The sequence below is a fragment of the Crocuta crocuta genome, unplaced genomic scaffold, assembly GCF_008692635.1.
Source record: "Crocuta crocuta isolate KB4526 unplaced genomic scaffold, BGI_CrCroc_1.0 scaffold10, whole genome shotgun sequence".
In the NCBI taxonomy this organism is placed as follows: domain Eukaryota; kingdom Metazoa; phylum Chordata; class Mammalia; order Carnivora; family Hyaenidae; genus Crocuta; species Crocuta crocuta.
Genome location: NW_027527551.1, coordinates 7,902,843 through 8,047,021, shown reverse-complemented (window position 1 = coordinate 8,047,021; position 144,179 = coordinate 7,902,843). Strand labels below are relative to the sequence as shown.

Sequence of the window (144,179 nt, the reverse complement as noted above, 5' to 3'; positions counted from 1 at the left end):
ACTTTCAGGTAATATAGATTTCTGATCTGCACAGTTTTGAGACAATGCATTAGGAGCATGGGAGCAGTTTCCTGAGTAGAAGCAAGCTATGGGTGTCTAATGAGAGTACCCCCTTAAAAAATTGAGAAGAAGAAAAGGCTCATTTCAGCTCTGTTTGAATAACTGATGGGTGAACTCTGAAAGTAAATGACCTGGTTCCTCCAGCTGTAGCAGAGGCACAAGATATTTCTGTTCCTAGGCAACAGACAGATGCCTTTATTTCCCATCATTGCTCAGGCTGGAATAATTGAATTCCCTGTTTCCCTTAGAGCCCAACCTCTGCTTCCTACCTACCCGGAGAACAGAGCCTGAAGTGGTGCCCTGCCCCCTCCCTGATGCTATCTCACACACAGACAATAATTTTCTGAAAGACTCGATCCTGTTCTTTTTGGGCACAAGGAAAGGAACATAATCTAGAACGCCATCTGCCACCCTGAAATAGCCCATAGTGGCACTATTTTTACCCAGCAATTATCAAACAAATGGAGTCATTTGAAAGAGTCACAGCTGTTCCTCGGTGTTATCTCAGTACAAACATGACACAGTGCGTGCTGATTTTGTTTTCTGTCTTGTGTCTCATGTATACAGAGGCAGTGATAATTTCTCAACCTCCCATCAGAACACAAGTCAAAGTGTGTACTCTACAATCGAGTCACACTCAGGCAAATTAAAAATCTCTCGATATCTTGATTACATGGTCAGGGCTTCGCTAAATGTGATCCTCATTTAGAAAGTGAATGTAATGAACTCTGTATTTCAGAGTGAGTGCTAGGAAGCCCTTTAATCCCACAGAAAAAAATCAAGTTTTGTCCTGGTTAAATGCAACCTAAATGAATATTTGGTATATATATATAGTTTATATTAGCACTTTCAACAAAGAAGCAAGATCCTGAAAAATAGATCCTATTTTTCCATTAACAACATTCATCACAAAATCAGAAATCTGTCCAGTTGAAATAAATATCTCTAGTAAACTGAACACATTCTCTCTCTCTCTCTCTCTCTCATACACACACACACACACACACACACACACACACACACACACAAGCAACCCTATCAAACATTTCTCATTCTTTTTGTCCACCTGCAACTCACCCCTGTTTTCTATGTATAAGGAATTCCTCAACCTAATGAGGCAGTGTTCACCTCCCACAGTTAACAGTGATAATGCCAAAAACTTGCTTTCCTAGCTTCCCTTGCAGGTGGGATAAAGGTACATGATATAGGTACTACCAATCAGATGAACCCACCCAAGAATACAGAGATCACCCAGAACTCCCTCTGGGAACAGGGATGCTGCAAAGAATACAGAGCTCCTGCCGCGGCAGGGCAGGTATTGGCATTTAGGGTTCAGTACCAACAGTGCCCAGGGTGCAAGCCACAGCCTCTGCTACTCCACAGTAACTGAGGGTCTACCAGACCTGCTCTGTAGGCTGATTTGGGCTCCACCCCTGGCTTCATAGCCACAACTGGACTCTCCAGCCCTCCGCAAGACCCCAATCAACCTGCACTGGTTGATTGCTACAATCTAGAACCCTGAGTCAACAAGTACTTTTTTAATGTTTTAACCATGTGAAAATCAAAAATAAACTTGGAGTTTCTCTTCTCCTTCAAAATTTTCCAGCTGTTTCCTAATTCCTCAGTCTCTAGTCTTTCTTTATGTACACACAATCCACAGAAATATATCTAATCCCTGAAAATTATCTGACTTTTCACTTTCAACCAGGAATGTATCCAAAAATAGGAAGATAAATAATAAGAGGAAAACGCAGGTTGGCATGGCCATTTTCATATAAGACTATACCCTGAGGAATCAAGAAGGATTATGTATCCACATGCAAAAGCCACCGCAGTGACATCAGGTGATGCATAGCCAGACCTCAACATTTTCAAGCAGCACCCCTCAAACTTTAATGTGTTTATGAATTTCATGGGGATTGTGTTAAAATGCAGACTCTGGGGGCACCTAGGTGGCTCAGTCAGTTGAGCAACCAACTTTGGCTCATGTTATGACCTCGTGGTTCATGAGTTCAAGTCCCACATCTGCTGTCAGCCTGTCAGCATAAAGCCTGCTTCAGATCCTCTGTCCCCCTGTCTCTTCCCCTCTCCACCTGCATTCTCTCAAAAATAAGTAAACATTAAAAAATGAAGATTATGACTTAGTAGGTCTGAGAGTCTATAGCTCTACCAAGCTCCTAGATATTGTGTGTGCTTACTAGTCCACAACTGCACTTTGCAAGACAAGGTGCTCAAGCACTCAGAAACGACTCCTAAATCAACAAAATGAAACTGTCACAGTTCCCCGCCCCCCGCCAAAAAAAAAAAATTTAGTGTATTGTCTCTTCATTTCTGGAGTTCATCTCTTCTGCTTCTTTTAATTTTATATTTAGAATAACTAGACTCTAAAGTGGCAATACATTTCATCATTTGGCACACAACGCACACCAAATGGAAAATTTCTATGTGCAAAGTGTTAGAACATATCAAACAAATTAGATCTTGCCTCACTAGTTTTAAAAAATCTTAAATTCTATAAAGCTAGCCTATTTAATACAAAGGCCACTTTTGGATCCTAAAGATTAAACAGTATTAGGGATCTCTGCTATTTTATGATTCCCAAGATTTTCACTTAGATGGCCTTTAATTTTTTTTTCAAACATAAATTAAATGTGTAAAGGCTTGGGGGCACCTGAGTGGCTCAGTCATTTGGATGTCCAACTCTTGATCTCAACTCAGGTCTTGATTTTGTGGTCATGAGTTCAGGCCCCACATTAGGCTCCACACTGGGTATAAAGCCTACTTAAAAAAAAAAAAAAGTATAAAGGATGATCTTTGAAGCACAGTAACCCCCGAACACAAAGGTATGGGGGCACAAAGAAATATTCTCTGTAACTCACCCTGATGTAAAATTAAATTTTGTATGTATCTTCTTGTCTCACTTGAAGACGTCTCATGCACTTGGGAGTTTTCTACAGCAATGTCTTTAGAAGGAGAAGGTCTATTTCTCTTCAATATCAACAATATTGTCTTGCAAAATGTTGTCCAAGTAGGGTTCATGTGTACTATCCTCTATAGAGCTCATATCCAATTTCAGAAGTAAGCTTTTATCTGCACAATTGGCCAGTATATTTGCCTGAGCATTAATCAATGTAATTTCTGAAGGCAGAACATATTCTGCTTTACTTGTATCACTGAAAACTGTTCATTAAATATGTCCAAAATCTCACAACATAAGAAAACTAAGAGGGGGCCATAAGTTCTTTTTTCATACCTCTAGAAACAAGTCAGTCTACAGTTTTCTAGAAGGCCACAGGGTAGGTACCAACATGATCTTACTTTTAACTATCCTGACATGAAATTCTATCTTTTCTATATTATGATCGATAACTGGGATTAATGGTCAATATTGGGAAATAATGAATAATTTAAAGCCACTTTATCACTTCTATTATGAATATTAATCATCATGTGTTACGATGAGATTCTCTGCCCTCTTTGTCCTCTTTGTATCATCCCTATTGAGGTGAAGAAAGATTTTTAGAATAAAAAAATATGTATCAAAGTTATGTTATGAGTAAATGTTATTCCCAAAAGAGATTTGTTTTCTGGTAGACATTCTAAAAATACCACAATCTACGGCCAACATCTGTACAAAAAGTAGAAAGAAGGGAAGGCAAGTAGCAGGCAGAGTCCTGGTGGAAAGATAACAAACATTAAAGCACATCTGAGATCACATATTCAAATTTCACAGGTTTTTACAATTCACATGTTCTTTTCTCCCAGCGTCTATCTACAGTCAATATTTTAGACTCAGTAAAACACTGAACTGTCCTTAACAAATAATTACCTTTCACAAGAAATCTAACAAATAAAGCTAACTAATTTGCTAATATCACCTCTTATCTATGAATATATAATCTTTTACTATCATTCTCTTTTGTCGTCAACTCAAAAACAGATTCTGTAAAGGTAATTGCTTGACAGAAATGAGTAATGAAGTATTTTGATCAAAATGTAAGCAAATTGTACAAAACTTAACTCAGTTTTTAAAATTGAGTTACACATCCAAACAGACAAGGACTAACTCCTTTCCCTGAAGAAGAAGACAAGTTAGAACTATGAACTAGGATAAGGGCAGTTAAACCCAAGTCAGTACCTTCCCAAACCTCAGGACAAGGAGCGCAGTTCAGAGTGAGATGTGCCCCTGGTTTCAGCAGATAACTCCTACTGTCCAGCCCTCTCCTCAGCTACCATGGACAATACTGAGGAAGAATTTTTTTTTCCTTGGGAAGAGATAGAAAAGGGCCAGGAAGGCATGGGGAGGAGTCGGGGCTGCTGAGATCCAGTCAATTTCAGGTGAACTGGTGCAGGGAGACCTCATACACAGGTTTCAAACCAAGACTGAGCTTCAAATCAGCCATATTAAGAATTTTTAAATTTACTTAACGTTGCTATAGGTATGAAGATCTATTATGTTCATAGGGAAAACTGTAACTAATCCAGACATGCTTTATGTCTATAACCCAGGGAACGGTTTATGATTATGCATTTGGTGATTCATTTATAGCATCAATGAATGCTATAAAATAATGCATCAAATATTTATAATTGGATTTAAAATCAGGCAGGACATGGAGCCATATACATAGCATGATTACAACTATTAATAACAACTACTATGTATTGCACTCTATTCATAATTTATTTCCAACCCATGTCACAATATTGTAAAGGAGGTACAGTGTCCATGCATTTTACAGATTTAAAAAATGAAGGCTAAATAGGTCAAGTAACTTGCCCAAATAGAAACACAATACTCATTTAATCCAAAAAAAGTAGGAAACAAAAAGGAACAAGGAATGGAGAAGACAAATAAAAATAAATTATAAGATAGATGTAAATCCAACATTAATAATAATTACCTTAAACAGAAATGGCCTAAACTCACCAACTAAAAAAACAGATTGTAATACTGGGCAAAAAGTAAGATTTAATTATGTGCACTATCTATAAGAAACTTATTTTAAATAAAAAGATAAAGAAAGGTACAAGTAAAATAAATAAATAGAAAAAGGCGAACCACACTAACACTAAACAAAGAAAGCTGAATGATTATATTAAGATCAAATTATATTTCAGAATATAAAATATTACCAGAAAAAAAGAATCATTTCATAATGATAAAGTGATCAATTCATCAGGAGTACATAACAATTCTGAATGTTTATTTAAATGAAAAAGCTTCAAAAATGTATGAAAAAAATAAGCAAAGGGCCCATATGATAAAGTGCTCAAAACCACTAATCATCAGGGAAAAACAAACTACCTTACAGCTGCTAGAATGGCTATTATTAAAAAAAAAAACAAAAAAAGACAAGTATTGGTAAGAATGTGGAAAAAAAGGGAATGGTAGGTGGGAATGTAAATTGTACATGGTTGGTGGAAATGTAAATTGGTGTAGCCACTGTGGAAAAAAATTTGGAGTTTCCTCAAAAAACTAAAAATAGAATTATCATTTGATCTAGCAATCCCACTTCTGGTTATATATCCAAAGAAATTGTAATGGAGGTCTAATGGAGACATATCTATCTGCACTCCCATGTTCACTGCAGCATTATTTACAATTAGCAAGATATGGAAGTAACTTAAATGTCTATCAATGGATGAATGGATAAAGAAAATGTGGGATAAGCATAAAATGCGATATTATTCAGACTTAAAAAATAAATCCTGCCATTTACAACAACATTGATGGACCTGGAGAACATTATGCTAAGTAAAATAAGCCAAACACAGAAAGACAAATACTCCATGATCTCATATGTGGCATCTAAAATAGTCAAACACATAGAAGCAGAGAGTAGAATGGTAGTTACCAAGGGCTGGAGGCGGAAGACATGAAGGGGTGTTGGTCAGAGGGTACAAAGTTTCAGTTATGAAAAATAAGTAAGTTCTGAAGATCTAAAAAATTGAATTTATAGTTTTTTTAATGTTTATTTATTTATATTTACAGAGACAGAGAGGTTACAAGCAGGAGAGGGAGATAGAGGATCTTAAGCAGGCTCCACACCCAGCATGGAACCCAACATGGGGCTCAGTCTCACAACCATGAGATCATGATGTGAGCCAAAATCAAGAGTCAGATGCTTAACTGACTGAACCACTCAGGTGCCCAAATTTATAATTTTAAATTAAAACCTCCAGAACCAGAAGTCTTCACTAGGAAATTCTATTGAATTCCTATTGAATTCCTCCTTAAATTAGAAGGAAATAATACCACTCTTGCACAAACACTTAAAGAAAATAGTAGATAAAGAAGCATCTCCCAACTCATTTTATGAGACCAGGATTCTCTTGATGCCAAAACTGGGCAAAAACATTAAGACAACTTAGATCAATATTTTTCATGAACAAGAACCTAAACACAAAAAGTCTTAAAATTTTATACAAAAAAAGTCCAACAATACATAACAAAGGATAATATATAGGACCAAGGAGTAAAAATGGGTCAACATTCAAAATCAATGCAATTCAACCTACTAACACTCAAGAAGAAAAACTAAGTAATCTTCTCAATAGATGTAGAAAATGGAGTTGACGAACTTCAACATCCATTCTTTTGTTTTTTCATAATTTTTTAATGTTTTATTTATTTCTAGGAGAGAGAGAGAGAGAGAGAGAGAGAGAGAGACAGCGTGAGCAGGGGAGGGTCAGAGAGAGAGGGAGTCACAGACTCCGAAACAGGCTCCAGGCTCTGAGCTGGCAGTCAGCACAGAGCCCGACACGGGGCTCGAACCCACGACGAACCGCGAGATCATGACATAAGCGAAAGTCGGACGCTTAAATGACTAAGCCACCCAGGCACCCCCCAACATCCATTCTTAATCAAAATGCCCAGCAAGCTAGGAATAGAAGTTGAGGCAACTGCTTCAACCTGATAAAGGGCAGCTACCACAAACCTACAGGTAGCATCAAACTTAATAATAAAAGATTGAATACTTTTTTCCTAAGTCTGGGAGCAAGGTCGTTCTCTTCAACACTACAATCTTTCATTACATTTTTCCCTAAGTATTTCACATTAAAAAAAATTTTTTTTTAACATTTATTTATCCTTGAGAGACNCTCCCTCTCTCTCTGACCCTCCCCTGCTCATGCTCTCTCTCTCTCTCCTAGAAATAAATAAAACATTTAAAAAAAAATGCACTGTTTAGAAGATGAAAAGACAAGTGACAAACTATAAGAAAATATTCACAAAACATATCTGACAAGGAACTTTTATACAGAATACATAGAGAATTCACATAACAATAAAAAGATTAAAACAGCTTTATTTTTTAATTTTTTAATGTTTATTTTTGAGAGAGAGCGAGAGACAGAGTGTGAGTTGGAGAGGGGCAGCGAGAGGGAGATACAGAATCTGAAGCAGGGTCCAGGCTCTGAGCTGTCACCAAACAGCCCGATATGGGGCTTGAACCCACAAACTGTAAGATTATGACCTGAGCCAAAGTGGGCTGTTTAACTAACTTAGCCACCCAGGCACCACACAAAAACAATTTTAAAAGAACAAAATACTAGAACATACCCTTCAACAAAGGATATATACAGATGGCAAATAAGCACATGAGAAGATGTTCAACATCATTAGTTATTAGGAAAATGCAAAAGCCACCAGGAGATATCTCCTCATACCCACTAGAATGGCTAAAATAAAAATAAAATTGACAATATCAATTGCTACAGAGGATGTAAAGTAATTGGAAGTCTCATGTATTGCTGGTGAGAACACAAAATGGTCCAGCCACTTTTGAAAACATTTTGGTAATTTCTAATGGAGTCAAATGCACACATGCCCACTATATGACCCAGCAACCGACTCCTGGGTAACTACTAAAGAGAAATAAAAACACATGTCCAAATAAATACTTACCTGTGAGCATTCATAACAGTTTTATTCATAATAGTCTAAAACCTAAAATAACCCCAAGTCCAGCAACTAGTGAATATACATCCAAACAATAGAATATCCCTCCACGTTAAAAAAGAACAAACCACTGATACATGCAAGAACAATGATGAATTTCTAAAATATTATGTTAAGAAAGAAGCCAGTTACAAAAGACAACATACTATATGATTCCATTGTTAAAATGGAAACCCCAGGCTCAAAATGGCATCACCTAGATTAAGGCTCCAAGTCAGTAAATCAAAACTTTATATCTAACTTAACTGAAGTTACAGTCCTGCAGAAATGTAACCTTTAGCCAGGCAACATAGAATTTCCTGGTCAATACTAGGAAATTTATGGATATATTCCTTCTACTCCTTTTAGGAGGGGAACCTTGCCTAACTGACGCATTTCTTGATAATAAATTTCTTTCTTTATTTTTTCATGTCCTCTACCTTTAAAAAGATTTCTTTCAGGAAAAACAAAACAAAATCAAAAACAAACATACAAACAAAAACCTATCTTTAGTTTAGTGGAACTCTGCTCTACTTGCTAGATAGCATGCTGCTGTACTCATGAATTGTTAAATAAAGCCAATTAGATCTTTGCATTTACTCAGTGGAATTTTGTTTTTTAACAACAATCTATATGAAATTTTAGAAAAGGTAAAGCCATAGTGATAGAAAACACGTGACTAGTTGTTGGGGGATAGGAAGGAGGTAGTGGATTGTCTGCACAGGGGCACAAGCAAAATTTGGGGGATGAGGAAAATGTTCTATATTATAAATGTAGGTGTAGTTAAAAAAAGCTGTACACTTTTCAAAACTTACAGAAAGATGCACTCAAAATTGGTGAATTTTAATGCATGTAAATACTTCAATTAAGTTATAAGAATATAAGCATATAGCAATAAAGTATGAAAATATTATCAAACAGAAAGAAAGAATCACCTGAAATTAACCATCCAGACTTTACCATAGTTAATACTTCTGTGCATCAAAATGTTTATATTTTTACCATTAAAAATGATCTTTGCAATACCAAGCAACAAGAGTCCTGGATTAGATGGCTTCCCAGGGGAATTCCATCAGACATTTAAAGAACAATTAATAACGATTAATTGTTTTCAAACTGTTCCAAAAAATAGAAATAGAAGAAATGCTTCCAAATTCATTGTATGAAGCCAGCGTTACCTTGATTCCAAAATCAGACAAAGACCCCACTAACAAGGAGAATTAGAGGACAATATCTCTTATGAAACTGGATGCAAAAACTTCTCAACAAGATACTAGCAAATCAAATTAAACAGTACATTAAAAGAATTATTGACTATGATCAAGTGGGATTAATTTCTGGGCTGTCAGCCTGGTTAAATTAACGTGATATATCACATTAATAGAAGAAAGGATAAGAACCATATGATCCTGTCAATAGATGTAGAAAAAGCATTTGACAGAAACAGCATCCTTTCTTAATAAAAACGCTCAAGAAAGTTGGGATAGAAGGAGCATCATAAAGCCATATATGAAAGGCCCACAGCTAATATCATCCTCAATAGGGAAAATGAGAGCTTTCCCCCTAAGATCAGGAGAGGACAGGGATGTTCACTCTTACCACTGTTGTTTAACATAATGTTGGAAGTCCTAACCTCAGAATCAGACAACAAAACAAAAACAAAATAAAAGGCATCCAAGTTGGCAAGGAAGAAGTCAGACTTTCACTATTTACAGGCAACATGATACTCTATGTGGAAAACCCAAAAGACTCCACCAAAAAACTGCTAGAACTGATATGTGAATTCAACAAAGTCGCAGGATATAAAATCAACACACAAAAATTGGTTGCATTTCTATACACCAAAAATGAAGCAGCAGAAAGAGATATCTAGGAATTGATACCATTGACAATTGTGCCAAAAACCATAAGATACCTAGGAACAAACCTAAGCAAAAAGTTAAAAAAAAAAATCTATACTCTGAAAACTATAGAACAATTATGAAAGAAGCTGAAGAAGGCACAAAGAAATGCAAAAGCATTACATGCTCATGGATTGGAAGAAGAAATATTGTCAAAATGTCTATATTATCCAAAGCAATCTACACAGTCAATGCAATCCCCATCAAAGTAACACCAGCATTCTTCACAGAGCTAGAACAAACAATCCTAAAATTTGTATGGAACCAGAAAAGACCCCAAATAGCCAAAGTAATGTTGAAAAAGAAAACCAAAGCTGGAAGCATCACAATTTGAGACTTCAAAGTTGTATTTGTATTACAAAGTTGTAATTATCAAGACAGTATGGTACTGGCACAAAAATGGGCACATAGACCAATGGAATAGAGATTCCAGAAATGGACACACAAATGTACTGCCAATTAATCTTTGACAAAAAAAGAAAAGATATCCAATGGAAAAAAAGTCTGTCTCTTCAGCAAATGGTACTGGGAAAACTGGACAGCAACATGCAGAAGAATGAAACTGGACCACTTTCTTATACACAAAAATAAATTCAAACTGGATGAAAGACCTAAATGTGAGACAGGAAACCATCAAAATCCTAGAGGAGAAAACAGGCAACAACCTCCTTCACCTCAGATGCAGCAACTTCTTATTACACATGTCTCCAGAGGCAAAGAAAATAAATGCAAAAATGGGATCAGGATACAAAGCTTCTGCACAGCAAAGGAAACAATCAAAAAAGCTAAAAGGCAGCTGATTGAATGGGAGAAGATATTTTCAAACGACATATTAGATAAAGGGTTACCATCCAAAACCGATAAAAAACTTACCAAATGCAACACCCAAAAACTAAAAAATCCAGTGAAGAAACAGGCAGAAGACATGAATAGACACTTCTCCAAAGAAGACATCCAGATGGTCAACTGACACATGAAAAGATTCTCAACATCACTCATCATCAGGAAAATACAAATCAAAAACATAATAAGATACCACTTCACACCTGTCAGAATGGCTAAAATTAACAACTCAGGAAACAACAGATGTTGACGATGATGTGGAGAAAAGGGAACCTTCTTGCACTGTTGGTGGGAATGCAAACTGGTGTAGCTGCTCTGGAAAACAGTGCAGAGGTTCCTCAAAAAATTAAAAATAGAACTACCCCACAACCCAGCAATAGCACTACTAGGAATTTATGTAAAGGATACAGGAGTGCTGATTCAGAGGGGCATGTGTACCTCAATGTTTACAGCAGTGCTTTCAACAATAGCCAAATTATGGAAAGAGCCTAAATGTCCATCAACTGATGAATGGATAAAGAAGATACAATGAAATACTACTTGGCAATGAGAAATAATGAAATCATGCCATCTGCAGCAATGTGGATGGAACTGGAAGGTATTATGCTGAGTGAAATAATAAGACATATAACATATGTTTTCACTCAATGTGTATCTTGAGAAACTTAACAAAAGACCATGGGGGAAGGGAAGGGGAAAAAATAGTTACAGAGGGGGAGGGAGGCAAACCATAAGAGACTCTTAAATATAGAGCACAATCTAAGAATTGATTGGGGAGTTGGCAGGGAGAACGGAAAATGGGCGATGGGCACTGAGGAAGGTACTTGTTGGGATGAGCACTGGGTGTTGTATGTAAGTGATGAACCACAGGTATCTACCCCAAAAACCAAGAGCATACTTTACACACTGTATGTTAGCCAAATTTGACAATAAATTATATTTTTTTAAAAAAGAAAGAAAGAGAGAAAGAGAGAAAGAAAAAGAGAGAAAGAGAGAGAGAGAGAGAGAAAGAGAAAGAGAGAAAGAGAGAAAGAGAGAAAGAGAGAGAGAAAGAAAGAAAGAAAGAAAGAAAGAAAGAAAGAAAGAAAGAAAGAAAGAAAGAAAGATCTGGTTAGCTAATCTGTTACCTTTTCCAGATAGCTTCATCCTAGAAAGGATCAAAGATAGTGTTTATTATCCCAGTCACAAGGTGGTTATTTTCTTATATAAATGTCAGAATTTTATCTAAAAATAAAAATTAAACCAAATAAAATTTTAAAACGATTTTTAAAAAGATTAAAAGCTTCTGTACAGCAAAGGAAACAATCAACAAAACTAGAAGGCAACTGATTGAATGGGAGAAGATATTTGCAAATGACATATCAGATAAAGGGTTAGTATCCAAAATCTATAAAGAACTTACCAAACTCAACATCCAAAAAGCAAATAATCCAGTGAAGAAATGGGCAGAAGACATGAATAGATACTTTTCCAAAGAAGACATCCAGATGGCCAACAGACACATGAAAAGATGCTCAATATCACTCATCGTCAGAGAAATACAAATCAATGAGATGTCAGAACCACAATGAGATGTCACTTCACACCAGTCAGAATGGCTAAAATTAACAACTCAGGAAACCACAGATGTTGGTGAGGATGTGGAAAAAGGACAATCCTTTTGCACTGTTGGTGGGAATGCAAACTGGTGCAGCCAATCTGGAAACCAGCATGGAGGTTCCTCAAAAAATTAAAAGTAGTACTATCCTATAACCCAGCAACTGCACTACTGAGTATTTATCCAAAGGATACAAAAATGCTGATTCAAAGGGGCACATGTACCCCAATGTTTATAGCAACACTATCCACAATAGTCATATTATGGAAAGAAGTCAAATGTCCTTCGACATGGACATAGAATAGATGGATAAAGAAGATGTGATATAGATATAGATATAGATATATAGGTGTAGATGATATAGATATATAATGGAATATTATTTGGCAATCAAAAAGAATGAAATTTTGCCATTTACAACAACATGGATGGAACTAGAGTATATTATGCTAAGTGAAATAAGTCAGAGAAAATATGATTTCACTCATATGTGGAATTTAGAAAACACAACAGATGAACATAGGGGAAGGGAAGGAAAAATAAGATAAAAAGAGAGAGGGAGGCAATCATAAGGACTCTTAAATACAGAGAACAAACTTAGGGTTGCTGCAGGGGAGGTGGAGGGAGGATGGGCTAAATGGGTGATAGGCATTAAGAAGGGCACTTGTTGTGATGAGCAATAGGTGTTATATATAAGTGATGAGTCAATGTGTTCTACTCATGAACTAATACTACACTAGATAAACTAACTTAAATATTTTTAAATAATCTTTGTAAATTTTCTAACATATTTTTGTGAATTATTTTGTAATATACTTTCACTTCACCTAACATTTAATGAGCATTTCTGTGTCCATAGAGAAATATCACAACATGACTTCTAATGGCTTCAAAATTGTCCACTGTATCCATGCAAAATAACATGTTTAGGTTTATTCTCAGTGTTTGCTTTGTGAGCACCATCATGATGTATCCCATTACCAAGAACCCTGCTCTCTGATTACTACAACCTATATTTCTAGGTCACTCCTCTTAGAGTTCTCGTGCTAAACCAACCTCAATTCTCCCAGAATCCACATTCCCTGGATTCCACTCCCTTTTCAGTGTTCCTCACCCCCCTGATTTGCTTCCTTCCTTCCCTATATTTCAGCTGTGCCTACTGCTTATATGACAGACTCCCTAAACTCACTTGCATCTTCCCATTGCCTCAGACCCACTTAGAAAAACTGCATCCTGGTAAAAGCCAGCTCTCTCCTGACCCTGCTGACTTCCTGTCTCAACACAGCTGAGCAACGCTGGAGAAAACACTGGGTGAGCTGAAGTAGTCCCACATTGTATCCCTGGCCACCAGCCTCCAGGGGATTCTCAATGCCTGAGGCAACTTTTCTCTATTTCCCCAAACCATCCCCTCCCACTCTCCTAGCCCTTGCCTCATAAACGATCTATTGGGAGAGGCCAGATGTTCTCATTTCCAATCCAATACAGACCAATATGTCTGTAAAATACTAATATCTCTGCAATGTCAACTGCTTCCCAAGTTTCTAAATGCTTACTCTCCATTTCTGTACTTACCTCCGGGAAGGTCAGTAAGGAGGAGCTCATAGACTCCTCCCCACACAGCAGGCCCAGGGGACCCTCACTCCTTCTCCTTTTTCCCCAAACTGCCAGCGCATCCCACCCTTCTTCACTCCCCATGGATAACCTTGTTTCCTCTTTCACAGGCAAGAAACAAAAGACCAGAAAAGGACTGACCTTCCAGGTACTCTTTCTCTCCCTTTACTACAATTGAAGTGTCCACATTCCCATCTAAGGCCAATGCTCCATAAATGCACTGTCACACCCACTCAAAGGCACTGTTCTATGAATTCCTGTTTCTCTCATCACATGTAGTGTCCTCTCTATATAACCACTCGCATCAGTAGAAATGCTATGATTTCTCCCACCTTAAATAAGTAAATCTCTCTGATCCTGCTTTCCTTAAGTCTCTTCATGCACTCTCCTTTTATTCCATTACGCTGTCTCCAGTCCCTTTTCTTTCCTTAACCCACTCCAATCAGGCTTGCCCCACCACTCCATCAAAGGCTTTTCTCAAGGTCAATGTCACCTACTTTGTAAAATCTGACAGTCAGCAGCCAGTCTTTGAAGCAGACACTTGTGATGATCTGCCTCGCATTCCCTGGGCCCACCTCTGATCTCAACCACAGCTGTGGTAGAAAGTTCTATGCTCACTGACAACATTCCTTATCAAGCACCCACTTCACTTCTCTCTGCTTTTCTGCCTCAAGTCTTCCTCCCATGGGAGCCTGCCAAGCACAGTAGAGGGGAGTTAATATGAGAAAATCCTCAACCAAAAAATCTCCTACCTCCCTATTGTTTGAATAGACTTTCTGGTGGAACTCTGTAACCTTCTCAGATGTCCCAGTGAAGCTGACCATGATAATGAACAGCAGTCACTTCAACAACACAGCCTTTACTGGCTTTCCTCCTCCACAGTCTCCCCTCCCCCATTCTCTCACTGCTAATCCTGGGATCACCTCCCAAACTAATATCTATACCAAGAACCATGTCTGCAGGTTCTGCTTTAAAGTAATCTTCATGAAAATAATCCTTATCTAACGGATCACATTTGATATGGATGATCATTCTCTCTTCCTTGAAACAGAAGTTTACTTAGCTTCTACAATATTAACTCTCCTGATTTTCCTATCCTACCTCACTGATTGCTTCTTCTCAGTCTTTGCTAATCCTCTTCTCTGACTCTGGGTCCTTGTCCACCTCTCTTCCATGCTTATGCTTGCTTACTCCTTTGGGGATGTAAGCTGGTATTGTGGCTTTAAGTATCATCTAAATGCTGACAACTCTCAAATTTTTAAACTGAGACCAGCTCTTTCCCCTGAACTCCAAATTAAGACATCCAAATACCTAGTCAGTATCTCAACTAGAATGTTCAATAGACACCTCAGACTCCAGGTTTCCAAAACTAGACTCCTGATTCCCTCCTCCAACCCCCACTTGCCCAAACCTACTTTTTCCAGTCTTTCCTCTAATTTCATGACAGCTCCATCCTTCCATTTGCTCATGCCAAAAACCTTAGAGGATCCTTGCTATCTCTCTTTCTCTCATGCCCTAAACTCAGTCTTTCAGCCAATCCTATCAGTTCTACTCTCAAAATAATAACATATCATATTGGAGATGGGAGGGAGAGGATGAGGTACAAATGTGTGTGTGTGTTTCTCCAAAATCTGCTAGCTCTCACCACTTCCACTGCTTCCACTTCCAATGAATCAAGCTACATTTTACCTAACGGGGTGTCACCATTCATCCACATTTAGTCAATTCTCAAAAAAGAAGTCAGAGCAAAACTGTTAAGATGTATATTAGATCATATTACTTCTGTTATCAAAATCCTTTATAGCTTTGGTTCTCAAAGTAAAATCCAAAGTCTCCCCACTAGCTCTCACCTGTCCATCTGGCCCTCCATCACCTAGGCTCCCTCTTCCCACCTTCCCCTTTGCTCACCTACTCCAGGTACACTGGCCTCTTCACTGTTCTTCAACCATACCAGACACATTCCTGGCTCTTTCTTTTCATATTACTTTGAGGACTTTAAGGATAGCATTTGAGTAGACAGATATGAAGTTCATGTGTTAATTTGATATGTTAGTTATGAGAATCTTTTTTTTTCAGCTATGTCAGTCTTAGACTTATTCAAACCACTCAAGTTTATTGCAAAAACAAAACAAAACAACAACAACAACAAAACTAGATCCCCTTTCATGGGATCTATTGGATTCTGCTCCAAAAACATTAAGAGGTAGAAAAACCTTGCCTGGATATGATGACTGATAAGTAAATAAATAATTATCACTCTATTCTTATGGTAAACTATTTGGCATAATAGTTTTTAATAGCTTAATAATCATCCTATTATATACACATATACATCTGTAGTTCCACGTAAAATTATAGTTTGTTTAATCCACCAAGAGGCATAAGATAAGCTTGTTCCTTTAACTCTCCTTAGGAAATTAACTTGGATTCAGAAAGCAATGAAAAGAGCCATGCAGTGCAACATGCCCTCTACCTTTTCTGCCTCTTAACTTTAACAGATTTTGTGATTTGTAGTTAATGAATTTTAAAGAGAGACAAGCTTTGTGGACATGAAGCTAACAATCAATAAATTTATCTTGGTCCTTTCAGAAGAATATTTATTCAATAAAGCACTCATAGTTCATATTACCTTGCTTCCTGTTTCCTATAACAGCAAGTGTGATGAGAGAAAAATCCAAGAAAGAGTTGTAAGAACCCAGGTGCTAGAATTATCACTACTAGGAGACAAACAAAAGTAAGATCCCAAAGTCTTTTCTATATACAAGTGAGGTGGGAGTGGGGAGGTATTTATGGTATTTGTCACAGCTATGCAAGTGGAAACAAATAAGCCACAGTATTTATACATTTGAGGTAAACCCCTATGGAGCTCATTTGTTCTCTAAGTTTGAGTTTTCTATTTGCAAAACGTAGGCTTCCCACTGCAGATTAAAACCTGACTGAATACAGCAGTGGAGATACAGATATCCAGCCTGTAAAAGGCCCAACAATTCAGGACCCCAAAATGATTTCTATTCTTTAAAGCTGTGTTTGTTTGGGACAAGTGAAAAACAGTAAAAAGCCAAAGTCTTGTACATTAAAACATCAGTAATTCAACACCAATAGAAGTCTGTTTATAGTATCAACTTGACTTAAAACAAACCAACAGAAAAAAGGATCCTAATTAATTTTCTTTCAAATAAAAAATGTCTTGAATTCTCAAATGATCCCTCTGAACAACTGTCATTTTCATAACAGTCGGTTTGGCCCCTTAACTTGTCACAGAGTCAAAAAGCCATGATGTTGGCCTCAAGAGTAATCAGAAGAACATTCAGATTAATTAATTATCACCAATACATTCAAGAGCAAACTGAAGAAACAGAGGCATTCTCATCCAAACCAAAGCAATAGATTTTTGTCAAATGCATCCAATGAAGAGGACACAAAAGAGATAAACATAAGAACCTCTTTCTTCAAAGTGTTTGCCATCTAGTTACTGGATAGACATAAAAAAAAAACAGCAATTGTTTTTTCATTTTAAAGATAATCACTTAAAATTAAAGATTTTCAAATTAACAAGACTCAGATTTCCAAAAGACTTAATAAAAACTGTTAATATGGGAATTCTCCATTGCTCTTAATAACATGGTATTGAGTATGAAAGCAATGACATAGAATCAAGTCATTCCTTTCTCCTATAACCAAAATAGGTTAGCTGGGAGGCCCCCCAGCATTCTCTGAGACATAAAACAAAAGCCTGGAATGCAGCTGTAAGTGTGTCCCCAGCCCGGTGACTGCTGAGTGATGCCCTGTGATTTTTTTTTTTTTAACTTGAATTACAGATGGCTCCCTCCAAAAGGATCCTGATAGTCTAAGAGGCCAAACTGCTGTCTCCAGATAAGCCTAGGAGACCTTCTGTTCCTTCCTACACATGCTATCATTCAGCCCGGGGAGATCTCAAGGGATTTCTACCCCATTTCAGTAGATTCTCAAACCAGTTTGGTCCCTAGTTCCCAAAATTGGGTCCAAATGACAGGGAACCACAAGGCTCACCTAACTCGATGCCTTCCTCTCAGCTGGGTGACTGTACCATTAATTATTCTTGGTTTCTCACATCCTCAGTCTCTCCCACTCCATTGACTCCCCCCCGCCCCAAGCCTATAAACATACTCAAATCTTCCCTTGTTAAAGGGGATACTAAGCTGCCCTCTCATCTCCTTACCTTCTTGTATGAATTTCCTGACAGAATGGCCTGTATTTCCTGGCTCTACCTCTTTAGCTCCCTTTATCCCTTAATTACTCTAATCCAGCTCCCTTTATGCCACTCAGCTAGAACTAACCCGCAAGTCACCAGCCACCTTGTCACAGCCATTTTGAAGACCTTTGCTTATCTTGACCTCCAAATGTGCTTCTTACCTTCTGTATCAGACAATGAGATTTTCATCCAACCAGCTGTCTAATCTTGAAAGGTCTATAATCTTTCATTTCTCCTTCACCCTATATATCTAATCTCTCTATATAAGCCCTGGATTCTATCTGCACATTGTGTCTTTCATCCCTATGTTCCTCACACATCACATCTCCTAAGCTCAGTTCCTGAACACCTCTTGTATGGCCTGCTCCAACAACTGCCAACTCACCTCTCCCTCCCCCTCTCCTCCTCATCCTCTCCCTTTCCACTATGTTCCACAAGGCTCCCTCCCAGTTTAATTACAGTTTCTTGAACAGGAGAGAAAAAGGCAGAAGCACAGTAAGCCCTGAGGGACTGGCACATTTCCCTAAGTAAACCCATAGGAACCAAATGCAACAGCAAATGGACTGTGACTTGCTGGCCTAAAAGATAAATTAAAATTTTCTTAGTACCACAAATGAAGTCCTCTGGGATGAGGCTCCAATCCAGCTCACATGTACTCACTGCCTCCCCCTCCCAGATAACTCAGAGGTGCACACTTCCTGTGATCAACGCCCCCACCCCAATAATCCATGTGTGCACTCCCCCAACCAATCCCCACCCACACCCCCATAAGTGCACTCTCCCTGCGGTCAGCTGCCCCACCCCCAACCAGGAAACTCACCTGTGCGTGAGCACTCCCCGATCAACTCAGCACTTCCGGTACTCAGACCTGGGCTCCAGCAGGTACCACGGCATCTGGGTGCCAAGGTGCCTCACTTCTTTCCCACCATGCAGACACTTCCTGTGGTATTTCCAGGCCCCATTCAAATATCATCTCCTGTCGGTAACTTTCCCTGCACCATCAGTGGAGCCATCATTTCCTTTAGCACTTCTGTACAACTCAGGATGCACCCCCTTCTAGCACATAGTGCTCATTTGCAGCATGTACTTGTGACTGTGAGGTCTTCCTTGGGAGAACCCTGTACAGCTCTCAGCCTGTGGGTGAAGCTCAACAAACAAACACCTTTCAATGGTTGGTGCTGACCCAAGTAAAGGGATGCTTCTGCCCTGCAGTGGCCTTAGACCTGTTGCACCAAACACAATGGAGTGGCAGGATTTATTGAGATGTCTAGTTATACTTTCTTCCTGCTGCAAATGCTATCAGCATTTTTCCTTCTCCCTCCCAAGATGGTAAACAACTCTATGTGTGGAGTTCTGGACTTCTTGACCAAATCTCATGGAGATTTTTAATGGTCTTGAGTACTGCAGGGTCATAAATGAAAGCTGCAAGGTATCCATGAAAGTTTCCGTTCACACAGTGGTTTGTAGAAGAAAGCCAATGTCAAAAGGGAAAAGAAATGGATATTTTTGAAGACTAAGAAAAGACAAAGTTTAAGGGATTGTACTCTGTCAGAAACCCAGACCTCTGTGCCTGCTTGTGTGATGGGAGGGACCACTCCAGAAAGCCAACAGTGGATGGACACTATGCACCAGAGGGGTCAGTGGTGTGGGCAGCTGGGACAGTCATCTGATGACTTGGCCCTGGTGCTTTTCCAATCTTTAGCCACAGTGCATCAGACTGTGCAGGTGTCCTGGTGGAGCCAACTGTGAACAGCAGACTGGGCAGTAGGCCAAGTTTGTGGCACTGCGTCAGCCTGGGATTGTAACATGAGCCCAGGGAATGGGCAAAGCTACCCTAATAATGACTGAGATTGGATTGTCCCTCCAGCCAGGCAACTGATTCAATAAAGGAATAAAGGAATGTGACTAAAACAATGAAAATATTGTAATCTAAATTAATACCTACTACACAGTGCTCATTCAAATCCACAGGAAAATTACAAGAACCTTCAGAATGTCCTCAAAATGTCTTCAGAACAAAATATTGGCTCATTTTACTTATTTATTAAAGTTTATTTATTTTGAGAGAGAGAAAGCACATGCGAGCATGAGCAGGGGAGGGTCATAGAGAGAGGGAAAGAGGGAACCCAAGCAGGCTCCGTGTTGCCAGCCTGATAGGTCTTGGGGCTTCATCTCATGAAGTATGAGATCATGCCATGAGTCATTTTGTTGTTGGTGGTGGTGTTTATTTTTCATTGCCCCTTTCTTACTTTGAATACATATTATCTAATATAACAGGATGCTATTACACAGGCAATAACATTTTCTTGCACAGATATATCTGTTTAAAACTGCGGAAAATCTTCTTCTGATATGTGCTGTGACAGGGTCTTCAAATCATACTGGTCCACAAAGGCAAAGACAGAAACAATCCCAGGTGACCAGTAATTCCAGCTTTGCAAGGTACAAGGATATAAGGAAAAAGCAGACATCGGGGAAAGTACAATTCTCAAGCCTAACCACAAGGTGGCAGAGTGACCCTGTATACCAACAGTATACTGTCAACGTCGATGTATACCAGTTTGGAACCTAGGATGTTGGAGAATCCGGGAGATAGTTAATATAAGATAGTTTAAAAGCCTGATCCTAGAGAAATTTCCTGATGAGATATTTATATTCATATTATGAATATTCCCATTCTTTAAGTTCATTTATTTTGAGAGAGAGAGAGCATGAGCAGCAGAGGGGCAGAGAGAGAAGGAGAGAGAAAATCCAAGCAGGCTCAGCACTGTCAGCATGAAGCCCGATGCGGGACTCAAACTCACAAACTGTAAGATCATGACCTGAGCCGAAATCAAGAATCAGACACTTAGCTGCTGAACCACCCAGGTGCCCCTACTATCTTATTTTATAGATGCAGACCCTCCATTAGCCTTACAGTGAGGCCTGAGTTTTTCAGATGTACCCCTGGCTCGAGGATGGGCCTGCCATGTTCAGTGGACCTGTGAGGTCTGGCCCTGTCTACCAGCAAAAAGTTACAACTGATTAGTGGTCTAATTCTGAAGCCCCCTCAACCCCAAGGCTCTGATAGAGCCTCTGAAAAGGAAAAGAGGCAAAACAAGTTCAATGTCAAACATTTCATCAAAGGCAGGATCAACTGCCTCAGTAATGGGCATTACTGAGGGTAGCCTTTCAACTGCACATAGTCCCCTGCCTTCAAACCACTTTCCTCACTCCTGCCAGCATGGGTTAGTGTACCTCCACAAGGGGAGACTAAAAAATCAACAGACAGGAGCCAGAAAATTGCCATGATTCACGAGAGAAAATAAACACTTAATTGGATATTGATTCGACAGTACAAAAAAATGTATTCAAAGAAATTTAGAAAATCCTAATGAAAGCAATAAGGACAGATATAAATAAATGAGGATACATGTTACCTGTGACTGAGTGGCTAAAAATAACTTACTTCCCTGGCATTCTCACATAATTCTGAAAGCTTTCATATACTCTATAGTAAAGTCCCATTTAAAAAAATTTTTTTATGTTCATTTAGTTTTTGAGAAAGACAGAGCACGAGCTGGGGAGGGGCAGAGAGAGAGACACACAGACTCTGAAGCAAGCTCCAGGCTCTGAGCTGTCAGCACAGAGCCCGATGTTAGGCTCATTCATTAATCATGAGATCATGATCTGAGCTGAAGTTGGACACTCAACCAACTGAGTCACCCAGGCGTCCCAGTAAAATCCTTTTTTTCTTAAAGAAGGTGAGTAGATTTTATTGCCTATAATAAAAACCCTGGTTATTACAGAAGACAAGGAAAACAAATAGAATTTCTTACTCTATTGCAAAAAAGAAAGGAAGGAAGGAAGGAAAGAAAAAGAGAAGAGAAAACCAACAGGAAGAAGAGAAAAAAATGAGAGGATGGAGAAGGAAAGGCTAAAGGGTTTTCGCATGGGCATATCTAACATTCCGTTTTAAGCTTGTTTGTGTTCCTGAGATATAAACGTCTTCCATTGCCCCAAACCACCAACCTGCAGTTTCTACACATTCAAATGTCTTTCAAATGATTGGAATGTATGCGTCTGTGTTAATTATGAAAAATGGAATCGTTCTTCATCTTGGTCAGTGCAATGTAGACACAAGAGCCGCCATCAGCAGTCAAATTGCACTATCAGAGACACTGAGAAGCAGGAATGAAAAGATGGAAGAGACTGTGATAAGTCAAGACCCAGGAATTCAATTTCTTTGACCTGAGTGAAGAAGGACGTGGGAGTCAAGAAGTGGAGCTGGCCTCTGAGTTACATAAGAAGTGGCTTCTAGCCCAGTGGTTCTCAAACTTGGCCTGTGTCAGAACCACCTGGAAGTGATTAAGGCAGATTGCTGAGCTCCACATGCTCTCCATTCAAAAGGTCTGGAGGGAGACCTAACCAAACATTTCTAGCAAATTCCAGGGGATGCTAATACTCTGGTGCAGTGACCACACTTTGCAAAACAGTGTTCTACATCCCAAAAAACAGATCTCACTGACCTAGGAAGGATGATAAATTGGGTGAGATGGCATGCATGTCTGTGAGCCAGGTTGAGAAAACTTTTGTTGGATTATCTACAGCTTGAAATTTATTTTTGTAGAAAAGTTTTGTGAGATTTTGTTATCAGTGCACTGCTGGTGAAAGCACAAGTTAGTACAATCTTTTTGGAGGAAAGTTTGGCAACATCAAATTATCAAATGAGCACATCCTTCAATTCAGCAGTTCCACACCTGGGAGTAAATAATGAGACAGTATAACATGATAAATTCAGTTATATTCGTGGCACTATTTTGCTATTACAGTAAAACCTTGGATTGAGAGTAATTTTTTCTGTGTGTTCTGCAAAACAAGCAAACATTTTTAATAAATTTTAACTTGATAAATGAGAGATGCCTTGCAATATGAGCTGTACATGATGTCGAAAGTCACATGATCGCAACTGAGCCAGTGGTGTTCTCTCTCTCCCTCTCTCTCTCTCTCTTTTTCTCACTGCAGGATTGTGGGTGACCATCTCCCATCCTTGGATGCTCGGTCTCATGCTACAGTGTTTGGCAGAAATCAGTGATTTTTCAAAACGTTGTAAGGTGCCCACAACTGGCACTTCGAAGCACCTATGGACAGTCCTTTGCTTTTCCATACAAGAGCAAGCTTAGGAATGCTTTGCTTCATTCTAAGTCAGGCTACCTGCAGATAAAGACCTTTCCTCTGCTGCCTTATTGCCACTTACATTAAATACAGTGTGTGACAAGAGTTTATTAATACTGTACTGTAGTCAACATCCATGAGAGCGTATACAACGGCCCTCATGCAGAAAAAGATTCCATTGAGCCGATAGATAGCAGTGATTCCGTTAGTGATAGTGAAAGTCGTCCTACACAATAACCCCCCTCTCTCTTCTCCGTCACACAACCACGAAGATTTTCAAAAATCAGTACAGGTTAATTTATTTTTCTTTATAATTTGCATTTTCTTTATTATTTTGTATTACACCACAATATTGTAATCATTTTATATGAATATTTTTGGGTTGTGGAACAAATCATCTGAGCTTCAATTATTTCTTATAGGGAAATTCGCTTTGATATACAAGTACTTTGGATTACAAGCATGTTTCCAGAATGAATTATGCTCACAAACCAAGGATTTACTGTATTAAAAAACACTAATGTCCATTAAAAGGTGAGTACTGGGGCACCTGGGTGGTTCAGTTGGTTAAGCAACTAACTTTCACTCAGGCCATGATCTTGCAGCTCATGAGTTCCAGCCCCACAACTGGCTCTGTGCTGACAGCTTAGAGCCTGGAGCCTATTTCAGAATCTATGTCTCCCTCTCTTTGCCCCTCGCCCACTCATAATCTGTCTCTCTCTCTCACTCACTCTCGCTCTCACTCTCTCAAAAATAAATAAAACATTTTTAAAAAGGTGACTGTTAAGTTATAAAATAATCATTTTCCATGAAACAACATTCACAATGTACTATCAAGTAAAAAGGTGGGTCCGTGTTGTACTTAATACTGTACTTACTCCTCAGTCCTATTCACAGCTCCAGTCCATTAACTGATTTTTAACATCAGTGAAGATATAAATCACACTCCCTCCTTCACTGAAAATCATTTCTGATATCAAATAACAACTTTCTTAATCTCAATATCTTCATATGCTAAATGGGGATAAAAATCAGGATTTATTAAAGGTAGGTTTCTTTAAGGCCTTCAAGAAACTAAAACAAATGCTTTGAAAATAGAAAGACATTATCAAACACATGCCCAGTTTTATGGAGCTGCTAGAATATATGCTATCATATTAATACAGCAACCACCATACAGCAAATACTGCATTTTCAAATAGGTAACTGCAATATAGCCATGTGTTTAATAAATAATTTCAAAAGGAAAAAGCAGAGCACCAAAGAGTATTTATATGTTAAGACAATTGTATGTATGGATAAGTGATAGACCTCAAATGTGAATTCAGGACTCTGGCCATAGTATACAGAACTAATATGGATGTGCCCTTCCCACTACAAGCACACCAAATTCCAGGGAAAAAAATATAGCCAAAAATGAAAGGTAATTACATATGTGAGCTCCAAAACACAAATATTCCACAGATTACAAAAACCAAAGAAAATCAAAGCGAGAGCCTCAGCAATGCACTTGGCTTTAATCTCAGATTTAGGGGAAATGGGTCTACACAAGGAAGAGCTGGTGTCAAAGCTCCAACCATACCTCCCTGGCCAGAGTGAAGTCCAACATGTTGAAGAACTATTGTAAGTGAAAAATAAGACTGTACAAAGTCTGCTTATTAGCCCAAAGAAAGAGACAAGATGTTTGATTAGTGCCCTGCACTCTGAGTTTAAAAAAACCAAATCACTCATGAGAAATAGAATTCCTAAGCTTATACAAGGTGAAAGTTATAAATTTTCTTCTACATTCACAGTTTAAGAACCTCAGATGAATAGTTAATATAAAAAGTGATGCAAGACCACTAAAATCCCTAGGGGTTTAGTAAACATGATATGAATATCTCTGTCCTCAGAGACTTTCACAGCTCAGCGTTTATGGGAAACTCTGACTAAAGATGAGCTAGAAAAATTATTTTCCAAAGACCACATAAAGAAATAAGTCACCATCAGGGTTAATCAGCAGGCACCAAAATGGACATTTCAAGGAGTGGAAACTATAAATGAATATAATAGACTAGAAAATAATAATGTTTTAAAATAATTTGGATAACATTGAAGGAATAAGATACTATGGGAAAAGAGTATTTTTTTTAAAGTAACCAAATGTTCATGAAAATTATCATCACTGGAATGAAAAATACTTGATAGGTTAAATGGCAGAGTTGACATGGCTGAAGTGGAGAATAAATCTGAAGAAATTATAAAAGAGGGAGGGAGAGAGAGAGGGAGAGAGAATATGAGTATGACTGGATGGGTAGTTGACAGACATGCAACAACTAAGCTTCAATGTATATCATTCCAACAAGGTTTAAGAAGGAAAGAAGAGAGGGATTGAGGAAGAAGTTAATACTCAAAGATAACAACAAAGAAACTTCCAGAATTAGATATGAGGATTAAGATTAAAATGTCTTGAACAAAATAAAAATGAATTACCCAAAAAGATTGCAAATTTAGCTATAAATCCAACAAAACATGTACAAGATCTATGTGAGGAAAACTACAAAATTATGATGAATTAACAAATGCAGACGTACTTCATGTTCATGGATAAGAAGACTCAATACTGTCAAGTTATCAGATCTTCCCAAAATGATCTGTAAATTCAATGCAATTTTAACAACAACCCCATCAAGTTGGGGTACCTGAGTGGCTCAGTCAGTTAAGCGTCTGACTTCAGCTCCGGTCATGATCTCATGGTTCGTAAGTTCGAGCCCCACATCGGGCTCTGGACTGACAGCTTGGAGCCTGGAGTCTGATTTGATTCTGTGTGTGTGTCTGTCTCTGCTCCTTCCCTGTTCATGCTCTGTCTCTTTCTCTCTCAAAAAATAAACATTAAAATTTTTTTAAAAAATTTTTTCAAAAAAGATCCAAGTAAGTTAAATAACTTAATGGATGTTGACAAAATTATTCTAAAGTTCATATAGAGAGGCCAAAGACCCAGATTAGCCAACACAGTATTGAAGAAGAACAAAGTTGGAAACTTCAAGACTTTCTATAAAGCTACAGTAATCTGACAGTGTAGTATCAGTAAGAGAAGAGATAAAGAGATCAATTGAACAAAATTAAAAGTCCAGAAATAGACACCCATAAGTAGAGTCAATTGATCTTTCACAAAGGAGCAAAGGAAATAACAATAGAGCAAAGACAGTCTCTTCAACAAATGGTGCTGTAACAACTAGACAGACATTCACATGCAACAACAAAAAAATCTAGACACAGACCTTATACCCTTCACAAAGATTAACTCAAAATGGATCACAAACCAAAATGTGAAATGCAAAACACTACAGCTCCTAGAGGATAGCATAGGAGAAAACTTACATGACCTTGGATATGATGATGCCTTATTAGATACAACAACAAAGACAGGATTTGTGATACAATTGATAATCCAGACTTCATTAAAATTAAAATTGTCTGCTCTGTGAAAGACAAGGTAAAGGGAATTAGAAGACAAGGAAAAGACTAGGAGAAAACATTTGCAAGAAATACATTTAAAAAAGATAAAGGACTATTGTACAAAGTATAAACGAACTCTTAAAACTCAAAAACAAGAAATCAAACCCAATTAAAAAATAGACCAGAGACCTTAACAGACACCATATCACAGAAAATATCCAGGTAGCAAATAAGCATATGAAAAGATGCTCCATATCATATCTCATCAGAGAAACACAAACTAAAACAATGAGATACCACTACACACCTCTGAGAATGACTAAAATCTGGAATACTGACAACATCAAGGCAAAGATATGGAGCAAGAGGAACTCTCATTCATTGCTAGTGGGGATGTTAAATGGTACAACCACTCTGGAAGACAGTGTGGTGGTTTCTTACCAAACTAAACACACTCTTACCATACAATCCAGCAATTGTGCTTCCTGATATTTACTCAAATAAGCTCAACACTTATAACACCAAATATATTATACCTATATGTATACTTATAAACACAAAAATGTTTATGGCAGCTTTATTCATAACTGCCAAAACTTGGAAGCAACCAAATTGTATTTAGTAGGTGAATGGATAAATGAACTGTGGTACATCCAAACAATGGAATGTTATTCAGCACTAAGAAGAAATCAAGCCATGAAAGGACATGCAGGAAACTTAAATACACATTTCTAAGTGAAGGAAGCCAATCTGAAAAGACTACATACTGTATGATTCCAACTACACAACATTCTGGAAAAGCAGATCCGCAAAAACTTCAGGGGTTGCTGGAGGCTGAGAATGAATAGGCAGAACACAGAGAATGCTCTGTATGAAATAACGGTGGGGACAAATTATAAATTTGTCCTAACCAATAGAATGGATAGCACCAAGAGTTAATTAATGTAAACTATGGACTTTGGGTGATTATGATGTATCTTAAAAAAAATTATGATGTATTTAAAAAAAATTACCATTCTGGTAAGTAATGTTGATCATGGGGGTGACTATGTATATATGGGGACAGAGAGTACACAGGAATTCCTTCTACCTCTCAATTTTGTTGTGAATCTAAAAAACAGTCTGGAAAAAAATTGACATGTATTCATATAATGAAATTGAAACTGAAAAGAACTCTTAAACTCAACCAAAGGGAAAAGATAATGTAACTAAAAGAAAATTTTTTATAGTAAATTTTTAAAATATTTATTTCTTTTTGAGNGGGCAAAGAGAGAGGGAGACACAGAATCTGAAGCAGGCTCCAGGCTTGGAGCTGTCAGCAGAGAGTCTGAAGTGGGGACTTGAACCCAAGAACCGTCAGACCATGACCTGAGCTGAAGTCAGACGCTTATCCAACTGAGCCACCTAGGCACCCCTAAAAGTAAATTATAAATTACATTTCTCATCAATAATAGATGCCAAAGGACTAAAACATGATATATTAAAATGTTGAGGGGACTTCTATTTGGGGGCAAGATCAAATAAATGTTAAAAAAAAAAGGGGGGGGTAAGAAAAGCCCACTCTTTGTAGATCAGGAGTTCTCAACCTTGGCATTATTGATATTTCAGACTAAGTACATTTTTTGTCATGACACTGATAGGGTTGTTCTGTGTACTGTAGCATATTTAGCAGCATCTCTGGCCTCCACCCACTAGATCCCAGTAACAACTTCCTACTTGTGACAGCAAAGAAAATGTCTTCATATACTGTCAAATGTCACCTGTAGAGCCAACCATCCCCAACTAAGATCTGTCCTTTCAGTCAAAGGATTTGGAAGAAGATAGTCCTAAAGGACAGAACCTCTTTTTCTTTCTTTTCCTTGTCTTGAGAGAGAGAAGGAGAGTGCAAGCAAGGGGGGAAGGAGAGAGGGAGGGAAGGAGAGGGAGAGGGAGGGAAGGAGAGGAAGAGAGAGGGAGGGAGAGAGGGAGGGAAGGAAAAGGAGAGAGGGAGAGAAGGAGAGGAAGAGAGAGGAAGGGAAGGAGAGGAAGAAAGAGGAAGGGAGGAAGAGGAAGAGCAAGGAAAGGAGGGAGGGGGGAGAGAGAGAGAGAGGGAGAGAGAGGGAGAGGGAGAATCTTAAGCAGGCTCCCCACTGAGCATGGAGCCAAACACTGGGCTTGACTCCATGACCCTGGAGATTATGACCTGAGCGGAAACCAAGTCTGACACAGACACTCTAATGACTGAGCCACCCACAGAACCTCCTTTAATATACTTAGCCCAAGGCGAGGAGCCTTGCTGACCATCCCTGCCCCACACTGACAAAGCAGAGGCAGCACGCCTCGTCTTCTCAGGATGTGCTGCTGCACACAGGGCAGGTGCGGCCTCGTGGACCATCCCTGCTCTGCACTAAGGTAATCTCAGGAAGGAGGCAGTGGCCCTCCCTCCCTTCACTGACACAGTGACCACAGAGGCCACGGACCATGAAGGAGGGCATTATTGTCCACCACGTTGTAGCAAGTGAAGGACAGCACAGCAGCAGCACCCTACCTCATCTCAGCCAGGGAAGGGGAGCGAAGATTACAGAGAGGAGGGAACTGGAATAAACTCAGAAATCTGTGTAGGAAGTCCTGAGCACGCCCGTAAATGATCCATGCATAAGATCAATCCTAACACAGGAAAGTTTTGAGAACTGAACTACAGTGAACAACAGAATACACACGTACAACACTCATTAGCCACAGGGTGAAAAGGTCCCTGCTCCTCTGTGCCCTCTGCCAATTCTGACGAGCAGTCAAGGAAAACGAAAGGACAAATACAATATTAACATTATTATGAAAGTAGTTTTGACCTCACTGAACCTCTAAAGTCTTAGGGACCTCCCCCACTCTGGCTACTAGGTCCACACTTTGAGAACTGCAGGAGTAAAGAAGGGAATCCAAGCAAAAGAAAAGTCTTGCAGTAGAGAAACAGAATTTGGCGACCATGTGAGTGGTTACTCTATACAAGGCACCATGTTTATTAAGTAGAATGACAAACTTGAGGAAATACACCTAAAAATAGATCTGTCCCTCAAAGAACATATAGACTAAAGAGAGGCCAAAAAAGGTGGGGGGGAAACTTATGAGGCAGAGATAAAATGAGCAATGGATTCTGTTGAGAATCTATTGCATGGTTGCATCTGTTAGAGAGTCTATAAAGACTTCAAAGACAAAAACAGCCTGTGATTTGGGACATATTGTGGGAGCCATCTCTTTTAAGAAAATAGTTTCAGATTCCTCCCTTCTATTCATTGTCTATAGGTTAATTTCATCAGATAAAAATGTAAATGTTTGTCTCCAGAATCCAACTCAATTTATTAAAACTAGGACAGTCTTATTTTGATTATGAGTAGCTCATGACTATGATTACATTTCTTTTATGATAGAATAGCTTCCAGGCAGTAAGTAGCAACCAAAAACACCAAGATGCTGAGAGTTTCAAGAAAGGGACAAGCAATAAAAATCAACATTTACCACTAAAAAAAAAATGCTTCAGGGTCGTTCCATAGTCTAAACTCAGAGTCAATTTTAAAGCAAGAATTCAGCTTGCAGTATTAGCAATCAGGAACTGTCCAGTGTCTAGGTATCTGCCCTCCTCTAAGTCAAAAACAGTCATCTGAGATGGATAAAATCAACCTCCTACCCCCTTAACATGCTTCACACACTGACAAGGGACTTAATAAAACCCATCTCCCCCCATGACAAAAACAGCTTCTCTTTGGTAGTGTTCTCATCCCCTTTATTTTTCTAGCTCTGGGATCTTCGCTGATTTTCAATCCTAATTTCATAGCTTTGTCCTGATTTCCTTCATTTGTTAACTTTTCCAAAAATGAGACGTTTTGAGTTTTTCAATGTTTAAAATTTTTAATAGTTTTCTTAAAATTAATTCACATGGCACACAGTCTTCTGCTCCCCTCAGCAGTGCCTCATTCAGACACGACTTCCCCAGTAACAGCTCCAAGACCAAATAGTACCCTCCCTTGCTCTACCATCATTCCTTCAGCACAACACCTCTCTGGTAGGAAGGAGGAGAGCAATTTCTCTTCTGAGCAAGGCAATTATCATTTCGGGCTTTACCATCCAATGCTCTCTAAAGTTTTAAAGAGGATTGGGCTCCTGGGTGGCTCAGTCAGATAAGCATCAAACTTCAGCTCAGGTAATGATCTCTCAGTTCATGAGTGTGAGCCCCAGTTTGGGCTCTGTCCTGGCAGTTCAGAGCCTGAACGCTGCTTCAGATTCTGTGTCTCCCTCTCTCTCTGCCTCTCCCTACTCACACTCTATCTCTCTCTCAAAAATAAATAGACATTAAAAAATAATAATAAAATAAAGAGGAATGTGATACTCCCAGCAAAAAGCTAATTGATGTAGATGCTAAAGGTTTCACAAGGAATATGGCAGACAGACTCTAAGATGGTCTCCAACTGTCTCATTCTCCTGGTACTCACATCCTTGAGTGCAGGCAGAATCTGTAAGTTGCTTCTAACCAATAAAATATGTCAATGGTGAAGAGATGTCACTTCCATGATACTATCACTTAAGATTTTAATACCTGTCTTGCTAGAAGATGCCCTCCCCTGCTAGCTGTGATGAAGTAAGTGGACATATTAAGGAGGTTCATGTATTAAAGATCTGAGAGTGGCCTCCAGCCAATCAGAAATGGAGATCCTCAGTCCATGAGCCTGCAAGGGTCTGAATCCTGCCAACATGTGATATGCTAATAATATGCCAATGTAAGGCTAATCAAGCCTCAGGCCTTCAGATGAGAACCTAGCCCTGCCTGACACCTTAATTGAAGCTTTGCAGACTCCCAACTCCCAGAAACCCCACCCAGACTCCTGACTTAACAGAGCTGTGAGATGAATATGTTGTCTTAAGGCACTGAGTTGGTGGTAATTTGTTATACAGCAATAGAAAACAAATACAGGGGGAGCACAAAGAAAAATAACATACAGTTGTAATTATCTTCACTAAACTCTAACAATTGATTTCATGCTAATGGACCAGTCAAGAAGAACATTACAGTGTGCCTCTAAAAAGAGCTGAGGACAGATGGTAGAGTCTGAGGAGTGAAGGGCTACCCTTTGCTTTCTGACAACAGAGAAGCAGGGGAGGGCTGGTTAAAGGCAGCCTAGCTGCTGAGGACTCTACAAACCTGAGGTTAACAGAGCCAGTGTGGTTTAGCCACCATTCAGAGGAAAATGAAAGAGAAGGAAAAAACAGATTGGCAGAAAAGGAGAGTTAGAGCATGGGCTGAAATGCAAGAGAAACAGGGAATATCAAGATGGACAGGGGACAGGTCCCCCAGGGCAAGAGTATGAGACAGAGAAAGGCTACTCTCAGAACCTGGATGTCCAAGATCAGGAGCAGCAGGGACATCAGGAAGATGAGGTCATTATGGACCTTATTAGAATATTACACCTTTTTAAACCTCAATGATGGGACAACCAGAAATTTCCTCAGGCTTATCAACATTATTGGACAGGCTTTTTTTTTTTTTTAATGTTTATTTATTTCTGAGAGAGAGGGAGAGACACAGAGTAAGAGTGCAGAGAGAGAAGGAGACACAGAATCCAAAACAGGCTCCAGGCTCCGAGCTGTCAGCACAGAGCCTGATGCGGGGCTCGAACCCACAAACTGTGAGATCATGACCTGAGCCAAAGTCAGATGCTCAGCCAATTGAGCTACCCAGGCACCCCTGGACAGGCTTTTATAAGACTTCAGAGCCAGCAGGCTATCAAATCTGGGGAGACACCCCAAAACAGTAACCACTCAGCACTACAACCACCTATAAGCCATGCCCAAGTGAGGGGCAAGACTATGAAGCCCAAAGGGATCTCCAGCAGCAAGTCAGCAGAGAGGACCCCAGAGCTCTCTTGGATCTCCCATTAAAGAGCCAGCTGTAGTAGCACCTCTGAGACCCCATCACTGAACTCTCCCGAGGTTATTAAAAAGTGTACGTGTGCNGAAGGGGAAAAATAGTTGGGGAGAGGGAGGGAGGCAAACCATGAGAGACTCTTGATTGCTGAGAACAAACCAAGGACTGATGGGGGTGGGGGAAAGGGGAGTTGATGGGCATGGAGGAGGCAGTTGTTGGGATGAGCACTGGGTGTTATATGGAAACCTACTTGACAATAAACTATTAAAAACAATAAAAAATAAAAAAGTGTACGTGTGCACATGTACCACATGCTCACAATACATGCTGCAGGCACACTTGTGCAAAATGATAAGCCTTGGGAAAGAAAACACCATGATTTAATACTTTTTTAAAAATCTGAGTTCTCTACCTTTGGGTGATTTCTCCTAGAGCCTCTTCTGGAAAGTCTTACATTTCTAAAGATAATTTAGTCTTCATTTTGTACTTTTCACAAAGAAAAATGGAATCAATATCTGGGCACTCCATTTCTCAAGGACAGATCATTCCTGTAATATGAAGCACTGCTATGGGAAAGATCTTGTAGAGGATGAGGAGACACTTAATGCCTACTAAGTGCACCACCTCATTTAAGTTTTGTAACTTCTCAAAGTGGGATAAGACAAGGCTCTGGGAGGTCCAACAGTTTACCCAAAGTTACCCAGGCAGTGAGTGATAGGTCCAGAGGTCAGAACTTGGGCTCTTCTGAAACTAAGCCCGAACTTTCTTCCACCACCACACTGAGTTCATTAACATTTTGAATTGTCTGTTGAGCTAAATCAATTGAAAATCTAATTTTGATTGGTTAATAGATTATAATTAAAATATTACATAAATATATTAGTATGTAAGGCAGGGTAATTTTTACATAGAGTAGATAAAATCATTTTATGTCTCTTAACCTTCATTTCATTGTAAATCAAACTATAAAATGTGGCTTATTGCATTCCTAAAATTTGAACTCTCAAGAATATTATACTCTTGGGGTGCCTGGGTGGCTCAGTCGGTTAAGCATCCGACTTCGGCTCAGGTCATGATCTCACAGTTCATGGGTTCAAGCCCCGCGTCAGGCTCTGTGCTGACTGCCAGACCAGAGCCTGAAGCCTGTTTCAGATTCTGTATCTCCCTCTCTCTCTGACCCTCCCCTGCCCATGCTGTCTCTCTCTCTCACAGAAATAAATAAAACATTTAAAAAAATTTTTAAAAGAATATTATACTCTTATTTTCTAAGAAAATCTATTATAAATGGTACATATGCATAAATTTAAACTGCTTAAAATCAGATGTGCATAATCTGTAACTGGGAGTATAATATCTGTGCACAAGAATTTCATTATACTTCAGATATCTCCTTAGTTTATTAGAAAGAGCTGTCAATGAGTTTTACAATATTTTAATATAATTAAATGGCATACTAGGCATCTTTTAATCAACCGATAAATGTTAAATAATAGTTAATAACTAAATAATATCCTAGTCAACCTAAAAGAACAAATGTCATCCAAATCTACCATATGCAGGAAGAGGATTATTCCTCCCAAGAGATCTGGCCCATTTTTATACAAAACATTAGAGACTCAGATCAGCAAGAAAAAGCTTCTCTGGGCTTACCAAATCAAAGTTGCCATGCTGAACTTAAAACATATGGAATTCTCATTCAGTATGAAGTTAGTCATTTTAACTTTCAGAATGTTTCAATAGGGTAACATCAATAGGTAAATCAGTCCAGAATACGGTCTCCGTACCTATTTTCATGTTTTCTTTAAGAATTTAATTCTTGGTTTAAATACAGGAGGAGGAGGGATGCCTGGGTGGCTCAGTCGGTTAAGTGTCTGACTTTGGCTCAGGTCATGATCTCGCCATTCATGATCTTACCCCATGTTGGGATCTGTGCTGACAGCTTGGAGCCTGGAGCCTGCTTCAGATTCTCTCTCTCTCCCTCTCTCTCTGCCCCTCCCCTGTGTGCACTTGCACTCTCTCTCTCTCTCTCAAAAGTAAATAAATGTTAAAAAATTAAAAAAAAAAAACCAAGAGGGGGAGTTTGGAAAACACAATAAGAACAACCAGCTTCTCAGATCTTTTTTTCTACACCATTTTTAATTACCAGGTTTAGTCAGCTTTTCAAACTTAAAACAAGTGTACAACCCATATATGTCAAATCAGTACATTTCTCAGAACTCTGGTTACTATTCTGTAATAATAACAATATCTAAATGTTATCCTCTCTTACTGCAGAATTGTTACTTTTCCTACATGCACTAACAGCATGGGCGTTATGGGAGGGGAAAAGTGTACACAGAGGCACACTGAGGCATCGGTGGTTAAAGTAACATGATATCTTGAATTTTCTATTTAAGTTTTTATTTTGAGAGAGAGAGCATGTGCAAACATGGGAGGGGCAAAGAGAGAGGGAGAGAGAAAATCCCAACATAGTGCTTGATCCCATAAGCCCTGAGATCATGTCCTGAGCCAAAATCAAGAGTCATCAGTCAACCAACTGGGCCATCCAGGCACCGCTTGAATTTGCTTTTAGAATACCTCCCCCCGCCCCAAAAAAAAGTAGTGAAGAGATAGATGCAACATATTGCCAAATAATACTGAGTTTGCAGGTTTATAACACCATTCTCTCTTCGTTTTCATGTATATAAATTATCTGTAATAAACAGTCTTGTTAATGTTATGCTCTCAAACCAAAATTAGGAGTCCAGAAGTCAGTCTTTTGATATGATTTATTTCAAAAAGTAAACTAAATAGTGCTAGACTATACTGCCAGAACTACAGATTGTCATCCAGCACTGTCATTTGTAAGTTATTGGGTTTTTTCTCTTTTTTTAATAGAAGAGTTGCAAGAATAGTACAAAGAACTCCCAGATTTCTCAAATGCTAAAAATTTGTTACGTGTTCTTTATCTTTCTTTTTTGTATAACACACATATACATATAAATACACACATATGTACATATTTTTCTCCCAAACCTGTTGAGATTTGGTTACAGATATCATGTCCCCTCACCAGTAAATACTTCAGTTTCCCCTAAGAATAAACTCATTCCCTTCCAAACTACAATAAAAATCACATATTTAAGGAATTTAACTTTGATATAAGACTACTATTCAACATACAATCTATATTTGAATTTCACCTATTATCACAATATTGTCCTTTGTAACAATTTCCCCTAGGATCTGATCCAAGATCACCTATAGCATTTGTCTCTCTAGTCTCCTTCAGTCTGGAACAGTGTCTCAGCCATTTTTCATGCCAGAGACTTTTGTGAAATGTCTCTTGATTTGGGTTTGCCTGCTATTTCCTCTTGATTAGAACGAGATTATACATTTTTGGCACAGGTAGCATTGTGCCCTTCTCCGTGCTTCATATCAGGAAGGATATCACTTTGTCCCATTACCAGTATTATTAACTTTGATTATCTGGACAAGGCAGTGTAACCCCAGGTTCCTCTACGATAAAATTACCATTTTTCTCTTTGCAATTAATAAGTCCTCTGTGGGGAAATTCTCCAAGAATATAAATATTCTGGTCAAATTTTCATACAATAGCTTAGCATCCATGGATGATTCCTGCAGAAACCAATTCTTACTGTGATGGTTGCAAAGTAGTAATTTTCCAACTCTTAGTTGGTCTATATTTTTTAATTGCCATTATTTGTAAGTTTTTTAATAATCCTTAGACTTGGAAATCATTTTACTCAAGAACGAATCCATTTTCACTCAAAGTCAAGCAATTTTCTTTTAAATCCTAAACATCCTAAATCCTGAACAACTCAAGTTAACTATCTGTGAGAAGCTCCAACCTTCACCTGCTAAGGCCTTGTATTGGGTTTTTCCTCTCCCTGCTCTCTCTTCCTTCTATTCCGGGCACGAGGCACAGAGTGGAAATTGCTGGTGGGGTAGGTAGGATGGGGAAAAAAGAAACTTCAAGTTACTGATCAAAAGTAGAAGGGAGGGACTGGCCACTGGAGGAGGATGCCTGTGGATAGCAGCAATCAGCTTGTGAATGGATGAAGCAAAAATGGCACAAGTTCAACCAGTAAACCAGGAGCAACCAGATGTTCCCCTTATGAAGCCAAATGTTAAATGTTCATCAGCAACAGCCACAAAGACCCATCCACTTGAGACTTGCCCGAGATTTCTAGGGCGTAATATAATTACATATTCCCAATATTGCCCCAACATGCCTAGCTGTTCCTGAGAAGCTAGTCTCATAAACAGATTGCAGGGACTCCAATAATAAAGACTCATAAGGAGAAATATTAGTAATGAAGCAAATGCCATAAATGGAAAAAATGAAAAAATACTTCACTGTGATTTGGAAACACAAAAAATTCTGGAGCGCTTGTTAGTGAAGCAATCAAGAAACATAGTTCAAATACCTAAGTACCCACCACTTTATAAAATAACTGGGATGTTCATTCTAACAGCATTTTTTTTTCCTGCTAATCTTTTCTTTTTTCCTATTACAATTCCTCCCAATTTCTTCAACCTTTTAAAGATAATATAATCTGAATTACCCAAATGAAAATATGTATAACCCAAGGGGAGTTTAGTTTGAAGATCACAAGTTCTGTACCGTTTCATGACAACTCAGGGAAGACAAAGCTGAGGTCCTTAGAATCTCCATTCTTCCTTGGGAATTGGCCCTTAGCATGTTGTCTGGACATAAGGATATTTTCATTCTATTTGTTACATTCTTTTTTTGTCAAGGTTATAAGTTTCCAGGCAAATATTTTTAAATTACCTCTGTATTTTATATCCATTTACATACCACATTCATAAAGAAGGTTGTTCTGGATTCCTTCCAGAAATGACTGGAGTAGAGCATTCAGATTTTGCCTGGCTTTAGAACCAATATTTCTCTCAAGGGGAAATTTCCTGGGGGAGAAAAATGGGGAGAGCAGTCAGCTATAGCCCTAAGGTAGCACATGCCCAGGTCTGATATTTCGTAATGAGGCCGTGTCCTAGCTGCACAGTGACAGGACAGGATGGCCGAAGAAGTGACTATCAGTCTTATATGCATACCTGCCTCTCACCTGCAGAGGTAGAGAGAAGGTTCGGAAGCACAGGAGCTTCAACATCACCTGGAACTTGTTAGAAACTGTCAATTTTCCAGCAGCAATCCAGTGTTACTGTATCAGAAACTTAGCGGTGGATCCCAGCAATCTGTTTTAACAAGACTCCTAGGTCATTCAAATGCAAATTTAAGTCTAAAACTTACATTAAAAGATAGCTAGCTAGCTAGAAAGACAAAGATTGATAGATGGATGACAGATTGATAGATGGATGATTGATTGATAGATAGATAGATAGATAGATAGATAGATGATAGATACATAGATAGAGGCACCTGAGTGGATCAGTCAGTTAAGTTACCTACTATTGATTTTGGCTCAGGTCATGATCTCACAGTTCATAGATCAAGCCACACCTATGTGTGTGCTGACACACACTGGCTCTGTGCTGACAGTGGAGAGCTTGCTTGGGGGATTCTCTATCTCCTGCTCTCTCTGCACACACACTCTCTCTCTCCCTCTCAAAATAAATAAATAAACCTTTTAAAAAATGTTAAAAGATAGACAGATACCAGAGTTGTTTCTGGTTGTTTGTTTGTTTGTTTGTCTGTTTTGAAGCTTCTTGGGATAATTCTAATACACAGCCAGGCTGGGAACTCTGTCTGGGAGGAGCCCTGGACTCTAGTTTCAGAACCACTTTCATGCTAACTGTAAGAAGTTGTACGGGACTTGAAGCTGTAAACATAGTCAAGATTTAGGGAGAATTTTTCAAGACAATGGCTAAGAATATTTCCATAGTAGAGACATGTAGTAAGTCACTCACATTGCTTCTGAACAAGAACAAAGACAAACTAATTATCCTCTACACCCTGGAAACTTTTCAGATTTTCAGCTCCATCCCAGTTGAGAGTAAACAGATTTCAGACTGTGCCTAAAAATCAGCTCATGAGATAATCTGGTTAAATATTATAATTTTTCCATAAACAAAATCAATGGAATAAAGTTTCATTCTTCAGTAGAGTTGAAAATACCATGTAAGGAAGTAGAAGAAACATTTATCTAAATAAATTGGGGCAGAACCATGGCCAATTTTTTTTCTAGAATACCAAATGTATCATCTTTGCCCAAAATATAGAAAATGAATAATAGAACACGGTCATACTGTATTTGTGTGTTGCACAAATGCCTATAGATACTTCAAGCTCCTTTGTCTTTGTTTTTCTTAAGAAATACAAGAAAAAGGCCAAATGTAATTATCTTTTTCTTTACTGAGTCTTACTTTGTTAACAAAAGCCTAAATCCATAATTTCTTTCCCTTGATCAAAAAAAAGTTATACATGAGGAGAAAAAAGATTAGCGGATTTTATTATAAAACCATGATCTAGATTTTTATTTAAAAAGGGAGAAATGATTTTGGTATCTCCACACACATAATATGATGGTAAAGAGGGCAGGAGACCCACCCTTTATTGAGGACTAATTGTGTGCCCATCACTATGCAAAAGATATGTTAGCTTTATCCTGACTTTAAAAATAAAGAAACCGAGGGCGCCTGGGTGCGTCACTGGGTCAAGCGTCCCACTCTTGATTTTGGCTGAAGTCATGATTTCAGTTTGTGAAATGGAGCCCCTCATAGGGCTCTGAGCTGACAGTGCAGAGCCAGTCTGGGATTCTCTCTCTCCCCCACTGCCCTCTCAAAGTAAATAGATATTTTTAAAAAGAAACCGAGGATATTTGATACGGCCCCACTACTAGTGAATCTTGTAAGTTTAAAATACAGATCTGGTTGGCTACAAAAACCTGCACTCCCTGCACTATACCAAAGCTGTATTCATCGCTGGGATAATAGTTTGTTTCAAAGAAAAATAGGGGCACCTGGGTGGCCTAGTCGATTAAGCTTAAGCATGGGACTCTTGGTTTGGGCTTAGGTCATGATCTCCCTGAGGGTGGTATTGAGCCCACATGTGGGGCTCCCTCTCTCCCCTCTCTCTCTGACCCTCCCCCATTCACACTCGTTCTCGAAAAAGATAAACTTAAAAAAAAATTGCAGAAATGTGGACCTCCATCTCCCCATCTTTTTCCTGTCTCACACCTCAAAAATGCCTGCCTAAGCTCCTTTCTAACCAACACGCCATTCATTCATTCATTCATCCATCCAACCATTCATCATTGAAAGGTTCCCTAACATGTGCCAGGTGTGTGGTGAGGGCTTTGGATACAGCACCTCCTACAAGGTAAGCATAGGGCAGGTGTAACTGATGGTTTTACTCTGACCTCCCCCTTGAGACTCTGTTAATATGCATCCAGTTTCCAATACAGCTTACTCAACCAGGTTTCATAGACGTGATTCCATTTCCAAAAGCACTGAGCCAAGAAAGCAGTGGTGCCAAGATGCTCAAAGGAGGCCAGCTTAGCGCCTTCCAACACTTCCATTCAGTAGTTTTAACCTATGTCCACGCGCCAACCTCGCTTACCGTCGGTAGTGACCAGATGCGGTCTCTGGCCGTCCCTCAGCTGCCCTCTGGGAACATGGCCCTGGTGGGGCCACTGGGCAGCCCACCAGTCAAACCACCCTGATCCCCAGAAGGCAAGCGCGCAAATCCAACCCAAACTCCAGGCGAACCCTGGAACTGACAGCGCCAAAAGCTCGCGGCGCCTCAGTGGCAGGGATTCCCAAAGGCTGGGTCTGGGCCTGGGGGCACTGCCCCCACAGGGCTCGATGACAGGCCCCGCGGCATCGCTGTGTCCCCTCCAAATCGGAGCACGCCCTTCCGCCACATCCCTCCGGGCGGGCTGCCAGAACCACCTGCGCCTCTCAAGTCCCGCCAGGCAGCAGAGGCTGATGGGCAGAGGGGCAGGGGTTCGCCCGGGGCTGAGGGGGGGGACCCCGTCCCCTGCTCCCGCAAGCCTGGCACAAAGGCAGGCGTCGTAAAGAGGAGAACTTCCCACCCGTGGGCCCCGCGGCCTCCCACCCGGGGCCTCGGCGGCCCGAGCGCACTTACTGCCAGTCGCCNGCCTCGCAGCATCTGGCCTCCCTCCCCACCTCTCTCCTCCCCCAGAGACAATGAAGGCGGCAACCTGGAAGCACGCTCCTGGCCACCCAAGCCAGGGTCTCCTGGCCCGGCTGCCTCTCCAGGCCGCCTTTCCCACTATATTCCCTGCTACGTTCTTGTTTTCCTGTCACCTTCACAATTCCCAGCTCATCTCTGCCCAAGCTTCCTGCCCAAGAGTCAGTGCTCAACCTCGGCTGGAAAGAGCAAAGCATGACGATAGTTGAGGGTAGGGGGCAACGCGCAGCCAGGTGACAGACACCAGTCCTCCCGGAGAGACGGAGAGACGGAGAGACGAGAGGACTCTGGGAAAGCTGCTGGTAGTTCCAGGGGTCCTGTGCCCCTCATGTTGCTCTCTGTTTTAATCTCCAGCGTGAAAACAGAGGCTGGCACATAGTAGGCTCTCAGTAACTATCTGTGGGGCGGGTGAATGGATGACTGTATGACTGGAGGCCTAAATAAGGAAATGGATGGATAAATGGCCAACTAACTGGATGCCAACCAGATGAGCAACTGACTGACAGGTGACCACGGGCCAAACCACAGCCCTGCCCGCTGAGTAGGAGTGGACGCTTGGGTAAGTGGATCAGCCAGAATGAGTGAGCCAAGCCCTTTTGTGGCCTCAGGCCATTCATGCATGCTTTGGGAGGGCTCTGAGCTGAAGCTGTCTGTGAAAGTTGTATACATCTTCTCTTGAAGTTCACAAACGAATTTCTGATGGATTCTTGGTATGTCAGGGGCTGTGGTAAATGAGAGCCCCAGACCCTTTATGTAAAGAATCAAACAGCTCAAACATGTTCTAAAGCACATGGCAGGTTTCTCATGACTTATTCCTTCCCTTTTGATGCATCTGGGCATCCACATTGAACCCCATCAGTATGGATCCTGACAAGGATCATTCCAGCCCTGGCCTAGACACTGAGAAGATAACAGGATAAGTAAGACACAGTCAGAAGCTGCTTCCATCTGGCTGGGAAGAGCAGAGAACTCAGAGGACTTTCGGATCAGGCCACAGAACACAGATGACAAAGATGGTGATAATCTGATCAGGTTCTAAATCCAGAGCCGGGACATCTGGAGTGGGACCCAGGGGCATCAGGGTTTTTTGGTTGTTTGCTTTTAATTTTTGTGTGTTTAACACAGGTGATTCTGAGGCATACTTCTAGTTAACAAGCATGGAGGTCTGGTTCATTGGTCTTTCATAGCAACCCTTTGTGGTAGGCCCCAAAGCAAAAAGCCCTGAAATGGGTCAGGTGAGGGAAAGAAAAAAAAGACTTAAAGATGCCCCTGGAGTTTGGAATCTATTTGAAGCTCACAAATCAGGAGCTTAAGCTGGTGGGAGGGGGAAGATCATGACTTGGGTTTGAACTCATTTGAAGGGTCAATAGAACATTCATGAGGCTCTTTATTCATTAATTGTACCTACATTTCTAACTCAGAAGGAGTTTGAAAAGTGAGAACTCCAAGTTTAATAAATGTTTTCTGAATGACTGACCTGTTAAATAGCAGGTGCATTAGCCTGGATCCAGATGACGGATGAGAAAGGATTGAGGACTAAGTGAATGTCAAACAAGTGGAGACCCCAGGTACAGATAATGCTCCCCCAAAGTTTGGCCATGCAGGAAATGAAAGGGTATGGAGCACTTCAGGGGAAGGTAGAATGGCTTTTGTTTTGTTTTTTCTTTCCTAAGGTAGAGGATTTTTCAGCAGGACGGATTATTTCAGTCTGCATGTTCAAGTATGTAAAAGAAGAAAAAAATGCTTGCTGTTCTATAATAACTAAGTTGACTTTCCGGCTGCCGTCCCCATTCCACCTCTTGTTAGGGAGATTGCTTTTTTTAATTGGTTCAGGGTAAACTCCATTGATTCAGGTTTTTTTCAGGCAATTCAGTTTCCTCTCCCCACTTTTTCTGGGGGTTGCCTCCACATGGGACGAGAGAGCTGGACAGCATCAGGGATATTAGGAGGTATCTGGCCCTCAGGCACCATCTCCACACTGTAATGGGCATCTTCTGTCTGGACTGCAGAGCCCACCAGACCTTCCCAGCTGGGGACGGCCTCCAGGTGCCAGTCCCTGAGTGTACATCCACTGCTCTGTCTTCTCTTCCACACCCAGAGCCTCGCCAGGGCTGACTCTTCCCCTTGAAATTTCCATTGCTCTTGGGGGGACGTCTGACTGTTTTACCCATGCCATTCTGGGACGACAGGGAAATCTATGAAGGAGTCTCAGGCCTTTTTGAATGGGCCACACAACCTCACCTTTCTTACCATCCCCTTTCTGTGGTGGGGAAGGGGAACTCTGAATGGTTTGCCAACAAAGAAGACATTTAACATGATATGAGGCAAATGTCCCCATAGGTCCCTAACCTATCTGGAAGTTCTCTCATCCCCCTGGGTTCTTGTCAATGAGACTTTTCTTTTAGAAGGGGAGCAGAGGGAATGGACACAGGATGTTTGCAGGAGACCTAACCATGGAAACATCTTACCTCATAGAACAAGGAATCCAAAACATCTCCACAATGTCAGTGAAAATTCACTCTTTCGCTCTTCCTACCCCGCCGTCCTCATCTGTCGGCAGCAGGTCCCCTCACGACAAGAATACTGCCACAACACAAAACCTCATGTTCTCACGTGGCTTACCAGAAGTTGGGGGGTGGAGCATTCCTTCTCATCTCTCTCTCTCTTTTTTTTAATCAGGGGAGACTATCTTTGTAAAAAGCCTTTAGAAGCCTCCTCCTTCCGTTCTAGCTGCAGTGGGAGGCTGGGAAAGTGAGTGTTATCTTCAGCTTCTGTGACATGAGGTGGGTTCTGTCAGCGAAGGAGAATGGGTAGGGAAGTGTGGCTGGGCATCCCGACAGTGTCTACCATTGTCTTCTCACACCTCAGCAGGATCTCAGCTCCTTGCTCTCCTTTATGACCCTTCCTCTGTCCAAGGCTGATAGAGGAAAGCCATCTCCTAAGGGGCTGTAAACTGGCTCTTCAAACATTCTTTATTCTGGCAAATCTATGTGTCTCATTCATGGACCTTAGCTTCTCAAATTCAAAAGCCAAGATCCGGCCTTCTTTGGTTTTCTGTACAACCTAAAATGCCCAACTCTAGTTAGAGACAGGGAGACCCCCATGGTAAGTGAAATTACGTAACAGGAATGAAAAAAGCCACACAAGTCAGGAACAGGCTGGGATACCAGTCCAGTGTCAAGGGGGAAGATGAACGAGTGCATGGAGAGGAAGGCTCTAAGAGAGGCAGGACTGGGTGTTGGTTGAAAGAGTGGCTGCCATTGCCAGCATAGGCAGAGACTTCTGCCTTAGAAAGACACATTCGCAGTCTCAGAAACGCAGTCTGAGAACAAGAGCGTGATGACAAAGGGGTTTGGGGCTGGGAAGAGGGAGGCTGAGGGAGTTCAGGAGTGCTGTATGGTCCCCAAGTTCTCTGTCATGTGAGGACGTGTGTGCTTCATTACCAAGAAAGAACGAAGCAGAAGGGGGTGGAGGACTTCGAGTGGAAAGGTGAGGGGGAGTCCAAGGGACGAGCAGAAGGCCTTCTAGCCCACGGGCAGGGCCCACCCGGAATTGGACCTCAGGAGGCAAGGCGCCACACGTAAGCTTTCTCCATCCTGGCTGCGGAGGGCGGGCAATGGAAGAGGACAGGGCTTGAAGGCCAAAAACGGGGAGGAACGCTAGGTCACTGCGTCCCTGAAATAACCAGCCCCAGGGCTCAGGGGAGCTGGAGGGAAAAGAGGAGCCACGGAGGGAGTCAGCTGGGACTGGGAGAACGTAGAGGAGCTCGGGACGGGGGACCAAGAGGACAGCGGGTGAGAGGAGGCTCCGGTGGTCTGTGAGAATACCGTCGCTTCGGGCTGCACCTGCATAAAGGGGGTCAGAAACAGAAAGGGCAGGACCCAGCAACTGCTTACAAAGAGTTTCGTCTCAGGTGGTTATTGCTGGGTTCTTCTAACTTATTATTTGCCATAACTGTAACATCACACGTCACCCTCCACGTTGCTTGCGTTCATTTCCAAAATAAGAAAGGATAAATACCTTTACACATACTGAGTGGAAATGACCATGTAGTCTCTCCGACCCTTGACCTATGACCACATCCTGTTGACTTGATTAACTCTGGCTATAAACAAGACAGAAGAACCGGGAAGGGTGAGGGGCTGCAGCCACCATGCCGAGTGGATCTGCGTCACTGTGGAGACTATTTTGGGTTGAGATAGCTACTGCTTTGTGTCTTTGTTAGAGTGGGTGAGAGCAGAAAAATTATTCTGTGATTTGTGCATGTAGCCTGTGAGCTAATGAGCATTTATATGACAAGAGAGGAACTTTTTGTTTTCTGTAAAACTTGCCTTTGATTTTCATTCAGTCTCTGTATCTGTCCTAAGTCTCTGAACTCCAATACTTCAGAACATTCAATATGACACGGGTCATGCTAATAAACAAATAAAGCTTTTAAAAAGTAGCCATTGGGTAATAAATAGCATCGTCTTCTGATTCAACCCTTACAAGTCACACAGGAAATGGGCAGAGGTACAGCAGGGATTAGTTAGGTGGAAGTCTGGTCTGGGAAGCGGGCAAGGCCCGGGTTCTGGCCTGCGGGTCAGTGATGAAAGTTCCAGCAAACACTGGAGAGACTCCCTGGCTGAAAACCAGAAAAGCACAGCGTTAGGGTGGCCTATATCTCACAGCAGCCTCTTAGCTAGTCCATACATGACATTGTGTCAGGTTAAAATTTAAGGACCTGTAAAGTAGGAATTCAGAAGAGCTTAAGGGAAAATAACCAGTCTGAAACAAAGTCAGAGAGCAGCTGGAGACCAGGTAAACAAATAGGTCAAAAGGATGGTTTTGCTGTTCAAGACTCCGTGAACACAGCATTAATTTCTTTTTTTTAAATACATTTTAGCAGTCACTTGGAAAAAAAGTTCAAAAGTGTCTGATCACCTCATTTCAGGAAACAATACATAGTTATAGAATATTAAAGATCTCAGGCAACACACACCCTGGTGTCCAATGTGCTTGGACAAAGGTGAGGTGAGGACAGGGCCAAGAAATGCATCCTAATGAATGTTCTCTGTTTTTGCCAAAGGCAAGCCTAGGTCAGCTTTTACCAGCTCTGGGCCTCAGAGTACCTGGTCCAGAATCACCTGGAGAACTTGTTAAAAAATGCCAATTCTCAGACCCCAACCAGCACTCACTGGAGCAATAGGAAGCAGCACTAGGACCCTAGGAGCTGCAAATTAAATGAGCTCCCTGGTGTTTCCAATACAACCTAAAATTAGCAAACCTCTGACCCAAGTAACAGCAGCTCCTTACAGGGTCAACCACCTGGGGATCTAGAATGTCAGACCTGGGAGTTTCTGCCTTGGTCTTCTCCATCTAACAGCTGAGAGTGAAAGTACTGATAAGTTATAAATGCTGAGAATTGAGCCACTAGGAAACAAATTGAGTGTTAACAAACCTTTTCAATAAGTGGCTCTTACTCAGATCTAATTAAAGACATCCATTTATTTATTTTAAGTAGGCTCCACATCCATTGTGGGGCTCAAGCTCACAACCCCGAGACCAAGAGTTGCACGCTCTACTGAGTGGGCCAGCCAGGTGCCCCAAGCTACCCATTTGAAAATTAAAGTCCATTTTTTTAATCCTTAATAAACATAGAGAACTGGTCACAATCCTCTATAATTAATTCTCATATAGTAAGAAAAAGCTCCAAGAGTCATAGGGCCACATAGTTTCTTTCTTCTCTCCAGGCTAAATAACTTTACTTCTTTGTCACTTTGTCAAAGTACTTATTTGTTTTAGCTAGAAGAATAGGATATGATTTTTCAAAGCTGTGTTTCATTTGAGTAACTCTTGGACAAGGAGTTTTATGGCTGTCAGGAAATAAAACATCCACTTTACCTCTCTCTGAGTAGTTAATATTTTTTCTCTTTGACACAAAAGAATAGAGCTGGATGACTAGTAGGGGAAATGTAAGTAAGGTTTAAAACACTGATTTGCAATATTAACGTATTTCAAGCTAGAATACAATTTGTAGTTTTAGTAAATCATTTCTCCTATCATTCTCCTTAGTTCTATTTTCTAAGCCTGTAAACACCTCGACCTTTTGATCTTGAGCTTCCTTCACAGTGAGCCAGTTTCTCTTCATTCTTATGAAAATTTCTGAAAAGAACAATCCACACTTTCCATCCACGATGCATCACTTCCAATTTAACCCTCAATCCACTACTAACATTAGCCCTTGTATTGATCTCTTTGGGCTGCTAGAATCGACATACCATAAACTGGATTGTTTGAACATTCATTTCTCATGGTTCTGGAGGCTGGGTCATTCGATGATCAAGGCACCAGCAGATTGGGTGTCTAGAGAAGGGCCTCTTCCAGGTTCATAAGGGGCCATCTTCTGTGTCCTCACATGGTAGAAGGAGCAAGGGAACTCTCTGAGGTTTCTTTTATAAGTGCAGTAACTCCACCTTCATGGCCTAATGGCCTCCCAAGGCCCCACCTCCTACAACCATCACACTGGGGATTAGGTTTCAACATAAGAATCTGGGGGGATAAAATTTTCAGTCTTTGGCACCCTCAGTTATGGCAGTGACCTACTTGCCAAACTTAAAGGATAATTGTCAATATTGTATCATACTGCTGTGTATGATGACACTGCTTCCCACCCATCCTTGAAATTCTACTCCCTTGGCTTCTGTGACATTTCATTTTCCTAACTTTCTACCCACATTTCATGTCATTATCAATAGCCTCCTCCAGACTTCTCCAGGTTCCTCTTCCCCTCCAGAATGCCCTTCTACCTGGTGTTCCAGCTTCAGTTCATTGTTCCATCCTACACACTCCTTTGAGTCTTATCACCTCTCCTGGTCTCAACAACAAATTCTTTGCAGTATTTTGTGCAATAATCCCTGAGATTCAAAGTCACCTGTGTGAGGGTTAAAAGTGTAGGTTCTGGGGGCGCCTGGGTGGCTCAGTTAGTTAAGGATCTGACTGTGGCACAGGTCATGATCTCACAGTTTGTAAGTTCAAGCCCTGCATCAGGCTCTCCATTCTCAGCACAGAACCTGCCTCCTACTTCAAATCCTCTATCTCCCTCTCTCTCTGCCCCTTCCCCACTCACACACTTGCTCTCTCTCTCTCTCTCTTAAAAATAAACATTAAAAAAAAAGTGTAGACTCTGGAGATAGGCCACGTGGGTTCAATGTCTTGATCACTCACCAGCTCTGTGATACTGGATAAGATACTTATCATCGTTATGCCTTTGTTTCCTCTTCTGTAAAACGATGATGAATAATACCTCCTGGGACTTCTACTTCTGGCAGTATGACAAATCAGATACAATCAAAGGGCATTGTCACTCTTCCTGGATAAATTACTATAAAAATAATTTTTAATGCATCCCTGTACTCACTAGAAAGTAAGGAAAATCTCCAAGGCAAAAAAGAAAATAATGAGCTGAAACCAGACCAGGAGATGGTATATTGTAAGCAACTGGAATAGAGACTAGTGAAGCACAGTTGACCTGATAAGTCCTGCATCAAGAGCCCAAACTTGGAGCTTACCCTGAGACTACAAAGACACTGGAGGTATCAGAACAGTAGGACTCCTGGCTTACAGCAGGATAAACATCAGTCCTCTCTAAAGGAAAGCATTTCAAATTAGGCACACAGGATTCCCACAGATTAGATTCGAGAAAATATAAGCTCCAAAAATAAAGGAGGATAAAAACCACCATGAGTGAGGGTTAGCAGAAACAACAAAAAATAGATTAATTTGTTGAATTTCAGCCTTTGAAATCATCAGATATAGAATTTAAATAATTGTTTGAAATATTTAATGAAATAAAAGTTGAACTTAAAAAAAGAGCAAGAGAGTATCAAAACTATCTAGGTACATATAAATAAAAATCTCAGAAATGAAAAGCAAAGTGGAAATTAAAAACTCAGTGGATGGAACTATGGCCTGGCTTGGACTTAGCTCCCCTTGGTGCCACAGATTCTAGCCTAAGGTCTACCTGGAAGCCCGTGTCTGTCTTGTTTTATTTCACCCTGCTCAGTCACCCAGGGCTTCCAAATTGCTAGAGATACTCTCCTTCTTGTTCTATCAAAAATATATATCAGAAAAAATGTGTAAATCTCCCAGAGGACAAAGAAATTTCTGACTATACAGCCCTGAGGAGACATTGTACATTTCTCATTTTCTTCTCTGAAGCAGTAAATCCCAGTTATGGAGATACAGAAACATTATAAAGATATGATCCTAATTCTGTAGAGTGTAGTTTTGTGAATTAATTATATTTGTAAATATAAGGGATTTTCAGAAAGAAGGCTAATAGAATTATTTACTGGCACAACATATACAGTATATGAGCACTTTTGTTAGTAATTTGGTATTGTGTTGTCAGTGGGAACACTAAAGATGATAAGCTATATTTTTTGATTGGTTGATTCATCTTTAAATATAGACAGAATGACTTTCCAGACATATGGTCTCTAAATAAAGGACAGGATATTTCATTTTTAAATGCAATGCTAAAATTGGGGAAATTATCTACTGGGAAAATTTTATAGGCAACTAGTTGAAGTTTACAGAGAGAATACATTCAGTTAACCAAGTGTAATAAAATGATGTGTAAAATTAGCAAGAAAGGGAGTACACTAATTATGCTGCAAGAAACTAAGAGATAAACATTCAAAACATTTAAGAAAGGCAGTAGAGTTAACAATTTGAGAGACTTGAGCAAAATTTATTTCATTTAAATCATATACACTATTAAGATGTTCAACAAATCTTTGGGTGTTGACTTCTCTAAAAATAGTTAACTTAAGCTCACAGCCTAATTCATTAGGTACTATGGTGACAAGGTATTTGAAATCACCCTGTAGATAATGTAATTATATGAAGGCTTTCTCTTTTTAAATTTTTGTTATTTATCTTAAATAAAATAAGATTTTCAAAGCCTCATATTGAAGCACTTGTAAGAAAAGAAGACTGGTGTATATTAAAGTTTTCCCTTATAGCATAATCAGTGATTAGTCTGATGATCAAGCTTTGCAGGTCGCAACCAAAAGTAAATTAATAACATAACTTGAGTGTTCTGTAGTGCTTAGCATTTTGGGAAGATTAACCTCCTTGAAAAATCAAGGATTTTTAACATTTTCAGAAGTGGACCAACTTCTTTCAAGTCATTAGGTTAGTATCACACTATATTATGATCAATAGCATGTGGGTGACCTAAACTCCAAAAATATTAAGTGGAACCTTGGGTAACCTGGGAGACACTCAGGGCACAAATCTAGTGAAGGTTTAGGAACTTATCAGTGACATGGAGGCTATCATCTCATTCCTTTCTGAGATAAAAAAAAATAGGAGATACAATCCTTTTTTTTTAATGTTTATTTTTGAGAGAAAAAGAGACACAGCATGAGTGAGGGAGGGACAAAGAGAGAGGGAGACACAGAATCCAAAGCAGGCTCTAGGCTGTCAGCACAGAGCCCGATGCAGGCCTCGAACTCATGAACCGTGAGATCATGACCTGAGCCAAAATCAGATGCTTAACCGACTGAGCCACCCAGGTGCCCCTGGGGATGCAATCCTTGAAAAGAGAGAACCATGTTCATACAACTTCACCCCTAAGTGCATAGGGGTATAGAGGAACAGGGCTTTCTGCCTGAGTCCTATTGACCTGTGAGGAATCAGGAAGGAAGCCTGGGTTGTCAGAGTGATTAGAAATCGAGACGGGAAATCCCTCAAGGCAATGATTATAGAGAAGGCAACCCCTAAAATGTGAGTGTAAAATGCCCTCACAGATTAGGCTGAAAGCAGGCAATAACTCCAATGATTCCAAGACAAGTGAACTGCTAAAGAGCTCGAAGTGCAAGCATTGCCAGGATACAGTGATGTGGCAAACACTCCAGGCTTTCTGGTAAAACTTCTTAAGAGCCACACCTTAGAAATAAGAGCCATGTACCAGAAATGAGGTATTTTCCCTAAAACTAAGGACAAAACCAAAATAGGTCCACCCTAACAAAGCTTACAGTCAAACCTCTTACAGTCATTTAACTGCTCCCTAGAACAAAACACTCTTCAGAGGGAAACAATAGAATGCAGAATCTCTGACATGTATCATTATACAATAAACAATAACTAGACAAGGAAGGAAACAGGAAAATGTGGCCCTTAGTCAACAGGGGAAAAAAAATCCACCAATGGAAACACATACACAGATGATGCAAATGTTGTAACTAGCTGAGACTAGAAAATAACTAGGTAAGTATATTAAACAATCTGTAGTAAAAGATGAAAATAGTGGGTAAAGAAATGGAGAATTTCAGTGAAAGTATGAAAACCATGGAACAGAACCCAGGGGACATCCTAAAATTGAAAAATCCAACGCCTAAAATTTAAGTTATTGGATGAGACTAACTTCAGATTGAACACATTAGAATTAAGGACTCATCAACTTGAAAACAAGTCAAAAGGAACCATCCTGTTTGAAGCACAGAGAGAAAAATTATTGTGGGGAGAAAAGCCAGGATGACCCGTGGGCCCCTATCAAGCAGTCAACACACATGTACTTGGAATCCTAGAGAGGTATGAGCCCGGTATGGCATGTAGGACACACGGAGAATATAAACCACAGCAGGCACATCCTATCAAATTGTTGAGAACTGAAAACAAAGTCATAAAAGCAGCCAGAGAAAGACAGCACATCATATACAAGAGACTAACAGCAGGAATGGAAACTAACCTCCGATCAGACACAAGGAAGAAAGCTGAAGGCAATGGAACAGTCTTTAAAGCGCTGAAAGAGAAAACTGTTAACCTAGAATTCTAATACCAGCAAAAATACCTTTCAGAAATGACGGTGAAATAAAGACATTTCAGACAACAAAAGCTGATTGAATGTGTCTCCAGTGAAGCTGAACTACAAGAAATTCGTATTAAAAGTTCTTTGGACTGAAGGAAAATGATTCCAAATGCAAGTCTAGATTTGCATGAAGGAAAGAGAACTCCTGGAAAAGGTTCAGATGTGGGTAAATGTAATACAATTTCTTCTCATTTTTTCTGTGTTTAAAGCAAGAATTAAAATGTATAATGAGGTTCAGAACATACAGAAGTAAAATGCATAAAAATATCACAAAGGAGAGAAGGAGGTGTAAATGGAATTATACTGAGTGAATCTACAGGTAGATTTTATGAAGTCACAGGTGTACACTCTAACTTCAGGGCCAACCCAAACTGGCCCCTGACCAATTTCTCCTAACCACTGTGCAAAATTCGTGTGGTCGAGCGAACATTTTTTGCCACTACTTGATTACTTCACTTAGTTGCAATATTGATAATTTATAACATCATCACCATTTTAATCAAACCATGAATGGACTGAGATATTCTGGAGATACAAAAGGTCAAGAGGCTCACCTCTTCTAAAGAAAGCTGCCAGGGTTGGGTCCATCCACAAAATTTGCTGTGGCCTGTGCCTTGTGACCCTGTTATACTGACCAGAACTGATTGTACCAGGCATATATGCCATAGGGAAGCACAGCCATCTTGTGAGTAGACATAATGGAGGCCAGAATAACCCAGCAGAGTAATCTCTGCCCTATCAGGAAGCTCTCTTTTGGTTTATTCAGATCCTCTTTAAGGAGTAATATGAGTAGCAGACAGAGAAATGTATAGAGAAGCTGGAAAACACATCAACAAGGTGCCCATACTGGGACTACAGAGCATCCGTTTCAAAGGTGAAGACACAACGCAGCCATCTGAGCTGCTGTGTTCACTATGTGACAAAGAGCCATTTTTTTCAGGTCTCCAAGAAGCTTTGCCTCTGAGATGGTGGTCTCTCATTTTATTCTCTATATTTTAAAATAAGCCTCCAACATTTAAGAAAACATGGATGTGCCTTAGTTTCTTATAACCCAAAGGAGCCTGTCCAAATTTATCTTAAGAAAAACAAACAAACAAACCACCGCCACCAACAAACCCAGACCTGCAATATGCAGCACATGAAAACAAATAATTCAGGCATAAAAGATACTACATTACCACACAAAAAGGGGCTGCCTATAGAGTCTGAGTTTTGGGCATTTACTTTAATACAAGGAATTTTTTAAATGTGCAATGAAAACTACTACATAGTTGTTCAGAAGATAAATGAAAATGTGAATAGTTAGGCACCCACCACACTGTCTTCTCAATCCCATTTAAAAAGCAAAGCATTCTTGGAACTGTAATTCAGGAATCCGGGGGAAGTTAGGAAGGCATTAACACTTCTGCTCATTTTCCTAGGCTTTTTCAAAGGTGAAAGCAAAAGTTAATTTTCATTTCATAAAGTTCATTTTTAAAGATTAACTTAAAGATATTTGATCTCTCTATATACTTGTGAATTTTTTTGTCATAACCAAAATAGGTTATTAGGAAGAGAGTATATATTGTACTTAATTCACCTTGACAAAAAGGAAAGCAGGCTCTCCTTGTCCATTGGGTCTCGTCAGTCTGAATATCTGTGTAAACACATAAGCTTCCAATTATTTGCCTAGGAAAATCACCTCAAAAATGACATTAAGCACGAATAAATCCCTCTGGTTTCCTTGGCATCCAACTACTTTTTAAAAGCTTACACTTTCCAGCTGTTATTGTCTTGAAATTTAGCATTTGTATCTTTGCATTTTCAAAGTATTATGCAATTCTAAGTATTTTTAACAAGTCAGTAAAATAGTTCTGTATTATCTTGAATTTACAGCTGAGAAAAGGATTTAAAAAAAAAGGACTTTTTTAAGGATATATAATGAATCAGTGGCAAAACTAGGATGCAAATATTTGACTTTCTAGTTTCTAGTTCAGAAAATTGCAGGTATTCAAATAATTTAGGTAAGTGCATTTTTAACGCACTTCCCTATTGCACCACTGTTCTGGAAATCCCTGTAAATAAACAAAGTCTTTGCTCTAAAAGTTGGTTCATGATCTCTCCTTTGGCAGTAGAAAAGAGCTTGCAGATGGTACAACTGTGTCCATTTCAGGGAACAAGTACTTTAATCGGGTATTAAAGAGATTGGGGATATTTCCCCACATTAAATATATCCACTCACAGGAAACCTTTGAGGCATTACGGGGTTATAAACCCAAATGGGATTATAGGTGTGCTTTACAATATAAATTCAAGAGTATCAGAAAAGAAAACACACACACGGGGCCATTTTCTTCTGAAGACGTATAAATTACACCACCTTGTTTTCAAAGTGAAAAATGTTTCCCTGATCAGTATCTATATAAGCTCCATTTCCTTTATGGTTCCACTTCTCTTATTCATGGCTTGTTTTTAAATAAGACTCTAAGCCTGGCGTATAACATTAAAGCTACTAAAATTCCAAGCCTCTGCTTTGAACAGTACTTTCATATTTTAAGATTTCTGAAAGTGGATTTTTTTTAATGTTTATTTATTTTTGAGAGAGAGTGCAAGAGCCTGCAACAGGGTTGGGGGAGGGAGGGTCAGAGAGACAGAGAGAGAGAATCTCAAGCAGGCTCCATGCTGTCAGTGCAGAACCCAATGTGGAGCTTGATGCCTGAGCAGAAATCAGGAGTTAGAAGCTTAACCGACAGCATCCACGAACCCCTGGAATGGCTTTAAAATACATCTTGTGACTATAAACACTGCCACACAACTCCTCTTCCTCACAAAACATTAGTAAATATTTAATATTAAAATCATGTATTTATGACTTGAAGCAGTATTATAGTCAACAGTACAAAGATTTAATTTAGTAGGTAGCAAGTATTATGACACCACATTTTAATTCTGAAACCCCACTGTAAAACACAAATATTTTCTATTTGAATTCTATTTAATAAGCTTCAATTTCATATTTAAAGCAAATCTATCAAGTGATTCACATGCTATCATCATAATATATTCATGAAAAACTTGCTATCCGCTAAAGCACTATATAATATGTCAGATGTGACCATATAACAACTGACAACTGTTTAAAACAATTTTGTTACTTTTAATGGTTTTTCTACCTTTTTTGCTGTTAAGATTCAGGCTATATTTAATTGGGAAAAATTACAAAGATTGATAATGAGTGTAATGGAGATGTGGCAAGTCCTTCGTACATACTGTTTGGAGGAAAGTAAATTGGTGGTCTTTTTGGAGTTCAATTTGGCAACAATTAACAAAACTTTACATATATTCACATAGCACAACATGCAAATTCATGTGTAGTTTATCCAACAGAAATCCCAACCTAAGTGAGCCAAGATATACACATGAAGATCAACCCAGCACTGTTTGAAATAGTGAAAAATGAAACGAATCTGTGCACAAAAGAGGCACCCTAGCAGGCTTGAGAATGCAATCCTTAGAAAGGTTGGCTTGCAATGCTGGCCCCTGGCTGACATCTGGGAACTTGGCTGGTGAACAGTTCTCTATGTGGAAATAAAGCTTTCCGTAAAGATCCAAACCTGGCATATGAAGCCATTATGGGATGGACAGACTTGATAACCCAGACCCACCCTGCACTGAGCCTCAACTGGTTTTAAACTTTCCTTATTGCTTAAGCCACTGTGAAATAGGGTATTACTGCTTAGAGTCCAAAGTATTCCTCTGGATTTCCAGTTCTGTTGTCTTATATAAAGTGACACTGAAATTATAGGCAAGAGTCCTTTATTTGTACTCAGATGCATCACTTACAAACTAGGTGAATGTGGGCAAAGTACTTACCATCTTAAGACAGAGTTTCTTCATTGTAGAAGTGAAATGATAACCTTGTGTTTTTTAAGTACTATTATGAAAAAACAGAGGGAAACTTTAACTCTACAATGTGCGTAAATGTTAATGATCAGACAAGCTCTAGCAAGTAACCTGGTATACAAGAGGCCAATAATGGATCCATACCTCCAAGTGCCCCATCACTAAAACATTTAAATCCCAGAAGGTCTGACCAATGTCCACACTATGAAAACCTCCCCATCTAGTACCGGGAACATCTGAAATCAGGGGAAACAATATTTTTAAAAGCTAATGTGATACCATAGATTCTTATAAAAGTTTATTTGGGCTAGCATTAGTATTTTGATTTTAAAAGATGACAGATATCACACATTTTCACTCACAGGACATTTGCAAAATTCCTGAATATACAATGCTAGAAAAATAACATGGAGTATAATCAACTGTAAGACAGGTAGAGCCAACTACATGGTGTGGAGATGGTCTGCTAATGGCAGCAATTCAAACAACATGACTTAAGTGATCTCCATTTAAAGGTCTTAAATGTGGGACGCCTGGGTAGCTCAGTCAGCTAAGTGTCCGACTTTAGCAAAGGTCATGATCTCACGGTTTGTGGGTTCAAGCCCCACATTGGGCTCTGTGCTGACAGCTCAGAGCCTGGAGCCTGCTTTGGATTCTGTGTCTCCCTCTCTCTGTCCCTCCCCCCCTTGCACTCTGTTGGTCTCTCTTTCAAAAATAAAGAAAACATTAAAAAAATTTTATAAGGTCTTAAATGAGATATTAAACAGAGGCACATCCACAAAGCTATAGAAATTTTTTTTCTGTACAAGCACCATATTCTAGAATTCACATTACCACTCTTAAAGGTTTTATTAGAAAAATAATTAGTATTTAAATGTTGTATTTAAACAAGGTACTGAACTAATAATATATGTACATATGGACACATGCATACATGTATCTATACATACACAAAAATACATACATACATTCATAATTAGGCCAAAGGGAGCTTTAAAACAAGCACCATAGAATATTTAATTGAATGCAGAAGTAGAAACTGGGCTTCCTAAATTATCAATCATTTAAGTTACGGACCACAGAAGTTTCATATGTTTAAAAATAAAGCAAATAAGGGAAAAACTGTATTGCACTTAACCATACAATATACAGAATAGTTAATACACACCATAAACAAATCCATTACCAGACTATAAATATAATTAGCCACTTGCATGTAATAAACATTACTATTTCAAGAACAAGTATTTTAAATAGTTAATATTATCAGAACTGTAGTAAGTAAAACATCAAAGTTATAGGAAACAGTAATAATCTGCAAATAGCAGGAATATTTCTTTTACATTCTAAATCCAAACTATTTCCATTTATGCAGATTTCATAAACAGAAATGTTAAAATTAAATTTTGAAGTAAATTCTTATTTCTAATTTAATGTTCCTTTATTCTAGAACTATGTTAAGATACTGCTATTTCAAAGAAATAACCTACAGTTTCCCAGAAGAATTATTTTTAATACTGGCAGTCTTCCTGTTCAATATTCAAAATATAAATCTTTTCTTCTGTCAGAACGGTCAAGTTAAGAACTCTACACCAGGTTCTTTGTTCTCGATTTTCTTTTCCTCTTGGGTGCAGTAAACTCTAAAGACATAAAATTAAGAAGTCTGTCAGGTCTAAAAAATAATACTTTAACTGATAACATACATTGAAACTATATAGCTCTTTAATTGGGATGCCTTCAAACAAAGCTCCAAAAAGAAATGCTAAAGCTAACACACATGATTCTTTTTTTCAAAAGGATATATACTGCAGTTGAAAATCTGCCAATGTAAATCCTAGTCTTCTTAAACCCTATTTAATAATTAGCTACTTTGAAGCCGTTTCACAGGGGTCGGCTCTTCCTATACCGAGCACAGACCCAGTAAACCAGATCTGAAAGGTATGCAGACCAGTGGAAAGAGAGATAAAGTGACTAAGATGTGATTTTCATTTCAATTAAACCTGAAAATGTAACCCAAACCACAAGTGTACCACACATCTTTTTGGATACAAAAGCAGGTGCTGCAACCAACACTCAAGTGAGTGTTATAGAGAAACAACTGTGAACCTAAAAATTACAGATCATTAAAAACAAAGAAAATAACAGAGGATACAAAAACATGAAAATTATGAAAGATGTGAAGAAGTGAAATATTCCTCACCAGTGAAAAACAAAAAAAGAGCAAAAGGAAAAGGAATGAGAAAAGACAAGGAAGAAACTAAGAGGAAAAAAGATCCCAGGAACCTTCTAGATTCCTAGAAGAGAGCAACGGGCAGGATGTAGAGCAGCAGGCCGAGAGAGTACGTGGTCCATAGTAAAGCAGGTCAGAGGTCTGCAAGACTCCTTTAAAAAGACAAAACTGACAAAATGCTTTCTGTATGAATATCCCAAGAGAAGATTCATACAAATGAGGAAGAACTTTGAGGACAAATCAGTGTTAGGTCAACAGAGGAAAAAATAAGGCAAAAAAAGTTATTAACTCTCTAGGAAAAATAATAAATGTACAGATTAAGGAAGAATCATAATATATTACATGGCTCTGTTGCCAATAATGTTTTGTAAATGCTGAATACAGATAGAAATAAAATAATAATTAAATTGGGAGGCTGGACACTGGGAAGTATACATATGTTTGAGGTGGGAGGTGAAAAATATATTAAAGAGAACTAAATCCTTGCTTTCTCAGTGGAAGATCAAGAGATAATCCACAAAATGAAGTGACAAAATACATCTATTTAAAGACATAGAGGTAGTAAACACCAAAACAGTAAAGAGTCAAAAGTGATTAAGAAAGGAAGAAATGGGAGTCAGAGTCAGAAGACCGTGGCTTCTTATAACGAATATTTAAAAAAAATCATTTTACTTGTTAAATTGTGTGCATATGTCATGATTTAACCAAATTTTTAAAAATCACAAACTGATTTTATTTTTTTAAGGTTTATTTATTTATTTTGAGACGGGGAGGGGCAGAGAGAGGGAAAGAATCTCTGCACTAACAGCTCAGTCCAACTGAACGGTGAAATCATGACCTAAGCTGAAATCAAGAGTTGGATGCTAAAATGACTGAGCCACCCAGACCCCCGCAAACTGACAAAATGGGACTTGCCAGATAGCTGTAAAAGTGTGCATTTGTGTTTAATTGTTGACTCACAAACAAAGCTGCGAACCAAGACTAGAAAGAACCTAGTTTGAAACTCATCACAAGATTGTAAAGAACTACTTTACGCTGCCATAAGCAAATCACAGGAGCATTCACATTTCTGAAGGAACAAATATTCCCTTTTAAATGTCTATTCTGTCTTCTATATATTTGTGTAACACTCTGTTTCTCTCCACCATAATGAACTGGCTTGTTTTTCTCCCTAACTAAACTATAAGGTTCCTGAAGGCACAGACTGATCTGATTCATTCAACAAACCTTTACTTAAGTCTACTATGAGCCAGTCACTGCTCAGATCTACATAACTGTGATCAAAATAAAAGGGTTCTTAAATTCCAGTAGTATATATCTTCGTAGCCCTGTATATAGCTAAGTGTTTGAAACATGATGATAGGCACTCAATAAATGCTTGCTGAATGAATACAAAACCAAAATGAATAAAGTCCTAGGACATTATTCTTAATCTACATTATATTCATTATCATTGGATGGATTACCAATTATCAAGCCTAGCCTGCTAAATATAACTTATTCTCTGTAATACTATCATTATTACTGGAGATAATATTATTTAAACTGTTGTTTAATAAACACTACAAATTATGAAAACTGGAACAACACTAAAAGGCATAGCCATTTAATTCATATCATGCAACTTACTACTATTTAAATACTTACAATCATCACTTCATAGGTGAAAATTTTACATTAGAATATGAAATAACTATTTTTTAACAATAAAATCTTTTTAAAGTTTTATCCAAAAAGTTTGTAACTCCCTTTGTTAGTAGAACTCAAGCAGACATCCTCATGCTGAGGCATGTTCACTTACTAATAATGGAATGTTACCTATCCTTCACTTCTCACCTCAATCGACCACTACCACTCCTTTCCATTTATTTATTGTATTAACATTTACTTTTAAGTGTCATGATTTATGGTATGATTAGTACTAAAATTCCCCAAAGCGTCTAAGAAGAAAGTATCACAGGAACATATAGCCAACCATCAAGCTCTTGAAGGACTCTAACCCTTGACGCTCTGAGCAAACCTCCCATCAGGAGCTTAACAAAATGTTATCTGTACCTGTTTCACTAAAACTTGCATTGTCCTCCTCCTCTTCTGTAATTACAGGCATACTCAGCCTTAAAGATTTATCTTCTTTATGTACGTTCTGGATGTCATCTGGAAATAGTTGGGAAAATGATTTTATACAAAAGCAAAGAATGTTTATCTTTGAGAAAAATTTTTACACAAATAATGTCATTATTATAACAAAAATTAGATATTTAAACTAAAAGCTAAAATTGTAATGGTAAAGAGAAATATGCATTTTAAAACATATATCTGTTTTTAAGTATTAATACATTTGTACCTATGCTTTGAAAATAATCTAAGGCTGCCATTAAAGTAAAGAAAATGGAGGAAAAGGGAAAAAATGAAATTAACCAAACAGGAGTATCTTAGTCAAGCTTTATTTAGTCACATACATCACGGGTTATATCTGCAGTCATCAGGGAATAATCATGTGTTTACTTCAACTTTATTAACACAAATTAATCACAAATGTAATTTTAAAGTTAATAGCCTTGTTTTAAAATGTATACTTTCTTTCCTCACTATATATACTTTACAAAACAGACTTCTCTAGTCATAGTTTGCCATTGACTTTCCAATTTTCCAAGAGATTTTTCTACATCAACCTTCTGGTGCCTGAAGAAGTATCATAATCAGTTTTATCAAACACCACTCTTGCCAGGTCTCATTTAGCACATAATTTTCAGGTCCCAACAGCAACACCCACATCCAGTCATTCTCTATTCCTTATGCTGTCTAACTCTTTTCCACAATACTTTTACCACCTGATCTATTATTATATGTGAATTTTTTTCTCTATGATCTGCCTCCTCCCAGTAGAATGTAAGTTTCACAAGGATACCTGGTTTTGATTTAAGTTAATGTACCTCCAGCACTTAGAAAAGTGCCTGGCATATAGTAGGATCTCAATAAATATTAAATGATTAAATACGGATTTGACTTTTTTTATACCGCAGTATTTTGGTTAGCACATATGTTAATCTGTACCTATCAGCACATAAGGCAAGAAATTGAATGAAAATATGTTTAAGCTTTCTGCTCTGAACGTATGTATGCTGGGACCTTAATGGGGTCTAGATTTTATACAATGAACAGACTAAGGTAGAATTGAGTAAGCAGTAGCAATAAGCTTCCATTTTAACACAGTTCAAACTTAATAAAATAATACCAGTTTCCCCTTCAGTCATTAAAATAGAATTTTACTTTTATTTGCAAATCATAAATATTAATTACAGTAAATTACTACATGATTTTTAAGATGATAGTTTTAGGAAATCTTTTTGTATATTTAATCACGTGTTTTTCTTAAACTTGAACCTATAAATTTTTTCAGTTCACAGAATTATAATCAGTACAACTGACTCAAAGTTACTGATACTGTTCTTCACAATCTTTTAGCGATATCCATCCATAGCCACTATTAATGATTTTTCCCTAAATCCACATTTACAATCTAACAATCTATCCAACAACATCAAAAGACTGGGTTAAACACGGACAGCTGAGAAACAATTTTCATCTAGTCACATGATGATTAACTACATTTTAGAGATGGATTTCTACATCAAGTTTAAAAACTAAAAAGCAACATTCTCTAAAAGCCCTTAAACACAAATACAGTGCTTCACCTCACCTATCATGCAGACAGGAACCAAGTAAGCACCCAAACTTCAGATGTTTATCTTAAAGTCCATACAGTAAATAAAGCTTATGAACTTCAGTCACCAGTAGATGGTTCTACTGTGCTCAAAGCTAACAGTGTGGGACACAATTATAACTAAAGATTATTGCTCAATCTCAAAACAAATGGTTACTGGCTGACATGCAGCTAGAATACAATGTACCTAGCTGCATGCCTAATGTGAGCTCCAGATCCATATTTCCAGTTACCTGAGCAACAGGAAGTATAGCAATTAAAGATTCAGACTTGGATTCAGACAGAATGCTATTCAAATCTCAGCTCTATTTATAGCTAGGTGACCTTGTGAAAAAACTGTGGCAGACCATAAGTGTAACATAAATAATAGCTGCTATCTTCTTCATGATCATATCATTACTATTACTGATATTCTTCCAGAAATGAGCAAGTTATAGTCTAGGCATCGGGAACAGATATAGCTAAAGCTTAAATAATACAGATTTAGGTAAATCCAACCAATATACTGAGCACTAATTTATGTACCATGCCAGACAGCCATTATAGGAATTGAACCTAAAAAGGCAGATTGGGTCAAATTCTACCACAAATGAAAATCTTTATCCTATGATCATCATTCCTGTTAAAGGCACCAATATTCCTCCAGTTGCTTAAGCATTAAGCATCCTTATCTCACCCCTCTCCATCAGCCTCTGTATTTGGTTATATACATCCAAATTACATCTATATTTGGTTATATACATTGGTTCTCCTATTTGCTTGTCTAATTCCTACAACCACCTGGCCAGATAGATGCTCATTACTCCTAAACAGCCTTTTACTTAGTGTTCCTATTTTCAGTTTGTCCCCACCTACCCAGATTGATTTTCTTCAAAGAAAACTGGTCATACCACTTTCTTGCTCAGAAGTCTCAGATGACTCGCCATTGCCTACCAAAGTCTAATGGTTCCACATTTCAGGGCTGGTGATACTATAATCCTCAACATATTTTTCTACATTAACTCAACACATCCTTTACACTCCAGGCAAAATGGAGTCACTCTATACTTCCAACTACCCTGACTTTTTACATGCTAATCCCTCTACTTGTCTTAAACCTATGAAATTATTGTTACATTTATTTTATTAAAAAGAAAACAAGGCTTTGGATTTTTTCCAATTACTAAAGTAACATATAGTTATCACATAAAATTCAAGTGTTACAGAAATTTATGGACTTGGAAATTTCCCAAGATCCCATCCCTGAGAATTAACCACTGTTAACAAGCTTCTAGATTTCTTCAATGATATATGCTGTGTTGATGTCTACAAATATTTTTATGAACAGAAATGCAACCATACTCCTCTTTAAAAAGACATTTTTGGGGCACATGGGTGGCTTAGTCAGTTAAGTGCCCAACTCCTGATTTTGGCTCAGATCATGATCTCACAGTTGGCAGGATCAAGCCCTACATTGGGCTCCACGTTGACAGTGTGGAGCCTGCTTGGGATTCTCTCTCTCTCCCTATCCCTCCCATGCTTTCTCTCTCTCTCTCTCAAATAAATAAACTTAAAGAAAAAAGTCTTTAAAAGTAAAAAAAAAAAAAAAGGCATTTTACTAAGCAATGTCTTGATATATTTTGAACATATTTTCATGCAGTATACACAGAACTTTCTCTAGCTTTTTAAGAAATGCAAAATATTCTTTCATATGGACTGACAATTTTATATACCCAACTTTTAAATGTTATACACTTGAGTTGTTTAGTACTTGCCATTTCAAATAATCCTGCAGTGAATGTCCTATTTTTGTCACTTGTAAAGGATAAATTCCGAGAAATTAAATTGCTATATTGAAAGACATGTACTTTTAAAATTTTGATAGATGATTCCAAATTGCTGTCTGAAAAGGATGTGCCAATTTATACCCCCACTTAAATTAAGATTTTACCTCTTCAAACGTTCACTATCAATTGGTATTCACTTATTCTTAACCTTTGCCTATCTAATATATAAAAATCGTATTTTAATTTATATTCCTTTAATTATTGAGATTAAGTATCTCTTCATATGCATGTTGACTGTCTGCACTTTGTGAATTGCCTGCTCATCTCCTAAGCCAATTTTTCTACTGAGTGGTGGCCCTTTTGTTACCAATTTGCAAGAGCTCCCCTAAAATTTAAAATGTTAACATTATTATATGTGCTGCAAATAGTTTTACAAGCTCTTTTGCGTTTTATGGAATATAAGGTGTCTCTCTGAGAAGAGCATGAATCAAAAATACTCTTCCACTTTAAGGAACTGAATTTTTGATTAAAAAGAAACTATGAAGTAAAGCACATTGCTTTTTATTAAGATACAGAATAACAAACCACCTCTGCTTCAGAGTATTTATAATACCTTCTGAGCCACTTTCTTTCACATGGGTTAAATCCTCCCTAATACTCCTAAGTAAATTCAATAACAAATCTTGGATGTGATATAGAACCAGTTCTTAAAAGGTAATTTCAGAGGTGATGAAAATGTTTTAAGTAACTACATTAAGTGATAAAATATAGTGAAGGAAGTGGTATTTCGTAAATTACATCTGCCAAATATTTAAGATAAAAAGAAACTTTCATTGAGGTGCCTAGGTGGCTCAATCAGTTGAGCGTCTGACTAGGCTCAGGTCATGATCTCACAGTTCGTAAGTGGAGCCCCATATCAAGCTCTCTGCTGTCAACACAGATCCCACTTTATATCTCTCTATCCCCTCCTTTCTCTGAATCTTCCCCACTCACCCTCTCTCTCTCTTAAAAATAAATAAACATTAAAAAAAAACTTTAATTTCTTTCCCATCTTGCACTTGCTTCTCCTTTTTTCCTCAACCACATTAAACACACACACACACACAGACACACACACATTACCTGTTTCACTACGTGTTTTTTTAGGGGATTAAGAAGGCAGCTTGGCCAGCTGACCTCTCTCCGCACTTGTGTAAAGGTTGATTCCTAATAGAAAATGCTCCTGCAGCTTTCAAAACCTAAGTTCTCTTTGATACCTTAGAAAAAACATTTTAATCTTCCAGAATTTTTAAAAAAATTTTTTTAAATGTTTTATTTATTTCTTAGAGAGAGAGACAGCATGAGCAGGGGAGGGTCAGAAAGAGAGGGAGACACAGAATCCAAAACATGCTCCAGGCTCTGAGCTGTCAGCACAGTGCCCAACGCAGGGCTCGAACCCTCGAACTGTGAGATCATGACCTGAGCCGAAGTCAGGCGCTTAACTAACTGAGCCACCTAGGCGCCCCTAATCTTCCAGAATTTTTACATATAATTAAATCAGTCTTTTCTTCATGTCCTCTCATTTGGTTTTGTTTTGGTTGTTGAAGTATGAGAGTCACCATTTTCAATTATAGGTTTAGGAGTTTGGACAAATGCAGCTGTGTGATTACCATTGCAACCCAGAATACAGAACACTTCTATCACATCAGTTTTCCCTTGTGCCCTTTTGCAGTCAATACCTCCTTCCAACCTCAGTTCCTAGCAGCCAATAATCTGTTTTCTGTCCCTACAGAGCTGCTTTTCCATAATGTCTTACATGCCTTTTGGGTCTGTCTTCCTTCATATATTTAGCACTGTATTAGCACAATGCATACGAGTCACCCATGCTATTACATATATCGGTAGTTTCTTTACTCCTGTGTAGCATCCACTTACTTCATGATTAGTTTATCCAATGACCAGTTGAAGATATTTAGGCTATTTACAATGTTTCACAATTATGAATGGAAACACTATGAACTTTTACATACAAATTTTTATGTGAATATATACTTTTTCATTTTTCTTGGGTAAATGCCAAAGAGTAGAACTGCTGGGTCATATGGTAAGTGTGTGTTTAACTTTATTAGAAATTGCCAGTCTTCTAAAGTGACTATACACCATTTCTGGATTCCCAACAGAAATGTACAAAGGTTCAAATTGTTCTGTGTCCTTATCAGCTTTTGGTATTGTCAATTTTGTTTTTGTTTTTTGTAGCCATTCCAACAGGGAAAAGTAGAATGTCACGATGTTTTTAATTTGCATTTCATAATACCTAAAGATGTTAAACATCTTTTGATATGTTTATTTGCCATCTATATGTTCTTTTTGAAGTGTTCAAATCTTTTGCCCATTTTTTAATTAGGTTATTTATTNAGTCTCCGATCCCGGCCCGATTTTATCTTCCCCGGTTCGCACTCACGTTAGAAGGCTCTCTCAGTGGATTCTGCGTCCTTTGTCTCCCAATCTCTCAGGTTTTGTAAGGTTTCCAATGGCTTCAGATCTTTTCTGTGTGATGTATGGGCGCGAGTGCAAGTACGGAGCTCCTTACTTCTCCGCCATCTTGCCCCCCTCCCCTCCTAGTCTTTTCTTTTTAACAGTGTCTTCCAAAGAATTTTAATTTGAGGCAAGTCCAATTTATCAATTTTTTTCTTTTATGGCTTATGTTTATTATGTCATATATAAAAAGTCTTTGCCCAATCTAAGACCACATTTTCTATAGGGTTTTTTTTTACTACAAGTTTCATAATTTTAGGTTTTATATTTAGGTCTGTGATCATTTTAAATTAATTTTTGTAAATGATGAGAGGTATGAGTTGAGGGTCTGTTTTTCAGATATTTTGGATATAAAATTGTATCAGTGCCATCTATTGAAGACTATCTTTTTTTTCCATTGAATTGTCTCTGCACTTTTGTCAAAAATAAACTGTCCACCTAAGTATCGATCTATTTCTAAGCTATCTATTCTTTTCCATTGCCCTGTATGTCTGTCTTTTTGCAGATAGCATACTGTCTTGATTTCTGAAGCTTTACAGTTACTTCTCAAAACTGGTTTGGCTCCTCTAGTTTCTCTGCATTTCCCTACATTCTTAAGAATAAGATTGTTAATTTATAAAAAAGTAACTCTGTTGGGATTACATTTAATCTACAGAACAATTTGGGATTAGTTGATTCTTAACATATTGGGTCTTCTAATCCATGAAGTCCATATTATCCCTCCATTTGCTTAATTTTTCTTTGATTTCTTTCATTGATTTCTAGTTTTCGGCATCTAGAACCTGAACATATGTTATTACCTACATACCACAGTATTTTGTGTTTTGGGTGTTATTATACTTAACATTTTTTTCAATTACTAATGATTACATTGTTAGCACAGAGAAATACTAACCCTGTAACATGTGACCTTGCTAAACTCACTTAGTTCTGGTAGCTAGTGTATAGAATTTTTGAGATTTTCTGTGTAAAAAATAATTTCATTTGCAAAAAGACAAATTTGTGTTATTTCTTCCTTTCTAATCTAAATGTCTATTACTTCCTTTTCTTGCCTTCACTGGCTAGGACCTCCAATATGATGTATACGGGGAGCAATGAGTGGTCATCCCTGCCTCATTTCCAATTTTAGGGGAAAAGTATGGTCTCACCATTAAGTACGATGTTAGTTGTAGTTTTTCACGGAAGTCCCTTATCAGGTTCAGGAGGTTCCCTTCTAACCCTAATTTTCTCAGAGCTTTTATCATGAGTAGATGCTGGATTTCATCAAATATTTTGTCTATATACACTAAGATGATTACATAGTCATCCTCCTTTATTCTGCTAATATGGTGAATTATGTTGGTTTATTTTCTCAATAGACTAGCCTCATTTTCCTGGGATAAACTTTAGTTTGTTCTACTATATTGTCCTTTTAATATACTGTTGGATTCAACTTGCTAACATTTTGTAAGGGTTCTTACATTTACGTTCATGAGGGATACTGGTCTTTACTTGTCTTTTCTTACAATATCAATAAGCTGGTAAGTGTTTTTTCTTCTGATTTTGGAAAGAACAGGATTAATGGTATTCCTTTCTTAAGTGTTTGCTAGAATTCCCAACAAAGCTTTCTGGGAATTTAATTTTTCTTATAAAATAGAACTACTCAGATTCTCTATTTCTTCTTGTATTGGTTTTGGAAATGCCTTTTAAAAAATATATATCCATTTTATCTAAGCTATCTAAGTTACTGGCAGAAAAGTATTAAGGGGCACCTGGGTGACTCAGTAAGTTGTCTTGATTGTAGCTCAGGTCATGATCTCGTGGTTCGTGGGACCCAGCCCCACATCAGGCTCTGCCCCTTTCCCACTCATACATTCTCTATCAAAATAAAATAAATATTTTTTTAAAAAAGGTATTCCTAATTTTTCCTTATCATCTTCTTAATTTCTGTAAGGTCTATAGTGATATCCCTTAACTTACTAAATTTTTTGTTACTATTTTCTTTTCAGTGAATTCTCTTTAAGATACTTTTAGACATAAAATCAGTCATTTATAAGTCATGATAATTTTATAACCTTTATAAAATCATATCTTACTTCACTCTCCTGCCTAATTACACTGATAGGCCTAGCCCTTCAAAATCAATATTAAATACAATTGTGATACTTCTATATATTACTAACAAGCATGAAGTGGCCTTTTGTCAAATACTCACATACACTATTTAAAACTGAGTTAAAGAAACAACCATCTACTTCTTTTATCTGGAGCAAGGGTTGACAAACTATGGGCCCAGGGTAAATCTGGCATACCACCTGTTTTTGTAACACACTCATTTACTTATATATTGTCTGTACTTTCACCTTACAATGGCAGAACTGAGTAGCTGTGACAGAAATCATACAGCCCATGAAGCCTAAAATATTTACCCTCTGGCCTTTTACAATAGTTTGGCTGACCCCCTAATCTAGAGGATTCTTTTTTTCATCAAGAATGGATGCTAGGGGCACGTGGGTGGCTCAGTTGGTTAAGCGTCTGACTTTGGCTCAGGTCATGATCTCGCGGTTTGTGGGTTCAAGCCCCATGTCGGGCTCTGTGCTGACAGCCAGCTCAGAGCCTGGAGGCTGTTTCAGATTCTGTGTCTCCCTCTCTCTCTGACCCTCCCCTGCTCATGCTGTCTCTCTCTCTCTCTCAGAAATAAATAAAAAAACATTAAAAAATTAAAAAAAAAAAAAAAGAATGGATGCTAGATTTTATCAAATGTCTTTCTGGGTAACTATTAAAAATGAATTTACATTTTCCCCTTTAACCTATTTGTATAGCAAATTTTACTGATAGGTTACTAATTGCACCATCTCTGCATCCAGGAACGAATGTACCCAGTCAAGTTTTTGTGGGTTTTTTTTCTTTTTTTTAATGTTTATTTTAAGAGAGAGAGAGAGAGAGCACATGTGCAAGGCAGGGGAGGTGAAGAGACAGAGGGAGAGAGAGAGTCCCAAGCAGATTGTCCACGGACAGCCCAATGTGGGCTCGATTCTCTAGAACTATGAGACCATGACCTGATCCAAAATCAACAGTTTGGACACTTAATCCACTGAACCACCTAGGTACCCCAGTCAAGCTGTTTTGTACCTAGGATTCTTTTGATACATGTAACAGGATTTTTTTTTATCAGTAATACTTACAAGTGAGATTGGTCTAACAGTTCTCTTCCTAGTATCTGCTAGCCTTGTAAAAAAGAACTTTAAAAATCTGCTTTTGAAATATTTCTTGATTACCCTTAACAAATACAGTATCTCCTCCTCTGAATGTTCAGCGTACTTCAAGCAACTATTGCTGACCTTAATCTTATCCGGACTATGTTAAAGGAACTTAGCTTCAATTCTCCTTCCACTGCCTCAATATAGGAAGGAAAACAATGCTAAAAGGCTGTAACGTATCTTCATATACTGCTCTAGTAGCTGGGAGTGTTTTATATTAGACATTGAATATTTACTAATGCTTCTAATGCTTTCTTTTTTCTCCTGAGTCTGCTAATAAGATTCAAACTTTATGTATGGTGAATATATATTACTTATGTAATTTTTTAAAAATTAAACTATTAAAATGTCATTTCTTTAGGAATTACATACAAAATAACTAATTTATTTATTTTTATTAAATCTCACAACGTTCTCAAACAAGTATCTAATCCTCATGTTTATCTTTGTAAATTTGTCCAATTTTCATTGGATGTATTTATTCTGCAAAATTATCTAAGGTCATAATTATCACATTATATACATATTTTAAAAGAATAACATAGGGGCACCTGAGTAACTCAGCTGGTTAAATGTCCAACTCTTGATTTTAGCTTACATCATGATCTCACAGTTTGTGAGTTTCAGCCCTGCGTCGGGCTCTGTGCTGACAGTGCAGAGGCTGCTTAGGATCCTCTCTCTCAAAATAAACAAGTAAACTTAAAAATTTTTTTGAAATAATAAATATACTATTAAAAAGTGAAAATAAAATAGGAATATAACTTGAAAAAAATGATAACGGGAAGTTGTAAATAAGACCCATTATCCCTGCTGAGTCTCAAAAAGACTTTAAAAAGTTACCTCTGTTTTTGGAAGACATTTTCCTTCCTGCTGATTTCAATGTTTCTTTGTTTCTTTTTTTCCTAGTTGCTTTGATCTGTCCTTGACCAGATGCAGAATCAGAGTCAGAAGAGTCAAGTTTGACTTGACGGTGCCTTCTTGACTTGGATGCCTTAAGATTGAGAAATCCAATTAACCACAATGAAACACAAAATGAATCCAACTGGCTGATAATTTAGGGCAAGAAAAATATACAATCAAAAATAAGGAAAAATAAAAATCATAAAGTACTTTACCATAATGCTGGCTTGCATAATACTTGTTGCATATATCTGCGTATATCTGCATATATCTGCGCATATATATATATATATATACACACACATACTCTTCTATCTTTACGATAGGAAAGGGTCTCTGCAGCTGTCATCACCAACTACTCAAACTGGGTACAAAATGTAGTTGTTGGGTTAAAATGCAGTTGTAGTTGCATGGCTGGGAAACAGGTATAAAGGATGAGTGCTGTTTTCCACTGTCTAGTAACCTATTTTTCCTTTCTTCTAGTAACATTTATGTTCCCTAGTTACCACCATGTGTTTTGAGTGGAACTACTTTATGCCTGGCTCCAGGTATGTGCCGCTGATCTAGTCAAATTTCTCTAGTCAAATTTCACATTCCCATGGCCCCTGATTTTGGGCGTGTGATCTCTATCATAGCCGGCATAACTCAATTTTAGAATTCTGGTTAACTATTAGAAAGGAAAATTCTCCCGTTCTATTGAACCTAAAGCTGGGACCATGGCAAAGCTGGCTGTCAGGGACAACACCTGAAGACAGTGAAAGCAACCCAGGTAAGAAATGGAGGGACAGTGAAAGGACATTTTAGTTTCATCAGTCAATGAATTCCCTTACTTGCTTAAGCAGAGTCCTTACAGGAGTTTTCAGTTAATGCCACATAACACAGTGTAGGTATTAACAATTGTTTAAAGACTACCATGCATTATATATTAATTGTACCTCAATAAAGAAAAACTTGCGGCTATGCTATGGCACACTTTATTAACACTTTATGGGAATTACAATTTAATTCTTTAGTAACTTTTAAAAGGTTTTTCATAATGTCTAAAGATACATATTAAATATCAATTAGCACTAACAGTTCTGGTTTAAAACAATTTGAATTGTCCTTCATTCAACAGTATTTTGTACTCAGTTTACTGTGGGACAGGAAATATGTAAAACTTAATAAATCTACATTCACTTTTAATCTTTTTGTTTATTCCTTTTCATTTCTACAACTAGAAAATGATAGTAATTTCCCACAGAATGAAGACATTCTTGGATTCATAAAAAAGATCTAGGAAAAAATATGGGATTAAGCACATACATTTATCAGTGCTAACTCCTAAAATGCCACTAAAATGAGAGTAAGAAACTAAAAATGAATAAACTCACAAAACAGAGGTAACAGAAAATAATGAGTGACAGCTACTTAAGTGAATGAAGAAATCTGAAATCTAATTGCCTATATTGAGGAAGTTACTATTAAAACAAGCTGATCCAAGTGGATCAGGACTTAGAGTCCTCAGAAATGGGACAACAAAAATGTCAGATAGGCTGAAAATCTACAAAAGTAATCGTGTTCCATTTCCCAACCTGAAAACTCAACAACTGACTTCCTGCAGGAAACAGGAGCCTTGCTCTCTGGAGAGGCTAAGCTGCAGGCTTGAGGAATGATATAACAGAAGAAAGGGACAGTCTCTCACTGCAAATGCAAGTGTTAGGTGAAATCTGCATAAGGAACAGTAACCTTCTTGAGGGACTCTCTCTGTAGGCTCCCCAAAACATTGGCAGCTGGGCTTATTTACCTTTTCCTCCCCCAGACAAGGGAATGGAAGTTTGCTCTCTGGTAAAAATGACCACATCCAAGAAAAAGAAACACTGAGGTTAAAAGCTGTAGCTCTACATGACCACTCTTAACTATGATCTAAAGCTCTTCAAACATTTGAAAAAAGCCACTAAAATGAAAGAGATCAAAAGAATCAAAAATAAGAACTCTAGGGGGGAGGAGGAAACTTAAAACACTGAAATTAACATCCTCAAGGAGATAAAAGATAAAGATACTGCATCCAGAAACAAAATTTTTTTAAGAAAGGAATCAGAGAAGAAGAAAAAAAATCTTAGCAATAAAAAAGACAGCAGAAATTAAAAATTGAATATAATGGTTCAGAAGACAAAGTTTAGGCAATCTCCCTGAAAACAGGGACTGAAAACAGAAAAGAAAACAAAAATTAAAGAGAAGAAGCAAGAATGCAACAAAAATACGATCAAAGAAACAATATACAAAACTCCTCAGAACTGAAGGCTATCAGATCAAAAGGATGCCTGCCCTGAGAGCCAAGGGCAGCGATGGAAAAAAATCCCACCAAGTTACATTATTATGAAATTTCAAAACTCCAGGGACAGAAAGTCCAAAAACCTCCCATGATCAGTAGTACTAAAAGCTGGAAGACAATAAAAAACAACAGCATTGAAATTCTACGTAAACACCAGAGAGAGAACTACAGGAGAAAAAGTAAAAGATGGCTTAGGAATGCAGGGTGGAAGTGATGGAGCCGGAGACTGCGGGGTTATGTGAGCTCTGCAGTAGTATTTGACTTTTCAAATTACATACATGTATCACTTTGATGAAAAATAAAAATGCAATTAAAACATATCAAGTCAATTCCAAAATTACCTTACCAAACAAACTTTAGGGCGCCTGGGGGACTCAGTCGGTTAAGTGTCTGACTTCGGCTCAGGTCATGATCTCACAGTTCATGAGTTCAACCCACGCCTTGGGATCTGTGCTGGCAGCTCGGGGCCTGGAGCCTGCTTCAGATTTTGTGTCTCCCTTTCTCTCTGCCTCTTCCCTGCTCATACCCTGTCTCTCTCTCTCTCAAAAATAAACATTAAAAATATTTAAAAAAAAAAAAAAAGAAAAAAGAAAGAACTTACCTGAGCAACAACTGAAAAGGCCTTTGATTTTATTCTTGCTAAGGATTCTGCCCTTTCACATCTCTGGATAAAAAATAAACAGGAAGGGGAAAAAGTTAAAACACATAAACATTAAAGGAAATTATGAATACCAGGTATTTGTGATCAGAAACATGAATACACACTACATCCTCATAGCAGGTCCACAATACCAACTCCAAAGCTACGGACTATTGTAATTCAGGATTTAAGGAAGATAGTAAGAGTGAAAGCCTTGGTGATCAGGCCGCTGCCTCCTTATCTGCCTCCTCTTCTGCTGAAGCCCCAAAATGGCTCCTTGTCTCATCCACAAAGATGGATGAAAACTCTGGAGGCAGGAAGCAATAAATAGTAGCTAGAGCTCCACACTGGCTGAAAGTCAGACAGGAAGTAAGAAAAGACGTATTTCAAAAACCCTACTCTGCCTTTGTAAGGACTGACAGCACCTTCTACCATCATACTCCCCTTTCCCTGCAAAAACTCTCAACATCCTCACTCCCAATGTACCCTTGTTGTGGGATTTCACAAGGTTTCTGGGAACAAAAAGCCTAACTCTTCATAGAACTGATGTTTCAGAACTGTCTGAGATAATGATTGTAATATTGACCAAGGGTCATAATACTTGATACAGAATCACAGCCACACATAAAACGAAAAGAAGGTAACCTAACTATTGCCCCACAGACAATCATACAGTGAATTTTTCTGACCTCTGATTCTTGTGAATTTCCTTCTTTCCTTTCTTCTCCATCTTTAGCTTTTGGTTTTAAGGATGGATTCTGGAAGAGCACAAAAGTTATATATACACATTTACAATTCAAATTAACTGAAGATCAATTGTAAATCATTTCAGAGTAACGAGAATCCATTATTTTTTTAATTACTGCAAAACTAAAAGATCAGTTCACATTATTACCGCACAGTTCACCACCTGACATTAAATTAAGATCAAGGTTAGGTTTCAGAATAGGTCTAAAAATCATCAATAAAATGTCTAAATCCTCCGAACTAATGAAGGAAAACATGCACTTCATATAGTAGTAAGAAAATTGGTTTATTCTCCTTTCCTTCAGGTATTCAGAAGTTTATTAAAAGACGGTGCTATTAAAAAAAGTAGTATAAAAAAAGTGCAATAAGAGAGTACTCTGATAGATTTTTACATTGATTGCCTAGGTCATTTGTGTAACCCATTTGTGACACTTGAAGTATTCAAACATTCTAAACTGTGCTCTCTCATTAAAAGAAATGTGGGGAGAGGAAAGAAACTGTTTCCTTCTTCCCAAGACTGTCATCTCATCACTTTGTTTATCTTTTCTAAAATGAAGTTTTGAGGCAAATCCCTTTATATAATAAAAAGGAAAAATTGGCAACCACTCTTTCTAAAAAACAATATGTAAAATATAATTCCTATCTAGCATTTATGAAAACGCTAATACATTATCAGACACATAGTAAGCCATCAGAAATTGCTTATTTTTATTTACTTTTATTTGTTCCTAAAAGTATTTACTAAAATAAGATGGAGTAGTGATTTCAAAGTTAAATTTAGAAGGCTAGCCATGAGATTTCCAGGGTAAAAAGTTTCTCTAGGTGACATGGTGAATGAAGATGTGGGCAGCTCCAGCATCAGTATCTGGATCAGAAAACTAAACTGAAGCACTGTGCTGATGAGATCTGTAAAGGGATAAATCAAGGCAGGTAGAGCATGCCCTCTCACCATGGAAGAAGCCACCACTCAGGTCTAGCAGTCTGCTGCCGTGCAGAAACATGGGACCACGGTTACCAAACCACTGATTTTTAAGAGACGCTGGATGCCTGGAATTTTAAGTGAAGTCCACAAATATTTAGGTGCTAGTAATTATTTCAACATTTTAAAACAATTTTAGGATTGGGGCGCCTGGTGGCTCAGTCGGTTAAGCGTCTGACTTTCACTTGGGTCATGATCTCGCGGTTCGTGGGTTTGAGCCCCGTGTCGGACTCTGTGCTGACTGCCAGCTAAGAGCCTGGAGCCTGTTTCAGGGTCTGTGACTCCCTCTTTCTCTGACCCTCCCCTGCTCACGCTCTCTCTCTCTCCTAGAAATAAATAAAACATTAAAAAATTAAAAAAAAATTAAAAAATAAAACAATTTTAGGAAGAACACTGTGTCAAACAAAACCACACCTGTGTGTAGGATTTGGCCCAAAGACCGCCAGTGTGCAACCTCTAGAAAATGCTAAATTACAAAGATTGTAATAAATCTGTTACACCAAGATTACTTATTCCTCTATAGTTATATAGATATTATATATAATGTATATTATTTAATACATATTACAGAATTATTAATAATTATTTAATTATATTTATACACAAAATCTGTTTGTCAGGTTAAATAGCATCACATAGCTGCTAACTGGCAAAGCCAGACCTAGAAAAGTAAAGCCCTTGAAATCTTAACTCCAGGAGAATGTAGCCATTCAACTAAACTGCCTCTCCACCTTATCATCCACGTCTAGCCATTAGTGTATAATGCAAATACAATGGTGAGGTATTAAACACGTGGTCACGTACCTTTCTGTCTTTGTGCCACTGCTGATGCTCCAAAACTATGTTCTTAATATTGTCAAAAAAATCATCCTTTATTAAGCTGAGGGCTTTGTCTGGATTGGATTTATCACCTGAAATTATATGTTTCATGTTCTGATAATGATCATGAACATTCAGCATTTCCTAAAAGTGAAAAGATGTGTCTTTTAGTTCAATCTTTGAGAAGAAATTTAGAGGCAAAACCAACACAGAACAAAATGACATTCCCAAGTGACTAAGTTGATAAGGAATAACAAGCTACAGTACACTGAAAATAATATAATCATATAACTAAAACAGTGCAACTTTATTAATGATCTCCACAGAGATCCACTAACCTTCACAAATCTCAAAGCCTCTGAGCCTGTCCCCATAAGCTCCATCATTACTTCACTAGTAAGAGCCATGATTAAAAGAAATGGAAGGCAAATTATGACAACATTTGAGGCATCACTTAGACCATCTTCCCCAGAAACCTCCAGCCAGATGGTAGGTCTATGGGGTGAGGGGAAAGATAGCACATTACAGGTAGACTTAAGAAATCAGATAAAGCCAGTATTGAGACTTGGCTCAAAGAGCAGCAGGGAACTACTGACACTCCTATCACAGATGACCACTGTGGCATCTGAGTCATCCCTATGTCAGGGTGCTCCATTCATTTCCAGTAAGTTTTGATGGAACTGACAGGTATCTGTTCAAGCAATCAAAAGCAGCTGAACAGGATCTTCAAGGAAGAACACTGTCCAGATACGGGGAGCCCCTAACTTTGTACAGCTTGCAGTGTGCTGAACTCCCATTATTTTATTACATGCAATACAATCCAGGGGAAAGACCACTGGCTGGACCTGGTTTTGAGGCTGAGTTCTGTCATTTGCTAGATTGTGACCTTGAGCAAATTCCTTAATCTGAGAATCACATTCCACATTTGTACAAAATTAAGTGATGCCATCTAGCTCACTGTAAACTATATTAAGTTAGCCTATACAAGTGGGAATGTTCTATAAAATGTAAAGCAACATACAAAGTTAAAGGATTAAGAAATAAAGGAAAGTACATGGACCCTGGAGCCTTATAGGCTTGAATATTCAAATCCAGTGGTGTCTGCACCTTACTGCACCCTACTTATGCAAATTACTTAACTTCTCTGAACCTCACTTTCGTAGTTTTTGAAATTAGGAAAATACTACCTCCTTTGGCAGGGTTACTATGGTCATTAATGAGATTACATACATAAAACATCTTAACAGTTCCTAGCACATGTTGAACACTCAACACATGATAACCATTACTGTATTATAACTGTAGAAGAAACAAAGGAAATGACTGGCTTAAGGTCACATTTAAGTAACAAAGTTATAATTAAAACTCAAAAGTTTCTTTTTCCCCTCATCCTTTTTTTTTTTTTAATTCCAGTATAGTAAACATACAGTGTTATATTAGTTTCAGGTATACAACACAGTGATTCAACAAAAATCAGAAGTTCTGGGTCAATATCCTATTCTCTTCATTTAATTATGCCTCTTGAGCCACAAAGCTAGCAGAATCATGACCCAAATTCAGGTCTGCTGACATGCAGACTTAATAGCATTTGCAGGCAGGAGAAGGAACATAGGGAAGTCTTAAGTGTAAGGTTTATTATGAGAATAGGTCAAAGACTGCACTAGGACAGGATGAACAGAGTCAACTGAGGTATTGAGGGGAAAGGCTCTCAAAGCAGGTCTGTGGCAAATGCAAGAACCTAAAGTCAGGATGACTTCACACAGTAGCTTCTAGGAATAGGCATTCCATAGCTTGTTCCTTTGGACTCTCCTCCCCAGTTACTCTAAAAGGACATGTCTTTGTTCACCCCAGCTCTGTTCTCTAAATCTTCCAGGGGCACCTGGGTGGCTCAGTCGGTTAAGCATCCAATTCTTGATTTCGGCTTGGGTCATGATCTCATGCTCATTAGATCGAGCCCCACAGTGGGCTCCATGCTGAGTGTGGCACTGGCTTGGGATTCTCTCCCTTCCTCTCTCTCTGCCCTTACCCTGCTCATTCTCTCTCTCTCTCTCAAAATAAAAATAAACCTAAAAAAAGATAAAAAACAAAATCTTCCATACCTGTTTGCTGACACACACAATTTTTTTTAATACAAAGGAACCTTTAATTCTTAAAAGAACTTAAAATCAAAAAGCATGTTTAAGAAGGTATGTTGACAAAAAATTAACATTCTACCACCATATCAGTCCACAACCAAAAATGGGTTTTGTTTTAACCTCAGGGCAATGCTATTCCATGCATGTAAAATTCTGTTGAGTCTCACTACTTATTCACATGAAAGATTTTTCTTAATACCGAACAACTCAAATACCAAAATGTATTAGATGGTAAAGCTGCTTTAAGACTATGCCTCTTATCCATCATTCTTGATTTTATATTTTTGTTTTATCAGAACAGCTTTATTGTTTTTAATGGCTCTTAAGATAAGCATTAGAAAAAGGAACTTAGGAAATAAATACATACTATTAAAAAATAAAAATAAAGTTACTTTAAATTCTTGTTTTACGACCTATCTAAAGTCAAATGTAAATGGTGGCTTCAGTAGTTGAATCTAAACATCCCAAGTCCAAGTACAGTCTTCTATCTTTTTGTTTCTCACTGAGTTTCAAGATTTACTCCATAAATTTCCATATATTTAGAGTGTATTACATATGATACATATGTTAGAGAAACAATAAGCATTCTATGATTGGTTAAAATCATTAGAAAAAATTTCAGTACCCCTAGATGAAGGTGTAACTTCAATATATAGTTAACAACAATAAAACATTTTTTTTTAATTTAAAGAGCATAAAATACAAATTTACCTCTAATACATCAGAAGTGATAAGTTTCATTACACGATCATTTGGATCCTTAAATTCTTCTGTAACTTCAGCTCGTTGAATTTTCTTCTTCATTCTATATGATAACTATGTGATAATGAATATCTTTTAAAGGATTTTTTTTTTTTTTTAGATAATACATTTTCTAGAGACCATTAGACTTTTAAAATAACCTTTAATGGGGACCAGGGTGGCTCAGTCAGTTAAGCACCCGACTTCGGCTCAGGTCGTGATCTCACAGTTCATGAGTTAGAGCTCCAAATCAGGCGAGCTTGAGCCCCACTTCGGGGGAGCTCGAGCCCACTTTGGGCTCCATGCTGACAGTGTGATTGGGATTCTCTCTCTCTCCCCTTCTGCCCCTCGTTCACTTGTGCCCTCCCTGACAGACTGATAGATAGACTGATAGAGAGATAAATAGATAAAGTATTTAAAAGATAATAAAGTAAAATAGCCTTTAAGATGCCATGCCGCATGCTTATAAGTTCAAATGAGAGAAGTTACATGATGTGCCAGCTGATGTCAGATCCAGAATTAGGACCTGGTGCTCTTTCAATCTAGTGTCTCAACTGTCATAAGACTGGAAAAATATATTTTATTACTGGAAGTTTCAAATCTTCACCAACTGACATTAAAATTCCTTGGGCTTCTTTTGGTAACCTCTCTGATGTCTGAATAAAGGAATAAAATGGCAAATGCTTCAAATCTCATTTCCTATACTAACAATTTGCTTAACAGATGGCATCTAGAAACACACTGCATTTAAAAGCAGAGACTAAATTTCTGTTTGCAAAAAAAGTAATCAGAAAGTATTTTCTACTATTTTAAGACACAGTTCTTACTGTATTGAAAATTATATAATTTTTTTCCATTTTATGGAGACTGGGGCACTTGATGAACAATGAAGCATAATTTCTCATTTTGAAAAAGAATCTATTTTAGGTAACATACCAATTTGGGCATTGCTGTGAAGTGAAATGCTTTGTCTAGTCGTAGTTTCCTAAAAATATAAGCTGCATCAAAATGTTGTGCATTTATCAAATCTTGCTGAAATTTTAAAACTTCATCCCAATCCTTCAGGGCAACTCTAATCTGCAAACAAGAGAGTTAAAAAGTTACTAAAGGTAAATCTTTTTTCACTAATGTATTATAATTTTGAAACACTGGCATTTCTATTTAAATCCATTCGTTGTAAAACTATTGTACCTGTTTCCAATTTCTGCCGAAGGAAAACATGTATTACCTTTTGTTTTGGTTGACACAGTTGGGTGTTATATAATCCATACAGCAGATACAAAGCACCAACTCTGATCTGGAAGGTGTAAGGAGGTAAAAAATATTGCCAAGCCAAAGCTAATGCTTCTTTTGTAAACATGTTCTTTTCTAAATTTCTCATTCTGCCACTAGAAAACAAAGAGAAAATATATTATGACTCTAAGTAACAAGAAATGAATAAAATTAGAAGAGGTATATTCTAGCAGCTACTAGAGATTGGATGGGCATTCCACACCTGATCCTTTCACAATTCAAGCACAAAATCTACTTTTCTGCTGTACTTCGTACACTGAGGAACAGGCATGCACTAGGTAAACATGATGCATCTTCCTAAGGCATCAACTTTACTTGCTGAGTAGGTGAGCATAGGGGGAAGGGCTACAAATTATTCCTGGTTGAGAATTTAAAACATTTTTAGAAAGTAACCATGGGGGAAAAAAAAAGTAACCATGGTTAAATTATAGAATACAAAAATTACATGCATTTTAATATATCATGGAGATTTTCCCCAGTACCCTCAGGGGTTCACACCACACCTCATTTGTCCTTGAGACACCTAGGTGAAAAAGTTTAAAGAACCACAATACATATATCCCACGCCCTCCTCCCAGTTCTGCAGGGTAAAGCTCTCCAAAGCAAAGGCGCAGGGTAGAAAAGCAGACTCCACTATACTCCCAAAGCCCAGGCTCTTTAATAAATATACTAAAAGAATGGAAAATACTTACTGCCGTATTAGCAACCAAAACAACTGCTAATGAAGCACCACCCCTACTCAAGTTGTCTCTACTGTTTTTCTCATTTTACTTTTTCCTTATTAGCTAACTGTAGAAGTAACCCCAGCAATATCTTCCTTAACTACCACTTTGCGGGAGGGGATGCACTGAAAGACCATGGGTTTGGGATACAGGCAGACACAGGTGGTTTCAATATCTGCCTCACCACCTAATAGCTGTATGATCATGGGGATTACTTAACCTCCTTAAGCCTCAATTTCCCCTTCTATAAAACAAGGATAATTATGTACATGCTTTTCAAAGTTGTTCCACGGATTAAATATGTTAAGCTATAAATCTATTACATTTAGTAGCCATTAAAAAAAATTAGTTCCTTTCATTAACAAATAGCTCTCTATCATCTATCCCCCGCAATGTACAAACTACACAGGTAATTTTTATACTGAAACAAAGAGAAGTTTTACTTCTTATTCAGGAAAACACCGGGTCCTAATCATAAGAATTCATTCAGCCAATCATTTGGCTTTTTCAATATTATATGTGTTACGCTAATGAATATCAAATTCATCCATTCACTGTCCTCACTGAGTTGTATCTAGTGGAAGGAAAACTTTAAAGTAATATTAATAACAGAAATGAGTATTTACAGGGCAATTAAGAGTGCACTTAACACATAGTAGCTCGTTTAACACTCATGACTATAATATGCAGTTATTACCGTCTCCATTCTATGGATATGGAAGTTCAGGCAAGTAATTTGCCCAACGTCAGAGTTGTTCTTTGGCCTGTGATTCAAATTCAGGCAGTTCAGCTCAGTAATCTGCTTGCTCTTAACCACTATACTATACCACCTTTGGAACTACACGCTTAAAATAACCTGTACTAAGTCGAAAGATAAAAGCAGCAGAATGCTCTGGGGAAAACCGAGTATGAACGCCTTACTCCTGATGCGCAAAGGAAGGCTTCCCTGTAAAAATCCTTTTGAGGTTAAATCTGAGTGAAGAAAAAGGCGGTGTGGCAGAGGGAAGCAGGGGGTAAGCTCCAGGCCAAGTAAAGCCTGAAGAGGGCCCCGGACGGCCTGGAGCAAGGTAGTGAGTGCCCGGAAGGCAACGGCAGATGAAGATGCAGAGACGGACTGAGGCCAGTCGGGGACGGTCTTGGCAGGCAGATTAGGGGACGCGAGCTTTACCCTAGGGGCAGTGCAAACCACTGGAGTGGTAAGCAGGGGCGTGACAGGATCAGACCGGCACTTTAGAAAGCCAACTTTGTATGAAAAACGAATTCAGTCGTGCAGGGTTTTGTCTTTGCTTGGGTGTTTGTTTTGTTTTTAAGCATGGGGTTTTAGGAGAACGAGGCTCGAGGATAAATGATGGGTGACCTGGGCCAGGGTGAGGCAGAGGAGATGGAGAAGACGGCGGGGAAGGGCGGCCGGGCAGAAATACATATTCGGCAGGAGGCCGCAAAAGGACGCGGCCGAAGCCAATGAAACTGCCCAGGAAGAAGACCCGGGAGAGCTGGGGGCAGCGTGCAGAGGCTGTAGCCTTTCTCGGCCCTTCCCAGGAGCGGCAGTGCTTTGGGGAGGAAAGCAGCTTCCTATCCGCCTCTGAGCAGGGAGAGATGTGAGGGTAGCGGACTAGAAACACCCACCAGAAGATGGTCCCGAACTTCATGCTCCTCCAGAGCTCCGTGAAGTCCTCGAAGCGCACGCTATCGGTCTCCTGGAAGCGGCTGAGCAGCGCCTCGCAGTCCGTCTGCAGGCCTGCAGGAGTCCCCATGCCTGCAAAGCCCCGCAGACCACACGACACCCAGCCGATTGCTGTCGCCGAGGAAACCGAAGCCGGACGTCCCGCCCCCTACGCTTGGCGCACATGCGCTCCGTGTCGCCGTAGCCGGCCCCTTTAGCTCCGCCTCCAGCCGGACTCGGCGAATTGTGGTGTTGCTTATTGCGCATGCGTGGACGTGTGCCCGTACCTGCTCTGATCTGCTTAAAGACAGAGGGCTAAGGTCAGTTCTCTCCATTTCATTGAAGAAGTTTCTGTCTCAGGCGTCTTGTGAGCCCAGGAAGGATTTTAGGTCTGCATTAGGCTAGCTTATGTAAACTGGCTTTATCCTTACTTTCCTTTAAAGTGACCCTGAGGGCACCTGGTGGCTCAGTTAAGCACCTGACTCCGGCTCAGGTCATGATCTCGGGGGTGAGTTCGAGCCCCTCATCAGGCTCTCTCCTGACAGCTCAGAGCCTGGAGCCTGCTTAGGATTTTGTGTCTCCTTCTCTCTCTCTCTGCCCCTTTCCAGCTCGCACTCTGTCTCTATCTCAAAAATAAATAAACATTAAAGTCACCCTGGAGTAACAGAAGTCAACTTTTATTGTTACTCAAGAACAGCTCCCACCTTCCACCCAGTTCCTGGCGGAACCAGGATCTAAAGAAGACGTCTTACTAGGAAGTGAACTGCACTAATTCTCTCCTAGTCTACAACCACATAATAGAGTGTTTAAATGTGTGTCTCTCGTTGTAACCATAGCAGTCTTCTGCAACTACAAATTGAGAAACTTGTGAACGTCTCCCCACCGCCGCTCACACCCCATGTTCATAAAAATCGGGCATAGCACTTAGCAGAAAGTATTTATGTTTATCAATTATTTGACTTAATTGGCACTCTGTGTACCCTCCACCTCTTAGCTTCTCCCTAGAGCTAGATATGGAGTTGTATGTTGTACTTCTCACCATTTTCAGATTGCAGGGCATGCTATTTTTATTCTTTAGAAGTGGAATCCCAATATAATGGAAATCATTGGATGATCTTTCTGTAGATAGAGGTTCAACTCACTTAACTTTCCTAATCATTGATCTTTTTTTAAAAAATTTTATGTAATATTTATGTATACAGAAAACCTTAGATAAGAAGCATAGCAATGAAGAACAGTTGTGTATCTTCTACCTGTATAGGAGTAGAAACATTACAGATAGTCTGTCACATTAATCTGTGAACCCCTTCCCTAACCTATTCCTCTGCCTCTACCACTACCTTGATAACAACTGCCCTGTTTTGCTTCTCATTCTTTTGCATTCAACCTCAGTTCAGGTCATGATCTCACAGTTTGTGAGTTCAAGCCCCTTGTCAGGCTCTGGGCTGACAGCTCGGAGCCTGGAACTGGCTTCAGATTCTGTCTCTGTCTATCTCTCTCTCTCTGCTCCTACCACATTTGTGCTCTCTCTCTCTCAAAAATAAATAAATATTTAAAAGTTATTCCTTGTTTATCTTAAGTACAGTTTAACTGTATTTTAAAGGATGCCCTTTTTGTTTGCCAAATATTTTTGTTTGGCAAACATTACAGCAAACATACATATATATGGGTAGAATTGTTGGACGATAATGGGTGCAAGTGTAAAACTTTAAAAGATAATGTCAAATTGTTTTTCTAGAGTAGTTGAACTTTTCATTTCAATATCCATGTATGGCAGTTCCAAATTCAGCCATATCATCTCAGAAACTTGATACCTAATTGTGATGTTAACATGCATTTCTGTGATTATTAATGTGATTGTGCATCTTCTTAAATTCTGTTTTTTTCTGTTCCCTCTATTGTGAAATGTTTATTCATATATTTTGTCCATTTTTCAATTGGGTTGTTTGCCTTTTTCATATCGGTCTGTAGGATCACCTTATATATTCTGAATATTAAACTTGTGTGTTATATTTATTATAAATATCTTTCTTTTGTATGTTTACTGTAGTCAATTTTTAAATCTTTTCCAATTAAGGACTTTTGTCGATAAATATGTTCTCTATATTTCATTATAGGGAATACCAATAGTGTAACTTAATAGACCTTAATTGCTAAGTGGCTTAACATAAAGGAAATTTCTTTTTCTTTCACATTAAGTTCAATTAAGGGCAAGTTGGGGTGGGAAGAGTTCTGCACCAAGAAGTCATCCAGGGACACAGACTGATGAAGCCTCTGCCATCCTCAGCCATTGGTTTTCAAGAGCACCCTGATCACTGACATCTAGTCTGTAGACAGGGTTGGAAAGAAGATGTTAAAGACTGCATGATACACTTTATGGGCCACACCTGGAAGTCATATACCCTCAAAGGTGGTCTGCTCACCTCTGCTGGTCTACAAACTATTACCTCCTCATCTCTCCAGAGTACAGAAATTAAGAATAAGTATTTACAAACTTTTACTAGCAGTCTGGCAAAGTAATTTTATGTCTGTTAAATCTGATAATAAAAAGCAGGATTGTATATGATATGACTTTTTAAATATCTATTTTCTGGTAATTTATTTCTATTTTCATTTACAAAAGCATTGGTCCACCATTGGAGAAAAAATGTCCATTACCACAGATAGTTTGAGAAGCACTGGTGTACACCATTTCAGTCCACGTCCCTTTGGCCAAAAGTTAGTCACATGGGCCCACCCAGAGGCAAAGAGACCTGAGAAATGTTGTCCCTAACTGGGCAAACTCTTCCTCACAACTCCAGTCTATGGAAGAGGTACTTCATCTTTGTTGAACTGCCCACATTGCTGCCACAATTTTATTTCAAAAGTCTTAAAGTATTGCCTTTCACTTAATTCACCGTATCCATCTAAAAATTATTTCTATGTATGGTATGGGTTAAGGATCCAATTTCATTTTTTTGCATATATGTAAGCATATATATGTATTTTCCATAAGTGTTATTTCCTAGCACCTCTAACTGAAAAGTCCATCCTTTCCGTAATGATCTAAAAGGTCACTTCCATCACATACTAACTGTGCAGGGCTAACTGAAGCCAACATACAATTGTATGACTCTGTACCTGTTGTTAAAATCCCAAAATACTTACATTACTGTCAGTATATATAACTTATTGTATCAATTCTGAATACCGATTGCTCCCCCTTTCCGGTGGGGCTTGCTGTTTTTGTGGTTTCCTTATTTATTTGTTTACTGACCTGACTGGACTGTTTTAGTGAAGTCCATTTCCCTCAGGAGGTGCAGCCTCGTAAGTAGCTCTTCAGAGGGTACAGCCCTGGCTATGCACACAAGTTGCCTGGGATCATGGTGGTTTTAGCAAGGCTTTCTTTGGCTATCTCTCTTCCAGATCTCTCTGTAAGAGCCTGACTCTGTTGGTATCACACCCAGCTATTGGGCTCCACTAATTGCCTATTGTTTGCTCCATTGTTTTGGAGTGCTCTGAGGACTCGAATTGCTCCAGAGTGTAATCCAATCTCATTTAGGCTCCTTTAGAGGTAGCCTTTGGGGTTGTAGTGATCCCTGGGCTCTCTTAGTTGTTGCTTTCTCTGGCTTTCTCTGGTAAACCAGTTGCCCTGCAGTTTAACTTGTTGCTGCCGTGGAGCTACCAGCCTCCTCTTAATTATTTACCACCAAAATATCCCTTGTTTTCAAGAGCACCTTTGGGTTCGAATTTTCTCACATTCTTCCAAATAAAGCCCTTTCTTTTGTGAGAGCTTCTGAGTTCTCTGTTCTAATGGACTTTCTCTCCCCCTGGGCAAAATCTCTGAGCCACTGCTATTGGAGCTGAGGATGGGGACAGTGGCCCCCTTCTCTCAGAAAGATACCTCTGCTTCAGGAGCAGGGCTCTGGGAGGGGGCAGTAGTTTCTATTCTTCTCCGGCTGCTTCTGTTCTCATGGAACTCCCCAGTTTACATGTGAGCTGGGCTGAAAGCGATGGGAACGCAGCACTTTTGGACTGCTGCACCTGGGATAGAGCCTCTGTCCTATGGATGGTGTCTGAATGGAAAAGGGTTCTCAGTCTCCTCCATCTCTAGGCCATACTTACCTGGAATTTAGCCTTTGCAACATGAACCTAAAGAGGATGAGGTAGCAGCCTGGCTCTCTTAGAGATGACATAGCTGGGATCTAGCAGAGGAGGAAGCCCCTTCTTAGCCACACCCACCTGGAGTTGAGCTTTGCTCATGCTGAGCAGGGTGGGGGAGGCAGCAGATCCTGGCTCAAGTGTCACTCTTGATGTTCTTACCTAGACTTAGGATATCTTCTTGAATAAAATTTTCTTCATCTGCTGTATTCTCTTCAGACAATTTCAAGAAACTTTAAATCGTATTTTTAAAAAACTCTCACCAGGTGTAGTTTCACTGGGGAGCCAGTCCATGGAGCTCCTATTACTGCCATTTTCCTGGAGATGGATTTAAAGACAGAACTCCCCCATCCGATGACTGATCAGTATAGGGGTGCAAAGGCTCCAGCCCTCGCTGTGACTCGGGACAACTCTCAAGGACTAGCCCAGGGTCAGAGCTCCCCATATGGCTGCTGAAGATCTTTGCTGGGACTGCCTCTCAACTCAGGTGCTTCCTCTGCCCACTTCTGCCTTTTCACTTCCTCGTGCTGTTCCTTAAAGCACTCCCTAATACGTGACCTGCGGTGTCCATCTCAGAGTCCACTTCCTAGGGAGCCCAGTGGCAGCTGGTACCCCTATGCTATTATACTATACTATTCTCTTTACTTTTGTACATGTTCAAAGTTTCCATAGTGAAAATTTAAGGAAAGAAAAGACCTCAATCAGACCGGATATGGTGGATAAGGTTGTAAGTGACAAATGACCTCTAGGGTTCAGGTTTGGGAGACTGTGTGGTGCCATTCACTGGGCAGGGAACACAGGAAGGGAGCTATTCGGAGAACCTATGATGAACCATCTGGAACACAGTTTTTCAGAGGCCGAATCTGAGGTTCCTATAGGGCGGCAGTATAGTCTGGATTCAGATTATCGAGCTAGAAACAATTCATGAAAAGGAATTTGGGAGGAATACAAATTTGAGAGGAAACAAACAGTCAGAACATAGCAAACACCTTGGACCCAACTCAACCCTCAACAACTGAGGGTTCACCAAATGAATGGATTTCACTGCTAGAACTAGAAAATAGTCCTGTTTTCCCCATTCTGTTTCTCTGACCATAATTCTTTTCTGGTCCCCTCGTCACAGGAGATCCTCTCCCACCTTTAGTCATATGTGAGTTGTCTTTGTGCAAACAGAGTGGAAGTTATCAACCAGGTGGAATCATGCTCCAAAGGAACTAAGGACTTCTGTAGGGGAGATGAGGCATGCATAAATGATCAAGGAAGATTAAAACCACACACACAAGAAGTAAAGTAAGAAAGCTTAGGTGTAGTGGCATGGAAGTTCACAGGGGTGGCAAATATTTGCAGTTAAATCTGCAGGCTACCCAGGCTGCGCTTGCCCCTCTGATTTGTAGTGTTAATACTTCACTTTGGTTTTGCTTTCAATATTCTACCAGCAGACTGAGAAATCAGGACACAGCTTATGATGGCTTACCCCACAGCTGTTCAGTGCTCCCATTAAAGACTTTGTCTGTCATAACAGTTGTATATGAACATTAAAACAATTGTAGGACATTAAAAACAATGTTTCAAAGAGCCAAAACTATAAATATTGAAAAGGATCTGTATATAGTGTTTCTTAATGTTTTAATGTTTCAAAGATCTCTAAAAAATAGATTTGACTTAACAGAGTCCTAGTCTACTTGTGAGGCTAATTATATATTTCTCAACTTTTTAAAATGCATTGCTCTTGGTGATAAACATTACAGGCAGCCACTTCAACCCTCAGCCTGCTCTCTGTGGAGACTCACCGTTTATGATTATTAAGCATCCATAAGACCAAAAGACTTGAGCACCCTCTTTAAATAGCACCTCTCTAATTAAACACAAACATACAGATGACTGAGGCTACAGATGTTTTTATTAGTAAAAAATATTTAAAACACCTTCACCACTTTTTAAAAATGGACTCTTACTTTCTTGAATATTGTTTGCAAAGCCATAAACAATGAATCATCCTGTAGGAAACAATTTAAAATAAAATGTAAAATGTTGACAACCCTGAATATGCACAGATGAGGTTATTTATTTTAAACAATACTTTTCTTTGTACTTTACTACAAACTGATTAACGTAAACATACAAATTACAGATTAAATTTAATGCCCCAAGCTTTCCCACATTCCCTAAACTCCCCTCCCTTCTGTCCAACAAGAATTATCTTCTTCCAAAGGATTCTCAGTATCTGGCCTTGGTAGTGTGCTCGCACACAGTATTCAAAAAACACGACAAGCAAAAAGCAAAACAAAAACAAAACGAACAACAACAAAAACACCTAGAGCAACTAAAGTTTCAATTCACACAATCAAGGATATCTCAAAGTGTTTTATTTAAAATGAACTAAGTCTTTGAGTGACTTATGGGGATTATAGTTAAATAACTGGAAGAGCCCTCTATTTTTGACCAGATTAGTAGATGATTAATATTTTAGAACCTTTTTATATAGTTAACCAAGGTCCCACCTGTTAGAGACCTCAGATATTTTTCTATTCCACACAGTTTAACACCCCAAAACATTTGGGAATTGCGCAGTTTTGCAGCGACACAGAGTCTTGTTCCCTGAACCTCCCAACCATCCTGTCTCCCCCCAAAAATGTGGGAAAGGGCCAGGCATCAGAAGCGGACAAGTTACCGAAGATAACGAGCAGCGCTGACCCCTCCCGCACCCACCGCGCCCCACAGAAGGCCGGGAGGGGCCGAGCCTCCCACATGAGATCTCACACGTAGGCGGGCGCGGGGAGCACCCGCCCCGCGGAGCGGCCCGGGCCTCGGGAGGAGGGCGGGCTTCAGGGCTGCTGTGCTGCGGCCGAGCACGTACCGGGGCGTGGCCTGCAGCGCGGTGGGCGGGGTTTGGGGAAGTTTCTCCCCGAGGCTTGTGTTTCGCATCCTCATCATGTAGTAGCAGCCGCACCTCGGACATTAGGAGTGGTCGGTCCCCTCCGCATCCTTATATTTTCCCCGCTGAGGGGGATGTCTGATCATTGCTGCTCTCAGGCACCTGTCTTTCCTCTCCGTCCCGGGATGGATCCGAGACAAGGGAATAAAAGAAATTAAATAGTACAAGGAGATCGGGTGTCTGGGCAGCGTCTTGGAAAAAACCGTCCACTACAGGTAAGAAAATTATGTACAAACCTCTGAAAGGTGTGAACACAACAAAGCTCCAGGAAGCGTTGATAGGAGGGTTTGTGGTAAGGTGTAGCTTAATATTACAGGGAGACTGTTTTGTATCAAATCCTACGGATCAAACAACGATCTGTAAAACGATCTGGGACAACTGGTTCAGCGCTATTTTAAGGATGAAACACGAGTAAAGTGGTTAGCGGCAGACCTAAAAAACGCCTGAGAAAAAGATTTTCTTTACACTGTTGTTGGTTCCAGTTGGCAGCATGTTTGCAAAGGTTTTATTTAACCAAAATCCCATTGTTAAAAAATGGGAAAGACTCCATATTCTTTGCGACTTGTTTTTGACGTTGCTACATTAGAAATCTGAACTTCTAGAATCTAAGTATTTAAGTTTCTGCAAGCCAGTAACTTTAAGGGCATCTTCTGTGTTTTAGGGGTTGTAGGGGAAAATAGCTCCTTAGAAAGGAAGTTGCGAAGTTATACAAACTTAAAAGAAAATAAACGTGTATAATGCCATTAAATCAAACAGCTCTGGGAGGACCATACCATACATTGGTTTAGTCTTTTATAGTTCATTAGCGGGCTTTCCATATATCATCTCATTGACCTGTGAGTTAATGTCTCCATCACCAGACATTTGACTCTCCAGTTCCAACTCAAAATTTGATAGCACTTTAGACTACCTCATTTCCATTTACGTCTTGACATTCCTCTCTTAGGATATCCCCTATGACTTCATTACCTTCACCCCATTGCTTGTTTGCTATTTAAACAGTCAATATGCAAAAGGGTATGTTCTGCTGCTACTGAACTGTCTAGCACCTACCTGGTGTTTAGCACCATGAGCTATGGAGTCACTGATGGCCAGCTCAAATGCTCTGATCCTTAGGCTGTCTCAAGAATGTTTTCTTATCTACAAGAATGTTTTATAAGACTAATTCATAGGTGTTTTTCAGAGATTGTGAGACAATATGCTAGCACAAGTCCAGCATATAGGTCCTAACAGATACTTAGATTCATTTTTAACTCCTAATCTAAAAGCCATTGTACTTAGCTGTGGTAAACTCTCTGTGGAACTCTTTTTAGTTTCAAAGTTAACAGTAAGACTTAGAACAAAAATACACTAAACTCCTTTCTTCAGGTGTGAAAAATACTGTGGTCATTCATTCACAGCAGCACCAGAAAAGTGGGAGGTATAGGTATCCATAGGGAGAAGAGAAGGGCTATCATATAATTCTAGTCGCTAGGGTAGGGTTATACTTCAGAGAAAGACATTATAAAGAAAGAAGTGACAGGCTCAGAGAGAGATCACAATGCTGGGAAGCAAGGGCTGGTTCCTCTATTTCCAACAGCTTCAAGCACTCCAAGTGGGTGGTTTCCTGAATGACCAAGAGGTGGGTACTTATTTTCTTCCAGTTCCACTGTCCATTAAAGTGGCTTTCTCTTCTGTATCACTGCTCTTACAAGCCATTTTCTGACTCCCAGTCAATACATAATCTGACCGATAACTAAATTTGAAAACTAAACTTTTAGTTTTCAACTAAAATTCTGCTACCAAAATGAGAATTTTTGATATTTTTGACCTGAAAATATTAAGCAACTAATTTACTCTAAAATACCAGCTCTATACTATCTGTAATGAAATGCAGAACTACTTTGATCACAGTATTTACACTGAAGTATGCATGTGCCCCCCAAAATCTTGGAGTCTTTGAATTATAAATTTTGTTCCCAAATTTTCATGTAGCTGTAATAACACTTTCTTCAGTCTAAGATAAGATCTGGGGCTGTTCATTTTGTTCAAGATATTTTTGTTCTTGTAACCTCAGGCTATAGTACCCAGGACCTAAGGCTCTAACTGCCTATGTAATTTCTCCATAAAAATAATCTGCTGTTACTTCTAGGTGCAGAGGCTCACAGTGATTTTTCATCTTTTTGTGCAAAAATGTTTTAAAGCGAGAATGTATTACTTTTATAATCAGGAAAGAAATATGGCTATTCCATAAAAACACAGAAAAAAATGAAGTTATTTGAAATATATAAAATATAGAGTTATAATTAAAACAAAAAAAACCATGCAAGGTTTGTTCTAGTTTCGTCCTGGAGTCAGAAAATCTTAAGTGTAAATCTTTGATGTGCCATTTATTACCTTGAAGGCTTGGACAAATCGATTATCATTTGAGAGCTACATTTCTTCATCTGGGAAATGGAAATAGATTAGAAATCTTTAGCGGCACTTCTCACCCTTACAACATTATGTTACTATAATATTTAGGATTTGCTTTACTCATCCCATTCATATTAAAGCATTAAAATTTGCTTTACTTTAATAGGTTCATAAATTTACAAATGACAAGTTTCTTTTCTAAAAGCATATTTTTTACAGTGGAACATTACAGTTTGCTTTTACTTAACATGACATTTATGGACACAGTATACATTAAAGTGATGGCAATAAAATAAATGTAGAAATAATCATTGGCAACGTAATTTTTATAAGATAATTACTGGTAATCAATTTTATGAGTTGGAGGCATTGAAACAAAATTTTTAATATAAAAGCTGACCAAAGAGGGCCTGGTCCACAGAAGATGTTTATTTGATGTAACAAAACAATACAGTTAGTGTTAGATCCAACCACAAAAAGCAAAAGGAATGAAAAATTTGTACAATGCACATAGAAAAACAAGATGTTTACTGTGACAACTATATATTTCTAAAATAATGCTTCTAAAATTACTCAATTATTGAAATCTATATGAAAACAGAAGGATGTTAATAGCGACAAAGTGCATAAAACCAAACATCAAATTTTGAGCAAATTAACAAACTAGGCAATTTTGCTAACAAAGCATGATTTTTTTTTTTTCTTGTTCACAATTTGCTCAAAATATCTTTATACCAACAGGGTGGGCAGAACATTTAAGTTTAATATCAATTACACAATATTAGCATAAACTTCCACAACTACAGATAGGGTATTGTTTTCTTTTGAGCTGGCAAAGTGACTACAGAAACATCAGATCATTTCTCTGAATTGAGAATTTTATCCAAATAAATGTCACATACCTTCCAGATATATGCATATCTTTCTATATCATGTAAATGGCTTTACCCATTTAAATAATAAACCATACAAGCATTTAAGAATCATTATTTTATGATTAACAATGTCATGTTCCAGGTTTAACAATTTCATAGGCCAAAAAAAATTTCTTCTTAAAAACTAGTTTTATAAATGCAGAATATATTGCATGAGTAACTGCTGGTATTTTTTTAAGAAAATATATTGTGCAATTGTGGCTACCATGTACTGCTGGCAAATCATTATTGTGTACGTAAAATGTGAAAAAACTGAGTAAGAATTTTTCAAACTGATCATGATGAAAGGTTACTGCCTTCTTACAAAAATTACATTGGCATCTTATTAAAAATAATTCGATAAGGGACAAACTCCCTAGCCCAAAATAAATAAATAAAAAGGTGCATTTTAAAAATGACGCTACGGCAATGCAATGGTTTAAATACCAAGGAACTGTGAAAATGTGCGGTCTGTGATCTGGCATTAAAGAACATACTAAAAAAGAGCATTAATGTAAATGAAGTAGAAAGGGGATCAAGATTGAACTAACCAAGTTTGTGCAGTATCGTAGCCAGGCTTCTAAAATTAGATATAGAAAATATAAATAGACTGCTTTAGGTAATGAGCCACCAGTGTCCAAAAAAAGGAATGAGATTATGAAAAAGCTCAGTTAACTTGATCCAAAGCTCTGAGTAATTCTTCACCCTGCAGTAGGTTTCTGCTGCCTTGTATAGGAGCATTAACTTCACAATCATAACTGGTCAGTTGTGGTAATCCACTCTCATCCATTGATTGCCCCAGCAGTCTACATGCTAAATCTGAAAAACAAAGACATACCTAAGTATTCATTCACCTACTCAATGAATATTACCTAACACTCACTATGATACAGGTATTGCAGAAAAATAAAGCAAATAAGCTCTGAGTTTTTAGTCTATAGAGCAAAACCACTGCTATAAAAATAAGTAGGTGCAATAAAGTGTTACTGGTGCTATGTCAGAAGCGTTTAAAGGATACAATGATGGCACTAAGAAGTGATAAATCAATTTAGAAAAAGGCATAAAAAATACAAGTTTTAGCTTCTATTGAATACTGATGGCACACAAAAATATATAAAAGATAATTGCTGAAAATTAAAAGTTCCATCTTGAATGGCTATTCCTGTGTTAACCACCAGTGGATAAAATGCTACCTTACGTTTTAATGATGCTAAAGAATGAAAATCACTCTGAGAGTAAAGCTTCTAAATAAAAAAGTTTCATATATCTTAATTCTCTGTGAGATGTTCAAGGGTAGAAAGAATAAACTAACCAGAGGGTATTAAAATAATTGTCTTTTGCTCCATTCCGTTCTGCTCACTAGATTTGCATCCTTTTACACGTTTCCAAGAAAGTGATGTAGTAGTTGCACGATCATCTGGCTGCTGTAATAATGTTCCCTAAAAACAGTACAGTTATTTCAATTTTACTATGTTGAAATTCTGTAAAAGCAGAAACTTTGAAATCAAAGTTCAATAACAGTAAGTAGGCAGATTTCTTTAAATATGGCCCCACATTACTTTTAATTCTCTCTTAATACTACTATGATAAAGTCATTTGCCACTCACTATGACAACTGTTTCTATAAATGTTTTCTAGTTAATATAGTCTGAAAACTTCAGTATGAATTATTGTACCAGCACTGACTTAACATTAACTACTGTTTTTTTGGAGGTAAGAAGGGTAAGTAATAGAAAGGGAAGAGAACAAGATTGGTGGTGACACTGAGGCTAGAGTGAGGGGAGAAATTCACTTTTTACTTAAAATATATTTGCATTGCTTGGAATTTTTACAATGAGAATGTTTTCATTAAATGTGGTTTTTTAATGTTTATTTTTACTTTTGAGAGAGAGAGAGAAAAAGAGAGATAGAGAGATGGGGAGGAGCTGAGAGAGAGGGAGACAGAGGATTGAAAGCGGACTCTGTCAGCACAGATGCAGAGCTCAGAACTCAACAAACTGTGAGATCATGACCTGAGCCAAAGTCAGACAATCAATTGAGATACCCAGATATCCTCATTTAAATGTATTTTTATGAAATCAATTGTCTTTTATACAAAGTGAAAGAAACAATGTTTAACCTGTGAAAATAGATCTTTCGTATTTTGAAGAAACAAGAAATCACCTATACATTAACTCATTGTATACAGCACATTAGCTTCTATACAACAGAAAAACAAACATATTCTCACACTTACAATTCCTACAGCTTGAAAAAGTGAACCGTCATTTTCTATTTTTCGCTTTCTCTGAGCATTCTGCAAAGCTAGTATCTTTGGATTTAGATCCTCCTCAGGAATGGTACTTCTGGGAAAGAAAAAAAGTAGTTGCTTTACTATTTTTAAAATATTCAACTGTTTTTTAAACAAAATATATAATGCTGGTTTTCCAACCACATTAAGGAATATGTTATATGTAAGAGAATTTTCCTCATTACTAAAGTTTATCTTAAGTCAAAGCTCAGTTTTTAAAAGAAAATTTCTTAAAATGTACATTTACCTATTTATAAAATAGATTTGAACAGAATTGACATTTCTGTATGTTAAAGTTAAATACTGCCCGTTTCATTCCAGCCAATATAATACTCAAATATTTTTGGGACTACTGTAATAGAATAGTAACTTCACATTTCTAAGGCATTTTTACTTTATAACCATTGCATTTAGTCTCACACTGATCTCCAAAATAAAAAGGTATAAAAACCTATTTTATAAATGAGAAACCTGAGGCTTGTTAGCAATGGGACTTGGAGCAAATAACCGGGTTAGCTGCAGATTTGGAAGTGCCTTCTAGATCTCCTGACACCCACACCTCTCCCAGTAGTCTTCCCACCAAGCCACTTTGTCCTCAGCATTGGTCTGGTTATCAAACCTGATCTCCATTTAAAATTAATATTAAAGAGTGAAGAACTGTTTATGTATCAGGCACACGTTTTCTGTTACCTATTTTGTCTTTTCAAGAACTCCTCCCCCCAGCCCTTACACAATCACAACAGTTCCTTGCTCTGTTCCATACAGTTGAGAATGCCATAGGGTAAATGATACATTATTCAAACTCCTCTCCTACATGCAGTTTTGTTTTGGATTTTAAAAAATTCTGTAAAACCTTCACTATTATAGATAGGCAGGTTTTTAAATTCCCATAGAAATATATTATCATTATGAAGTATAATGCAGTCTATCATATAAATATCATCTTAGTAGTAGCACTTCTAATGATTTATCAGTGCGAGCGAATGGGGGTAAGGGGAAGAGGGAGAGAAAGAATGTGAAGCAGGCTCCACCCCCACCATGGAGCCTGACACGGGGCTCAATGCCAAGACCCTGAGAGATCAAACCCAAGACAAAATCAAGAGTCGGACGCTTAACTGACTGAACTACCCAGGCACCTCTTAATGGTTTATTTTTAATCTTTGCTCTAAAGCTGTAAGTCATCTGGTTTAGTGTAGCATGTTGATTTTGCAAATAGTTAGAGAGGTAATAAAGAAAAAGCCTTCATACAGTTCTGCAAGTGCTTAGTGCATACTATTTTGGTACTAATGTGAAAAAAAAATGCTGAAGTGACTAGATGTTAGACTTTGGTTTTGACAGTACACAGTTGTTCAGAAAACTGAATACATGGTCCTCTGTAGCTAACAATTAACTAAATTATAGGTCATTGCCAATTCTATTCATATATTCACTCATCTTCTTCTAATAACCATTTAGTGACCAAGAATTAATACAATGAAAATGTCTAAGAGATTGTCACTGCCTTAAAGGAGCTCAGAGTCTACAGACATTTGGAGACATACTAAATTACAAAGTAATATAAACACTTCCTTGTTAATCTAGAGCCTCACGATCTTTTCCTAGTTCTGGTAAAAGGTTTCTCCTAGCATTCTAGGTCAAAATAGTGATGAAGGGCAGGAGGAAAAAAGCCATAAACTCCTCTTATGGCAGTGCTTTTTCCTTGTTATTGTTGTTTGGCTCAATGTAGGCACAACAGAAATTGTTTCTTTCCTCTACAAACTGCCTCTCTGACTAGCTCAAATTTGTTTCCTTTGACTACAGCCTCAAATTTAAAATGTCAAATCCCACTATAAATTATATATATAGAAATTATAACTTAAAATTTGGGCGGTACACAGGTATTTGTTCAAACTAGCTCGATAAAAGCAACATCATAAATCATGTTTAGATTCCTCTTATTAACTCTTAAACACTTATTTAACCTATAATATAGCTAATGTTCTATAAATACGTAATGAAAAATAAAAGCAATTATACAGAAATTTTAAAAGAAGGCTTTAAATACCTATGTTGAATACTGAGAACTGAAGACCATCATGCTCATTCTGAAATGGGGAATTGGAAATACCCTTAAGTCGGAAGGTCTTGTATTCAGGTAAGCTTTAAAATAGCTTACAGTGAGGAGAGTTAAGTAGTCTGATTTAACTACTGTAAGAAACTGGACCAATTTTTGTACATTTATTGAACTTAGGGTTACTGGCTGCATTTAATTTTGAAAGTACTACTCCCCTGCTCACGCTGTCTCTCTCTCTCTCTCTCCTAAAACTAAAAATATTAAAAAAAAAAAAAAAAAAAAAAAGAAAGTACCAGAAGACCCTCCTACCTCCTACATTTAGCTAGGTGTTATGGTTATTTTCAAGAAAACAACTACACCAATTAATTTAGAAATGTTTTGTTGAGGGCTTAAGTCCAGAATTTGTGTGTAAAAAACATATTTACCAGAAAGTTTGCTAAGTTACCACCACACACATTTTCTCAAAAATAATGAATCAACTATAACTTGAATGTTGTATATAATTACCTTTGACTCAAAGTGACAGATAACACATTAGGACTTCTTGGATGAGATTTTTCCGTCTGTTCTATGACCCCTTTTCCTGCTCTGTTTGGTGAGGCTGTCCGACTTCCAGTATCACCATACAGTGATGTTGTGGCACCAGTAGTAACTTTAGGTACGTGGGTAGGAGATGGAGATGCAATCAATATTTTAATGTCTTCTATGCCATCTTTTGTCACTGTTTTTAATTCATCGGTGGTGGCAGTGGTACTGGCAGTGGTAAGAGGAGGCTCCTGTACTTGAGCTGGCTGGAATACTGTGATTGTGCCCACACTCTGAGGGCTTGTAGAACTGCTTTCCAGTGGCGACAACTGATCGAAGGAACGTAACTGGAAGTCATCATCCATTGGGATGTACGGAGCTAACATCTCCAAGTCTAAATCAGTGTCCTTAAAGCAAAAAATACATGAATTTTAAATGGCCACATCTCATAAAAGAAAAACAAGTTAAAACCCAAAGTCACTTCAAACTAAAAATTAATAAAGTTTAATAGAAAATGTAATAAACAAGGTTATATACCTGGGTGGAAAATGGATTCTTGGCTTCTGTGTCTTCAGCAAAAAGTTTCTCTACCAATTCCAGCTTAAATTCATTGACCATATCACTATCCACATCAAAACAATATTCACTGGGACTGTTGGGCTGTAAAAGGAATTCAATGTGTTTACTTTTCCCTGAGGAAACCTGCACATATTTTGCTAGTTGTGAGAATTCTCAAACCAACAAAGTCCATCTCTTCTATCACATTTTACCTAACTAGAGAGAAGTTTAACTTTTGAACTTACTCATGTAACTAATTTTGCCAATATATACATTTCTGTATAACATCGTTTATGAAATTAGGACTAAATGATACTTATCTTCTTCTGAGGAGTAGAATTCATTTAATAATTCAACTCCCACATGGTACCTAATTGGCCAATAATTAGATATGATATACTATTCACTGGATTCTACCTTTGTACTGAGAGGCCACACTTCCGTGATCTACCTAAAAATCTCACATCTACCCTGGGGTGGAGTAGGGGTAGAGACTTAAGTTGTTTTACTTGCGTTCCCCTTAATGAATGCAGTGCTATTTTAGGAGTTCTGAGCAAGGATTATAACCAGAAAACCATAGCTATAGAGTTTAAGCATAAACTTTTGCTTCCCTCATTTTAACGTTTTTGTTAGATTTACGTTTGTTTGATTAAACACAAAAAATCAGTAGATTTTTATGCTGGGGAAGCTGAGCAACCACAGCACAGAGTATTTTCTCCTGAAGACTCTGATATGTCAAATCTACTCTTAGCTTGCCGGTTTGAATTGATATTTAATGTAAAATTATTCGCCATTTATTAAGGTTTATTTGTGCCTCATCAAGTCATAATATTCAAGTCTGAGTTGCCCTACTCCTGAGCTGTTTTAGACATAGGAAGCTCTGAAATTGAATCATTCTACATTTAGAAATAGAGCCCCTATGTGACATCTTTAGTCTTGGCTTCATCCTGGCCTTTAAAAACTATTTTCATTTTGTTTACAGAAAAACTACTATCAAGACAGAACTTGAATAAAAAAGTTACCAAGCATTTGTTCTCTGTAAAACTTCGTATTTTCATGTTAAATTTATCCAGAATTTCAAAAGTGATGCAAAGTGAACTAAACTGCAATTAGCTTACTAAAATTAGGCTTTTGCTACTTGACAATTCTCCAACACAATGGGCAGTATGTATGGGCTTGGAGCTATTATAGGCACATTGTCTTCTATCAATGACTAAATTTAAACCTTCTTTGGTATTCATTTTATAAATATATTCCTGAACTATAAATATGAAAATTATGCTCTTCTTTTACCATGACACCTACCTCAGGTGAACTCTGTCTAGTGCTTCCATCAGAAGGACTAGCTGGCTGATCTTGAATCTGGGGCATAGTAAAAGAAAGTTCCAGTGACTCTGGATTTGGCTCTAATTTTAGTACAACTTCTTGATTGAGTGCAGGGTCAGCACTACTTCGAAGTGGCTTTGGCGTTTCAGAAGCAGGTAATGGAGACATTGCCAAATTTATGTTCTGTAATTTTTCATTGGATGAGGGAAGCATTACATCATTATACAGTGGAACTTCCTCAAGTTGTTGGTCATCAGTTTCTGTGTCTACAGGGGAAAAAAATTATTAGCCAATTTAAATAGTAGCTAGATTTTAACATATACAGAAATGGAAGCCCGCTTTTACAAAACCTCTAATTTACTCAAACAAAAATGTTGCCAAATTTTCCTTCATCATTAAGTTTACAGATCTTATGGTAAAACCCTAAGTCTGAGTTTTCTTCCCAATCTACTATTGATAGCTCCTATTACATTTATAACATAAAAAACCCCTGCAGGGGCAACCAAGTGGCTCAGTTGGTTAAGCTTCCAACTCCTGATTGTAGCTCACGTCATGATCTCACAGTTCCATGGGAATGACCCTGAGGTGGGCTCTGTGTAGACAGAGCAGAGCCTGCTTGGAATTCTCTCTCTCCCTCTCTCTCTGCCTCTCCCCCACTTACACGTGCTGTCTCAAAATAAACATAGAAAAAAAACCCTCTGCAATTCCAACCCTTTCACAACCTTTCATTCATTAAAATTTAACTAACTTTGAAATTACAGTTTTCATTTCCAGTGTCTGATATTATGGTATGACTGGTGATTTATCCTTTTAGTCAACTATGCTGATTACAATATAACTAACTCTCCTACATTGTGGAAAAAATAGGGCAATGGGATATAGAAATAGCAGGGTAGCTGAGAACATTAAAGTGGGAAGAAGAAATACCTAAGCACCCTTTGAAGCACAATTTCTAACCATGTGACAGAAGCAGGAATGCTGAGCAATTACAGGGGCAAAAATATTTAAGCAAATACTTTGAAGAAGACTTTGAAAAACAAAATATATAAGACTACCATGTCCAAATGATTACCAATAAAAAATGTCCAAGTTCAGTTAAAATGGGCTTACAGCAATAGACATAGTTTAGGCAATCAACAGAAATATTAAAGACCCACCATTGCTGCCGAAATCTAAAGATATGATTGTGTCTCCAGCAGCTGGGGCCAGCAAAGTTAAAGCATCAGGTTCCTTCTTAAGTTTATCAAAGAGACTACTTGTGTCTTCTGATTCAACTTTGGTGAACAGCTGAGTCATTTTCATATCTGAAGATTCAACTGGCTTGAGGACACATTCTGTTTGTTGAAGGGAGAAAATCAAGTCGTGCTGAATAATACCACTGTCAAAAGAGAGAGATTAGTAACTTTTAACTGAGCACTGACACAATGCAGGGGGTCTCTAAAATGACTTATCTCTTAAAATAATGCTTTATGAAAGGGAACATTTTAAGATGCTTTAACGTAATCTTTCAGGCATACTTGGTCACATTCAGGTTTAAAATGCCAATATGAAATAAAGATCTATAAAAATTCATAGTACAAGATATTTTACATATGTGACTAAATTAAGAAACTTCAGCTCTCGCTTTGGGAAGAGTGATGGTGACAAAGAAATGGAATAGTCAAGTACATGAAGGGCACAAACACATCTTCATAATTTTTGTGCGGATTCACATGTAATGCAACTGGCACAGAAGAACTCTTTGGAACTGATGTATAAGCATGACCTAAGGTTAGCCCTAGACTATAAAGATATATAGATAAATGACCAAGGCCTTTCTAAGGGGGCAAGGGTGCCGTTATTTTCCTTGGTGTTAAGAAAATAATATAGTGATTAACACCTATAGAATACAGTTGAAGAGGGATGATGAACAACAGATCTATGTGTCTGGCATAAATGTAAGTTTTCATTGTTTCTTTAATCACAAATATTTAAGTGTTCACTAAGTAAAATGAACGAAGGATACAAAGTTTAAAATAACTAAACTTTGTCCTCAGGAAATTTAGAACCCAGTGCAAAAGTAGATGTACAAACAATTAAAATACAAAATGGTAACTGCTAAAATAGGGAAGGTCTGCTCTACAGCCAACAAGCTAAAACTTCAGCTCAAGTAGGGTTTGTTAGGCAGATGGGACAGGGGCAAAAAAAGGACATTCCAAGTGGGTGATTCTTTTATAATGGGGAAAGTCACAAAAGAATTGGCACTAATATTAAAACATTAAAGGATGGGCGCCTGGGTGGCTCAGTCACTTGAGTGTCCAACTCTTAATTTTAGCTAAGGTCATGATCCCAGAGCCATGGGATCCAGCCCTGAGTCAGGCTCCGCACTCAATGTGGAGTCTGCTTAAGATTCTCCTTCTCCCTCTGCCCCTCTCCCTGGCTTGTGCACTCTAAAGTAAAAAAAACAAAATAAATAAAAATAAAAACCATTAAAGGATGGTGTCAGAAGTGGCAAAAATTAAAACAAATGACCAAAGTCTTCCCAAGTGACATGGCCACAGATTTTAGAAAGAAGGTGGATGGAATCTATGGAAGCATAAAAGTAAAGAAAATGTCAAGAGATGATGCTATTCAAGTAAGTAAGGGTTTATCTTGGGGGTGAAAGATCTTTAAAATAATTCTAAGGAAAATGAGATGATCAGGTGTCCATGCAAGAAAACTCAGTATGGTAGTAATGTGGAAGATGGGCTAGCAGGATGCAGTCACCTGCTGAAGCAGATCAAATGAAAGATCATTTTATGATATCCATAATATTCACAAACCAGTCAACTAAGAGTTATTGAATACAAAAGAGCCATGCACTATATTATACAGCCTTTTATAGTAATCTCATATAGGATTTCATCTAATCCTCATCATAACCTTCTGAGATAAGTATTATCATCTCTCCTATATGGGTGAAATTCAAAGTAATAAGTACTTCCCAAGGTCATGCAGCTAATAAGTGAAAGAGGTTTGACACAAACCTACCTATTCCAAGGCCAGGGTTCTTCCGATAAAAATAACATAGCTACTTGAAATAGTATATGCTGACAGAAATAGGGCTACAGTAAACTAATCGAATAGGAAATCTGGTCTTTTTTTAAAGGTCTTTTTAAAAATGGGAGTGAAAAGAATGGGAAGAGATGGCTACTGATAATAGTACAATCACCGCAGAAGAGCAGGCCCGGCCACTCAGGTCTGAGTACTGAAAACCATAATTAGGTAGAAATGTGAAAATAAAATTCAGTTAACATTTTATAATCTTATCTCCCTTTACATAAAAGAACAAATTATCCAAAAAGGTTATTACTTGCTCCCCTCAAATATTTACTTTTCAGACTTACCTCACAACATAATTTACACATACAATGCACTGTGGTTGAGAGTTCTTAGTGTTATATATGACGGTTGCTTGAGTTTCAACCCAGACATATCCACCTCTTTTAGCAAGCATCCTGTACTGTCCTGTGGTGACTTGTCCTTTAGTAAACACTAGGAGTGAAAAGGAAGAAGTCATGCAGAGAAAATAACTTCAAACTTTCAATCAAATAAATGGATGCTGAATGTTGATTATTTTAGAAAAGAGGTTTATTTTAATAAAATTATAATTGTTTAAAGTGACAGAGAAAAAGCCCCAGCATCGCCAAATATATACATAGTTCATTCTTCTAACCCCGAAAATAAACTCCTTTCCTGCCAATCTTCACTTTAAATAAAATGAAAGCCAGGAATGAGGGACAGCAGTGACCAAAATTCCTTTAATGATTTATATGTTGAAAGTATCACAATGACTAGAGAATGAATAATCTTGATTCTACAAAGCACATTTGAGCAAGTGGCACTACTACATTTCCTTACACTTCTGCTTAGGTTTCTGGAGAATTAACAAAGCTTCAAGTAGCTGTGCTTGCATATTTGAATTTCAACTGATATCATGCTGAAATCCTGGCAATTTAAGCAAACTTAATCAATTACTAATTTGGGAGCAAGTACCAGATAAAAAGTACTGATGACATTATCATGAGTCTTGGGGTCCCGACTGCTGACTTGGGCTCATTCTGCAGTTCAAAGATAATCATTCTAACTCAGTGACATTCAGGTATCCCCAAATCACATTGGTAAGTCACGTTTAGGTACAGATTAAACAGGCAAGTGAGATTTGCAAGTCTTAACTATGGAATCTTCAAATAACATTCACAAGTAAAATTGAGAACTATATCGTATGTCAAGGGTACTTGTTACCACCTGTACATGACATTTGATCACCTGTACATTCACTGAGTCGCTCAACAATTATTTTCTAAGTGCCTTCCGTATGCTAACCACGGATCTAAATACTTAAATGTGAATTCTGAAAATGATGCTATACAATATTCTGTGACATTTTTAGTCTTTGTATTAAAAATGCCAGGTTAGTTTTATAGATTAAATGATTCTACTTTAACTAGTACCAGTTACAACAAACATAAAACGTAGACTTAATGGTTGATATCCCTTATGAAAAGTTCTATTAAGACATTTAGTCTAGGAAGATTGGTTAATTTTACCCAAAACATTAGATGTGTGGCCAAACAGTAAGGAGATTGTTAAGAGTTATATAAATAGAAAATCTACATAGCACTTCCGTTGTACTTACTATCATGATGAGTTTTGGTCAGATGGTCAGAGTCCAAAGCATGGTAATATTCATAAATTGAGCGGCCCAAAAGTTCCTCTGGCTCATATCCCATCAATTCAGTAATTCTGTTAAGTAAAGAATGTAAGAAGAAAAAAAGAGAAAATTTGCTTCTCTAAAGTAACTGATATGCATTAATCTCATGGACAAGTGAATTTTCAAAAATAAAGAGCATCTTCTTTGCTTAGAATAAGTTTACATCTCACTTTTGGTAACTCTACAGTTACAAATATGGCACCATGCATGTTCTTTAAATCCTCTGGGTTCACATCTGCTTTTTAAGCCATTTATTCCCTTCACTTAAACTTGTTACCTATTGTCTTCACATTTTACTGTACTTACTTTTGGTAATAAGACAGGGGGTTCTTAAGTAGATAGAAAGTACTGCTAAATAAAATGGTAAAGATTGTAATGGTAGTCACTGACATTTAACTTAAAATACAAGATTAAATCTATAACATTAGTTTGCCATAAAACCAGATTCTTTTTGTAGGACTATGTACAAACCAGATTCTTTATTTAACCGTGCCCTGAGGCAAGGCTTCAATTTAGGGGATCAATATTTACTACAGAATTTTAATATCAAAGACTATCTACACTAAGTGGGAAGTAAAGAAATATATATTATGTGTGTTTTAGAAGATGCTCTTGTAACTTAGGTTTTTAAATAATATAAAATTATAGGAATTCTTTTTAGATGAAATAATGGTATCAAACTGAAAATGGACTAGAAAATAATCTAGCCTAAACTCCTTTTGGTTTCCTGGTAGTTCTTTTAAAACAGAGATTAGATCTTACTACTCTGTAGCCAGTCAGAAATGGAACCCATTTCATGTGAAAGAGAAAGCGATTTTTCTACCACCACATTACACAGAAATGTTCTTTTTTCTAGGAGCAAAACCTGAGTTAAACTTTTCTTTCTTTTTTTTTTTTTAATTTTTTTTTTTAATGTTTTATTTATTTCTAGGAGAGAGAGACAGCGTGAGCAGGGGAGGGTCAGAGAGAGAGGGAGTCACAGACTGAAACAGGCTCCAGGCTCTGAGCTGGCAGTCAGCACAGAGCCCGACGCGGGGCTCGAACCCACGAATCGCGAGATCATGACCTAAGCGGAAGTCGGACGCTTAACCGACTAAGCCACCCAGGCGCCCCGTGAGTTAAACTTTTCAATTTCTTGAGACTTTCTTAGGTGTAAGCAAAAGTTACTTAATGTACTGTGTCCAAATAAATAACTACAAAAAACACACAAGGAAGATATCCTTCTAAGGAATGTATAAAAGTAATAGTTTGTGTTTTCACACTTTAAGGCAAGATCTGCCATATAGTTTATTCCACAATAATTACAGATAAATACAAAGAGGTTTGTTAAAAACCCCAAAAACTAAACCAAAGCTAAAATGCAGACTTCTTTACAAAGGGGTATCCCTAAACACATTTGCACTAGGTGGCAGCATTACAAAGGAAACTAGTGTTTTTAAAAAATAGTCCTATTTCTTTAAATTATCCTTTAAAAATAATTTTAATTCATCTTAAATAGGTTACTTTTAAACAAAATTCCCATGGGATTAAAAAAAAAACCCCTTCCATTTTTTAAATCTTTATATGCCTGGGACACCGACATGACTCTTGGGTTAAGGATCTGACTCTTAATTCCCGTCAGGTCAGGTCATGATCTCATAGTTCTTGAGTTCAAGCCTCACAATCAGGCTCTGCACTGACCGCGTAGAGCACGCTTCGGATTCTGTCTCCCTCTTCCCTGCCCCTCCCTGTTTGCATATTCTCAGTCTCTCAAAATAAATAAATAAACTTAAAAAAATAAATAAATCTTTACATGCTTAAGTATGCCTGGCACTGTTCGAGTATGAAAACACAAAGTCAAAACCCAACATGTAGAGCTATCTTCTGGAACACTTACGATACTACTTACGAAATAATGTGGTAAGTGTAATGATGGTAATCTGTTGCAGGAATCAGAGAAATCACCCTTATCAATGAGAAAAAAATGGTTGGGTGAGCGATAATTTCTTATAGGAGACTTATGAGGTGAGCATAGAAGAGAAGCAGAGAGCAAAACCATTTCAGGAAGAAGGTCTACCAGAAGCAAAGATAGAGATGTGAAAATACTTGACATTGTGTAAACGAGAAAGACTTTCATGTGGTTAGTGGGGTAGGTGAGGAGAAATGAGGCTAGAGAAGTAAGCAGATTAACAAGGGCCTTTTATTACCGTGTTAAGAAGCTCTGATTTAATTAGATCTCAATCAGTGCTTCTCAGTCTGAGTTGAGGTACATCTATCATTAAGGGATGCAAGATGTTAAAATATAAAAAAGCATGTTTTCTTAGAAAGTCAATTTTATTTAACTTAAGTACAGCTTATATTTTGTACCAAAAAGAGGAGTGATCCAGAAAATTTGATCATAAAATGTTTTTAATGGACTAGGAAACCTGTGATCTAAAGCAACTATGCAGCGTATTAATCATTTATTATAGGTGTCCTGAGGACAAGAACTGTTACTCTTCATTTCTACTTTGCCATGAACATTGTAGATGCCAAATAAATGTGCTGACTGACTATAAACAGAAATTAGTATAGTAAATAATAAGCATCTGTGAAATATTCTGAATGCCAGAAGTTTTGGTAGGTTAGGTTTTCTCAAAATGGGGCAAAAAATTTTCCTCGGTCTCAGTCCTTAGGGGTTTTAGATGTGAGAGTTCCTGTAAAGAGCTCTAACCAAAGAACAGCAATCTCCCGGTCAAACCGAAAACCTCACTTGGATGATCTCTAAGCTGGCAGTCTTATTCCTCTGTCGTGATCATCTTGCCAGTTTTCTCATTCAATCTGCGAGAAATGTCACTCCCTTTCTCAATTCTCATTCTAGTTCCATCACTTTCCATTCTCCACAGTTATCTCTATACTTTGCTACTAAGTTTGAAAGATAAAAAATAATTCCTCAAAAATGGATGGGTGTCTCTGTTCTATCGTATATCCACATGAATAATGGCAATAAACACTAGAAAATGCTTGTCACCAGTGGTGAAGCATTCATTATGTGTACAAGGCACTCAACAAACTCCTTTAATTCTGACAAGAGATTTTGGAAATATTACCCTTATTGTAAGGATCGTAAAATTTGAAAGAGTTAAGTTTTAATACCAAGACCACACTGTAAGTATCAGAGCTGCAAGCCAGGACTAAATCCAGGATTATTTTATTCTAAAGCCAGAGTTCTGTAACATTTCCTTGTCCAGTAGAGTGGAGGATTTTTATCTACTTTATATTTGACTAAGTGCTTAAAACGGGTACTCTCATACAGTCTTTAAGATGGCCCTACATTAAGAAGGTGTTACAAAAGATGGAAGAAACTGATGCTCAAAAAGAACTAATAGGCCCAAGATCACTTGGATATAGGCAGCAAAGTCAGGATTTAGTAGTCTGACTACATAATCTATACCTTCAGCTACTATGTTATACAGTCTTTCAGTAAAAACTGAGACAAGAGGGGCGCCTGGGTGGCTCAGTCGGTTAAGCGTCCGACTTCGGCTCAGGTCATGATCTCACAGTTCGTGGGTTCGAGCCCCGCGTCGGGCTCTGTGCTGACAGCCAGCTGAGAAACGAGCCTGCTTCGGATTCTGTGTCTCCCTCTCTCTCTGACCCTCCCTGCTCACGCTGTCTCTCTCTCAGAAATAAAAACATTTAAAAAAATATTTAAAAAAAAATGAGACAAGCAAATAAATAAATTACAACGGTAGAAAAAATGACAGACATATGCACAGGAATAGTAGAGTATACTGACGAAACAAGAAAGGTTCCACAAAGGAGTATCTAGATAGCTCCTGAAGAATATGTGTTGAATTGAAAACTTCACTGCAGAATGAGAAAATATATGTAAAGGCACTACGACAGCAAATCAGCACATGGTACTCTCTAGCTGTAGGGTATGGGGGTGGGGGGGTCACATCAGAAGAGGTCCCCTCTCTTCCTGATTAATTTAGAGAAGTGGGCAGAGGCCACATCATAAATATCTTTGTTGGCTATGCTAAGCAAAGTTTGGGTTTTATTGTCGAGGTCTAGTTTTCTTTCAGATTTTCAAAATGTACATCTTTTTTTGATAAAGAAAGATCTCCTGCCCTCCTCTAATATTTTTATAAACCAGAGTTTTTTCTGTGTAAAGATCTGATTTTCATGTTAGGAAGTCCACTTTTTGGGAACATAGATGAGAGATTAAAGGGCAAAAATCTGTTGGCAAAGAGACAGTTTAGAAGATTATGGCAACAATTTAAAGCAAAGTTAATAATGAGCTGAAGAATTCAGTGGCAGGAAAGCAAGGGTGAAAAGGAACAAATGGATCAAGAGACATATGTAAATAGCAAATCTGTGAGATTTAGAGACCAACTGAGTATACATAATGAAGGTAAAAGAAATGTTAAGATGACTTCCAAATATTTGCATGAGTCGTGTGTCTATAGTGGTATACTAACCATGCTAGGCATTGTAAAAAGGAAAAGCAATTTTTAAAGTTGTTGTCTTGGAGCAATAGTGGTACAGTCCAGTTACAGAAATATTGTTTATTAATACAGAAGAATATCCAAATAAAAGTATCAAATTGGCAATTGAAAAGTTATGAATGTGAACACAAATGGCAATAGAAAACATGAGCAATATGTAGGGTGAGGAGATGATCAAACACTTCTCTTTCTAGTCCATAACCAAAAGTAACCTATTCTTCCTCAAATTATGCATTATATATCTCTGAATGCTACAGACTAATTAAAATTTCAAGTTTAGTTTGTATATCATTTACCTTTCATCACAGTAAGAAAATTTCATATCCAGACTGTGACGACTGAGGAAAGTCTTGCTATCTAAAGGAATTTCAATATTTGATGGATGAGGAATGGGTTCACAAATCAGCACCAAGCATGTCATGGGTGGTTTCTTATACCCACACTGAGATTGGTTACTATTGGTATCGTAGACATGAATATGCCCTGTGCAGTGAAGTACCTGTACACAAAGAAAACAAAGCAATTATTTAAAAAATATAAAATGCTAGTAAAAAATATGCAAAGATAAATAGCTGAAGTGTGACAACGCAAGTAAGCTTTGATAAAATTTACTGTCATTAGTAGATTAACCCTATCTTTGAAATCCATGTTTCCCATGACACCATTCATGACTCAGGCACCATAAATTACTCACTAAAATATTCCCTTCAGGTGCACCTGGGTGGCCCAGTTGGCTGAGCGCCTGACTTCGGCTCAAGTCATAATCTCACGGTTCGTGAGTTCGAGCCCCATGTCAGGCTCTCTGCTGTCAATGCAGAGCCTACTTCAGATCCTGTGCTCCCTCACTCTACTCCTCCTCCAGCCTCTCTCTGTCTCTCAAAAAGAAATATTTTAAATTTTTTTTTAAAATTAAAAAAATAAAAAATAAAATATTCCCTTCATGCAAATCTGGTTTGATTTTTTCATTCATTTAGTCAGTTTAGTGGCGGTTTGACTTACTATTTTTATTATTTCTTGCTTTGATTTCAACACTGAGCAAAGAAATGAAACAAGAATGAATAGAAAATTTAAGTTCTATCAATATTCAAACACTGGGTAGTTGGAAAAACCAACTGATTAAGTTAGTTTGGTACACCAGAGTCACAGTTCACATAAGTTCATGCCTCAAACTGGCAAACTGCTACAATTTTGGATGGTAACTCTGCAAATGCCAACGAACAACTTTAAGTTTTCCCTCACAATCCTAATGGTATCTTAAATAGCATTTAAGTGTTGAGTTGTATGAGTGTTGAGATGCATGAATTTATCTATAAATCAAGCATATCACCACTTACAAATAATTTTTACTTACTTTCCATGTTGCTGACTTTATGTTCATGGTTCTCCCCCGGCTAGTTAGGGTACATTTCATTCTGAGAAAAAAGCTTCGCTGTGTATTCTGCTCTTTACCCTTCTTCACAAGGCCTAATGAAAGCAGGAAATAAAATTTAAAAACATAATTAAATATTTAAAATTGTTTCAGTAAGAGTAGCACCTAGGTACTATTCAGTTAAAGGTCTCAGCATAAACAGTGATTCATACTCCAACACAACCAAAGACTCTAACACGCTCCAATGAGTAACTGGGGTTCACAATTCCAATGATTCCCTGATTGCAGATAACAGTTAACCATTTCACATTGAGCTATTAAAGTTGGCAAAATTACAAAGAAATACAAATGTTGTAGGAGAGTGCCTTATTAAGTGTACTATATCAGTGTAATAATAAGCACACCCCCCCAAAAAAAAACTTCAGCGAACTCCTCCAAACCTTTGCCAAATGTGTTAGCTCAATTTATAATAAACATTCCATGTATTTATAGAATTAAAATAGCAACTTTCTTTTCAAAGCAGGTAACATTTTTATATATCTGATTTTTCCTCAGATCTTCCTGTAAGGCGGGCATGACATTATTTCTATTTTGTTACTAGTGGGGAAAAAACAAAATATTGAATGACTTTTCAAAGCAAAATTAGAGTGAAATAAATTTAGGTATATTTACGCCCATGCCAAGCCTTATATAACTCAAACATGGTGAAAAGGAAAATAATGAAAAGCACAGAGGTGGGGAAAAAAACAAACACATGTTCAGGGAATAATAGATAGATCAGGTTGCTGCAATATAAAGTACACGCAGAAGCATAATGAGATAGTTAGAAAGAAAAGATTGGGGCTATAAGCGGAGGCCCTTGTATGCCCTAATTAGGAGTTCGGCCTTCAATATACAACATGGAGCTTCTAAAAAATTCTGAGAGGGGAAGCACAGTCAGGAACTTATGTTACATTAATCTAGAAGCAATATATATGATGTATTAGAATTAAAATATAATGATGGTAATCAGGGGCTGAACAGTAAGAGAAGCGAAAAGAAGGGTAACAAATGACACATAAAAAACTAGAAAAAACTTGAAAACTGATGGAAATAAGTGAGGAGGAGGGAAATTAAAGGAAAAAAAAGGACCTGGGGATTTTAAGGCTAGTAAATAATATAAAAGAAGTAAGATAGTTTAAATTTAGTCTTACTTAGCTAGAAACGCTGGACTCTTCTAGAAGAGTTCTAGTTCCATAGTATTGGAATTAGGCAAAGGGGCAATCTTGGTGCTGATACAATTATTTGGGCTGAGTCAAATTAAGGTTTAAATTTGCCCTCCCTTGCAGCGTTTGGGAATGGATTTTAAAAAGATGCCACAAGAACCATACTGGACTCAGTGGTGGTACACAGCTGTGTTGTGGTTATGGTGCCAGCAGAGATCTACTTGTAAAATCTTTGAGGATTTTCAGTCCTTCGTAATCTAAGCTTGAATTGTACTGACCTTTGGAAACCCAAAGCCTTTGAATTGGGACGGGAAGATTAATTTAAAAACCAAGGTACTATCATTTTCCTAATGGAAAAAAAAAAAACATTTTAAAAGAACTAAATTTTCAGATCTCTAAAAACAAATCATTTTATAATAATTTAATGAACTCTAAGTCATTTTAGAATTTAAGTGGAAAAAATAATAGAACTATGTTGTATAAATACACCACTGGTTCTCAGCATATCATTAATATGTGATGCACTGCAGCAAACCCCTCTTCTCTAAAAGTGAAAAGTGCATTTCTGTTTCCCAAAACATTAAACATTGATTACATTAGGATTTTCAAAAAGATGTGTTTTAAAAACCATTTGTCTTAAAAAATTTTTTTTATTCAAAAACATATTTAAACTGTATTATGTGGAATACATTTGATTTAGAATAATGCATTAGCATCAATACCAAATCAAAATTTCCTAATATCTATCCTTAGTCTAGCCCAAGGGAGGCACTGGGCATCCAATACGAACCTCAAAGTCTGTAAACACTAGAAGTCCTATACTAAACTAATCGACAACTGGTGCCTATGTGAAGTGTATTTACTCTTCCTTCATACAGAATTCTAAAAATTATATATTTGCTTTCCCAAGTTCACAGTGAACACAAAGTATGAAATTTCATACAAAGTATGAAATTAAAAAACAGGAGGGGATTCCTACTGAAAAGGTCAAAAGTGGCCACAGAATGTAGTAAGAGTTGGTGAACATGAAACATCTCCAAAGTATTAATGAGCCCAACTACCAGAATTTAACCTACACTCTACCATTTACTAACCAAGTAATCTTGGGTAAGTTTCCAAATAATTCTGTGTCTTAGTTTCCTCAGTAAAGTAGAAATAGTAACAGTAACTTCACAGGGTGTTAACGCATATAATATGCAGAGAAGAGTGTTCTGGCACAGAGTAATCTCTCAATAGAGGTTAACTATTATCAAAAATGAAATCAGATGAAAAAGAAAACCATAAAAATATTCAAATAGTAATACAGAAGCAAACAAACTTATACTCTTAATTAGAGAGCAGCAAAGGACAACTACAGAGCATAATAACAATTTTTCATTGTGGTAATTTTATAATTTATCAGTATACTTTGTGGCTTCTTAAGAAGGCACAAGTGTAAAGAGGTTTTAATTATTAAGCTTTTGTAATTCAAGAGGTATTTTCCAAAAATCTTAGAAGACTTATTTTGAACAATTCAATCCTAGGGGCACATGGTGGCTCAGTCAGCTAAGCATCTAACTCTTGATTGTGGCTCATGTCACGATCTCGGGATTCATGAAATCGAGCCCCTCATAGGGCTCTGTGCTGACAACGTGAAGCCTACTTGGGATTCTGTCTCTCTCTTGGTCCCTCGTCAGCTCCTGCTCTGTCTCTCTCTTTCTCAAAATAATGACTCTCTCTCTCTCTCAAAATACATAAACACTAAAAAAAAAATCTCAATCCTAAGAGTTAAGAGGTCTTACTGGGTCTTTTTTACTGCTACTAATGTGGGGGCAAATAATATAATACTTTGTAATATTACTTACATAGTCTCAAATTATTGTGAACATCCTGAAGTCAAGTAAGCAGTTATTAGACTTTTGAAAAATCTGGTGAACTTTCTCTTTTCTTTATCCTGGTCTTTTAGAAAGCTTGAACACAAACTGTTATACGTCAAGTATAACAACTATCTAAAATCTTATTATTTATTATGACTTCCCCTTGCCTAAAGGTTGTTGTATGTTATAAACTGATCTCTTTGGGTCCCTTGAGTTTTATGTAGTATTATATCTGTATAATTATTTATGCAATTAGGTGAGCTTTAAAAATTAAGGTATTCTTATGAAATTTCTAAAATACAATAACCAAGATTTAACAAAGAACAGAGTAATATTTTATTAAACATGAAATGATATTTTGAGCCTTAGGTTAGTATAACAGCAAACATTTTAAATTAGTAACAGTATCTTATTAGGTAAAACCACCTGTCAGATTAAATCAAACACCAGACTTTTCTTACCATTTCTATGTGTAAGCATTTCTCTCATTTCTTCATGGTCACATGGATGAGTAAAATCAAACACACTGTGTCCAGTTAGTTCAAACTGTAAGAACATTTAAAAAATTAGATCTCTATCATAAAATCATAAAAACATTTAGAAGGGCTCTTAATATATGGGTATTTAACCTGAGTCAATCCCATGTATTTGTTCACATTATCAGAAATGTAGATCATATCACCATCATCTGTGAGAACCATAACAAAACCATCCAGGGCTTTCAAATAAAAGCAATTCATCTGTGCCTTCATTTCATCTTCAATATCTAAATCACCTAAAAGGGCACAAGACAAGGAAAATAAGTTGAATGTTCTACTTAAATGACAGCAATATTTAGATATTTTTATAAAGTTTTCCCCAGATACTTTATTTAAAAACTAAAATTAGACTTGCCAGTTGCTTTTAATGATTACTTTTAAAGTAACATGGCAAACAAACCATTGAAAAGAAGGGTCATGTTATTAAAAGAAAGACTGGTAGGAAGGTGGGGCAGAAGAGAAAGAGGGGGGAAAAGGCCAGTATCTTGAAAATTCCTTACTGAAACTTTAAAAGCAGGTAATGAAAATCGCATTAAAGGACAGAGAATAAAGGACACCTTCTAATTACTTCTCATTTCTAATTTTTAGGCTTATTACGCCCTTGTAAAACAACTCACCAGCATCCAGAAGTTTCCTCACACGCAAATAGCTGATGGTGAGCCTCATAACAGAAGCCTTATCAAGATGTGAGCTCACATTATGGGGAAGTGGTAACTGATGAGCAAGCTCATAGAAAACTTCAGACTCTTTACTTCGCCGAGATCTCGCTGCATCTCTAGACTTTTCTTTTCGACGTTCAGAACTTATCCTATTTAACAAAAAAGGAGGAAGAGAGAAAAAGAAAATTTACATAAATTAGCTTGCTTTTTGCTTGGATAAAACTAATTTTACATTTTCCTGCTTTCCATAGAACAATGTGAAGGTGCCATGTAATTAAATTATATAGAGATTGGTCTATTATTACATACATGAACACATAAAGTAAGAATGTAGCTATACAAATTTCTGGATTACTGAAGACGTATGGAACTCTCACAAGAAGTCCAAGATGGAGCTTTAAACCTGTCTGAAACAGGTATTTCCTTCCTGGCATATCAAATGAGAGGGGATATTATGTTTTAGCCAAAATCTTAAAAGTAGTCTGTGTATCTAAGGCTACACCTCATAGCCATTCAGAAGTAGTCTCAACATAAAGAAAGCACCACTAAATCTAAAGAAACTAAAGCTGTACATATTAACTTGAAAACAGGAGTTGTTAAGTAGGCAACAGTAACAGCTACAAACTGATTTTTAACTTGTTTCTTTTGACTCCAATATTTTCCCAATTTCTACCCTTACCACATGAGCAATACTGACTGTAAGCTATAGAAATCTCTATTAGCAGCAATAGGAAGTTACCATTTTCAGGTTGCTTATTCCCTTAGCAGCCCCTTTTCTATCACTGGCACAAGTACCAAATAAAGGCAGGAGTGTAGAAGAAGAAAGATGTGACACAGTACTAAGAATTGAAAAGAACAGGTTAATAGAGATTAATAACGGTGTCAAAACAAGGATATATCTTTAGGAAACTCTTCCAAGATTAAAGTCAGTCAGAAAGATTTTCCTAAATTACACCAAGCAGAGACATTTATCTTCCTTTGCTTAACTGATTAGCAACATCAATTCATCCTGACCCAGCTGGAGGTAAACAAGGCTAAACCTGGTTCTGTCCTTAGTTTCTTTAAGAGCTGTTGTTCATTAAAACCTACTGTGTGCCAAATGATAACCTGTACCAGGTGCCTAGTTATCTCAAAACTTGTAAATAGGTTAAATATTATCCCTTTTTACAAATGAGGTTATACAGTAGGCTAAAAACAGCCATCACCAGACAGGATTTGAACACAGGCATTTTTTCACTCCAAAGTCTTTGCTCTTCCAGTGTTTTATCTTAAGGAAAAATGTTGCTTCTACCTCAAATGTGCTCCTATAACTTTCAACCTAATTCTGTTAAGTCAATTATTTATTAAATGTTGAAAACAGCCATTACCATTTATTGAGCACTTAGCAGTATGCTAAGGACTTTGCCAGTATTATTTCACTTAATCCTCCTTATATCCTATGAAAGAAGCAGATAATTGTATCTACCTCAAATCTCTCCTCCCTCCAAATGATCTGCAAACTGCAAAGTTCAATAATAGAAGCAACATTCTCAAAAAAACACAGGCAGGGTTCTCAGTACATGCTCCTATTATGTTGAATAACAGTTGTATTGTGCAATAGTGGTAATCTAGTTTTAGCACTTAAATTTGTGTGCATATCTGACTTTTATGCAATAAGGAATGTGAATATTTGCTGTTGTTAGAATGTAACTGAACTTTGATACAAATTTTTCGATTCAAGCATCTAGATCAATTTGAGTTATTTTGAGATTTAAGGTAAGCTATTAAAAACTATTATTTATAACTAGTAATCTATATGAATCAAGATTTTCTTAATGCCATATAATTTTTTTAAGTTTATTTATTTTTGAGGGGGGAGGGGCAGAAAGACAGGAAGAAAGAGAATCCCAAGCAGGCTCTGCACTGTCCATGTGCAGCCTGGCAGCCTAATGCAGGACTCAGGCTCGAACTTCATGTATCACAAGATCATGACCTGAACCAAAATCAAGAGTCAAGATCAAGACACTAAACCGCCCAGGCATTCCAATGCTGTATGATTTTTTTTTTTAAGTTTTTATTTTATTTTAAGAGAGAGACAGAGAGTAAGCAGGGGAGGGGCAGAGAGAGAAGGAGACAGAATCTGAAGCAGGCTCCAGGCTCTCAGCTGTCAGCACAGAGCCTGACGCAGGGCTCGAACCCAGACTGTGAGATCTTGACCTGAGCCGATGTCCGATGCTTAACCGACTGAGCCACCCAGGCACCCCTGTATAATTTTTAAAAAACATGAAAATAAATTAGACTCTGAGGTTACCATGAAAATGCAATAATGTCAACAGTCTGCAACTTTATTTTTTATGTGCATTACAATTGCCTCATTGTTTTCATTAACTTTAAGTGAATGTTTTAAATTTGAACTTAGAAATGTATAATAATCAAAGTTTTCAAACTCCATTTTATACACATACCGAAGTTCCTAGGGGTGTGGGAGAGATCCAGTGTGTCCTGCCTAGCTCTAGCATCTAACTTTCCTCTTTCCTCTCTGAATTGGCAGGTGAGAGGAAGGGATGGTAGTGGGAATCAGTTGACTATCTGGTTCAAGTAAAACCAGCAAAAAAAAAGTGTTGAGGACCAATGATCTCATGATAAACCCAAATATTAGTTCAAATGTCACAATTAGCCCAGGCAATCAAAATTTTATCAGCAACTTTCATCAGACTTACTAGGCTTCTTTTCTTAAGTAACAGGATACTTCAAGAGTTGACAAACCTAAATTAGATGAAGGTGATGAAAATCCATGTGTCCTATATTACATAATCTATCTAGACATAAAGCAATCAGGAGACCTATAATAAAGATTTAATATAGAAATTTATCTGATGTTCTTCACATGTGACTATGGGGGCTCTTAAAATATTTCTTAGCTTAAAGCAATAACTAACAAAGTTCTTATGAGTTTCAACATCAAGTGCCCAGCTTCTTGTCTACTTAGAGGAAGGCTCTTTTTATGAGGTCATACCCCACAGAATTAAAGTACTGGCAAGAAATTATTTCAGGCAAACCACAGCATCTGGGTCCCACAGAGATGAATCCTGTACTATTTATTTACTTACTGCTTACATTGTACAATAAAAGTTTTTATAGACCGGAAGAAATAAGGTCACTGTATTTCTCTAAATTATCAATTCCATCTTTGTTATTTTTAATTAAGTACAGATCAAGTAAAGTTCTGCACTGACATGCTTGCATAAAGTGCTATTTCACATCTGCTAATCATGGTAGAAATCAGTTAAGAGTACAGTAAAAATTCTATCTTTTCAATAATTTGCTTACCCATTTCTATGACAGTCCTAGGACTAACATCTGAATAAAATAGCAAAATAGCTTGATCTTTATGGTACTGTAGTTTTCAAACTCTTAACTATTTTATCATTTTTAAACATACAGTATTGGACAAAAGCTAACTAAATTGTATCTTGACATTATTTTGTATAGAAAATATATTTAGGAAAATAACTGAGTTGCTGTCACTATGCTTCTTGTATACAAAGTTGAACGGCAATAGCCATTTTACAGAGAATGCTTAGTATTCTTTAGATTAACAAGAACACAAAATAATTGCAGGTATTTTAATTTATCTATCTTTGTTGTCTAATTATATAGGAAAAGCTGTTAACATTCCTGATTGTAAATACATGTGACTTTAAGAACTGAAGTTATAGCCAGTCATTAAGAGGTGACTCTATCCTATTTCTAATAAAGTTAATACATTTTTAAAAAATCTCTTAACTCTATTATTTGCTGCTTTAAAAACTATTTTTGGCTTTGAAGGTACAAGCTGTTGTTTTCCACTTCCTATGTCTGTGTTTCTACAGAACAAAACTTCTGAAGTGAAATTCCATGATCTAAAGGATGTGGCATTTAAATTTACCTTTCCAAAAAGGTCTATACACATTTTTGTCTTTACCAATTCATTAATGTGTTTATCTATTTCTCCATGCACTCTGCTGTAATATATATTTTGGGTCGTTTTTATCTTTTTAATTTTTGCCAATAGGTGAACTGTAGGTGCCCTACACTTCTTAAAATCTCAGGCCAGAAGAAATTCCAAGGAAATGTTCATGCTCTTCAGTTGGCATTTTGGCCTGCAGCTTTAAATCCAAACTCCTATATGAGGTGCTTACTATGTACACAGTGGTACTGTAAACATTTCTCATCAATTAACTTAACTTTTATTATCATCACTATGTTACACATAGAGAACCTGGTTAAATAACTTACCCAAGTTTACAGAGTTAGTAAGTGGCAGAGCCTTATTCAAACTCAAGCAATCTGGCTCTAAAAACTATACTGTTAATATAGACTATGCTAGGTCTCAGAAATTCATTCTAATTACTAAGATAAGTATATATATATCCAGGCATTATAAAGTTCAAAATTTGTTTACTTCACATCTCCCAAGACAGAAAGGTGATGTAGAGGAGTTGGCTCTGGAATTTAGAAGTTGACTCTAAGCCATTCAAAAGGATTAATGGCCAGGCTCTTTCCTGGTATCTGCTTATAAATCCAAAATCCTAATTCAAAAGCACCTACAATGGCGATGCTCTGGGCTTTACTGTCCACTAGCTCTGCAAAGCAATACAACCTTTAATGAATACTGCCAACCACTAAGGGGAGAGAATCAGAGGATAGTAATTCAATCTATCTCATACAATCCCACCAGACTTTAACATTTATTGAGCACTTAATGTGTGTCAGGCACTATGTTAAACACTTCCACATATTAGCTCAGTTCATTATAACAACTCTATAGAGAACCAAAACACAAGATGGGAAATGGACTTTCTGAACCTTAGAACAACTTCATTCATTCAAGAAATATTTGTTACATAAACATTTATTGAGCGTTTACCATGCACTGTGCCAGTTATAAGGAATATAGTGATAAGCAGAACAGCCCTCATGGAGCTTAAACAGCCTACTATAGAAATAGTTACCTAATGCTCTGTTTTCAAACGCTGGCCTAGGTGCATCATAATTATTTAGGACATTCAACATTTCAAACCTCTGGGCTCTGCCTTTGTAAATTCTGATTCAGTAGATCTGAAGCAGGGCCCAAAATTCTGGGTTTATAAAAATAACCAGATACATATGATACACAGTTAGATCTGGGAACCACGGACTGAACTATTTCACTAACACTGTGTTTTAATTTTGCCCTCACATATCTACCACAATTATCATTCCACAATAAGAAATCTCATATTATGCCCCGCTTAAAATTCCATCAAATGTACACAAGACAAAATCTATTTTCTTTCATTCTTTCTTTTTTTGAAAGAAAGCGAGAGGGAGAGCGAGAGCTCCTCCATGCTCACATGCACAAGCAGGGAGGGGCAGAGAGAGAGAGAGAGAGAGAGAGAGAGAGAGAGAGGCAGACACAGAATCTGAAGCAGTTCCAGCCTCTGAGCTGTCAGCGCAGAGCCAGATGTGGGGCTCGAACCCACAAACTGCAAGATCATGACCTGAGCTGAAGTCAGATGCTTAATCGACTAAGCCACTCAGGCACCCCAACAAAATCTATTTTCTAAAGAAACTCTCCCTTAGCTAGTAGTTCCCTGTCCGTCTCTTCATCCTCATTATTTCCTATATCCTTTGGCTACATTGCAGTTACTCAAAAACATAATATTTCATTCCTTTCTGGCTCAGTCTCTTTCGGCCTGAGGTACTCTTAATATGTGGCTTAGTAAATATATGTGAGAAACTTTGAAGATTCCACCCAGCATTGTTTTTTCTCTACTTTGTCTTCCAAAACTTGTTCTTCTCCCCTAAATCTCACTGCTCTGGTTATTTTGCTATATATACATGACCTCTGAACAACACAGATCTGAAATGTGTGGGTCTACTTATACACAGAACTTTTTTGATACAGTACTATAAATGTTATTTTCTCTTCTTTATGATTTTAATACCATTTTCTCTAGTTTGCTTTATTATAAGAATACAGTATATAAAACATACAAAAAATGTGTTAATAGTTATTGGTAAGGCTTCCAGTCAACAGTAGCTTATTAGTCAAGTTTTGGGGTAAAGGCAACTAGTAGTTACATTCTGGGGGGAGTCAAAAGTTACATATACGTGGATTTTCAACTGTGCAGGGCGTTAATGCCCCTAACCACCTGCACTGTTGAAGGGTTAACTGTATGTATCTTCTCTGACAATCCTCAAAGCTTCCTGGAGGCAGGAAAACTGCCTCATTCATCTTTCTCTTTGTATTCTTAGTAGAGATGTGCGTAAATTCTACTTGGCTTTAGTCTTTAGCCCTAACCTATTTGACTTTGATGGACTTCAGCCCATGGAAGGCTGACTACCCCTTTAACATTCTTTCTAGGATCCCTGAATTTGTGCTTCATCAGTGCTCCTGTAATCCTACAGATTATGATCATAATTAAACAGCATAATAATGTTAGTACTATGAACAAAGCATACTATTTGGATTTACTGTGACTATCTGAATATGCACTTTCAAGTGTAAGTATCTAGTGAGCATCTAGTAGGTACACTAGATGTAAATTAGAATTAAAAAAGCTATGGATTAAAAAAAAAAATCACCTAGCAGTTTAACAGTGAATGGCACCAATACTATATCACCAAAGAGATATTTTTTATATCTTTTTGAGAGAGAGCATGTGATACCACCAGAGAAGAGATTTAGAGGTAAAGAAACTAGAATAGCAATTTATCAAAAAAAAAAAAAAAAAAAAAAAGAGGCTAAAGGTTTAGGATTATTTCCCTTATCACTTTGATCTATACTATATACTTTTATTCCTAAACTGATGTGGTCAGGTAAATGCAAAGTTGTAGTTAATGCTGTTAACAAATCAAATCAATGCCTTTATAATTATGTCTTCCTAGCCNAAAAAAAAAAAAAAAAAAAAAAAAGAGGCTAAAGGTTTAGGATTATTTCCCTTATCACTTTGATCTATACTATATACTTTTATTCCTAAACTGATGTGGTCAGGTAAATGCAAAGTTGTAGTTAATGCTGTTAACAAATCAAATCAATGCCTTTATAATTATGTCTTCCTAGCCCAGCTGGCAACACAAAACTTGACTGTTTTCTAAAATCTTTTTCAAGAAAGTGTTGTAATTTTCATCATGCATGAAAATTTTCAATAAGTTGGTTTCTAATCCTATAAACTTTTTTCAAGGGGAGATTACCCTTAGACAGGCGTATTTATTATTTAGAGTGTTCTTACATTTAGTAAGATTTATTCTTCTATTTTCTACCTGGTAATTGCTGCAAAAAGATAATATTTAATAAAAATATATACCTCTACTTAATGGAAAAAACAGCAAAAAAATTTGATATATCAAATTAAATATAAATTACATTTTCAGACAGCTATTATTTATAATTATTTTCTCCAGGAAAAAATGTCTTCTGAGTTCTAATCAATAAACTTAAAAATGAACCATTAGGATATTCATGTTAGAGAATATAATTCATTTATTCAACAAATATTTCTTAGTCATCTCCAATGAACCATACAGTGTTCTCAGCAGGGGTGATTAACAAAACAGACCATGTTACTTGTCCCATGGAGCTTACATTCTAGGACAAATATATCTTTACGTTTCTTGTCTTTATTCAGTTAATAGTTACTAGGTTAATCCCTAACTAACACCAACATCATTTGCCCTAGCAATAATCTTTCCATAAAATCAAATAACAAAAATTTAAGACATAAGGCAAAAGTCTACAAAAATTAATCTGTGCTTATAGAATATGTTACAATAGTGTATTATTTGAAAAAGGTATACAACAAAATTTGAGTATGAATCATTTTTCTGTATGTATAATACCTGTGTACATATGTAAAATAATTGTGTATATATGTACACATACACATATAACTTACAAATGCATAAATAAAACCAGAAAGACACAATATGCAGTTAGCAAATTAATAGTAGTTTCAAAATGGCAAGATCATAGAATATTTTGTACTTTAAAATTCATCAGTGAACTGATACTATTACGTACCTGCGTTTGTCAGAAAAGTTTGAAAGAAGTAGTTATCTAACTTTTAAATTTGTTTTCCAGAAATACTAAATAGAAAGGAGTTAAACATTTTCTTTATTTTGGAAATGAAGCAGGAACGATCATATTTCTTTCTGAAAAATGGAAAGTAGAGACTGAGTAAGCAATATAATTCAGAATTTTCAGTCTCTCATTATAATCTAATAACTGCCTTTTGAAATTTTGGCATTTCATAGTTAATTTCTAATTACAAAATCAAGTCAAATGGTTTCTAAAGAAAAATATTCAGTACACACATACATATTTTATTTTTGAAAAGAACTTAAATCTCTTGTTTTAGTTGTTTACTATCTTTACTAGTTTGGTAGTATCATGTAAATATCCACAATTAGAGAAAAGATAGATTATCCCCCTTCTAATAACCTCAGAGAAATGCTTAAGTACTCAATTTTCTAATGCTGCAGAAAAATAATCAGGGAAGAAAGATTCACTGTTTTAAATTCAGGGTACATTCTGAAAATAAAATCTGTATCACATCTGAGGTAGCATTAATGTGAAAATGTTCTATTTATACACTAAATAAACTTATTAATTAGCTAACAGATTTACATCTGTTGGCAATATTATGTATTAAAGTTCTGTCTGTAAAAAGAATATGCTTTTGTTTTTAGATTATTCCTAACTAGTGATTTAAATAATCTCTCTCCTGGCTCAGAATTGGTATTGAGCCTCTTAAAAATAATCTTTGATCCTCTGCTATATATAAAATACTAAATAAATAAAACCAAAAATGCATATGTGAAGCTATTACTTTTAAAGGTTCTCTAATTTTAGCTTCTATCACAATCAACTGGAGGGATTCTGGAAACATACATTACTAGACCTTATCCAGAGTTTCTATTCAGGAGAGTTGGGTGGGTCCTGAGAATTTCCATTTCTAACAGGTTAGCAGGTAGGTACCAATGATGCTGTTCTGGAGAATACTTTGATCCCCTCTACTCTAAGAAAACACTTTATGTGTCTTTCAAAAATACCCAGAGAAGTAAAAGATTGTTCAACACCCAAAAATGGTTAACTATTTTCTTTTTTTTTAAAAATCTTCCCTAATGCTTTACATTTACAGGAAACATATCCAACCTCTTAGACATTAGTTAGCATTGCCAAATACTTAGGAACTCAAAACTACAAAATACACTAAGACTTAGACTAGATTAGACATTGGTTGGGCTGTGATATACATCACCATCCTGTGTAATGGAACTTTTTCCCCAGGTATCTATGCTTAAATCCCAACCCTGGAAATTTAAATGGTAGACTTGGCATGTCTCTATCAAAAAAAACAATCTCTCAGATGATGCTGTTTAGCACTCTTAGCTATTCAAAGTTTGTGTTTCATCTATAGGGGCTTGTAAAGTTTACAAATTCCTCAGTTTCATCACAAAATTACCAAATCCAAATGTCTACAGGTGGATACCTAGGAATCCTTATATTAACTAAACACCTAAGTGATTCTTTTTCAATTTTTTTTTTATTTTTGAGAGACAGACAGAGACAGAGACAGCACGAGCAGGAGAGGGACAGAAAGAGAGGGAGACACAGAATCCGAAACAGGCTCCAGGCTCTGAGCTATCAGCACAGAGCCCAACGCGGGGCTCAAACCCACGAACCGCGAGATCATGACCTGAGCCGAAGCCGGACACTTAACCGACTGAGCCACCCAGGTGCCCCAACACCTAAGTGATTCTTAAGACACAGAAATGTGTGAACCACCAACAGGTCTTATAGTAGAGATGTAACAGGTTAGCCAGCAATTTTTGAAAATTAAGAAAAATTTATTTTCAGCTGCAATTACATATATGTACTAGGCAACTATGTTTGTCAGGCAGAACACTGCATTGAGTGGGTTGGGCGGTACTGTGTAGAATGAGGCACAACTGTAGGAGTAAGAAGCTAATGGAATAGCACAGTGACAGTGAGTAAACTAGAAGAGCACAATTAGGCTTCAAAGATGACCAAATGAAAAACAAAATAACTACAAAATTATTTTTTCAAACCTTTTAAACAATTTTTAAAATTCACCTTTAAATCTTTTTATGAATGCCACAAACATAAAGGGATTGAGAATCACTGTCCATAAGTAAGAGCCATATGTTAATGGCTTTCCCCACAGCACATCACTTCCTCTATCACTCTTCTCCCTTTGTGTGTTAGCCACCTCAGCTTATAAATGTTTTTGTTTTTCTTAGTATATGCTTTTCGATAGTAATAGAACTGGAACTTAAAGAAGGTCAATGACACTACATATGCGTGTATGTTTTCAGAAGAGTGTGTCCTTAATTATATGCTTAAATATAACAGAAGATATGTAAGTTATAAGTACTTAAACAATAAAAAAATTCACATGTATTGGAATAAAAGTATACACACAGAAATCACAAGCTGAAGATTTTTCTTATTTAGTTCTAAACCCTGACCATAGTGAAGATCCTGGAAACAATGACAAAGAAAAAGCTCTCCTAAGCAAATGTCTTGGCCCTCCACTTACATTAATCCATCCTATCCAATGTTATCCAATAAATTTTCCCAATGAACCCTCTGATTCTGTTTCCTTATCTATTTAAAGTAACACTATTAGTAAGTGACAGGGCTCAGATTCCACCGGAGACTGAAGCCCCCATATTTAATATAGCCTATGCCTTTCCACAAATCAGATGCTCAGTAATAGTTTTTAAAATGAAAGATTAAAGAACTTTGGGGATAGTTTTACTTAGGAACAGAAATAACTATCTTCAGGTATTTGAAAAGGATGTCATACAGAAGGCAAGACTAGGTGATTTTTTTTTTCAAATGCAGAGAGTAACACATGGGAGTCAAAAGATGGCAGGGTTTTGCTCAACAAAGTTTAAGCAGTATTGAAAGTAAACTTTAAGAATTTTTAAATTGTGTTCCCATTCTGGTGTCAATGTAAGGGGGGAAAAAGCATATTCTGTATCATCTAAATGATCTCTACATAGGTCTATATTCTTGCCATGAACCTTCAGTGTTTGAGGTTGCATTTGTTTATGATCCAATCGGTACCAAATGATCACTAAAAGGAATAGTTACATTTTTTAATGTGCACACTCAGCACATCTCAAAGGTTCACAGGGATTATTTGCTCCAAAAGAGATCTAAAAATCAGTCAGTATCAAGAAATACTGGAACAAAAGAACTTTCTAACATTTAAAGCTGCCAAAAATAGACAGACTATTTTATGAGAGTGCTTTTGTGTATGTCAAAATTCTCAAAGCAGACTAGCCAAGTAAGTAAACACAATTATAAAAGACGATTCCGTGATAATGGTAATAACAAAACTGAAATCTATATTTTGCAAGAACCCCAAACTTGGAATCACTATACTAAAAAACAAGAGATGCAATACATAATAGATATATCAACATCAAAAACTAATTACTCAATTGTGGCCTGAGCCATCAACAATTCGATGCTCTGCTTAACAAATTAGATGCACAGATATCTACTGAACAAATGAATATACAATAATCTGTTACAGGTCAAGTGGTTAGGTGCTGGAGTAATGGTCTTGGGTTGAAAAAAATTTTTCTGAACCACTGAAATAAATCAACTTGTTCACATTACCCGGGAAAAATACTCCTTCCTCGATTCACAGTGAAGGCTTTGACTACCAGTTTGACATATAACACATTTAAATATTTTAGCTATGTTATCTGCAAAGGCAAGCAATTTCCAACTCTCCTCTGCAAACAGATTAAAAAACATTTAATTAATTCCTGACACCCAAAGAGCATGGAAAAGTAGACTTTCTTAATTTGCCATCCTGTAACAGCCAAATAAAGAGCCTTGAGAATATTTTTTTCCTTTACCATTATCACTATGAAAAATGATTATTTTAAAATGTTTTTTTAAGTTTTATTTATTTATTTTGAGAGATAGCGACAGCTAGCATGAGCTGGGGAGGGGGAGGGGGGGAGGGAGGTAGAGAGAGAGAGAGAGAGACAGAGAGAATGAATCCCAAGCAGGCACCACACTGTCAGCGCAAAGCCCAAGACCAGGCTTGAACTCATGAACAGTGAGATCATGACCTGAGCCAAAACCAGGAGTTGGGACACTTAGCCAACTGAGCCACTAGGCACGCCAGAAAAATTACTTTAAAATAGCACATCTGCACGCATGCACACACACACAAAATCTTCATTTAATCTGCAAAGGCCAGGCACTCAAGAAGAAAAAAGAAACAAATGTATAGGAAAAGCATCACTAATATTCTACTACTATTACAGGTTCACTAATGATGTGCCCCAAAGGATACCATCCTTTCTCAGATTGTCCCAAAGAAGGCTTGAGTGATTCTAAATATGAGACTTCAAGGGAGTGAAACTCTTCTGAAAAAAAAAAACAAAAAACGTAGTAATTATAATAGAAAACTAATGATAGTTTCTAGTTTATTAAGCCCCTACTTTGTGCAAAGAATGCGTCAATAGCTTTTTTATCCTCACAACAATCCTAAAAGGCAAATATTCTTATCCTAATTTATAGATGAAGAAAGTGAGATCTACAGAGGTAAAGCAACTTGTACAAGATCAAAGCTAATAAATGTCAAAGCAAGCAGCCAGCCTCTGGAGCCTCCTTAGCCATTAGTCATTCTACCTCTTTCTTAAGAAGCTGAAATGAAAACCCTAATCCATAGAAGAGACTCTAAGCTTCCCAAAAGGCACAGCAAGAACAGTTATGATTGGTAGAAAACTCTGTAGAATATGAGTTCAGATGATTTGCAACAAAAACCTATAGCCCCTTCATTACAATACCAGCAATGACCAAGAGTCCTAGATAAGGAGATAATAATCTACAACATGAAAATTAAATACTTTACTATAATAAGACCTTTTGACTCCTGTAATCAGGGAACCTCACTGACATGGTTAAAAATGAATAGTCCACACAAGGCAAATTGGACTTTATCCAGGAGACGGATATACGGATCCTAGAAGAGAGAGCCAGTTTCTTTTCATTTAAATCACAAACTCTATAAATGCTGGCAGGAGAATGCTAGGTGCCAGATTTCATACCATACAGATACGGTATGGACGACATGCATACATCAGTGGCAGAATGAGGGCAACATGCATATAGGGCATAGATACATAAGCCAAGTAATATTCTAGAGAAAGTCAGGAATTACACTCTGAGGACATCACTTGAGACTCTGGATTTAATTGTTCTTTCAACCAAAACTAGACCGTGTAAGCCAATAACTGCCTAACCCGTTTAAACTAGTTTGTGTTATGTCTCATCATGTGTAAGCCAGTAACTGCCTTACCCCCTTAAACTAGCTTCACTGCAATAAAAAGCATCCCAATACACTTACAAACTTCAAGTATTTCATACTTGAAGCAAACTTTAATGATGACCAAGTATAAGAAAGTGGCACTCTCCAACACTGCTGGAGACTATAAACTGGTCCAAACTTTCTGAAAGTTTAGAACAGACTTAAGAAGCATTGGCTAAAGATGAAACAAGATAAAGATACTTTCCATACATTTAACTAGCTAATTTTCTGCAGCCATATACATATGTCTCTTTTTGTGAACTTTTTTTACTCAGTGCTCTAAATATATAGAATTGGCAAGCACTAACTTTTAACATACCTCAAAATAGGGTTCTGGGTTACTTTCAAGGCCAAATACATATGACATAGCTGTATTTACTAACAAAATATTTTTTAGCCTGGTTCTAACAGATACTATAAATATTTTTGAAAGGACCAAAAAAATTAAACTTCAAGATTCAAGAAAGTTCTAAAGTAGCCCAAGACATTTCCAAGCATAAGAAAAATTCCTGCAAAAATAAGACATGGAAGAAAGGACAATAATGACTTCCCAAAACACCTTTTAAAAACCTTAAAATCTTTCTCTGCTTCTTTCTCTTTGTTCATTCAAATATTAAGAATTCACTGTGTGTGAATATTCTCTTTTACATCACAAGTTTCCAATTTAGTCCATTTGTGATCTTGCCCATTGAAATGTTTCAATTTTATAACTGAAAAAAGGGGAGAGGGTCACTTTAGAGAAATTTGGTTAGCATCTTAATTTACAAGATCTATTAAGAACAGAAATATATCCAAACTCTTAAAGACTTAAACTTACTGCCTTTAAACCTTATGTTTATTTTTACCATAGTATTTTTCAGTTGGAAAAAACGGATTCTCATAAACTACTAGGAAAAGAGCAGCGGCACAGGAAATTGTTACAAATGAATGAAAATTGCAATATTAAGTAGCAGACATTTAATTTGCCTAAATATATTGACTTTGAAAACAAGTAGGTGAAGAACCACATAAGTCATGTTCCATCACTAGATTTTTGACTCACTTGCAAACAATAAATTTTTAAAATCACACTGTGAAATCATCTTTGTTTAATATTATAACTAAATGAAATTTTAAAATGAAGAAACGCAGTTGAAATCACCAGAACTAAATGATATCATCTTGGAGGTGATTTTCTTATGAAAATAAGTAATTTCAATTATTTTTAAACATCTTTTAAAATAAGTTACCAGTAAGTGGAAATTTATTAACAACAGAACACTTACAGACCATTTTAATCAACAAGTATTTTTCTGAAAATGTACTGTCAAATCAAATCTTCCTAAGTCCCTAGAAAAACTTAATTCTCATTTTAGAGGAGCTTAGCTTCATTTCTGATAAAACTTCCCCTGGTAACTGTTCTCTGTTAACTTTAAATTGATTATTATACACAAACTCTTAAAACACAACTACTTCAACATATCCATTAGAATGGCCATTATCACAAAAACGGAAATTAACAAACATCAGGAGGATATGGAGTAATAGAAACCCCTGTGCACTGTTGGTAGAAATGTAAAATGATGCAGCCACTATGGTAAACAGTATGGCAGTTCCTTAAAAAATTAAAAATAGAGTTCCCATATGATCCAGCAACATACTTCTGGGGATATATCCAAAAGAATGGAAAACAAGATCTAGAAGAGATATTCACCCGTGTTTAGAGCAGCACTATTCACAATAACCAACACATGGAAGCAACCTAAGTGTCCACCAAAAGATGAATGGATGAATAAAATGTGGTACATATTAGCCTTAAAAATAAGGACATTTTCACACATGCCTACAACATGGATAAATCTTGAGGACATTATGCTAAGTGAAATAAACCAGTCACAAAAAGACAAAAACTGTATGATTCCACATACAAAAGGTATTTAGTAGTCAAATTCATAGAAACAGAGTAGAATGATGGTTGTCAGGAACTAGGAGGGGGAAACTAGGACATATGTTTAACGGTTTCAGTTTTACAAGGTAAAAAAATTCTGGTTACACAACAACATGAATATACTTAATCTTGAACTGTATACTTAGAAATGCTTAAGATGGGAATTTTTACATTATGTAGGTTTTTTTATTAAACCACAATTTAAAAAACCCCTTACAATCACTTCACAAGCTATAGAAAAACAAGTCATGAGGAAATCACTTAAATTTCATTCTTATAAATTTAGATTTTATATATTACATTTTTCTGAAAAGGTCATGTCAGGCCAATGATATGGGTTTGGTAGTTTTTATTGCAGAAACAGGAATTTTAATATAAATCTCAATGCGCATACAAAATAGTTAATTCCTGATGCTCCAAAAAAAAAGAGGGATAAAATTATTTTTAAAATTCCAAGATCTAGTTATTTCAAAAGTTCTTGCCAAACTTTTACCAAAAATACTGAGCAACATGATCGACTTAGCTTCAAATTATTTTTCTAGCTCTGTAGTTAGACAGAAAACATACACAACACATACACAAGTAGCAGAAGGCTGGCTAAAATCCACAAAGAGGAGAGTTAGTCCCATCATTAAAAAAAAAAAAGAAGCAGCAGCAAGATATAAATAGAACATTTTTATGAATTAAAAATCAATTACTCATTAGAAGACAAATATAACAACACATTTAATTTTGATTATTTTTTCCTGCCTTATAAACAGACTTATGTTAAGAGTCTTAGATAAGAATATAGTATTTTAAGGGGTGCCTGGGTGGCTCAGTCGGGTAAGGGTCTCAACTGTGGCTCAGGTCATGATCTCACGGCTCTGGAGATGGAGTCCCACATCAGGCTCTGTGCTGACAGTTCAGAGCATGGAGCCTGGATTCTGTGCCTCCTTCTCTCTGCCCCTCCCCCACTCTCTCTCTAAATATAAAGAAACATTAAAAATTTTAATAAAAAAATAGAAAACAGGAAAAAAAAATTTTTAAGCAATATAGTATTTTAAGAAGTCCTAAATTTTAAAAATTGTCTTTTAAGAGGGCATATCCATGAACACAGTAATCTAATCCAAATCTTTAACATACACGTATGGTAACAGTTTTTTATTTCACCAGCAAACATAATCAACTGTTAGAGGAGTTCTTCATAAAACATCAGTTGAGACTAATCTTCCTCAGCCTCCCACAGATCATTCTTAATATACAACAACAGAATATAACCACAAAATCTTAACTTTGAGCCCACACACCATTAGTGCTGCAAAGGCAATGGAAATCACCAGGTAGAAAGACTGGGCATTCTCCAAACTGCACAAAATACTTTGCAGTGGACCACAAGAATAAACTACCACAGTTGAGGTAAGAGTGCACTAATACAGATTTCATACAAATCAAGCCTCAAAAGTCTGACTAACATACAGTTTGAAGCCTTGTCTTGAGATACAGGCCTGTAGTCTTACCTGGAGAAATTCATAAGCAGAGGACAGTTTTTCTATCATGTAGGATCACATGTTTCACTGGGAGTATTTTATCAACTTACCATGTTTAGCAAAGGTAAATATTTATGAAACTATCTAAACTGTGGAGTCAAGACAGAAACCGTTTTATACCTTTAAGTGACTTGCACATACCCTGCTGAAATAAATTCTAAGCCTAGTATATGTGTTTACGACTCTAGTCTCTGACGTCCAGAGTAAATACAAGTGGCCTATTTGGGGGAAGAAACAGGGGGTAAGGAACTGTGAAGAAGGAACCCTAAACAGAAGAACAGATGCTCAAGAAGAACAACTGATGCTACACACCAACATAACCCAGGGATATATACTATTTTAACTGGAAAAGAATCCCTTTAAAAGCTCTAAATCCAATTTAGTCTTCATTTTTAGGCGATTTAGAAAAGATCTATGAAGGTGGGGTGAAGAACTAACAAAAGAAATATTTGGAAACACTTGCGAAAAGGAGTTTTTAAGTTTTGTGGAAGTTTAAACTAGAACTTTAACAGGTAATGCACATTTTCAAGTATACAGTGTTACCAACATCTCTAAACCAGACATACAGTGAACATTATCTCATTTAATGTTGACAATAACCACTGAAATGGTTGCTACTATCATTTCCAACGGAGGAAATAGGCTCAGAAGCATTCAGTAACTTGCCCAACCTCACAAAGCTAACAAGTGAAAAAACTGGACTCTTTAACTAGAAGTGTCTAGGTCCAGATCCTATGCTCTCAACTACCAGGCATGCTCTTCTCAAAAAAAAGAGGAAAATCAAAGTACAATTGTGACAAGAAAAAAGTTCACTAATAAATAAGAGAGTTTCTTGACTTTTAATGGCCAAAGTTAAATAAGTTAAGAAATGTCCGTTCTTGGGGCGCCTGGGTGGCTCAGTCAGTTGAGGGTCCGACTTTGGCTCAGGTCATGATCTCACGGTTTGCGGGTTCGAGCCTCGCGTCGGGCTCTGTGCTGACACCGCAGAGCCTGGAGCCTGTTCCAGATTCTGTGTCTCCCTCTCTCTGACCCTCCCCTGCTCATGCTGTCTCTCTCTCTCTCAGAAATAAATGTTTTAAAAATTTAAAAAAAAAAGAAAGAAATGTCTGTTCTCAGAAATTTTACTGTTTTTGGAAACTGAAGGAGTCTGGCCTGACACCTTAAAGAGAACAATGAACCTCTTGACATTACTCTGAAATCTAAAAATCAGTATTAACATCCTATTAAGTCCAGCCCCTCCCCTACCTACTGATAAGAAATCATAAAATTCCCTGTTAAATCTATTATAACCAATCCATCCTCTGTTGTGATTTCTTCCAATCCTTCAGTTTTTCAGTTTTCTAGAACCTCTTTAAGAAGACAAATTTGTCTTCCTAACCTGGACTCTCGAGCACATTTAAAATGGAAAAATTGTAAGGAGAAAGTACCTTGCCCCTCAATTTCTCAGTTACCTTCTCAAAAAGGTCTAAATTAGTAAGAAAAGTATAAAAACCAGATATCTTTAACAAACAGCATTAAGTGTTGTTGAGTAGCTATTTATTAAGCATTTAACTTAATTTTTCAGTTATAAGAACCTCTTATATTAAGAAATATGATGCAATCTGATTCAAGTTTGCTAAATTTTCCAATGAGAATATTTTGAAAATAACAGATGGGACTGAGCAAAATCTAAGAACTAGTTTAGAATTGGGAGGTGATGCACAGTAACTAATTAATTCATTTATATTAAAGCTGCTTGAGATAATCTCAACTGACAAACTGCGAAGAATTTGCAGTTAAGAGAGAAGTGCATATAAAAAAGGACTATAACTTGATGCACAATATTAAGTATGATTCAGCATAGAATAAGAATTGAAAATTGGCACTACACAGAGGTAATCTGCCTTACGTTTATAATATAGCAGCCTCATCATTTCATTAAAAGCATTGTAATCATTTCAGCAAAATAATTGCAATTAATTCCTGACAACTCTTGGAATTAAGTCTAGGCCTGTTTCCTCACCTTTTGAATTTTCTAACAGCTTTCTCTGGTGTACAAAGAGAATTTATCATTCTACTAAATAAGGACCAAAATGGTATCTACAAAATAGCAAGAACATATAAACAAGTTTATCTTCTGCTAATACTGATTAGGGAAGTTAATCTTAATCTCTCCCTGAAGAGAGGAAGGACTTTAAGAAGTAAAGCCAGTCTACTAACCACAACTCTTACTATAAATCTCCTATTCCTTAAAATGATTTCCACAAAGGTTAAGATACCAAACATGTACCAAATGGTATGTGGGGGTGGGACCCTCAATCCCACTGGTCCCATTTATAACTTCATAATCCTTAAATGTAGCACTAAGACTCAAACTTCAAGGTGTTGTAAAAACTTGCATTAAGGTCTAACAGAATGATTACTTCGGATATATCTTGAAGGTTTTCCTTTAATATACTTCAATTTCATGAAAATGACACCGTTCTCAACATTTTCATGTTACATTTAATTTGCTGCGAACACATTCTCTTTTTTTTCCAATCTCATTAATAGTTTGCCTAAATTTAGCCAGCCGCTATATTTTCACTAAGATACTTTTAAGAATGAACGAGGCACATATTAATTTATAACGTCTGGGCTCTCTTGACAGCTAACATAAACACAAGAATCCAACTGAGATATTCTCTAAAATGTTGCTATTTCGCCAAATTCCCGTTACTCCGACTAGACAAGTTTTTCAAGACGATTAAAACAAAACAAAACCTGCACGTGCAAACTAAAGTTAGCATCTTCAGGCCATCGCGACAAACCCCTAATGCACAAAGGCAAAGACACCCGCCGCGACTAGAGCCCCGCACCGTGAGACGCGTCCGACCACGCGAGCCCCTGGGTGGGAAACCCTGGGCCGCGAGCCCACCGGGAAGCCAGGACCAGCGCGCAGGGTCCGCCGCGGGGCCGAGCGTTCAATGGAACTGGAGAGAATGGGGGCGGGAAGGAGCGGAAGCTCGGGTGCAAACGGCGGCGACCGAGCGGCGGCTCGTCTCTCTTCCCGGGGTTTTCGGGCCGGGGAAAGTGCTGCCCGGTACACACAAGGCCGGCCGGGTTTTCAAGGCTGGCAGGAGGGCGGCGCGAGGCCCGGGCGGCCGGGAGGGGAGGGCCAGCAGGGCTCAGCCCCTGGCCCCTGAAAGCACTTTCGAGGCGTCTCCCACCCCCCACGACAAGATGGCGACGTGGGCAGCGGGGGAGCCCGGCCGGCGAGGCTGGGGGAGAGAGGGGCGGGGAGGAGAGGCAGAAACAAAAAGGCGGCCCCNCGAATCGGTCCCCGCGAAGCCTTCACGGCCGGTCGCCCCCAGGCTCGCTCCGGCCTAAGCGCTGGCTCCCTCCACACGCGGGGAGAGAAGGGGAGGCACGTCCAGAAGTGGGAGGTGCAAGGCGGGAAACCCCTCGTAAAACCGGAGGCAGGAGGAGCAGGCGGCAATCGCAATGGTCCAGGTCCGGCTCAAAAGAGCCTCCTCTCGGGCAGCTTGTCAGGGCCCCACGCACTGGACGAAGCAGCGGCGAGGGCGATCCTCGCGTTCCCTCAGACGAGGAGGCTCTGTGCACTGAGNTTCCAGTCCCACCCCAGCCCACGTCTGTCTCAGCCAATCAGGAGGCGGTCAGCTGAGGCACAGCTGGGAAGCGCTGCCCGCCTCACGTGCTCGTCTGTGTGCAGCTGCGGAGGAAAGAGAAAGGAGCTGGGGTGCGGCCAACCTGGGTCTGGGGACGCGTTGCCTTCTCCTAGGGAAAGCGGTGGCTGGCTTTGGGAGGCGCTGCTGAGAAGGGATTTGGGTCTCAAGCCTGCATCACATTTCCTGCTCCCGGTGCAGCAAGTCTTTCGCTCTCTTTCTCCTCTGTGGCTGTGCTGTGCAAGGTTGCCGCCAGCTCTGCTGAGTCCCAGTTCAACAAAGCAGACTTTTCACGTCGTGGCAGCAAACTCTTCCTACCCTTTGCTTACATGTGTTCTAATGGGATTTTTCTTGCCAGGTTGTCCAACCACGGGCCCTGTCACCGACCACCCTCTTTGCCATGGAACACAAGGGTACTCTCCTTGTCCACTTAAGTTTTTCTGTGAGGAAGTTTGATTACTGGGTAAATGCAAATAAAAATATAAAGCAAACTCTTTATGCTGTAAACTTCTCAAGGGAAGTAGTTAAGCTAACAGGGAAATCTTAAAATTTGAAGTTACTTTAAGCATTTACAAATAGGTGTCAGTGGCTTTTAAAAGTATAAAGCAGAATTTCAGGGCTATAAAGCAGAATTTCAGGGCTACGGGAGGAAAATGGCTTTAGGTAGACTTTCATTTTACTTTCTTGTTGTTTGTGTAAGAGCCCACAGTAACCTGAGATGGACTGGGAAAAATGGAAGGTGACCCTTAGTTTGAGACTTGCCACGTTTAGTTCACTGTGTAGACCCCCGACCCAGACGTGGGCAGAGGACTGCTGAACCGGAGTGAACTAGATGTGGTGGCGGCCAGTATTGTCTGCTAACATGACTTTGCAAGCTATTGAGTAAAAATCACTTTTTGCCTTTGAAAACATACATTTCAAGCCTGTCAATCTTTTAAACGAAAAAAATGTATTGAGTTCGACAAAAAATCATAGCCCTTTTATCTCCACTTTAGCTAGATTATTTTACTTCTCATATTTGCCATATTATATTTTTACAATCTAGCTTTGAGTTGTATATTAATGTCGATATCTATATTGGAGTCAGGTATATTGTTGTGTTAAAACAATAGCCCATCAAAAAAAAACAAAAACAAAACAACAATAGCCCATCTAACATAGCATTAAACTCTGGCAAACCATTCACTTAGACCATAAAGAAAGAAAGACTGATTTAATGTTAATTTTTTTTTAAGTTTTAGATCTACATTGCTGAATGATATGTCTTCTTGAAAAATACCATTGGAAGTGCCTGAAAAAAGAAGACCAAAAATATTTACTCATGTATCTTTTTTAGTTGTGAAAAGAATAACTCTATAAAACACAAACCTTTTAATTTAACATGCTGAAAACTCAATTTTAAACATAGTGATACCAGTCAGGAGTGAGTTTGAATACACACTCGGACACTAACAAGTTATTTACTCTCTCAGTGACTCAGTTTACTCATTTATGTCTATGTCACAGAATTATGGCATAATTGAGATAATACATTTAAAGCACTTAGAATAATTGCTGGCACATAGTAAACAATTAATAGATGTTACTATGAATATTGTTGGTGGGTTTTTAAAAATTATTCTTATTATTGTTGCCTCCAAATTTGTGCCTCTGCTAGTAGTAGTTATTTGGGCTTCTGCCATAGTTCAGCTAGTTTTAACTATCCAAGACTGCCTATTATGTTAATATAAATCCATAAATATTCTTTAATTTAAACTTTGGAACTCTGCACGGTTTTCCCATCCTTTTCTATAAGCATGATGACAGAGATCCTCAATCAGTTCCTTTCTCATTATGCTGCTCAGAAATTCTCTAGCCAGTGATTATAGCCAAAGTGTATAATGTTTGTTACATTTTTAAAAAATGAGCATTTTGAAAATAGTAAATTAAGCCATTTAAAAAAATTGAGCATTTCAAAAGTTAAAAGCGGAAGGATAATTCAATCAGCAAGACATTTTCAACATTCATTAAATTTGCCCCAAAGTTCAATTTTCCTTTCCAAAAATGTGTAGAATATGGTATTTTATGGATGTGTGAACAAGTATGTATATAATGTGCATATATAAATGTTTATACACACACATAATATACGAGCATTGAAAGCAGTAATATTCAACCAATTTGTTTTCACATTATTACAAATGAGCCAAGTAGTATTCCATAATCCAATCAATCCTATTTAAGTAACAGAATTTTAAAAAGCAAAGGTTTCTGTAGGATAAAATTTTAAGCTATCCTCTTTACAACCACCTATTAGTAAATACATTTATGCTATTACAATTTAAATAAACCTTAATGAGCTGTATTTATTCACTTTCTAATTTGTTTAAGTATTCAGATTTAAATCTAAAACACTAATAAGTAGGCTGACAAGTGACTTGCAAATGACTTGATTGACCCTTAACCCACATTAGTAGGAAACAGGAAGTTAGGCAGTGATTGAGAAGGCAAGGTATAACTTGAAATTTGGATCAGTACTAAATAGAACACTGAAACTTGTAAAGAGTAAAACACATCAGATTCAGATAGTTTAAAATATATCAAGCTATATGGGGAGAACTTGTGGTCAGTAAGTGATTCTTGGCTTGTTATTACCTTTAGTTCCTCCCCCACCTAGACCTACTCTAGGAACAATAACAAAAAGAAAGAAAGAAGAAAAAGAAAGAAAAGCAGATCATCTGGAAACAAAATGCCTGGAAGGTAACATACATTAAAAATCTTGTTTTTTCTTTCAAAGATCAAAACAAAATAAATACATATATTTGTCTGAGTTTATGGAGAGTAAGAATAGCCTGAAAAGTTGCCACTAGCACTTTTTAATTATGATACGGATTTTAAGCATAATTTTACAGAAAAATGCTGAAGGATTTTTAGTTTCTGGTCCAATATGTAAAAAGCTTGGAAGCTCACATCCTCACAATAAGAAAATAAAGCTGAATTAACTGAAAACCAACAACTCTTTTTAGATCCATCAGAGAATTGAGGTCACTGGGCAAACTGCTGTCCTGAAAACTGGAGAGACGGACAGATGGATATAGAGAATCACAGCCTACCAAAAGATCACAGTTTATCGGGAATGGAAGCCAGCAGCTGAAGCCAACGTGATGGTTGGAGCAAATATCAGTAGGAATACTTTAATTATAATTGTGGATTGCTGGAAGCGCTATGTGGAACAGCTTGAGAATTTAAAACTTCAAGGCTCAGCCTTAGAGGGGTCCCTCAACTTGCCTGAGTTTTACCTTCAGGAGCCCTAACAAAGTCTCATTTTGAAAATCTGAGAAAACTCTCCTCTTGTTTTCCATGGAGGAGGGGAAAAGTAACCCTTTAAAAATACTCCCAAAGCACTCTGTTCTTTTTAACAAGATCTGCCCTCAAAGGAATCTGTTTTGCCAGAGCCCAACTGACTTTGTAGAGGGGAAATACCCAACTCCAGCCGGGACAACCTTCAATATGGGAAAAGGGAAATACTCAACTCAGACTAAGAGGCTGAGAACTAATCAGAGGACTAGAGAATGCTTTCCTTCCTCCCAATCCTGACCATGCTACCACAACAGTAGGGCTTCTGTGTAATAATAGAGAACTGCAGCTAAAAGAACAGCAAGCCTCAGACCCTATTTAAAGAGTCACTAGGGACATCCAAAGACAACAAGAGAAACAAAAATAAGGGTACTAGAGGCAATTTAGCCTCAGACACCACAGATACAGCAAACAATAACACTGCCTCTTAGCCAGATAAACATAAAACTTTATAGTAAAAATTCTATCCACCCAACTTCCTTTTAACTGATATAGCATATCTGATTTTCAACCAAAAAAAAAAAAAGAAAAAAAAGAAAGAAAGAAAGAAAGAAAGAGAAGAAATTTGCAAAACATACTAACAGGCAAAAAATACGATCCAAAAAAGATAAGCCAAACATAAGACTAAGACTCAGATATGGCCAAGATTTTGGAATTATCAGACCAGGAATTTAAAATAACTATGATCAATATGCTAAGGGTTCTAATGGAAAAAGTGAACAGATGGTAATATAAGCAAAGATATGAAAAAGAAAGTGCTACAAATGAAAAACAATCTAATGGAAATAATGCTTTGATGAGCCCATCAGTAGAATGGACACAGCTGAAGAAAGAATGAAAGTTTGAAAGGATGTCAGTGCAAGCTTCCAAAACTGAAATGCAAAGAAAATGTATTAATGAAAAAGATGGAACACAATATCCAAGTACTGTGGAACAATTAGAAGAGGTTTAATGGGAATATCAGAAGGGGAAGAGATAAAAACACAAGAAATATTTGAAGAAATAATGACTGAAATGTTTCCAGAGTTAATGACACACAGTAAATCACAAATCCAGGAAGCTCAGAGAATACCAAGCAGGATAAATACTAAAAGAAATCTATACTTAGACATAGCATATTCAAACTGCAGAGAGCCAAAGAGAAAGAGAAAATGTTTAAAGAAGCTAGGTAGGAGGTGGGGTGGAAATACCTTACCTATAGAGGACGGAGGAAGAATTACATTGGACATCTCTTCAGAGATCTTCCAAACAAGAAGACAGTAGAGTGAATTATTATTATTATTATTATTTTGGAGAGAGAGAGAGAGCACACACAAGCACACAAAAGTGAGAAGAAGGCATGGAGGAGAGAGGCAGAAGGAGAGGGAGAATCTCAAGCAGGCTCAACACCCAGCACAAAACCCAACATGGGTCTCCATCTCATGACTATGAGATCATGACCTGGGTCAAAATCAAGAGTCACACTTAACCAACAGAACCACCAGATGCCTGTGGAGTGAAATCTTGACGTGTTGAAGGAAGAAAACACACCAACCTAGAATAATGTTCCCAGTGAAATCATCCTTCAAAAGTGAAGGAGAGGGGCCTCTGGGTGGCTCAGTCAGTTCAGTGTTGAGCATCTGACTCTTGATTTTGGCTCAGGTCCTAATCTCACAGGTCAAGCCCCATGTGGGGCTCTGCACTGACAGCATGGAACCTGCTTGGGATTCACTCTCCCTCTCTCTCTCTGCCCCCCTCACTTGCTCTCTCTCTCTCTCAAAATAACTAAACATTAAAAATTTTTAATTAAAAAAATTGAAGGAGAAATTTGAAAAAAAAAAATTTTCCCAGTAGACCTGACTTGCAAGAAATGTTAAGTTTTCAGAGACAAAGAATATAGATTAGAAACTCAAATCTACATAGTGTTACAGAAAAAATAAATGAAGGTTACATTTTTAAAATTTTTCTTAGTTCTAGCAAATAACAGTTTGTTCAGAAAAATAATAGTAACATGTATTCAATGATTATACCTTATGGATAAATGAAATGAATGGCAGCAATGTTAAAATGGACAGAAGGGAGGAACTGGGAAAATTCTCATAAGGTATTTGCATTATTGGTGAAGCAGTATAATATTATTTGAAAGTGGACTTGGATTATTCATAAATGTACATTGCAAACTTTAGGGTAACCACTGATTTTTCCTTTTTTTATCCCACCCCAGTCTCACCCTTCCCTGGGCCTAATTTTTTAAAAGTATAATTGATATGCTAAGGGATGAGAGAATATGTAATCACATAGAATAAATCAGATGGAATGCTTCTTTTTCTTTTTCATGTTTATTTATTTATTTTGAGATTGAGAAGGATACAGAGAGAGGGCAAGTAAGGGAGGGACAGAGAGAGAAATGGAGGGAGAGAATCCCAAGCAAGAAACAAGCTGTCAGCGCAAAGCCCTACATGGGGCTTGAACTCACAAACCATGAGATTGTGACCCAATCTGAAATCAAGAGTCAGATGCTCAACCAACTAAGCCACCCAGGCACCCCAGGAATGCTTCGTTTTCAAACCAAAGAGGCAGAAAAAGAGTGGAAGACGAAAAAGAAATGAAGGATAAGGGCAACGAATAGAATTCTAAAGGTTCAACAAAACAAAAAACAGAAAAACTTGTGGAATGAATAAACAATTATAGTGAGATTGCAGGATACCAGATTAATATAGAAAAGTCCATTGCTTTTCTATATACAGAAGTGAGCAATTGGAATTTGAATTAAAAACACAGCAGCACTGACTATAATTAACAATACTGTATTGTATACTTGGAAATGGTTATGAGAGTAGAGTTATAATGTTCTCGCTTTAGCAAGAACAACAAAACAACAAAATAGCAATTATGTGAGGTAAAAGAGTGTTAACTAATCTTATTGTGGTAGGCGCTTTGCAACATATACTTGTATCAAATCATCACATTGTACACCTTCAACTTACACAGTGTTATATATTAATTATACCTCAGTAGAGCTGGAGGGGGAAACACAACACAATTTACTTAGCACCAACAAAAGATAGGGAAGAAAAGAAAGAAGGAAGAAGGAAGGAAGGAACTTAGATATAAATCTAACTTAATATGCACAAGACCTATGTAAGGAAAACTACAAAAACTCTCAGGAAAAAAACCCCAAAGATCTAAATAAATAGAGATACCGTGTTCACGGATAGGAAACTAAATACTGCTAATATGTCAGTTCTTGCCTCAATTGATCTATAGACTCAATGCAATCCAAATCCCTGGAAGGTTACTTTTCACTGTCAACAAACTGATTCTCAAGTTTGTTTGGAGAAGCAAAAGGTCAGAATACTAAACACAATACTGAAGAACAAAGTAGGGTGGCCACTACCTGACTTCAAGATTTAGTATAGAGCTGCAATAATCAAGACAGTGTTGTATTGACAAAAGAATAGATAAATAGAACAACGGAATGGAATAAAGAGCTCTGAAATAAACTCACTCAAAAATAGCCGAATGATCTCTCACAAAGAAGGCAATCCAATGGAGAAAAAAATCATTTCAACAAGTAGTGCTAGAATAACTGGACAACCACATTAAAAAATGAATTTAGGGGTTCCCAGGTGTCTCATCAGTTAAGTATCTGACTTTGGCTGAGGTCATGATCTCGTGGTTTGTGGGTTCAAGCCCCGCGACGGGCTCTGTGCTGATAGCTAGCTCAGAGCCTGGAGACTGTTTCAGATTCCCTCTTTCTCTGACCCTCCCCTGCTCATGCTGCCTCTCTCTCTCTCAGAAATAAATAAAACATTAGAAAAAATTTTTAAATGAATTTAAATTCTGACCTCATCATACCTTTGACAAAAATTAAATCAAAATGGATATTAAACCTAAATGTACAATGTAAAACAGTAAAATTGTTTGAAGATAACAGGAGAAATATCTTGGTGACCTTGGCTTCAACACCAAAAGCATAATTCATGAAAGAAAATGTTATGTTTTCAGGGACAAAGAAAAAACATAGATTATTATTTCTATAATAATGGAGCTCTAGTAAGTTAAAAACTTTTACTTTGCAAAAGGCACTACTAGGAGAATGAAAGACAAGCTATATACTGGGAGAAAATACTTAGAAAACACATATCTGATAGAGGACTTGCATATAAAATATACAAAGAACACTTAAAATTCAACAATAAAGGTAAATATTGACAGTAAGTCAAAAATAGAAAATCCAATTTAAAAATGGACCAAAGATTTGAACAGATGCTTCATCAGAGAAGAGATACAGATGGCAAACAAGCATATGAGAAGATGCTCAACGTTGTATGTCATTAGGGAATTGCAATTTTTTTTATTTTTTAAAAATACTTATTTCTTTTTAAGTTTTATTTATTTTGAGAGAGAGACAAAAAGAGAGACAGAGAGACAGAGAGAACATGGTGCAGAGGAGCAGAGGGAGATAAGAAAAGAGAGAATCCCATGCAGGCCCTGGCACTCAGTGCAGAGCCCAACATGGGGCTCAAACTCACAAACTATGAGATTATGACCTGAGCCAAAACCAAGAGTTAAATGCCTAGCCAGCTGAGCCACCCAGGCACCCCAATCATTATTTATTTATTTATTTATTTATTTATGTAATCTTTACACTCAATGTGGGGCTCAAACTCATGACACTGAGATCAAGAGTCAAGTGCTCTTCCCATGGAGCCAGCAAGGCAACCTTGGAATTGCAAATTGAAATAACAATAAGATACCACTGCACATTTTATTTTATTTTATTTTACTTTATTTTTTTACAAATAGTTTATTGTCAAGTTGGTTTCCATATAACACCCAGTGCTCATCCCCACAAGTGCCCTCCTCCATGCCCATCTCCCCCACTGCACATTTTAAATGGCTAAAATCCAAAGCACCGACACCCAGCCCTGGCAAGGATATGGAGCAATAGGAACTCTCATTCGCTGCCGGTACAAATGCAAAATGGCACAGCCACTCTGGAATACAATTTCTCAGTTTATTACAATGCTAAACAGTCTTATACAATCTAGCAGTGATGCTCCTAGATAGTTACCAAATGAGGTGAAAACTTATATTCACACTAAAACCTACACATGAATCTTTATAGCAACTTCCTCCATAACTGCCAGGAATTGGAAGCCACTAAAACTACTAGGTAAATGGATAAACAAGCTGTGATACATTAAAACAAGGGCATCTTATTCAGCGCTAAAAAGAAACAGGCTATCAAGTCACCAAACTATATCAAATGCTTATTTAAGAGGACTTTAAATGCATATTGCTGTGTGAAAGAAGCCAATTTGAAAAGGCTTCATAATGTATATTCTAACTATTGACATTCTGGAAAAGGCAAAATTATGGAGATGGTGAAAAAAAAATCAGTGGTTGCCAGGAATTAGAGGGAAGAGGGGAGGAATGTATAGATGGAGCACAGGGAATTTTTAAGGATCTATTCTGTAAGATACCCTAATGATGGATATAGAATATTATGCATTAGGCAAAACCTATAGAACTCTATAGCACAAAGTGTGAACCCTAATGTAAACTATGGGCTTTATTTAGTAGTAATGTATCAATATTGCTTCATCAGTTGTAACAAATGTGCCACACCAATACAAGGTGTCAATAATATGGGAGTGGTGTATTTATAGGGGGAGGAAGAAGGACTTTCTGTTTAATTTTTCTATAAACCTAAAGCTAAGAAATAGTCTATTAATTATAAGAGACAAAAAAAGGAATATCCTTCCAAAGGCAAGTTTTCTTATCTTCCTGAATTAAGCAAAAGGCTTAAATTTGTGAGAATAAACCTTGATAAAACATCCCTTTGACTAAAAAGAAAAGTGGTATTTGGATATTTTTCCTATGTTGAATAAGCAAAAAGTTTCTGAAAAGCCACAGCTCCATAAAAGTTTTTATTTCTAGAAAGGAAAGATATGAAAGAAAAAAGAGAATAGTCTAATTTTTGCAAAATAATGGTAATACTACCTTCTTATCCAAAGGCTTATAATATTTCCACATATTTTTTCACCTGTATAGAAGTTAGTACATCAATAACCCCAAAAAAGATATTTGTTAAGATTCTGCCTTGTCTATTTTCTATCCCCATCCCAGACCAAACAATATGTTACATACTTAGAGGATATCATTGTATCATTTATTTTTTTAATATTTATTTATTTTGGATAGAGTGCAAGTTGGGGTGGGGCAGAGAGAGGGGGACAGAGGATCCAAAGCGGGTTCTGTGCTGACAGGCTGACAACACAGAACTGGATGTGGGGCTCGAACACACAAACCACAAGATCATGACCTGGGCCAAAGTAGGATGCTCAACTAACTGAGGGGTGTCCCCATTGTATCATTTATGAATTCAACATACATTGTGTCCATTCTATTTTGGGCCAGACATATTTTTTCTTTAATCTGTAGGTTTATGTGCCATTGT

The 144,179-nt window shown here is 37.6% G+C and overlaps 2 protein-coding genes across 4 annotated transcripts; both read right to left on the bottom strand.

Annotated features, from left to right (window-relative positions):
- Nucleotides 1–55,829: 55,829 nt before the first annotated feature.
- On the bottom strand, nucleotides 55,830–85,613 carry SNAPC1 (small nuclear RNA activating complex polypeptide 1). Of its 3 annotated transcripts, none has more exons than XM_077769022.1 (10): nucleotides 85,227–85,613; nucleotides 79,521–79,680; nucleotides 79,229–79,369; nucleotides 78,263–78,367; nucleotides 75,402–75,560; nucleotides 73,561–73,629; nucleotides 72,833–72,895; nucleotides 69,858–70,008; nucleotides 59,830–59,928; nucleotides 55,830–57,184 (listed from the first exon to the last, which is right to left on the bottom strand). In XM_077769022.1, the coding sequence occupies exons 2-10, from the start codon at nucleotides 79,671–79,673 to the stop codon at nucleotides 57,132–57,134; spliced, it is 993 nt and encodes a 330-aa protein (XP_077625148.1). In that variant the 5' UTR covers nucleotides 79,674–79,680; nucleotides 85,227–85,613; the 3' UTR covers nucleotides 55,830–57,131. The 3 variants fall into 3 exon arrangements, with proteins under 3 accessions (XP_077625148.1, XP_077625139.1, XP_077625158.1); XM_077769013.1 differs by lacking the exon at nucleotides 85,227–85,613 and adding an exon at nucleotides 81,934–82,126; XM_077769032.1 differs by lacking the exons at nucleotides 55,830–57,184; nucleotides 59,830–59,928; nucleotides 85,227–85,613 and adding exons at nucleotides 65,709–67,635; nucleotides 81,934–82,126.
- A 6,235-nt stretch (nucleotides 85,614–91,848) lies between these two features.
- On the bottom strand, nucleotides 91,849–134,800 carry HIF1A (hypoxia inducible factor 1 subunit alpha). Its single transcript, XM_077769173.1, has 18 exons — nucleotides 134,754–134,800; nucleotides 134,484–134,659; nucleotides 134,144–134,365; nucleotides 133,592–133,808; nucleotides 113,890–114,080; nucleotides 113,363–113,508; nucleotides 113,195–113,279; nucleotides 109,655–109,767; nucleotides 108,600–108,802; nucleotides 103,763–103,869; nucleotides 102,471–102,618; nucleotides 100,263–100,483; nucleotides 99,085–99,371; nucleotides 97,759–97,881; nucleotides 97,204–97,628; nucleotides 94,590–94,698; nucleotides 93,666–93,792; nucleotides 91,849–93,172 (listed from the first exon to the last, which is right to left on the bottom strand). Exons 1-18 carry the CDS (start codon nucleotides 134,798–134,800, stop codon nucleotides 93,021–93,023), a joined length of 3,099 nt encoding a protein of 1,032 aa, XP_077625299.1. The 3' UTR covers nucleotides 91,849–93,020.
- Between the last annotated feature and the right edge of the window lie 9,379 nt (nucleotides 134,801–144,179).

Coding starts and splice junctions, on each gene's coding strand:
- SNAPC1 (XM_077769013.1), bottom strand. CDS start 82,061: ATGGGGACTCCTGCAGGCCTGCAGACGGACTGCGAGGCGCTGCTCAGC. Junction 79,681..81,933: donor AAGTTCGGGACCATCTTCTG/GTGGGTGTTTCT, acceptor TTTGTTTTCTAG/TGGCAGAATGAGAAATTTAG. Junction 78,368..79,228: donor TCACAGCAATGCCCAAATTG/GTATGTTACCTA, acceptor ATTATCACATAG/TTATCATATAGAATGAAGAA.